The sequence below is a fragment of the Dendrobates tinctorius genome, unplaced genomic scaffold, assembly GCF_039654945.1.
Source record: "Dendrobates tinctorius isolate UK_male_01 unplaced genomic scaffold, ASM3965494v1 ptg000006l, whole genome shotgun sequence".
Taxonomy (NCBI): Eukaryota; Metazoa; Chordata; class Amphibia; order Anura; family Dendrobatidae; genus Dendrobates; species Dendrobates tinctorius.
In genome coordinates, this window is record NW_027361674.1 from 6,609,946 (window position 1) to 6,754,124 (window position 144,179).

The 144,179-nt window shown below is 45.7% G+C and overlaps 1 protein-coding gene and 1 long non-coding RNA gene across 2 annotated transcripts; one reads left to right on the top strand and one right to left on the bottom strand.

Annotated features, from left to right (window-relative positions):
• The first annotated feature begins 14,611 nt into the window (after positions 1 to 14,611).
• Positions 14,612 to 86,873, top strand: LOC141084800 (uncharacterized). Its single transcript, XR_012231123.1, has 3 exons — positions 14,612 to 14,759; positions 82,803 to 82,914; positions 85,623 to 86,873. It is a non-coding gene; the product is annotated as an uncharacterized lncRNA (long non-coding RNA).
• Positions 86,874 to 89,391: 2,518 nt separating this feature from the next.
• On the bottom strand, positions 89,392 to 104,474 carry TMEM179 (transmembrane protein 179). Its single transcript, XM_073570300.1, has 4 exons — positions 104,074 to 104,474; positions 99,865 to 100,002; positions 98,375 to 98,453; positions 89,392 to 95,362 (listed from the first exon to the last, which is right to left on the bottom strand). The coding sequence occupies exons 1-4, from the start codon at positions 104,373 to 104,375 to the stop codon at positions 95,183 to 95,185; spliced, it is 699 nt and encodes a 232-aa protein (XP_073426401.1). The 5' UTR covers positions 104,376 to 104,474; the 3' UTR covers positions 89,392 to 95,182.
• Positions 104,475 to 144,179: the final 39,705 nt, after the last annotated feature.

Sequence of the window (144,179 nt, forward strand, 5' to 3'; positions counted from 1 at the left end):
TTCGCAAGGGTTACAGAAGAAAATGGTCTATACATTTTGCTTTTCAAATTCTCCTGAGCATGCCGATACCCCATATGTGAGAGAATAATACTGTTTGGGCGCACAGCAGAGATTAAAAGGGAAGGAGCACCACTTGACTTTTGGAATGCAAAATTGGCTGGAATCGATAGCGGACACCATGTTGCATTTGGAGAGCCCCTGACATGCCTAAACAGTGGAAACCCCCCAATAAGTGACCCCATTTTGGAAACTAGACCCCTTAGGGAACTTATCTAGATGTGTATTGAGCACCTTGAATCCACAGGTGCTTCACAGAAGTTTATAACATAGAGCCGTGGAAATAAAAAAAGCAACATTTTTCACAAATAAATTGTTTTAGCTTCATATTTTGCATTTTCATAAGGGTAACAGGAGAAATTGCTCCATACAATTTGTTGAGTAATTTCTCCTGAGCATGCCGATACCCCATATGTGGGAGAATAATACTGTTTGGGCGCATGGCAGGGCTTGAAAGGGAAGGAGCACCACTTGACTTTTGGAATGCAAAATTACCTGGAATCAATAGCGGACACCATGTTGCGTTTGGAGAGCCCCTGACATGCCTAAATAGTGGAAACCCCAACAAGTGACCCCATTTTGGAAACTATACCCCTTAGGGAACTTATCTAGATGTGTATTGAGCACCTTGAACCCACAGGTGCTTCACAGAAGTTTATAACATAGAGCCATGGAAATAAAAAAAAGCAACATTTTTCACAAATAAATTGTTTTAGCTTCAAATTTTGCATTTTCATAAGGGTAACAGGAGAAATTGCTCCATACAATTTGTTTAGCAATTTCTCCTGAGCACGCCGATACCCCATATGTGGGAGAATAATACTGTTTGGGCGCATGGCAGGGCTTGAAAGGGAAGGAGCACCACTTGACTTTTGGAATGCAAAATTACCTGGAATCGATAGCGGACACCATGTTGCGTTTGGAGAGCCCCTGACATGCCTAAATAGTGGAAACCCCCAACAAGTGACCCCATTTTGGAAACTAGACCCCTTAGGGAACTTATCTAGATGTGTATTGAGCACCTTGAACCCACAGGTGCTTCACAGAAGTTTATAACATAGAGCCGTGGAAATAAAAAAAGCAACATTTTTCACAAATAAATTGTTTTAGCTTCATATTTTGCATTTTCATAAGGGTAACAGGAGAAATTGCTCCATACAATTTGTTGAGTAATTTCTCCTGAGCATGCCGATACCCCATATGTGGGAGAATAATACTGTTTGGGCGCATGGCAGGGCTTGAAAGGGAAGGAGCACCACTTGACTTTTGGAATGCAAAATTACCTGGAATCGATAGCGGACACCATGTTGCGTTTGGAGAGCCCCTGACATGCCTAAATAGTGGAAACCCCCAACAAGTGACCCCATTTTGGAAACTAGACCCCTTAGGGAACTTATCTAGATGTGTATTGAGCACCTTGAACCCACAGGTGCTTCACAGAAGTTTATAACATAGAGCCATGGAAATAAAAAAAAGCAACATTTTTCACAAATAAATTGTTTTAGCTTCATATTTTGCATTTTCATAAGGGTAACAGGAGAAATTGCTCCATACAATTTGTTTAGCAATTTCTCCTGAGCACACCGATACCCCATATGTGGGAGAATAATACTGTTTGGGCGCATGGCAGGGCTTGAAAGGGAAGGAGCACCACTTGACTTTTGGAATGCAAAATTACCTGGAATCGATAGCGGACACCATGTTGCGTTTGGAGAGCCCCTGACATGCCTAAATAGTGGAAACCCCCAACAAGTGACCCCATTTTGGAAACTAGACCCCTTAGGGAACTTATCTAGATGTGTATTGAGCACCTTGAACCCACAGGTGCTTCACAGAAGTTTATAACATAGAGCCGTGGAAATAAAAAAAAGCAACATTTTTCACATATAAATTGTTTTAGCTTCATATTTTGCATTTTTATAAGGGTAACATGAGAAATTGCTCCATACAATTTGTTGAGCAATTTCTCCTGAGCATGCCAATACCCCATATGTGGGAGAATACTACTGTTTGGGCGCATGGCAGAGCTTGGAAGGGGAGGAGTGCCATATTGGAGAGCAGATTTTGCTGGAATTGTTTGTGGGTGACCTGTCACATTGTCAGAGCCCTTGACGTGCCTAAACAGTGGAAACCCCCAATAAGTGACCCCATTTTGGAAACTAGACCCCTTAGGGAACTTATCTAGATGTGTATTGAGCACCTTGAACCCACAGGTGCTTCACAGAAGTTTATAACATAGAGCCGTGGAAATAAAAAAAAGCAACATTTTTCACAAATAAATTGTTTTAGCTTCATATTTTGCATTTTCATAAGGGTAACATGAGAAATTGCTCCATACAATTTGTTGAGCAATTTCTCCTGAGCATGCCGATACCCCATATGTGGGAGAATACTACTGTTTGGGCGCACGGCAGAGCTTGGAAGGGAAGGAGTGCCATATTGGAGAGCAGATTTTGCTGGAATTGTTTGTGGGTGACCTGTCACATTGTCAGAGCCCTTGACGTGCCTAAACAGTGGAAACCCCCAATAAGTGACCCCATTTTGAAACCTAGACCCCCCCATGGAACTTATCTAGATGCGTAGTGGGCACTTTGAACGCCCAAGTGCTACACAGAAGTTAATAACGAAGAGCCGTGAAAATAAAAAAAATCATATTTTTTCCACAAAAAATTACCTTTTCGCCCTCAATTTTTTTTCCAAAGGGTAACCAGAGAAATTAGACCCCAACAGTTGTTGTGCAATTTGTCATGAGTATGATGACACCCCATATGTGGGGATAAACCACTGTTTGGGCGCATGTCAGAGCTTGGAAGGGAAGGAGCGCCATATTGGAGTTCAGATTTTGCTGGAATGTTTTGAGGATGTCATGTCACATTGTCAGAGCCCCTGAGGTGCCAGAACAGCATAAGCCCCCAAAAGTGACTGCATTGAATGTCAAAAAAGTTTAAAAACGTGGTTCTGTATGGAAGATTTTAAAGCAGTCATGGAGGCATAAGGCTGGCAATGATGGGCATTGTGGGCAATAATAGCGGGTATCATGCCTCATTCCTCTCTTGGAACATACACGACATCTTCTCTGGGGGTTCTTTCTTGTTTCAGTTGCTGGAATGAGTGCAATAAAATGTCGCTCAGTGAGTCTTCTAACATCTTCAGATTCTAAAGGATTGGCGGGGACAAAATTTTCAAAAACAAGATGTTCAATGACCTTTTCCTGATAATCAAGGAAAGTATCTGTATTTCCGGCTTTTCTGTACAACACAAAGGAATTATATGTGGCCACCTGAAACAAATAAATGACTAACTTCTTATACCAGGTATATGATTTTCTTGATACCTGGTATGGCTGTAGAACCTGATCTGCAAGGTCCACACCCCATATATATTTGTTGTAGTCAATGACAGACACAGGTTTTGGAGTAGTGGATCCCTGATGGTCTGCAATGGCCTTTGTGGCATCTGTGTGGATCGAGCTCAGGATAAAAATATCTTTTTTATCCTTATACTTAAGGGCAAGCAGCTCTCCATTGCGTAAAGCCCCTGACTGCCCCTTTCGGAACTTTTCGTTGACCAACGATTGTGGAAACCCCTGACGGTTTTTGCGAATGGTCCCACAAGCCCCTATGTTATGGTCAACCAGACTTTTAAATAGGGGTATGCTGGTGTAGTAGTTGTCAACATACAGATTATAGCCTTTTTGTAAAAATGGAGTTATCAGCTCCCAAACAATTTTTCCAGATGTCCCCAGATAAGTAGGGCATCCTGGTGGGTTTAGTTGGCTATCTTTCCCCTCATAAATGCGAAAAGCAGCTGTGTATCCGGTTGAACTCTCGCACATTTTATAGAGCTTTATTCCGAACCTTGCTTTCTTAGAAGGAATAAATTGCTTGAGGTGCAGTCTTCCTTTGAATTTTACAAGGGACTCATCAATGGAAATGTTTTCTGTTGGGGTGTAGAGCCTCAAGAACTTTTCTGTTAAGTCTTTGATGATGGGTCTGATTTTGAATAGTCTGTCATGTTCTGAGGCATCTCTGAGCAGGGATTGACTATTGTCGTTAAAATGCCAAAACCTTATGAGCATTTCATAACGGGTCCTAGGAAGAACTGCAGAAAACATAGGGGTGGCTTGAACAGGGCGGTTGGACCAATAGGACCGAATGCTCGTTTTTTTTACAAGCCCCATAGCGAATGTAAGTCCTAAAAATCTTTTCATTTCTAAGACATTAGTTGGTGTCCATAAATTTGACCTAGCATAATAGGATCGTGGATTCTGGCTGATGAATTGGGACGCATATAAATTTGTTTGTAGGACAATATGCTCTAGCAAGCTATCTGTCATAAACAAATTAAAAAAATTAATTGGTCCAAAATTTTCCACCTCCACATTTATACCAGGAATGGCATTAAAATTAGGGATGAATGGAGTAGCCGAATCCGAAGCCTCCCATCTGGGAAATGCTACATCAAGAGGCAAAGCCCCTTGGACACTGACGTGCGCCAATTCACGAGCACTAGGGACAGCGCTAGTACTGGGCATTGTTCCCTGAGTTGGAGACGTTTCTCCAGAAGCGCTATTTGTCCTTCTTGTTGTACTGGTCCTTGTGTGTGAAGATGGACCAGAATCACTGCTCATTTCTGAACTATCACTGTCGCTGCTACTAAAGCCCTCAAAATCCACATCGCCATCTGACACTGCTCTTTCTTCACTGTCAGAACATAACAGTGCATAAGCTTCCTCTGTACTATAATACGGACGGGCCATTTTATTAGTTTTTATTTTTTTTCCAGAAATAGAAAACTCTGAGGTGACGTGACTGACTGACGTGACGTGACTGACGTGACGTGACTGACGTGACTGACTGACGTGACTGACGTGACGTGACTGACTGACGTGACTGACGTGACTGACTGACGTGACTGATGTGACGTGACTGACGTGACATGACTGACTGACGTGACGTGACTGACTGACGTGTCGTGACTGACGTGACGTGACTGACTGACGTGACGTGACTGACGTGTCGTGACTGACGTGACGTGACTGACTGACGTGACGTGACTGAAGTGTCGTGACTGACGTGTCGTGACTGACGTGTCGTGACTGACGTGTCGTGACTGACGTGACGTGACTGACTGACGTGACGTGACGTGACTGACGTGACGTGACTGACTGACGTGACGTGACTGACTGACGTGACGTGACTGACGTGACGTGACTGACTGACGTCACGTGACTGACTGACGTAACCCTAACTTTAACCTAACAGTAACCCTAACTGTTACTAGCCCTAACCTGCCTTATCTGGGTTTTTTATTGTTTTTTTCACTTTATAGCACAATTGCTGCCTGGCACAGCTGTTGCCAGCAGCACTTGTAACGCTGTTTCTCCTCAAATCTCTCACTGACAGGAGCTCTGAGGAGAAACAGCATTTTTATAAGGCAGATCGCTGGGAAAGTTTGTTGCTACAACAAACTTTTCCCAGCGAGCTCTCTCATTGGCTGCTGTGATCTGACGTCATCAGGACCTGAACCAATCAGGTCTCGATGAGGTCAGGGGTCCCAGCATGCATTGTGCGCCGGGATCCCTGCATTATAAGGTACGTAGGGGTCCCGGGGGGCACAAAACCGCCGACAGTAGATAAACGTCGGCGCTGCACAAAGCCCAGCAAGCGCCAACGTTTATCTACTGTGGGCGGTCGGGAAGAGGTTAAAGTTGTCTCTAAATTTAGTCATATTCTGCTGGACCTTTGTGTTAGAACCATGGAATATCCCATGATCCCATTCTACTTGCCAATTCTCGAAACCTTTTGAGGAGTTCCCGGATGTGTTCTAAATTCGGCTAAAAAAAGTGGCCGGAATTATGCAAATCACATACTTGCAGTCACATGACCGCAGACTTGTACTTTAAGGCTAGACAATCCCTTTAAAGAGCCAGTCTGTGCAAAACAAGTTACTAACTATCTGCAGGACAGACGCAGCTCCGTCCGCTGGATCTCACACTGATCTTCAGAACCGGGAACATTTATCTCCATTAGAATGGATCGGCCGTGCAGATGCCTGATTGCCGCTCCATTCTTTATCTATAGAGTAGCTGTCGGATGGCAGCCACACCGGCAATGAACGGAGCAGCGGGTGAGCATGCGCATTGATGCTCTATTCTAACAAAGCTAAAAGTTTTCCACTCTGCCAATCGGTCCTAGCAGTTGCACTCCCACCGATAAGCAAGTTGTAACCTATCCTGTGGATAGTAATACCTTCTCTTTGCTGGAAAAGTCCTTTAATCTCAGAAAAAATGAGCAAAGAACCCTAAGTCCTTACATTATCAGCCAAAAGTCTCTGATTTGCATCCCCAAGCTCTCCCACCATACATATGCACACTTAAAGGGTTAATTCAAGAATTTTTCTTTTTTTACTATGGGTCTAAAAACTAAACTATAGGTAGTTGCTACCTACCTGCCTAATGTGCCTGGCCCTGATCTCTGCTGGCACAGAGCAGTCACAGACTGCTCCTGCCGGCGATTCAGCAGCTTCAGCTGATGTCACGCTGACAGAGCAGTGGGTTATCTTCTGCACCGCTCTGTTGATAGGGCGTGAGTGCCTACATTATGCTGATTGACAGCCGACTCCCAGTTGCTTAAATGCAGGAAGCAGGCCATCAATCAGCATGACGTCAGCAGTCACGCCCCATCGACAGAGTAGCCCAGAGGAAGAGCTGCTCTGCTGACGCTGAGCAGTTGAATTTCTGGCAGGACCGGTCAAAGACCGCTCTGAGCCAATACCAAATAGAACAGTCTGGTAGTTAGCGTCTACCTACCTGGATAAACCCTTTAGTTCCTTGGTAACCTATCTCCTGTGAGAACAAAATGAATGGGCATGGTAAAATTAAACATGCCCAATAAACCTTCATCTGACCTTGATCAAGGGAGAGTTGGGACTAACCAAATACACTTTAGACAAACATTTGGCCAATATTCATCTAATGTGTATTTCCAAAATTAGGATGGAACACTTCATGAAACAGTGGTGTGTGTATATAGATAGATGGACTATCTTGAAGCTATGAAAGCGGGTAAGGAGAACCCCCAAAATCTTATTGTTAGAAAGTCATTAGATTACGACGCAGCTGTGTTTAGGAACTTGAGTTGTATAGGAAATTATTGGCGCTATGAATACAAGTAAAATAAATGTATTATTTTTAAGAAGAAGAGACAAGATCATCTCCTTGTTGGAACCCATATGCAAATGCTTAGAGAGGGTCAACTTAAACATGAGCAAAAAAATAGACTTAATTTTAATTTTTTATCCAAAAATCTTGGTATGTACAGAAGCCGCCATTGTGTAAAATATAGATATAAGATGGGAGATGTAATACCCCATAGAACCTATGGACAGGGGTGGCGCTGTGTTTTTGCAATATGTTAAGTCTAGAATAGAGACTTATCCGGAGACTTTTTCCAATATCCTTGAGGATGTTGGAAGATGAAGAAGGTAAAGATTGAGATGTGATGTTTGGCTGTTGTTTTAACAAGACAAGTGAAGCATTAATCTTAAATTGTATATTTCATGGACCATTTATAATGAAAAACAGGAATTGGCGGATGTTTTTCCAAACTGTATTATGTACAATGATGAAGCAGCCAAAGGTCAAGCTTGAAAATATAGACTTGAGTTTTACAAGCTTATATTCAATTACTACAGCTTACCATAGCCTTGAACAGTAAGTTAGTGCACAGGAGAAGTGGACTGTAAATCTGGCAGTGGCTATATCCTAGTGTCACTAGTACAAATCCCCTTCAGCTACTGATTTATTGAGCAGAAGATTAGATTCTACAACTTTTTCGTGGAGGATGAGTATGAATATAATGCATAATGATAGGAGATAGAACAGTGCGGCTGATGTCATTTATTAAAACCAACATCCAAACCTATCTGTCAGGACACAAAAGAGGTGAGAAATTTTTAAAATCTTATTTTCCAGTGCCCTTTATTTTTGCAATGTGCTTATCCCTATAAAAAAACCCCTTTAATTTGGTCACTAGAGCAGATACAATAGTCGGACACTTTATTTTTTCTGTATCTCATTTGTGAGCTTTGCTGTGTAGGCTTGGATGGGTAAGCAGAGTTACCATTATTGTGAAAAAATATTTAATTTAATAAACTATTTAGAAGTTGGGCTGGCAGTACATTGAGGGAGCCAATGCAGGGCTATTGAAATATTGTGCATGCGCTATGTGTAATCTGCAAATTATCGTGCTTCTGCTATTGAAGCCTTTTCTGTGCATACGGAACATGTGAGCAGCACATATGCGGTACATCAGCAATGCCTAAGTCCACAAAAGAGATGATGGCTCATGTGATGTTACTGCTGTTCAGGTCATTAAAAAAACATGATCATGGATAATTTTCTTGCACCAAAATTGATGTAACATTGCAGAGAAAATCTAGTTTGAAACCATATGTAAGTTAGGTTGGCCAATACACAGCCAGTGAAGTCTTGTGCAAGCGCTGTTTGAGCCTTGCCCTGCTGTCACGGGTATGTCAGAAGCTGCAGACAGTCACATTGCATCTAGCTGCAGAATGTTTCTGCATTTGGCCTTGCAGACACCTTCTTAACCATTCTGACTCTTTGAGCTCATACTCGCGAGAAATACGGACAAGTGCAATCCGATAAAAAAATCCCTGCTGTCTTTAGTGTTAGTGGGGATTGACTAGTGTATACACCATCATTCCCAAAGTAGGGCTTATCACCAGGGTCAGGCATGGATTAGGTGTAGAACCTATATAGGGACGTTTAGGGCAGACAAGGTGACTTTAGATCTGCCTAGGGTCTCCACTCCCCCTTCCCTAGTGTTGGTCTCCCTTCCCCTCATCTCTTTGTGTTGCACATAGTCTTTCTTACACTGTGCGTGACATTATCACTGGCCATGCATATTTAAGGAAGAAAAAAACTGACACGTGGTTTTTTTTTATGTATGTTTTTTCAGGTGTTTTTTTTTCCTTTTCTACCTTGATATGTACCCGGTCGCAGGGCTGACAGAGCAGCTACATTGTCTCTGGAGGTGAATGACCTCAGATATGAGGTGCAGCAGCGACAGCGGCTGCAGGTCGCTGATGTTGGGGTCTCTGCAGGTAGGCTGGTCCAACTGAACCCAAGGTCACCCTCGAAGACAGGTTTTCCAGAGCAAGGGACAAGTTTCTTGTTTTTAAGGAAACTTGCAAACTTTATTTTAAACTCCTCCGAAAATGAAGAGCAACGAGTCGGTATTGTGATCCCTCTACTACAGGGAGACCTGAAGTCCTGGGCTTTCTCTTTGCCGCAGGATTCGGTTTGTCTCCAGTCTGTGGAGGGATTTTTTGTGGCTCTAGCCCTTATCTGTGATGACTTTGACCGAGTCTCCTTGGCTGAGTCCAGGTTGCATCGCCTTCAGTAGGGGAATCGGTCAGTGGAGACGTATAGCTCTAAATTCTGCAGGTGGGCAACTGACACTAAGTGGAATGACCCAGCTCTCAGAAGCCAATTTCTTCAGGGTCTCACTGAAAGGTTGAAAGATGCTTTGGCGGTATATGAAACCCCTTGTCGTTGGCTATAAGTGTTGTCAGATGCATTCAGGATAGGTGGGTAAAACCACCTTCTCCGGAGCCTCTTTTTCAGAATATTGCTCCTTTGCCAGGGGCACAGTCTAGCGGTGAACCCGTACAGGAGAGGGTAGAGGAACCAGTGCAGTTTGGGGGTGCCTCTGCATCGTACATTTCCTAGGATGTTCGCAAAAAAAGGGGGGGGGCTTGTTGAAAAAAGGGACATTTTATTGAGGCCTGTACTTTGATGCCTAAACAAAAGGAGACTCATTTAACCCTTCGTAGTCTACAGTGGAATAAGCAAGGGGTGCATCTATCGTTAACTTGCAGTTCCTGATTTGTCCTGAGAGCAGAGGTGGTGCTGGAGAGCAAAACCGAGGCGATTTCTGTGGTTGTTGACAGTGGAGCTGGAGTCAGCATGGTTGCTGCAGAGTTTGGTAAGATGTGAGCAATTGTCTCATCAGTATTCTTTTACCTGTGTTGCCGCCATCTTAACTATATGAGTCCACTGCATCCTGATAGTGCATTTGTTTGGAGGCCTGGGCAGGTAAGCATCTCTGCCTTTTTTGCTGTACTTTTTATGCATCGTTTGCCAGAACTCACGGGCTGGTTTGCTGTGCTTTAGCTAAGCCCATTCCCATCTTTGCCATCGACTCAGCGCCACTTGCACAGAAAGCTCTCACTCAAATTGTACATAATGTAAGACTGAAAGTGCGGTCGGTTCATTCTGAAATAATTCCTTACTTTGTTCTGGACGGTCATCCCACCCCAACTGTATTTTGCAAATGTATTAAAAAAGAAAAACTGAAATATCACATGGTCATAAGTATTCAGACCCTTTGCTCAGACACTCATATTTAAGTCACATGCTGTCCATTTCCTTGTGATCCTCCTTGATATGGTTCTACTCCTTCATTGGAGTCCAGCTGTGCTTAATTAAACTGATAGGACTTGATTTGGAAAGGCACACACCACCTGTCTATATAAGACCTCACAGCTCACATTGCATGTCAGACCAAATGAGAATCATGAGGTCAAAGGAACTGGCCAAGGAGCTCAGAGACAGAATCATGGCAAGGCACAGATCTGGCCAAGGTTACAAAAGAATTTCTGAAGTACTCAAGGTTCCTAAGAGCATAGTGGCCTCCATAATCCTTAAATGGAAGAAGTTTGGGACCACCAGAAATCTTCCTAGACCTGGCCATCCAGCCAAACTGAGCAATCGTGGGAGAAGAGCCTTAGTGGGAGAGGTAAAGAAGAACCCCAAGATCACTGTGGCTGAGCTCCACAGGTGCAATAGGAAGATGGGAAAAAGTTCCACAAAGTCAACTATCACTGCAGCCCTCCACCAGTCGGGCTTCTGTGACAGAGTGGCCTGACGGAAGCCTCTCCTCAGTGCAAGATATATGAAAGCCCGCATAGAGTTTGCTAAAAAAAACATGAAGGACTCCCAGACTATAAGAAATAAGATTCTCTGGTCTGATGAGATGAAGATAGAACTTTTTGGTGATAATTCTAAGCGGTATGTGTGGAGAAAACCAGGCACTACTCATCAGCTGCCCAATACAATACCAACAGTGAAACATGGTGGTGGCAGCATCATGCTATGGGGGTGTTTGTCAGCTGCAGGGGCAGGATGACTGGTTTCAATTGAAGGAAACATGAATGCGGCCAAGTACAGAGATATCCTGTATGAAAACCTCTTCCAGAGTGCTCTGGACCTCAGACTTGGCTGAAGGTTCACCTTCCAACAAGACAATGACCCTAAGCACACAGCTAAAATAACAAAGGCGTGGCTTCAGAACAACTCTGTGACCATTCTTGACTGGCCCAGCCAGAGCCCTGACCTAAACCCAATTGAGCATCTCTGGAGAGACCTGAAAATGGCTGTCCACCAATGTTCACCATCCAACCTGACGGAACTGGAGAGGATCTGCAAGGAAGAATGGCAGAGGATTCCCAAATCCAGGTGTGAAAAACTTGTTGCATCATTCCCAAGAAGACTCATGGCTGTAGTAGCTCAAAGGGGTGCTTCTACTCAATACTGAGCAAAGGGTCTGAATTCCTATGACCATGTGATATTTCAGTTTTTCTTTTTTAATAAATTTGCAAAAATTTCTACATTTCTGTTTTTTTCAGTCAAGATGGGGTGCAGAGTGTACATTAATGAAAAAAAAAATGAACTTTTTTGAATGTACCAAATGACTGCAATGAAACAAAGAGTGAAAAATTTAAAGGGGTGTGAATACTTTCCATACCCATTGTGTATACTGTATATAAATGAGCCAAGGCACATTTCTTGCACAGGGGCCCCAAGCTGTCAGTGTCCACCCCTGCATTAAGCATTGGGCCTTACCTGTGCATGCGCAGTATTCATCCATTCTGTGGATCGTGCTTCAGCTCTTGAAGCCTCTACTAACACAGTGACAGTTTCTGCCAAGACAGAACCTGTCAGCAGCGTTAAGGTTAGGAACCCATATACTTTTCTGTGCAAGGCAAATTTCAGCATACCTTTTTTGACCTATAGTAGTTTCATTGCGGAGACAAATGTATTTTGAAACTGTATGTAAGTTCGGCTGGAAGTGCATTGAGGGCTGGCCGATGCGCGATGTTTGTGCCTGGCACTTTGCTTTCCTGTAGATCCTGCTTCCTCTTTTACAGCCTCTTCATGAAGTACTAATCATGCAATGTCTATGCCCACAAAATGTAGAGCACTGCGCATATACCATGCAAAACACAAATGGAAAGCACATAAGATTTTAAAGGGAATCTGTCACTAGGTCTTTTCTATATCATCTGAAAGCTGCATAATGAAATCTCAGAGACCATGATACCAGCGATGTATCACTTACTGTGCCACTTGCTGTAGTTTTGATTAAAAACTGTTTTATCTTCTGCTAGATGTATAATTTCTCTGAGCTCTGTAAAATCCCGCCGGCACCACTGATTGCTTTCTCTATTGCTTAATATACAGAAAAATCTACCAATTAGTCCTGCGGGAGTGGTTGGACTACCTGGAAGCAGGCCAAGTAGTTTTCTTATGTCAATCTCCTGTTGTTAAAATAATAACATTATCAAAACTTCAACTAGCAGCCCAGTAAGTGACACATCACTGTAATCGGGGTCTCTGTCTCTACATTATTCTGCTCTCAGATTAGGTGGCAAAAATTTGGTCACAGATTCCCTTTTCATAGCGATATCCATGACGTATTGGTGGCGATTACATCAGTCTTGCACTTAGGATCCGCAAGAGGTGGGGTTAAAGGAAGTCGATGAATGGGCTATCCATTCATTCGTTAGTCCATTGGTCAATATTACTATTGGTCAATATTACTGTATGGACACAATTGTAGAATTCTCTACTAGGTGGTAGCCCTAATTCGTGGCCCTTTTATAGAGAGAGTCTGCTTTGATCATTACCATTTTGAACAATTCAGGAATGTTATAAGGTCTGGGAACACAGTATGGTATAAGAACCCTTCTGCTGGCTAGCTACTATTGTAGCTCCCATGGGACAATTAGGCAGCCACCGCTCTTGTCCATGGTTTGTCTCTTTCTTGTGGCCTATAAGTCCCCTTACACTGGCCTCTCAGGCATGTTACCCTTCACAAGAAGAAATGTTACACCATAGACCCCAGTCAGAGCCCTCCCACACAGCAAAATCAGATCTCATGCTTTGCACTGAGGAACATTACCCTGAAACACGTGTCTGCAAATTGAGATCCTGGTTTGGCTTTTATTCTGAGTCATGTGGCAAGGCTCGTTAAAGGGTCAATATTGACTTTTAAGATTGCTAGTACCAGTAGGCGGCCCTAGAGTTCAAGTCCTCTTCTTCACTGAAAAGACAATTTGTACATTTAATTTTCCAGAGGAGCACTGCATGGCTTAGACGTCTCCTTAGGCCTTTTTCACACTTCAGTTTTTTACAATCAGTCACAATCCGCCAATCTCTCTCTCTCTCTCTCTCTCTCTCTCTCTCCTTTTCCAGGCTGCGATTCCTTTAAAATTCTTCATTTTGCGGATCCATCAAAAAAACGGATGGGTGGCATCCGTTGTCATCAGTTCTAAAACGGATCCAGCATCAGTCCTTTTGGCGGATTTTGACTGATGCAAAAAACTGAAGTGTGAAAGAGGCCTTACACTGGCATGTCACTCTCCACAGGGAGAGAGGTTACCTCTTACACTTCAGTCAGAGGCCTCTCATACAGCCAATTCAGATCTCATGCTTTGCACTAATGAGGGACAACACCCCAAAACACGTGTCTGCAAGCTGAGATTCTTACTGGGTTCTAAGGGGTAACATTTCTCCTTATGAGAGTGACATGTCTTAGTTACCCCTTAGATACCAGTCAAAAGCCTCTCACCTATCCATATCAGATCTCATGCTTAGCACTTACGAGGGGCAACAACCTGAAGCACGTGTCTGCAAGCTATGATTCCAGTTGGGCTTTTATCCTGAGTCATGTGCAAGGTTCGATATTGTCTTGAAGGATTGCTACTTCCAAAAGGTGGCACTAGAGTTCATTACTTTTTCCTCTTTGAAGAGACTATTTGCATATCCATTGTTGCTAGCATTGTAAGTGCTGTTTGAAATTGCTCTGGATAGTGTATGTCTGTTTCCCACCATCTCGCATTCCCTCCCATCTGCCGCCTAAAACTTTTTTTTCTATTTTAGAAACAGCTATCTAAACAAAACCGGAGCCATTATAAATATAACTTGCTTAGTCCCAGAAAGTCAAACATGTCAGAGTTGTCCACAAATTGGGGTAAATGTGCCGGGCAGCCCAAACGTTCATTAAAATACATGATCTATCAATGTCAAAAGCGAGTATAAACATACTTTACATTAGTAATAATCCACAATAATCCACATCGTACACCCCTGGCCACGAGCGGGTGTTTGTAACTAAATATTTAGTGCACTGTTTCACTAGCAGAAGAAGAAGGAGCTCATTCCCCTCTCTTGCCAGGACGGAGCGCACACAAAATCCACGGTGACTTTTTTCCCCTATCTTGATGACTACTAACTATTAAGACATTTTTGGCTTTTTTTATTGGATCCAGCCTTACTCTGGTGCTGGGAGTCTTGTAAAGACAAAGGAATGACCTCAGCAAAGTTTTCTTCAAAAGTAAGTTTCCTCTTCTGCTCCTGTAGAGATTAGTAAACTTTTTGTCTCAAGACCATACTTCCTCCCCCCCAAAAAATGTGCTCCAACGTAGCAAAAATGCATATGCATGTTGAATTGTTGAAGATCCACAGAGAAGATGCTAGGGGAGAACACATCCTAAGACAGTCTGGGGCTCTGATATGGGGGCATATTGATTTAAGATCTTAAAAGATAAAATATGTCTGCATAATTTTTGAGACCCTAAGTTGAAAAATGTTCCCAAAAGTTTATGGTGTCCAAAGACACAGAATTTGGATGATCATTTACTGTGTATGGACTTCACCAGCAGAATAGTGAGTGCAGCTCTGGAATATAATACAGGATGTAACTCAGGATCAGTATTGTAATGTATTTACACAGTGATTGCACTAGCAGAATAGGGAGTGCAGCTCTGTTCAGCTGTTCCTCTCTGTGGTAATTGTGGATGTGTTCGCTGCTGACCCTGCTGTGTGCTCCTGAGATACCACACCTCTCCACCTGGTGACCTGCTCTCTCTCTTACCCAGGGAGGGAGTGGGTTTCCTGGGATGAGCAATGGAGCCAAGTCTCAGGCTTCTGTTCTCCGGACCAGGCCGGCGGGGGACAGGAGAAGCCAGCATCCAGCCTGCACATCAGAGAACTCGGGGTGAGACTCTTCACCAGGAGGCGCAGCAATGCAGCACCTACTCCCCTTGGGTCTGCAGAGACCCAGAGAAGCTGCAAGGCTTCCAACATGGAGGAGAAGCCTGCAAACATGCATGATGGTGGTCCTTCCGGAGGAAAGCTGAGTGCTCACTGAGGAAGGTTGGGGGCTGCAGAGATCCTGGGAGTCTGTGTCCACCTATGGCTCCCATGAGCCACCTCCGTGAGTATGAAGAAGTGAGTAAGACCATCAGGAGGCTCCGGAAGGAGCTGCGCTGCACAAGCGCTAAAGCTGCAGGTGCCTCCAAACCGAGGAAGGCACAACTCCAGGCAGAGATAAGGAGGCTTAAACATGAACTTAATGAGCTGAAAGTCAGAAAAGCATTCATTAGAGTTGTCCTTTCAAGGAAAAGCTTAAGAATAAAGACTGATTCAGAGCTATGGCTGTTAACAGAGCGCAAAGGCAGATGGGGCTGCAGCCTGAGAGCCAAGAGGATGATGAGAGTGATGATGACCAGCAGAAAGCTCCATCTGGCAGCCTGCAAAGTCACCTGTAGGCCATATGCTGCGAACTCCCTGCAGGACAGGCGACATTAATATCTGGTCGCAGTTCTGCTGGCTCTGGGGAGGTCAGTGACAGTAGCGGCCAGGGAGGGGCGATAATGGCAGAGATCAAGCTAATGGAGTCCCCAGTGTGCCTTCAGAACTTCCATCTTGGTGATGATTTACCAGAGGAGGCACCTGGGGGCCAGAAGTAAAAAGGCATAGAACACCAAGCCAAAGCTGCAGGAAGTGGTAAGCTATGTATATACCCCCCTCACTATACCCCCTGAGTGAGCTGCAGTGTCAGCTTGCTGTATAAACCCCGTTGCCCAGCCCGGGTTCTGCTGTGGACCCGGTGCAAAGGCATGGGGAGAGTACAGAGCACGGTAGTGAGGCGCAGAGCTCCGTCTCTGCCTGTAGTAGCAGGGACGTAGCAGGAAGTGCATCAGCCAAGAGTCTGGACAGTGAGGGCGGCCCAACGGCGGGCGAATGGTCAGGCCACGATACTGTGGTGCACTCCTCAGTGGGAGGGGGAGCGACCCAGTGTCAGGGATGGCTCCGGTGGCCTCGGCGCCCCTGAATACTGTTGCCATTAAGCACTTAGTTGACAAGCAGCGGCAGTGTGAGGGGGTTGCCGGGGCTGGGAGTTCCGGTCCTCCCCAAAGTCCTATTCTGTGTTGGCAGCACTGGTCACCAAAATCCTGATACTAAGGATCAGCGGCGCCTCACAGCAGCTAAGGATCAGCGGCGCCTGATAGCAGCTGTGAAGCAGCGGAAATTACCAACTGATGATGCGGAGGGCACACGTAAGACCAGGGATGAGGTCGCCTCCAGTTCTGTGGAGGAGATTGAGCACCTTGTGCCTGATGATCCGGAGGTCAAAATGTCACCCCCTGTTGTCACTGGTTCAGCAGGAGTTAATGTGGAGGTGGGTGTGAATGAGGAAAACTCTTTGTCTAGTGATGTGGTTGCTTATTTGGTGGAGAGTGAGGGGTTATGAAGGTGGGTAATAGTAAGACTGTTGGAGTCGATGTGTTCACTGGTACAGTTGCCCCCACCAGTGGTGATAGCACTCGTCAGGAGGTATGCCGCTGTCACCTCCGGGGAAATGGGGCATCCTCCTCCGAGCCGTATAGCGGATTGGCAGTCCTTTTTACCGCACCGGTGGAATGCCAACGGGATATTGAGTTAGAAATGGGGAGGTGCTTGATCTTAGATGTCCTCATGAAGGGACAAGAGCTCCGGCTCATTAACATCTATGGTCCACAATCTAAGTGGGACCGGAAGTGTCTCTTTATGAGGATCAAGCCCTACTTTTTTTTACAAGTCAGCAGGTTGTCTTTGGAGGGGACTTCAATACTGTCACAAGGCCCTGAGATAGGGGAGGTTTCAGAGACAAGCTGACTTATGATAGCATCGCCCTTAATAGTATAGCTAGTGAGGCTCGTCTGGTGGATGTCCACATTCGGCACACGCCAGGCCATGAGGGGTTCACCTCACCTATCATAGAGGTAAATGTAGGTCCAGAATAGATAGGAGGAAGCTGTCTCTTCAGCATTGTCTGTTGTTGAGGTGGAGTTCTCCGACCACTGTTTAATTTTTTCTCTGAATGTTACAGAGACCCTTTGGATGGGAAGAGGCTTTTGGAGGCTCAATTCGTCTCTCTTGAAAGAAGCGGAGATAAGACAGTCCTTTGGCGATTTTCTTCAGAGCCATGTAGCCTTACTGTATCTTTGCAGTAGTAAGTCAGAGTGGTGGGAGATGTTCAAGAAAAGGGTGGCGATATGAGCCTCAGGAGTCTGAGGAGGTACCGCCTGTATCAGGGTCCGAGGAGTAAACTCGAGCATTTTGTCTCAACTGGAGATAGCCGCGAGGAGATGAAATCTTTGTTTATGAGGTGTCAGAACAATAGACACGCATCTTTGGTTTTTGAAAGGGATAGCGGGAAGTACCACTCGCCCGACCCTTACAGAAACTGCAAGATGTCAGTGAATAGTAAAGTTACAGGACTGGTCGACACTACAGGGTCCCTGAGGCGATCCAGGTCAAGGATCCTGGAGGTTGTCAGATCCTTCTACTCGCACCTCTTGGGGAAGAGGGATCTTGATTGGGATGAGATGTCGGCTTTCTTGGCTGAAGTCGTCCCCGAACGAGGGGTAGACCCCTCGCTTGACGTTTTGACAGGGATGATCAAGGAAGAGGAAGTTAAGTTGGCAATTGAAGGGCTTGCCCAAAAAAAAAATCTCAGAGTCTAGATGGCTTAACATCTGAATTCTATGAATTCTATAAGACCTTTAAGGGCGCTTTGGTTCCCCTCTTGACTGAGGTATTCAATGAGAGTCTTTCCTCGGACACTCTGCCGAAGTCAATGAGGAGGTCTGCCTTGATCATCTTGTCAAAAAGTAAGGACCCATCTTGCATTGAGAATTGGCATCCAATAGCGCTTCTCAATGCAGACAGGAAGGTTCTGGTAAAGGTGCTGTTTAATCGGCTGGTGAAATTTGCACCCTGAATCCTTTCGGAGATCCAGCATTGCTCTGCTCCAGGCCGCAGCATATTTAATGCTGTACTCTGTGTCCGAGAGGCAGTGGAGCAGGGTAGGGCTGGTTACTGGAAAAGGTACATGCTGTCACTGGACCAGGCAAAAGCATTTGATTGGGTTAATCATGAGTACCTCTGGTCTGTCCTTCTGAGATATGGCCTGCCGGGGGGAGGGGTTTGATTGGCTTAAGACCTTGTACGGTGGGGCAGAGAGTTTCTCGCTTGTGAATGGTTGAATTGGCAGATCTTTTGATGTTGGGTCTGTTCACCAGGGTTGTGCCTTGAGCCCGCTGGTGTACGTGTTTGCGATTGACCCACTTCTTAGGAGGGTGGAGAGTGGACCTTTGGCCAGGAACGGGATGCACCAGGCAGCAGCGGAAGCCACTCTAAGGGTGGTGGCATGTGCCGATGATGTCACTGTTTTTGTTTCCTCTCACGAGGAGGCAGGGTGTCTCATGTCAGAGGTAGATCGCTACTTGGAGGCATCCGGGTCCAAGATCAACCGGGATAAGTGTGAGTGTCTTTGGCTGGGAGGAGATTCTGGTTTTGATCTCCCGGACACCCTTCCAGGACCTAAAGTGTTAGGTGTCGAGTTTCTCCCTCTGCACAGGAGGAATCCCGAGCCTTGCCTTCTGCGGTCTCCCATTCAGTCCCGGCTGCAGAGGAGCCTGCTCAGCAAAGACGTCGTTCCCGGCGCCTTGCTCAAGCTAGTGCTGTCGGGTTGGTTGCTGCTGCCATCCCTGGTTCAGCTATAGCAGCCTGCACTAGCCAGCGGTGAGCAGCTCCTGGGACTAAGTCCCTTTTTCGCTCCACTGAGCATGCCCATGGCTCAACCTCCCATTGGAGTTCAGGGGTCACATGCTCAGGTTCCGTGCGTGTTCCGATTGGACCACGGGGAAGGTCTCAGAAGGTTGCCGCTATAAAAGACTTGCATGGCCGCTTGGCCATGCGCTAATATAGACTTAGATGGCTAGTTGTGTGCGTGATGAAGGATGCTTGTGAACCGCTGACTGACTCATTAAGACTCCCTCCCTCTGGTTGTGCTTGTGTATAGGGTTAGGGTGTAGAGTCAGCGCCGAGTAGTGGCACTGCCTAGCGCCAAAGTGCTCCCAGCTCATCTCACATGTTAGCACCAGTGTGTGCCAATCTGCATAAGGCACCACTGTTCCGCTTATACAGCAGCGTCCGTCAGTGCGGCGCTGTGCGCAGAGAGTGCGCTTTCCGGCTCTAGCTTAGGCTGGTTAGTGGCATCCGCCAGGGCGGCACTGCATGCTGCTGGAACGGTTATCCTAGTCACTTTGTCCAGGCATCGCAGTTGCGGTGCTGATCGCTAGTGGGGCTAGAGGGACTCTAACCACGTGTCCTTGGGGCAGAGTCCTGTGTCTCAACACTAGCACTCTCCTTGCCGGGCTCTGTGAGTTAACAGGCTTTGGCATTTGTTTCAGCGGCTCTGTGAAGTAACAGAGTTCCCCCTGTACACACCAGGTCAGTTGTTAACCCGCAGTATTTAGTTAGTACTCCGCCATTACCGAGCAGCAGTTTACCATCTAAGCACGGTGGACCCTAGGTTGCGATCGCACTTACTTATATTTTATATTTAGTGTGATCCGCAACCCTAACATAAAGTCTCTGCAAAAGTCCTTGGCATCGAATTTGGCCAGGAGGATTACCCCAAACAAAATTTTGACAGCAGGCTAGAGATCGCCACTCAGAAGGTGAACCAATGGAAGGGTTGGTCTTTGACCCTAAGGGAATGGGTAAATCTGATCAAAACTTACCTGCTCCCTTTACTAATTTATCTGGGCAGTGTGTGCCTCTTGCCGGAGTCTCTATGGACTCGGATCTACAGCTTGTTCTTCCAACTGTTATGGGGGGAATAGACTGAACCTGGTCAAGAGGGAGGTTAATACCAGAGTCAGATACACACGCCGTAGGCAGAAAATATAACTGGCATTGCCTGCAGGATGCAGTGAGGAGAAATAGCCAATCTGAAACCAAAACGAGGCAAGGCAAAGTTAACCCCTGACATGACCAGAAAGACAGGACTCAAAACCCGGTCTGTATCATGACAGTAGGAGCTCTAAGGTACCGTGCTGAAAAGCATGGACCACTCCCTGCTTCATTGTCCCTTTAATACAGAGGTGTACAATAGTGTGGGTTCCTCCATTGGCTGGCCGGTCTCTCTTATGGGGAATGGGCCTATGGAGCATTCAGAGTCCTTGGTGGTCGGGACCGCTGCACCTTACTTCTAGTTAGCACAGTGGTTAGGTATCACACGTGGAATGCACAGTGCTTAGTATCAATGCAACAGAAAATCCTCCCAGTGGAAGATGTGTATAGGACCATACTCAGACACCTGATGAAGGTGCGCTCTCTGGAGTATGAGATACTGTGCACACGTAGGGCCTCTCTCGTCTGGAGGGGCTTTTCTTTTAGTGTGCCCTAGTCTGGTCTCTCATTTCCTGGTCGTGGGCTGCTGCTGACACTGTAGATTTTTGTTTTGTTTGATTGGCATACAGTGATGTAGGACTGCAGGCGCCAAACTTGGGCTTTGTTATTTTTGGTTATTGTAGTGTTTGTTGCTGTATATATTGTATTTAGGGATCTATATTTGGGTGTAGGTGTTAGGTTGGGTGGAGGTAAAAGGGGGAGTTGGGGTCATTTTTTTGGGACTATAGGACACTGGGGTGTTTGGGGGGAAAACTGGCACTGCCTCATCTGGCCTATGGACATTGGACATGGACTGAGGCATGAGACACAGGATCAGCGCTCAGGTCAGTGCGGGGTTTGGGAATGGTGGGCTTGAGTAAAGGGTGGTAGTTAGCTTAGTCTTGTATATATTTGTTTAGTTTGTGGTTATTTTATTTAAAAAAAAAATTAAAAAAGAGAAATGTTTATGTATATAGTTTTAGTTTACTATTGTTAATTTTTTTTTGTTTGCTATTACTTTGTTTGGTGACCGGACCAGAAGGTGAAAGTAGTTATTATTAGTTATTATTCTGTATATATGTATAATATGTGTGTGAGTAGAGAATGAGCGGCTGGACCAGTGTTCATTATACTGATTATTTTCTAGCTGATATTTATGTTTTGTTTCTGTTATTATTATTGTTATGTTTTTCATTTTTATAATAAAAGATCTACAGGATGTAACTCAGGATCAGTACAGGATCAGGATGTAATGTATGTACACAGTGAGCCCATCAACAGAATAGGGACTGCAGCTCTGGAGTATACAGGCGTCAACTCGAGATTAGTACAAAATAAAATAGGTGTACTATATGTATAGGGTAAGGCTGGATTCAAACATCTGTATTATTTCACGGTCTAGGGATGAACTGTGACTTCCAGACTGGCCGCCAGAAATGTGGAGGTGCTGAAGAAGGGATATAAAAAGCAATATTCTCAATGCTGGTTATCCTACAGTATTAGGTTCTATGTTTAGCTAATTTCCATTAAGTTAAAGAATATGTTTTGCTTTTTACTTTTTTCTTTTATTATAAGGTTTTTTCTATAGTAAATTGTCTGTAGTCTCATACTGTAATTAGGGTTTTCTATTCTTTCCGACCATTTCTGGAGTCTATTTTCTATACCAGCCCTCCCTCATATGATCATTAGTACACAACGTCAATATTTTATCACCCTCCACACATTAAGGTGACCATAACACAAGCTTAATTCTAAGCTGCGTATAAAAAATTCATTCGGCATTGAACCCCTGTGGCTGCTCGGCATTCATTTTTCATAAGTGCCCCAACATAAAAGTTGAGGTTCGGTCACATTTTACACCCAGCTGCTGGCATATACAGTATGTATTCAAAGTAGATTAAAGGACTTGTATAAGTGGCTTCTCTGCTCCTTGTTTCCCCATATAAGAAGACATAGTCCGGGTTTTTTTTTATGTTATGTCCGTTTATATAGCCGCTTTATGATGACGGAAAACAGCCTACACGTTCGAAGGACATTATATTTCTAGCAGCAGCAATATAGCCATTAAATATTCATGGGTCTATTAGAATATGTGGTTTTTAAACTTGTCATTTTGTACAGCAAGTTACGTTCTTAGTTGGGTAGTACAATAGAGACCGGCATGTGTCCAACAAGTGACGTGTTCTTAAAGGGGTACTGTGGTTTCAGCAAAATAAAGTTTATTTCAAATGTGATGAAAAAGTATACAATTTTCTTATATACCGTACTTTATGTTTCAGTTTCTTATGGTTTTTAAGCTCTCTCCTTGTCGTCATTGAATAGAGACATTTATTTACATCCAGAATATACAAATCTGTCCTGGTCATGATGATCACAGAATCATAAAATGTTATGAGTTGGAAGGGATCTCATGGTCATCACGTCCAACCCCCTGCTCAATGCAGGACTCACTAAACCATCTCAGACAGATGTCTGTCCAGCCTCTGTCTGAAGACTTCCATTGAAGGAGATGAAGCGATGGCCGGGGGACCACCACAATGCAGGGAGACTACGGTATACAAGATGAGGTGCAAATAACAAAGGGTTAATTTATTTACAGGCAAGGAATGCAGTGTTAGGAACGTGTAAACAGGGGTATGCAATGACATAAAACAATTTACAAAAGTGATATTCTCTAGCTGGGCCATACAAATGGCATGGTGCACCAACTATTACAGATCAGTGTATTTCTCAAAAGGCAAAACAATACAATAAAGTACAGTATGCTGCTACTCTAACTATAGCCTGACTGGCTGCTGCTACTCCGGCCGCACGGCTACCGTGCTCTGTCTATTGCAGCCTATCCTAAGCCCTAAACATGTGCGCACACGGGGTTAACACTAATAGTAAAGTTGGAGTCTCAGTTCCTTCCTGGGGGCCCCCTGCAGTTCTCTGCAAGATGATGCAAAGTCCTCCCTGGAAGCTCTGTGCAATGTGGTCTTGTCCTTGTGTGAAGATCCCAAGCCTGTGGCTTCTCGCAGCAATACAGGAAAATCACCTTCGTTATCCCCTGATACACAATCCCACAAGTTCAGTCAGTTACACGTGTACGTTTTCTCCTCAAGTCAATCTCCTGAAGACTCCAGGCTCAGGACACTCACTGGGAAAACAGCCCCTCCCCACTCCATAGCTGGAAGAGCAAACCAAAAACAGTCTTTTGAAGGGTAGAACAGAAGGTACCATCACATTAGCCAAGGGAGTGCTGTCTCTCAAAGTGGCAGCGTGTCTCTGCTGTCCATAACAATGTCACCCCCTTACATGCCTCCCTACTTAAAGATGGTCGTCCTCGACCATCACAGCATTAAGGTTGCAGTGAAATGAAGAAACTTGCAATGCGGGAACAGCACCTATAGAGGAGGCAACAAAATCGGTAAAACAGACAGAGAACACTGTTCTATGTATCGGACTGGTGGAACCCCTGCAGTAGACCTCTGGGATCTCCGGAGCTCTTGACTATCTACAAGAGGAACACTTGCTGCAGGAGTTGTAGTAGGTTCTTTTCTGGATTCGTCATCACATGGCAGTAGTGGTACATCCAAAAGATTGCCTTCTCTGTGCACCTGAGGACCCCCCATGGTGTCAGGGCCGGTCCACCATTCATCATTGATTTCATTAGCAGGCAAGACAGGTTCAGGAAGTGGGGCAGCGCCTTCAGGCGGCAATGGTACAGAACGGGCCTCAGACCGGCATGGCCGCAGCCTATTTCTGTGAAGCACTCTAGGGGCGGATGCCCCATTCTTAACCTGCACCTTGTAGACCGGACCGTCAGCATACACTCGCTCGATGACTTTGTAAGGCTATACTTCCCATCTCTCGCTTAGTTTACCCTTGGGGCATTTCTCTCTGACTAATACTCGGTCTCTCTTGAATCGGTTTACAGCCGGTATGTTCTTTGTCCTTTAGCTGCTGACTCACCAACCGCTGTATTGTTTGCGGTCGTTATCGATATTCTTTCACCCATGAAGTGACGCTTCGCTCCATCAGCTCCTCTGGCTGTTCCAACTTCAATTCAATGATCTCTCGTCCAGCTCTTCCAAACAGCAGCAGATAGGGGGTGTAACCCGTGGTGGAATGGACCCGATTGTTGTAGGCCCAGACCAACTCTGGCAGGAAATCTGGCCAGCATGCCTTCTTGTCCTCTTCCAACTCCTCAGCATTTGAAGTAAAGTTTGGTTGAAGGGTTCACATGCTCTGTTGCCTTGAGGATGGTAAGGGACCACTCGATGCCATACAAACAGTACAGTTCTTCCATCACCTTGCCTTGCAAACATGCACCTTAGTCAGAGTGGATGCGCTTTGGGCACCCATACACTCGGATGAAGTCTTGACAGATGGCCCGCGCCGATCATCAAGACTTCTAGCGGTTCCTTAGTATGTATGGGTGCCCTTTGTTCAGTACTCTTAATGAGGTTGCATACTCGACATTGCCGGCAAACCTCTTCTACCAAGGACTCCAACTGGGGCAGTACACGTGCCGCTGTAACCACTGGTATGTCTTTGTGGACCCAAAGTGGGCTCCGAATTCATGGGCATCTTTAGCCACTTCATGGGCCATTCTGTTGTGAGTTCATTTTCCCCTTCATTACTGAGGCCCGAGGAACTCCCTCTTCTGGTGAAGAAAGGTAGTGAGCCTGATTATCAAACACCTGAGGCTGATGATGACTGGCTGAATGGAGTTACTGACTGGATATAAGGCTGCCGACACCCTTCTGCCCTGCGGGTGATTTCTCTGTGGGATCCTTGGAGACCAGTCTGAATTCCTGCTCCTCTAAAGCTAAGTTTGCTGCTCGGTCTTTTGCTTTTGTGCTTTGACTTTGTTTTTCTGCCATGCCCTGCTGGGGTGTGCTGAATTCATTTTGCTCTGTCTTTTGAAAATACCTGATTGCTGATTTAGTGTTAGGCGTCGGATTTCCAGCGCTGCACAGCGGGAATCCCGAGCCTTGCCTCCGACGGTCTCCCATTCCTCCCCAGCCGCAGAGGAGCTTGCTCAGCAAACTCGTCGGTCCCGGCGCTCTGTCCAGACCAGCTCCGTGGGTTTGCTTGCTGCTGCCACCCCTGGTTCAGCTTTGGCAACGCATGCTGCTCAGCAGCAAGATCCTCCAGGGACTAAGTCCTCATGTCGGGCCACTGAGCATGCCTGTGGAGTGATCTCCCATTGGAGATCAAAGGTCATGTGCTCAGGTCCTGCTCGTGTTCGGATTGGCCCATCCGAGAAGCAAGGAGGATCACGGACGCCTGCGGCTATAAAAGGTTTGCATGGCCGCTCGGCCATGCGCTAAGATAGACTCAAATAGTTTGGTGTGTATAATGATGGATGCATGTATCTGGTGCCTGACTCATTATGAAACCCCTACCCTTTGATACGTCTGTTGTTAGGGTTTAGAGACTGAGTCAGCGCCTGCTAGTGGCTAGCCTGTAGGCCACAGTGCATACCGGCCGTCTGCACACTTGCACACGCCATTTATTTGATCCCTGTTGGTATCGCAGTCGCGGTGCCGGGCGCTAGCGGTCTAGAGGGACTTCAGTCCTGCTGTCTAAGGGCTGAGTTCTGTGACGATACGCTAGCGCTTACTCTGCCGAGCTCTGTGAGCGAAAACAGGCTACGGCATCTATTATTTGCGGTAGTGCGGCTCTAAGTCTTAAGAGTTCGCCTCGGTACACCTTGGGTGAGGTTAACCCCGTGTGTGCCGTTATTTCACTGCCATATCGCGTCCGCCATTACCGAGCAGCAGTTAACACCTCTGCACGGTGGACCTCGGGCTGCGAACGCACCTAAACACCATCTTATTATTTGGTGTGTTCCGCCAGCCCTTAACATTATCTTAGCACCAGGGTCTGGCCGATAATGGCGGATGAACAACGACTGCATAGGTACATCCAGCAGCTGGAGGGTAGGTTGGCAGCGCTAGAGCGTTCCACCTCAGCTGCGGATGTTACCTCGGTCGCCGTTCAGGCAGCTACAGAGGCTGTCGCTCGTGTCTCCACGGCCAGTCCTGCCCCGACCTTGTCCCGCCTCCCGCTGCCCGAGAAGTTCTCAGAGGTTAGTGCTTCGTGTAGGGGTTTCGTGAGTCAGTGCTCCATTCACCTAGAGCTGCTGGCTACACGATTCCCCTCTGAGCGGGCCAAGGTGGGATTTATCATCTCCCTCCTGTCGGGCAGGGCCCTGGAATGGGCCACTCCACTGTGGGAGCGTGGGGATCCCCTGGTACAGAGTGCCACCCACTTCTTGGTCGCTCTGAAACAGGTGTTCCTGGGACCTCAGGTCACACATGATACGGCACTCCAGTTGCTGGCGCTAACCCAGGGTTCGTCTTTGGTCAGCCAGTATGCCATCCTCTTCAGAACTCTGGCCTCTGAGCTGGAGTGGCCAGATAAGGTGCTCATACCCATATTCTGGAGAGGCCTGGCTGATCATGTCAAGGACGCCCTGGCCACCAGGGAGGTGCCCACCACCCTAGAGGAGCTCATTACAGTCTCCACCCGGATTGACGTCCGCTTTACTGAGCGAGGGTTGGAGCGCTCCAGGTCCCGCCAACGCTATAAGTTGGCTCCAAATTTTGCCAGACCGCTGGAACCCCTCGGCCCACCGCCTGAGCCTCCAGAGGCCATGGAGGTGTCCCACACAGGGTCCAGGGCCCGGTCCGTGTGGGTATCCCCAGTCTGCTTCCGTTGTCGGCAGACTGGGCACCACGCTAACCAGTGCCCACAGCGGTCGGGAAACGCCCCCGTCTAGTGGTTATCGGAGGGGGTCTACTAGACACAGCTAATTTCTCCTCCAAGCTCCTGTTTAAAGGGGCGTTAGAGTTTGAGTCTTCCACTCTGATGGTGGAGGTTTGCCTGGACTCTGGGGCAGAGGGCAACTTTATGTCATCTGCCTTCGCTCAACAACACGCAGTCCCTCTGGTCTTGCTACCTCAGCCAGTCACCATTAGGGTGGTGAATGGGGCGACACTCCCGTCCCAAATCACCCACCAGACGGCTCCACTGAGACTCTCACTGTCTCCGTCTCATCAGGAGATGCTGTCTCTCCTTGTGATGCCAGAAGGTATCGACCAGGTCCTCCTAGGGGTTCCCTGGTTACGGGCCCACTCTCCCCACATAGACTGGTCCTCGGGGAAAATCCTCGCTTGGAGTAAGTCCTGCGAGGATAGGTTTCTGAGGGACTGCATTCAGGTCGCTACTTCTGAGGTTCCTGCAGATCTCTCCTCGCTTCCCAAGCCATATCGGCAGTATGCAGACGTCTTCTCCAAGAAGGCGGCGGAGGTCCTTCCGCCGCACCGCCCTTATGACTGTCCTATTGACCTCTTGCCCGGCGCTGAGCCTCCTCGGGGTCGAGTATACCCCCTATCTCTCCCAGAGACAGAGGCCATGTCGCAGTATATCAGGGAGAATCTGGCAAGGGGATTCATTAGGAAGTCGGTGTCCCCGGCGGGAGCGGGATTCTTCTTTGTCCAAAAGAAGAATGGGGAATTACGTCCGTGCATCGATTACAGGGGACTTAACGCCATAACCGTTAAGAACAAGTATCCTCTGCCCCTGATATCGGAACTATTTGATAGGCTACGGGGAGCGAGAGTGTTTACTAAGCTTGATCTGCCGGGAGCCTATAACCTGATTCGCATCCGTGATGGGGACGAATAGAAGACGGCATTTAACACCAGAGATGGGCACTATGAATATCTGGTGATGCCCTTCGGGCTATGTAACGCCCCAGCCGTCTTCCAAGATTTTGTGAACGATATCTTCCGGGATATGCTTGCCACCTCGGTAGTAGTCTATCTGGATGATATTCTTATTTTTTCTCCAGATATTGACTCCCACCGGAGAGATGTTCGCAAAGTTTTCGATCTCCTGCGGGCCAACTCCCTCTATGCCAAATTGGAGAAATGTGTGTTTGAGCAGGAGTCCTTGCCTTTCCTGGGTTACATCATCTCAGCCCAGGGTTTGGCCATGGATCCGGCCAAGCTACAGGCGGTGATGGATTGGCAGGAACCCCATTCTCTCAAAGCGGTGCAGCGCTTTATGGGGTTCATAAATTACTATCGCCAATTCATTCCCCATTTCTCAACTTTGGTTGCACCCGTGGTAGCCCTCACCAAGAAGGGTGCGAACCCCAAACTGTGGTCAGAGACTGTCTCCAAGGCTTTCGCCTCCATTAAGTCCCATTTTGCTAGCGCTCCCATTCTACATCGCCCTGATGTAGATAAGCCATTCATTCTAGAAGTGGATGCCTCCTCCGTCGGTGCTGGGGCGGTCCTTTTCCAGAAGGACTCGCAAGGTCGGAAGCACCCATGCTTCTTCTTCTCCAAGACCTTCACACCGGTGGAGAGGAATAATTCCATCGGGGACAGGGAGTTGCTAGCAATGAAGCTGGCCTTCTCAGAATGGAGACATCTCCTGGAGGGGGCTCGCCATCCTTTCCAGGTGTTCACCGATCACAAAAATTTGGTCTATTTGCAGACGGCTCAGCGGCTGAATTCTCGTCAGGCCAGATGGTCCTTGTTCTTCTCCCGGTTCCATTTCACACTACATTTTCTCTCCGGGGAGAAGAACGTCTGAGCCAATGCTCTTTCTCGCTCTGTGGTGTCATCAGAGGAGGAGGAGGAGCCTCGACTGATAGTCCCATCGGAGAGCCTGAGGACCGTGGCTCCGGTTGCTCTTGAGTCTGTACCTCCGGGCAAGACTTTTGTCGCTGTCCATCTGCGACCGGAGGTCCTCTTGTGGGCTCATTCGTCCAGAGTGGGAGGTCATTTCGGGATCAAACGGACCACTGAACTACTGGCGAGGACGTACTGGTGGCCGCATATGGCCCGTGACGTCAAGGACTATATTCAGGTGTGCGTCTCTTGCGCCCAGAATCGGCCCTCTCGGCAGCGGCCCGCTGGGTTACTCTATCCTCTGCCCGTTGCGGACAGGCCCTGGGAGATGGTTGGTATGGACTTTGTGGTGGGTCTGCCCAAGTCCAGTGGCAGCACCGTCATCTGGGTGATCACCGATCATTTCTCCAAGATGGTGCACCTAGTACCACTCTCTCGGCTACCGTCGGCACGAGGCCTAGCAGCATTGTTCATTAAACATGTTTTCCGCCTACACGGCATGCCGGATAAGATTGTTAGCGACCGGGGTCCCCAGTTTGCTTCTCGGTTCTGGAGAGAGCTCTGTTCTCTGCTCAGCATTGAGCTAAATCTCTCTTCGGCCTATCATCCCGAGACGAATGGGCTGGTGGAGAGAGCCAACCAGACCCTGGTGACATATCTGCGACATTTTGTCTCGGCTAGGCAGGATGATTGGGCATCATTATTGCCGTGGGCGGAGTTCGCCTTGAACAACGCGGTAGCCGATTCCACCGGTCAGACCCCATTTCTCTTAAATTACGGTCAGCATCCGCGCGTCCCCGTGCCCATGCCCGTGTCATCCACCGACTCTAGGGTGGCAGACTGGGCGGTGGAAGCACGTGACATTTGGGACCGCACGCAGGATGCTATCCGGGTCTCCAAGGAGAGAATGAGGTCCTCCGCTGATACCCGCCGGCGCCCTGCTCTGACCTTTGCCCCTGGCGACTTAGTGTGGCTCTCTGCCCGTAACATCAGGCTGCGGGTGGAATCCGCTAAGTTCGCACCACGCTACATCGGTCCTTTCAAGGTCCTCGAGCAGATTAATCCTGTGGTCTACCGTCTAGCCCTTCCACCACACTTGGCTATCTCGGACACGTTTCATGTGTCTCTCCTCAAGCCAGTTCACATGTCCCGGTTTTCTGAGCCAGCTGCCAGAACATCAGATCTGTCGTCTGACGAGTTTGAGGTCAATGCCATCGTGGGATGCAAGGTGATGCGGGGCAAAAAGTTTTACTTGGTGGATTGGAAGGGTCATGGTCCAGAGGCCCGGACCTGGGAGCCGGTGGAGAATATCCACGCTCCTCTTCTCATTGCAGAGTTTGAGCGGAGCGAGGCTCAGAGAGGAGGGGGGGTAATGTTAAGCGTCGGATTTCCGGCGCTGCACAGCGGGAATCCCGAGCCTTGTCTCCAACGGTCTCCCATTCCTCCCCAGCCGCAGAGGAGCTTGCTCAGCAAACTCGTCGGTCCCGGCGCTCTGTCCAGACCAGCTCCGTGGGTTTGCTTGCTGCTGCCACCCCTGGTTCAGCTTTGGCAACGCATGCTGCTCAGCAGCAAGATCCTCCAGGGACTAAGTCCTCATGTCGGGCCACTGAGCATGCCTGTGGAGTGATCTCCCATTGGAGGTCAAAGGTCATGTGCTCAGGTCCTGCTCGTGTTCGGATTGGCCCATCCGAGAAGCAAGGAGGATCACGGACGCCTGCGGCTATAAAAGGTTCGCATGGCCGCTCGGCCATGCGCTAAGATAGACTCAAATAGTTTGGTGTGTATGATGATGGATGCATGTATCTGGTGCCTGACTCATTATGAAACCCCTACCCTTTGATACGTCTGTTGTTAGGGTTTAGAGACTGAGTCAGCGCCTGCTAGTGGCTAGCCTGTAGGCCACAGTGCATACCGGCCGTCTGCGCACTTGCACACGCCATTTATTTGATCCCTGTTGGTATCGCAGTCGCGGTGCCGGGCGCTAGCGGTCTAGAGGGACTTCAGTCCTGCTGTCTAAGGGCTGAGTTCTGTGACGTTACACTAGCGCTTACTCTGCCGAGCTCTGTGAGCGAAAACAGGCTACGGCATCTATTATTTGCGGTAGTGCGGCTCTAAGTCTTAAGAGTTCGCCTCGGTACACCTTGGGTGAGGTTAACCCCGTGTGTGCCGTTTTTTCACCGCCATATCGCGTCCGCCATTACCGAGCAGCAGTTAACACCTCTGCACGGTGGACCTCGGGCTGCGAACGCACCTAAACACCATCTTATTATTTGGTGTGTTCCGCCAGCCCTTAACATTTAGTTTTTGAAGCCTAGCTGCTTCAGGACCTTTTTCATATCAGCTTGTTGGCTTATGTCTTTGATAGGGTTTTGGCAGATTGCAGATAGCAGCCTTCCTGTCCTTTCCTATCTAGATAGTTTTGGGCCCCGTCTTTGTTTAGTCTATCTTTCTGTCTGTGTTAGTATTTTCTTCTTGCTTCACCGTCATTATATGTTGGGGGCTGCCTATTGCTTTGGGGTCTGCTCTGGGGCAGTTTAGATTTCCCCTTTCTTTCTTTAGGCCTATGTAATTCTCCGGCTGTGATCGAGGGGTCTAGGGCATCGTAGGAACCCCCCACGGCTACTGCTAGTTGTGTTGAAAGGTTCAGGGGTCTGCAATCTGATAGTCGCCAACTTCTCTGGTTTTCTGGACTTAGCTTGTATTTCTGCTTTTGCCTCCTATGGTGACTCATTCATAACAGAATCACCCGACAAACCGCAGATTCTAGGGTACTCAATAGCAGGAAAGAATTGTAAAAAAAAAAAGGTGTGTATATTTTTTCCTCTATATCTCTGAGGCCGTAGGGGGAATTTTTTTTTCTCTCAATGGAGATAAAGCAATTGTCTGATCGTGTGGAGCAGCTCGCTGCGGAAGTGCGGGGAATTTCCGCCTACCTTGCTCATTCACATGCTGCTGAACCAAAGATTCCTACACCTGATGTATTTTTTGGGGATCGGTATAAATTTTTGAATTTCAAAAATAATTGTAAATTATTTTTTGCCTTGAAGCCTAACTCGTCAGGGAGCTCCGCGCAGCAGGTTAAAATTGTCATCTCTTTGCTGCGTGGCGATCCCCAGGATTGGGCGTTTTCTTTGAAACCAGATGATCCTATTCTGACTAATGTGAACGCATTCTTTCAAGCTTTGGGGTTGTTGTATGACGAACCTTATGCCATTGATCAGGCTGAAAAGACCCTGCTGGCATTGAGCCAGGGTCGTGATTCTGCAGAATTGTACTGTCAAAAATTCCGAAAGTGGGCAGTACTTACTACCTGGAATGATAATGCCTTGGCTGCTCTCTTTCGGAAGGGGTTGTCAGAAGCCGTAAAAGATACTATGGTGGGATTTCCTGTTCCCTCTGGTCTTGACGATTCTATGTCATTAGCCATTCAGGTTGATCGGCGTTTGCGCGAACGCAAAGCTGCATGAGAGGTGTTGCCACCTGTTGAACAAATGTCTGAACCTATGCAATGTGATAGAGTTTTTTCCAGAGAGCAGCGTCAGGAGTTCAGAAGGCGTAATAAGTTGTGTTTTTTCTGTGGAGATGCCTTGCATATTATTTCTGTCTGTCCTAAGCGAGAGAAACGCTTTGCACACACGTTTTCTGTTGGGGGTGTTCAACCTAAGTTTCTTCGGCTATTACTCTGATCTGCTCCCTGTCCACATTTTCCGCCAAGGCTTTTGTGGATTCGGGAGCAGCCCTAAACCTAATGGACTTGGATTTTGCTAAACGTTGTGGATTTCCGATGACACCTCTGCAGACGCCTATCCCTTTGAGGGGGATTGATGCTACTCCTTTGGCTAAAAATAAACCCCAGTTTTGGACCCAGGTGGTAATGCGGGTCGCCCCAGACCATCAGGAAAATTGCAGATTTTTGGTGTTACATAATCTGCATGATACTATTGTTCTGGGGTTTCCCTGGTTACAGATTCATAATCCAGTTTTGGATTGGAAATCTGTGTCTGTGGTGAGTTGGGGTTGTCGGTGTGCCTTTAGTGAGGCTCCGGTGTTTTCCACCTCTCCTCAGTCGCATGATGTTCCTGATTATTTGGCGGACTTTTATGATGTATTTAGTGAGAATGAGTCTGCGTCTCTGCCTCCTCATAGGAGTTATGACTGTGCAATTGAACTGAGCCCGGGGTGTAAATTTCCCAAGGGTCGGCTATTCAATTTATCTGTACCCGAGCACGAGGCTATGCGATCCTATATTAAGGAGGCGTTGGAGAAGGGTCATATTAGACCATCCTCGTCACCCTTAGGTGCCGGTTTATTTTTTGTAGCCAAAAAGGATGGATCATTAAGACCTTGTATTGATTATCGTGCCCTCAACAAAATTACTGTTAAATATCAGTGTCCGTTACCCCTGATTTCTGATCTATTCTCCAGAGTTAAAGGTGCTTGCTGGTTTACCAAGCTTGACCTCAAGGGGGCGTATAATCTTATTCGCATTAAGCATGGGGATGAATGGAAGACGGCGTTTAATACTCCGGAGGGACATTTTGAGTACCTGGTGATGCCTTTTGGGCTCACTAATGCCCCTTCTGTCTTCCAGTGCTTCATGAACGATATTTTCCGAGATTTTGTCGATAAATTTTTGATTATCTATCTGGATGATATTTTGATCTTCTCCAAGGATTGGGATTCTCATGTGGAACATATTCGGACTGTGTTCCGGATCTTGAGGGAGAATTCCCTGTATGTCAAAGGATCTAAATGCCTTTTTGGAGTACAGAGGATTTCTTTTTTGGGATTTATTTTGTCCCCGTCAACTATTGAAATGGACCCGGCCAAGGTACAGGCCATTCACGATTGGGTTCAGCCCACTTCTTTGAACCCCTCCAGAAGTTTTTGGGTTTTGCTAATTTTTATCGGAAATTTATAGCAAAATTTTCTAGTATTGCCAAGCCATTGACTGATTTGACTAAAAAGGGTGCTGATGTGTTAAATTGGTCTCCGGAGGCTGTTTCTTTCTTTCAGGAGCTGAAGCGAAGATTCACCTCCGCCCCGGTTTTGCGGCAACCTGATGTCTCACTTCTATTCCAGGTAGAGGTGGATGCTTCTGAGATTGGTGCAGGAGCTGTTTTGTCCCAAAAGGATCCTGTAACATCTAAAATGAATCCCTGTGCTTTCTTTTCCCGAAAGTTCTCTCCATCTGAACGTAACTATGATGTGGGGAATAGGGAACTGTTGGCCATGAAATGGGCATTTGAGGAGTGGAGACATTGGTTGGAGGGAGCTAAGCATCAAGTCGTGGTCCTCACTGACCACAAGAATTTGATTTACCTAGAGTCGGCTAAGCGCTTGAACCCTAGACTGGCTAGGTGGGCCTTGTTTTTTACACGTTTTGATTTTGTGGTTTCTTTTCTTCCTGGAACAAAGAATGTCAAGGCAGACGCCCTCTCTAGGAGCTTCTTTGCTGATTCTCCTGTGGTGACCAAGTCTGCTACCATCTTAGGCGAAGGGGTAGTTCTTTCTGCCATCTCGCCCGATTTGAGACGTGCTCTGGAAGAGTTCCAGGAGGACAAACCTGAGCGTTGTCCCAGTGGAAAGTTGTATTTTCCTGACCAGTGGAAGAAGAGAGTGATGTCTGAAGTTCATTGCTCTGCTTTGGCTGGTCATCCAGGTATTTTTGGTACTAGAGATCTGGTGAGTCGTTTTTTTTGGTGGCCCTCCTTGTCTCGTGATGTCAGGAATTTTGTGCAGTCCTGTGGGACGTGCTCCCGGTCTAAATCGTGTTCTCGCTCTAGTGGGTTGTTGATGCCTTTGCCTGTCCCCAAGAGGCCATGGACCCATATTTCAATGGATTTCATCTCTGATATGCCTGTCTCTCAGAGGATGACTGTTATTTGGGTGATTTGTGATAGGTTCTCTAAGATGGTTCATCTTGTACCACTCCCTAAGTTGCCGTCTTCCTCTGAGTTGGTGCCCCTGTTTTTACAACAGGTGGTTCGTTTGCACGGGATTCCTGAGAACATTGTATCTGACAGAGGAGTCCAGTTTGTGTCTAGATTTTGGAGAACTTTCTGTTCCAGGCTGGGAATTCAGCTGTCCTTCTCCTCTGCTTTTCACCCTCAGACCAATGGGCAGACAGAGAGAACAAACCAGACCTTGGAGTCATATTTGAGATGTTTTATTTCTGCTGATCAGGATGATTGGGTTTCATTTTTGACCTTGGCCGAATTTGCTTTAAATAATAGAGCTAGTTCTGCCACTTTGATGTCACCTTTTTTTTGTAACTTTGGGTTTCATCCTCGATTTTCTTCAGGGCAGGTGGAGCCCTCTGCCTGCCCAGGTGTTGACACTGTGATGGAGAGAATGCACCAGATCTGGGACCAAGTGGTGGATAAGTTATCTCTCTCCCAGGAAAAGGCCCAGCGGTTTTCCAACCGACATAGGACCATTGGTCCCCAGTTTAAGGTTGGTGATATGGTGTGGTTATCATCAAAAAATATTGCTATGAAGGTGGCTTCTCCTAAGTTTAAACCTAGATTTATTGGACCTTACAAGATTGTGGAGATTATTAATCCGGTCTCTTTTCGTTTGGCTCTTCCTGTCACATTTAAAATCCATAATGTGTTCCATAAATCTTTGTTGAAGAGGTTTGTTGAACCCGTTGTTCCGGGGGTGGCACCTCCAGACCCTGTATTGGTTGAAGGTAACATGGAATATGAGGTAGAGAAAGTACTGGATTCCCGTCTGGCTAGACGGAGACTCCAGTATTTGGTTAAGTGGAAGGGTTATGGTCAGGAGGATAATTCCTGGGTCTCTGCCTCTGATATTCATGCCAAAAGATTGGTGCGTGCCTTTCATCGGGCTCACCCTGATCGCCCTGGCGGCGTAGTTGAGGGTTCGGTGACCCCTCCTCAAGGGGGAGGTACTGTCGTGAGTTCATTTTCCCCTTCATTACTGAGGCCCGAGGAACTCCCTCTTCTAGTGAAGAAAGGTAGTGAGCCTGATTATCAAACACCTGAGGCTGATGATGATGACTGGCTGAGTGGAGTTACTGACTGGATATTCTGGATATACTGCTTTGTTTTTCTGGATTTCTGCCATTCCCTGCTGGGGTGTGCTGAATTCATTTTGCTCTGTCTTCTGAAAATACCTGAGTGCTGATTTAGTTTTTGAAGCCTAGCTGCTTCATGGCCTTTTTCATATCAGCTTGTTGGCTTATGTCTTTGATAGGGTTTTGGCAGATTGCAGACAGCAGCCTTCCTGTCCTTTCCTATCTAGATAGTTTTGGGCCCCGTCTTTGCTCAGTCTATCTTTCTGTCTGTGTTAGTATTTTCATCTTGCTTCACCGTCATTATATGTTGGGGGCTGCCTATTGCTTTGGGGTCTGCTCTGGGGCAGTTTAGATTTCCCCTTTCTTTCTTTAGGCCTATGTAATTCTCCGGCTGTGATCGAGGGGTCTAGGGCATCGTAGGAACCCCCCACGGCTACTGCTAGTTGTGTTGAAAGGTTCAGGGGTCTGCAATCTGATAGTCGCCAACTTCTCTGGTTTTCTGGACTTAGCTTGTATTTCTGCTTTTGCCTCCTACGGTGACTCATTCATAACACCATTCCTCCTGGGATGACCACCTGCCACCTTACTTCAGTATCTTTTGGCTGTTGCCTCTTGCAATACAGCACCAATTCTCGCACCTCCAGCCTATCCCACTGGTGTAAGACACTCTCCATCTCAGGGTCCAGACTATCTCTCTCTTGTTTGCCTGGCTTTCACTTCTGTGCTACCCAGCATTTCATCTGTCTCAGCTCTCCGTCTTCATCTTGAACATTTCCCCACTCTTCATTGGTTCTTCCCAGAGATCGGGGTAGTGCGCAGGCCTCCCTACTTGACTGGACCGCAACCACTGGGGTCTTGAACTTACGGAAGTCTGGGGTTTCTTCCTCTTCGAGTTGTTCATCAAGATCCCACACTGGAGTTTCCACCGTCACTCGTGACAGGCCATCAACATTTGCATTTTCAGTAGCAGAGCAATAACAGATAGTAAAGTCAAACTTGGCCAGGTGAGCCACCCGTTTTTCTAAGGCCCCCAATTTAGCATTCTCAATGTGGGCCAGGGGTTTATTGTCCGTTCGAACTTGAATCTTGGTCCCTGCCAGGAAGCCTGCAAACTTCTTTGTCATGGCCCACACAAGGGCCAGGAGCTCTAACCGGAAAGAGCTGTAATTATGGGGGTTTCTTTCACTGTCTCGCAGGGACCTACTGGCATACCCGATGACTCTCTCATGTCCATCCTGTATTTGGGAAAGTACTGCACCGAGTCCATGAAGGCTACAACTGGAATGGTTGATCGAAATCTGCGTAGGCCAAAATCGGGGCTGAAGTAAGAGCATTCTTTATTGCCTGGAAGGCCTCACCTCACCTCTGGTCCCAGGGGATGCACTGGGTTTTCGGCACTCCAGCGGTCCCCTCAGCAGTTCATTCAGAGGACCTGCCACCTTTGCGAAATCTTTGACAAACCGTCGGTAGTACCCGGCGAGTCCAAGGAAGGCCTGGAGTTCCCGCACGGTTCGAGGAACTGGCCACTTCTGGATAGCAGCCGCTTTTTCTGATGAAGGCAGAACTCCGTCTTGTAACACTATGTGGCCCAAGTACTCGATCTCTCTCTTAAAGAGATGGCACTTCTTTGGCTTCACCTTCAGGTTATGAGCCTGCAGTCGTCCTAGTACCTGTCCAAGCCGGGCAAGATGGTCTTCAAATGAGGCAGAGAACACAATGATGTCATCCAGGCAGATCAGGGTAGCCTCAAAGTTTAAGTCTCCCAAACACTTTTCCATCAGCCGTTGAAACGTGCCCGGAGCATTGGAGAGCCCGAAGGGCATCCAGTTAAACTCGAACAATCCCATAGGGAGGATGAAGGCAGTTTTTTCCTTGTCTTTCTCGGCCATGGCCACTTGCCAGTATCTACTAGCTAGATCCAAGGTGGAGAAGTACTTGGCTTTCTCCAACGCTGTCAAGGTCTCCTCGATGCGGGATAACGGATATGAGTCTCGCACAGTGCAGGCATTGAGTTTCCTGTAATCTACACAGAAACGGGTGGTCCCATCCTTCTTCTTGACTAGCACCACCGGTGCCGCTCAAGAGCTCTGACTACTCTGCACTACTCCTGAATCCAGCATCTGCCTCAATAATGTCTTCACCTCTTGGTACATCTTGGGTGGGATTTGCCAGTTTCGTTCTCGAATTGGACGAGCATCCCCGGTCGGTATCTCGTGTGTAATCGCTTCGGTACAGCCAAAATCTTCGGCGTGACAGGCGAATGCGGCCTGACTTTCCCACATCATAGCTTCTATCGCCTGCACACGCTCAGGGCCAAGAGCCTTCACATCCACTTCCATTTGGTCAAGGATGATCCGCCCATTCCACTCTGGGGATGGCTTCTCTTCAGGCCCCGCAGCAACTGCCAGGGTCCACCCCACACCTTCAATCGGCAATAAAGACATCTCTTTCTGACTCACCACTTCGCCCTTGTGTAGGTACACCCGGGCCAGATCTGTCCCCCATGGTAAGGTGACTTCCCCGGGGCCTACGTTCAAAGCTCTTATGGGGACGTGTCCTTGCTGGACCACAGCTATCGTACGAGCTATCATGACTTCTTGGTCCGCTCCTCTGCCTACCACAGGCTGAACTATCACCTCCAGCCCGTTAAGGTTGCGATGAGTCCCCACTGGAAGGTGTAATATACTTTCTCGCTCGGGAGGCAGGATTACAGACTCCTTCCCAGGGGCCCTGATGACCCCTACCGCCTGATATGGCGGCACACTCTTCTGCGTTCCACAGATGCGGATCAATCGCTGAAGAGCTTCTTGGGTATGCTTGTGTGTGGCAGCCTTCTTCCAATAACTGGGTTCCCGTTTGGTGAACATTATCTGATCGAGTTCTTGTAGGATATTCACTCCCAGTACTACAGGCACATCTTCTTTGATGGGCTCAGGAACTAGCAGGATCCCTTTCTTTCCTATTTCTTGCCCACAGATTCGAATATTCATCCACACGACCCCTGTGACCGGGATCGGCTGTTGATTGGCAGCAAACAACCGGATCAATGTCTCCTTCTCTGGCTTAGCCAGGGCTTGAAAATGTTCTTTGAAATATGATTCTGGCATCGTTGTCACTTGTGAACCAGTATCTATCAAGCAATCCACTGGAACGCCCTCAAATTCAGCATGCAGGATGGGACTCCCAGCAATCAAGTGTTCATTATGATAAGGAGCGGCCTCTCTTCTTGCTTCCCCCACAGAGTGCTGCGTTACTGCGGGGGTTGGTAGTTTAACGGTGGCTGTTGCTGGCTTTGCGCATAATTCAGGCCGTCCCTGGCAATGTGCCCTTGTCCTCCACATTCCCAGCATTGGATGCCACCTCTTCGCCGAGGGGCACCCCGAGCCTGTCTTCGTGCCTCTGATGCCTGGCGGAGGGGAGCTTGCACCCACTGACCCCTTAAAGGTCGGGCCGAAGGATGGTTATATGAGGGCGTTGAGACAGACTTGTTCTCCCATTCTTTGCTCCATCCGGGTTAATTTATCTTGCATACTGACAAGAGACTGCTGCAAGTCATGCACTACCTGGACCAGCGCCTCCTGATGATTTGGGTCTCCTCTGGCTTTGGCACCCTGGACACACATCAAACCAGATGCGTAACTGTCTTCCTTGCTTCGGGCCACTGCTTCTGCCAGGATTTGACAGAATGAAAGAATCGGATCTACACGGACCCGTTCTGACAGCGCTCTCCTTAAGGATGCGTTGTGCAGTCACAGAATGAATTGTTCCCGGAGTATCCGGTCTTTGGAGCCCATCCCACCAAGCTCATCCGTCTCTTTCCTTTGCACTTCTGCCAACACTTCTTGCAGTGCTGTTGCATACTGAGAGATCCCTTCTTCTTCTTCCTGCTGCAATCTAGAGAAAAATTTGGCGCGGAGGTGTCCCGCGCTAGCAGTCTCGCCGTAGATCTCTTCCAGGAATTTCACTATCTCCTTCAGGGTACTACAGGTGAGTTCCGGCTGTATTCAGACGTTTCTACGGGCCTCTCCCTCCAAGGCAGTCAACGCAATGTCCACTTCAAGGTCTGTGCTGATGTTATAAATCTTCAGGGTGCTTTGCAGCCAGGACACCCAATCAGACAAGGGCATATTATTGCCATCAAATTTTGGAAGTACACTAAATATGGTGCCCATAGGGAGTGTCCTTGCAGGAGTTCCACCAATGCCCAGAGCATCCCCACTAACACTAGCATTCTCGCCGTTGCTGCCTGCATCTTGGTGACAGTAACCCTGCTCGCAGCGTCACTTGAAGCGATGGCCAGGGGGAACACCACAATGCAGGGAGACTACGGTACACAAGATGAGGTGCAAACAACAAAGGGTTAATTTATTTACAGGCAAGGAATGCAGTGTTAGGAAAGTGTAAACAGGGGTATGCTATGACATAAAACAAATTACAAAAGGGATATTCTCTAGCTGGGCCATACAAATGGCACGGTGCACAAACTATTACAGATCAGAGTATTTTTCAAAAGGCAAAACAGTACAATAAAGTACAGTATGCTGCTCTCTAACTATAACAATGTTGAACTTGGCACTCAAATGCGTGAAAAAATTAGTTCCATTTTATTGGCATCCAATTAGCATGTATTCTAAATGTTTTTGGTCCAGCATAGGACCCTCATCAGAGAAATGTCATAAGATTTACTGGATGCTGCTTTTGAAGCTATGAATTCTATGTAGCGCAAATGTATTGCGACATGGCGTCCTCTGCTCAGAGCGGTACATACCACACGCCTGAAGGGGCCACCATCGCAGCGCCATCCTACAGCGACGCAAGTCTTTGCCAAATTTGGCATAATTTGGCAAAGACTTCTTCCTCAATCACTGTTACTCAACACACGGACATATTTCTGGTGAGTGTCCAAATCTGGCAAGAATATTAGACTATCATCCAGGTAAATGACAACATATCTTCCAATGCAATCAGAGAAAAAGTCATTTACAAAATTTTGAAACACAGAAAGTGCATTGGATAATCCAAAAGGCATGACAAGGGTTTCAAAAAGACCCTCAGACTTTAAAAACTCCGTTTTCAACTCATCGCCCTTCTGGATGCGTATCAAATTGTAATTTCCTAAAAGATCATATTTAGAAAACACCCTGTCCCCCAGAAGCTGATTATATGTCAAGAATGAGTGTGGATCACCCGCCAGGGCAGTGGGGATACTGGGTACAAGGCCGGTTCTTAAAGGGGATGTGTCACAGCGGCAATGACCCGGTCCGTGGCCCTGGGCGTCAGCACATCTGCTCCCTCTCACCTTCTCTTCACGTTCTCCCTCACTCTGCACTATCTTTCCCGCTCTCCTCCTATTACACTCCACCCACCTCCCAACACCCTTTCCTACCCAGCAAGAAGAGACGGAAGGAACTGCTGTGTAATGTGTGTTGGGATGCATGTGCTAGAGTACCAGGTGGTGCTCCCTCCTTACCTGAGAATGGGGTAGCACACCTATGGGTGAGTGAGGTGCATTACCTCTTGGCGGCTGAACCCTCAGGGGCACCACAAATGGAAGTGGGTAAGTTTTTTTAACCGTGATTTTGTGTATTCTCTAAAATCAAGGCAAGGACGGAGACCCCATCTTTCTTTTTAACAAAGCAAAATCCAGTAGCTATAGGGGAGGAGGAAGGACGGATATGACCCTTTTGTAAACTTTTTTTAATATAATCTTTCATGGCGGTCCATTCAGGCCCCGACAAATTGTAAAGGCAAGCTTTAGGCAATTTGGCACTAGAAATAAGATCAGGTGCCAGGTTCATAATCTTAGCCTCAGCGACCAGGATTCTGTCGGGTTCGTCATATATAAGACCTAAACTGTCAAAAAAGGTGTCAACAGAAAACCATTCTGGGGAATGTAGGGAGAAAGAAAATGTCCAGGTCTGAGGACCCCTCACAGTAGGGACATCATTATTCCCACCCGTTGGATGACCGGGGGCGCTGGGTAAAAAATAACCAACATCTCTCACTGAAAACCGTAAACTGGTCTTTCTCTCCCAAAAATTTATCAAGGAGGGATATCACAGGTTCGGGAGAGACCAACTGTACATCGGAGGGTACTGACGTCACAGCCACTGCAGGCAGTAGAGAGATACAGTGGGGCAAAAAAGTATTTAGTCAGTCAGCAATAGTGCAAGTTCCACCACTTAAAAAGATGAGAGGCGTCTGTAATTTACATCATAGGTAGACCTCAACTATGGGAGACAAACTGAGAAAAAAAAATCCAGAAAATCACATTGTCTGTTTTTTTTTCATTTTATTTGCATATTATGGTGGAAAATAAGTATTTGGTCAGAAACAAAATTTCATCTCAATACTTTGTGATATATCCTTTGTTGGCAATGACAGAGGTCAAACGTTTTCTGTAAGTCTTCACAAGGTTGCCACACACTGTTGTTGGTATGTTGGCCCATTCCTCCATGAAGATCTCCTCTAGAGCAGTGATGTTTTTGGCTTTTCGCTTGGCAACACGGACTTTCAACTCCCTCCAAAGGTTTTCTATAGGGTTGAGATCTGGAGACTGGCTAGGCCACTCCAGGACCTTGAAATGCTTCTTACGAAGCCACTCCTTCGTTGCCCTGGCAGTGTGCTTTGGATCATTGTCATGTTGAAAGACCCAGCCACGTTTCATCTTCAATGCCCTTGCTGATGGAAGGAGGTTTGCACTCAAAATCTCACGATACATGGCCCCATTCATTCTTTCATGTACCCGGATCAGTCGTCCTGGCCCCTTTGCAGAGAAACAGCCCCAAAGCATGATGTTTCCACCACCATGCTTTACAGTAGGTATGGTGTTTGATGGATGCAACTCAGTATTCTTTTTCCTCCAAACACGACAAGTTGTGTTTCTACCAAACAGTTCCAGTTTGGTTTCATCAGACCATAGGACATTCTCCCAAAACTCCTCTGGATCATCCAAATGCTCTCTAGCAAACTTCAGACGGGCCCGGACATGTACAGGCTTAAGCAGTGGGACACGTCTGGCACTGCAGGATCTGAGTCCATGGTGGCGTAGTGTGTTACTTATGGTAGGCCTTGTTACATTGGTCCCAGCTCTCTGCAGTTCATTCACTAGGTCCCCCCGCGTGGTTCTGGGATTTTTGCGCACCGTTCTTGTGATCATTTTGACCCCACGGGGTGGGATTTTGCGTGGAGCACCAGATCGAGGGAGATTATCAGTGGTCTTGTATGTCTTCCATTTTCTAATTATTGCTCCCACAGTTGATTTCTTCACTCCAAGCTGGTTGGCTATTGCAGATTCAGTCTTCCCAGCCTGGTGCAGGGCTACAATTTTGTTTCTGGTGTCCTTTGACAGCTCTTTGGTCTTCACCATAGTGGAGTTTGGAGTCAGACTGTTTGAGGGTGTGCACAGGTGTCTTTTTATACTGATAACAAGTTTAAACAGGTGCCATTACTACAGGTAATGAGTGGAGGAAAGAGGAGAAGAAGTTACAGGTCTGTGAGAGCCAGAAATCTTGATTGCTTGTTTCTGACCAAATACTTATTTTCCACCATAATATGCAAATAAAATGAAAAAAAAAACAGACAATGTGATTTTCTGGATTTTTTTTTCTCAGTTTGTCTCCCATAGTTGAGGTCTACCTATGATGTAAATTACAGACGCCTCTCATCTTTTTAAGTGGTGGAACTTGCACTATTGCTGACTGACTAAATACTTTTTTGAACAACTGTATAGGGGGTCTTCATCAAATTATTTATTTGAACCTGCAACGGAAATTGCGATGACTCCAGACTCTGGCATTACTCAGCCAGACCCTGAGTCATCTGTGTCAAAAATGCCACTTGGTCACAAAGTGTGTGAACAGGCTCCATACTGGCAAAAAAAATAAACTTATTGGCCAGATGTAATGTGACGCTAGTCACTTTTCACAGCCAAGCCATGAGTCAGGATAGTCAAGAAGTCCAAGGTCAGGAACCAGGAGGTTACATCATAAACAGAAGGAAGAGACAAAAGCGTAGTCAGGTAACATTCCAAGGTCAGAATACAAGGAAAGAGGACTAGCGCACAAAGGGTTAAACAGACGAATGGTCAAAACAAAGAAAGAAACAGCTCAGTTGAGTAGCATTGCAATGACCTGGGATTATGAACACTTGGAGCATGCCCCTGTACCAGATTGGATGGCTGTGCTGTCAGTAATTGCATCCCAGACACATTGAGGGGTGGAACCGTGACACCCAGATCCTTAAGGCTAAGTGCACACGTACCGGAACTCTCGCGGAAATTACCGCGAGAATTCCGGAATTCCAGTCCGCGGGAAAATCGCATTTTAAATTCCCGCGATTTTCCCGCGGAAAAACTAGCATTTTGCAAGCGTATTTAGCTTGCAAAATGCTAGCGTTTTCCAAGCGATCTGTAGCATCGTTTGAAGAACTGATTGACAGGTTGGTCACACTCGTCAAACAGTGTTTGACGAGTGTGACCAACTTTTTTACTATTGAGGCCGCCTATGCGGCGTCAGTAGTAAAAGATAGAATGTAAAAAAAAAATAAAAAATACTGTTATTCTTACCTTCCGACTTCCCGCGCAGGCGTTCCCAGTAATCCTTTGCGAAAATGCCCGCTATGACGTCCGTTCTCATGGGATCGCGACGTCTCGCGGTAATTCGCGATGATGTCGCGCGAATGACCGCGAGACTTCGCGATCCCGCGAGATCGGACGCCATCGCGGGCATTTTCGCAAAGGATTACTGGGAACGGGAGCATGGAGAGAGGCGGGAAGACTGCGCGGGACGTCGGAGGGTGAGAATAACAATATTTTTTATTTTATAATTCTATTTTTTACAGGGATATGGTACCCAGAGCCCAGAGGACAGTCTCCTCTCCTCCGGACTGTGGGTACAATCCGGAATTGTTCTGCTTACTTTCCGCATGGTGTGCACAGCCACATGCGGGAGGTAAGCGGAACAATGCATTCCTATGGGTGCGGGATCGCCGCGATTCCGCAAAATAATGAGCATGCTGCGTTTTTTACCGCGAAGCGATTCCGCCGCGGTAAAAACCGCAGCATTAGCACAGCATTGCGGAATCCCATAGGAATGCATGGGATGCTTATTTTTCGCGTTTTCGCGGCAAAATCGCGCGGTTAAAACCGCCACGGAAACGCGAAAAAAATGCAACGTGTGAACTCAGCCTTAACCATTCCTCGTAGGACACAATTTGCAGTCCGCTCACCTTCCTGGATTACAGAGGTGTTCAGTATGGTACAGAGCAGATATTATATCTCCTCCTGTAGAGGGCAGTGCTTGCTGAACAAGAAAGATTTTCACACTCAAAAGATGTTTTCATTCACTGATGGGAAACAGAGCTATATAACTGTTAAAGGAGCTATCCAGGACTACATTTTTATCCCCATATTAAAAAAAACAAAAAAAAAACAGGAAGGTAGCTGCTAACAGAGGCAATCACCTGCCTATTCTACCCATTGCCATCTGGAACAGTCACTGAATGCTCCTGATGGCAATTTGGCTGCTCCTCATCAACAAAACAGCTGTTCTTCCGGGCTGCTCTATGGACAGGCTGTGGCTGCCGACATCATGCTGATTGATAGCCAGCTCCCAGCAGTTAGGCAGTGGGAAGTCAATCAGCATGACGTCGGTAGTAAAGTCCAGTTGACAGAGGAGAGCAGAAGAGAAAGCGCTGATTTGTCAACATGACGTCAGCGAAAGCCGCAGAGATCGGAGCTGGGCACAAAAGACAGGTAGATAGTAACTATCTGCGTGTTAGTTCTTAGGTCCATACTAAAAAAAAATTAAATAGTCCTGGGTAAATCCTTTAAGGACCTGATACACTAGATAATAATTCAGCAAAAGAGATGTAACTAGTCCACATACTATAAGGAGAAAACAACAAAAATGTACTCATAAAAAATACCTTTTAATTAAGGAGATCAAACAAAACAATAACCAAAATGGGGTCCCAAATATACAGTATTTTCACTTGGGATAGCGCAGAAAAGGTAGATAATACACTAAGCCAAGAAAAAAGAAAACAGTCACTAAAATTACCTGTATCACCCCTTATAGGACTCTGCCTTTCTGCAGAAGTTGACACCCTAATGTTGCATGTGGCGCCCCTTCTCAGCGAAGACTGGCCCTATTGTGCCCTGGTAGGCTCTACAATGGAATAAATAACGACCAATCACAAACCGGTGAAAACCACCACCAAAACAAACAACCTAATAAAGAATTGCTGGTTGTAACAATGTCAAGATGAGGATAAGAACGAAAAAGGTAAGTGGTCCTGCATATGGATCATGTAACCTAAGTAAAACAGACGCGTACAATACAAGTCTCGCCCCCGAATCACCAACAGGTTTAATAAGCGTAATCAGAGGTGACAATGATAATGTCCTATTAAAGGGATAGTGTAAAGAACTCACAAAACACACTCGAGATGTTTCACCTTTCCAAAGGGTCATCAGGAGTGGTATTAATCAGTATAAGAATGTAATGAGGATAGTGTCATTTCATGCAGATCACGTAAGGGGAAAGTGTCCCTGTAGATATTATGCGAATGAATGTACTTAATTTCCTCAATCATAATAAAGTTTCACAGTTTAAAGAGCTTTTATTTTTTTTAGATATTATTATATGACTCCATCTGTCAGCACTCTCCTTGTCCAGGCAGTGCAGGAATTAACCCAGCATTGACATTCAGACAGTCTCCACTAGACTAATAATGATGACAGTTAGGAGACTGGTGGTCGTGAGCACTGGTTTGGTAGAGGATGCCCAGGCTCAGTATGGCACTATCCAGGGGAGGCCAAGATCTATATATTCAACTAGTATTGTCAACTGTCGCTTGGGATTAAGGGTGAAGAACAGTAGTATACCTTAATTTGACTATACAGTACACATGCAATTGCTGATGGGTGACCTCTTCATACATGTTTACAAAGGAGAGAGCGAAGAAAGTCCCTGCCAGATGGTTCCAGCGTCAACTAGTCTCCTGAATAACCAAAAGACTGGGCATTAAAATTCAAACTACCCGATCTGTGTCTCCCTCAAACATCTGTTAGGCTGGTTTCACGCTTGGGTTTTTTTGTGCTGTATTTTAGCGCTAAAAAACGCATGCGTTTTTTTTCCCTATATTTTGCATGGGATGCGCTTATGTGCGCATACACATGCGTTTGTATGCGTTTTTCCGTGCATGCGTTTTTTTGTGGTGTGCGCTCGGGCGCACAAAATGCATCCTGTTGCATTTTTTGGGCGTCTGACTTGCCTCAAAAAAACGCATGCGCTGGCAATGCGTTTTTTTACAGCAAGACACCCATTATAAGTCTATGGGTGCGCATATGTGCGCATTGGCATGCTGATGTATGCCTTTTTTTGCGCATGTGTTTTTTTGTTGACCATTAGTTAGACAATGGAATTTAGGGGTTTGGGTTAGAGTTAGGGTTAGGGTTTGGGTTAGGGTTAGTATGGTTTGGTTAAGGGTTAGGGTTAGGTTTTGGGTAGGGTTTAGTTAAGGGTTAGGGTTAGTGTGGTTTGGTTAAGGGTTAGGGTCAGGGTATGGTTTGGTTAAGGGTTAGGGTTAGGGTCAGGGTCAGGGTTAGGGTCAGGGTTAGGGTTAGGGTCAGGGTTAGTAAAGTCATAGTTTGGGTTAGTGTGAGGGGCCAACTAATGTTGGAAAAAAACGCAAATGCGGTAAAAACGCACTAAAAAGGCATACAAACGCATAAAAACGCTGAATTTTTTTCATGCATGCTCATAAAAATGCTTGAAAAAAATGCAGCATTTATATGCGTTTTTTCTATGCGTTTTTTTGCGGGAAAAACGCGCTGCAAAACAAAGCATGTGTGAAAGTAGCCTTAGAGGTTATCAGAGAAACCCCCATACATAGCAGATTATCTTTCGATCCTTCAAATATGAGGGATTGACCGACCGCTTTTTGGAAGTTCGGGCGATCAGTTCAGAATTGGATACTGGATGGCTTGGTGGGAAGACTAAGGAGTAAAGAGCCTACTTCTGGAAAGAACTACGCAGCATAGGGAGACATATAGGTAAAAAGTATACAAATTAGCCTCTCCCAAGAATAAGAACACTGGTTCCTAAGTGCTGACTGTTGGACAGAGGATGGTTGGCTTCAAGAGGCGGCACTGGAAGACCCGAAATGGTGACGATGAGTATCATTTACTTGCAAAAAGATATAGGTGTCACGGCAACTATGGCACATTATGCCGATGGCACTCTACATCCATCATGTTGATGGCACTCTACATCCATCATGTCGATGGCATTCTACATCCATCATGTCGATGTTTGATACATCTATATCACCAGAATTCAGTATATCCAGCATCTGGTATCGGGGTGCACTCTTGGCTTATGGCGTTACATCCAGGTCTTGCCCCGATTTTGCACATCGCCTGCTGCATCATCTTTCTATTGTTTGACCGCAAACATGAAAATCACAAACCCATCCTGTATCTTCCATAATGTTCTCTAAGCAAAACATCGATACGAGGCTTCTCTGCTTTTTTTTCACAAATTGGAAATATCCACCATAAAATTTATGACCCCTCCAGCTCCTCTATGGAAACCAAATCTGGTGACAGAGCAGGTTCCCCTGGGTAATGATTTGCTACATAAATATGTATGTGTCGCCTTGAAGTGCTGAAAACGCTGATAATAAAGATAAACTAAGTATATATAATCACAATAGCTGCTCTCTTTTTATACGACTCTATTTGCAATAAAACGAGATTCACTGATATGAGGAAATTGCTAGGTTGGGAAATAATTGGACGGGGCTTTAGCGGGAACATGAGGAAGGCAAGCTCCCAAGGAACATCACTTAGTAAATGCTTGTCATGTCACATATTTATTCGCCAGGAGATTGGGAACTGGATCCTATAGTTTCACTATTATTCAGCGGATTTTTTTTTCTTTATAATGCTTTATGGTTTTTTAGACATCTTGGTATGTAATACTGCGGAAGGGATGTCTATCGTCACCCCTAATATATAGCAGCTTTTATTCAGTCTGGTGTCAGGCAACATGCGCTTATTTACGGCAACGGCGAGAGTAATTTAAGTCAGCAATGTCATACAAGGACTCGTGGACACTGAATCACTGAGTGTTATTTCTACTTTTTAATGGCTTTCACTTACAAGGTGTCGAAAAACACCCATTAGGTTAACCCCTTCATGGCAGGAAATGTGGCCAATCTCCACCTACTAGTAAGACTTCACAGACTTTAATCCATGACTTCCTTATCATATTGTATTATGGAAACTTCTGGAGGTTTCCACCAAGTTTTATAATTAAATTATTATGATAAGGGTCATCATTTTTTTCTGGGAAAAAGTAGGATATATCTTATAATATCTCTTTTTTGGGATTGTGACATCCTATATCTATATGAACGTCATAGAAAGGGGTTTCCCATAACTAGTCCATCAGTGTATTATAAGATGGGCTATAACTTCTCCTTTTATTGACTCCTTCTAGAAGTCAGAGACATGGGCTAAATGAGTAGTTGGCTGTAGAAACATCCCAAATATTAGTGACTTACTGTTCCTAACAAAATAAACTACCCATCATCATTAGTACCAATCATAATACTATAAAACAACAAAATAACATCACCACTATCCAGTAAATAGCCTTTCATGTATAAAGTGTTTTTCGTCTGGCCCAGACCGCCATGACGGCTTCTCTCCATCCTACTGCTGCCCTCAATTCTCATGCTTGTTACTACCCTGATTGCCCCATCATCAATTCTTAAAAAATTGTATAATTATTATAATTATTGCTCAAAAAGCACAGACACAGTATAGTTAGTGAAAAACAGTAGGTAATAGTACACTGTACTTCCTGGAAAGTTATTTTCCCCAATGAAGCCCCTTCAGTCTGCTTGAGACATGTAGAAGAATGACTGTCCAGAGAAGAAAAGGTGAGCGCTACCATGAGTTCTGTGTCTGCAAACAGTAAACCGTCCAGAGACCATCCTTGGGTGGGAGCTTTTCATTCATGGAGTGGGCTCACCACAATTTTGCCTAAAAACACAGCTATGAATAGAGAACCTAAACAACCTCCAAAAGCAACTTCTCCCATCTTCCAGGAGCAACTTGGTGATGAACTATGCTTTTTCTAGCATGATGGTGATCATGTCACAAGGCAAAAATGATAAATCAGACGCTCAGTGAGAAAACATTGACATTTTCGGTCCATAGCCTGGAAACTCCAGATCCCAATCCCATTGAGAACTTGCTGTCAATCTGTAAAAAGCGGCTGGACAAACAAAATCACAAAAATTGTGCCGTATATCACTTGGAGTTCCTTTTCTCTGGGCCCCAACCTCCACTGTAGATTGATAGCTTAGTGCACATAGTATAGACCGAAAGCGGTCCATCAGAATGATTGCAAGAATCCCAGTAAGTCACCAAGGATTAGTTTCAGGGTCTCTGTCCTTTCTCCAGATCGGACCCCTAGTGACACATTCCTTTTAAGAGCCATAGCTAGGATTTCTTCTTCCAGTCGCCTCCTGTCACTCTCTGCAATCCTAGGGAGTCCCGCTACCCCAAGAAATACTTCCATCTCTGCTGATGAGGTTCCTGACTCAGAAGAATATAGCTGCTCATAAAACCATCTAAAATCTTCAAGTATATCCTCCGTATCAACCACCTGCATCCCTTCTTCCGTCTTCAGCTCATATACAAATGAGGATTCCCTCTGTGCTGCCGCCACTACGGATCGCAAATGCCCCACCCTTTCACCCTCATCGTAGAATTGTGCCTTCTGGAAAGCTCTTTTCCTCTCTACTTTCTTTATATATAGTTCGTTGACTCCCTCCTGAGCTTTTTTGAGCCCGTTCTGACTCTCCACTGACGGGTTCACTATCAGCTCCCTTTCCCCCCTTTCTAAAACTTCCATCACTGCCTTGTCTTCAGAACTAGTTTTAGACTTACATCAAGAAATTTCTCAAAACAGAAGACCCCGCAAATATATTTTCACTACCTTCATTGATAATGCCAATATTCATCTAACTCCCCCTTTATTGCTTCCATATTAATATGTTTCAACCATAGTGGATGCAACCTCCACTCACTCCCCTGTCTAGACCACCCCCTGGTCTTTTAATAAGCAGCACCAGAGGTTTATGGTCCGAGATCACTCTCGGAAGATATTCCACTCCACGAATCAATTGTGTCAACAATTCATTACCTAGCGCCAAATCAATTCGCGAGAGAGATCCATGAATAGCAGGAGTAACACACCACATCCTCATTCCTTACCCTCCACAGGTCTACCATTCCAAGCTCCTTCACATAGTTCCCAAATGTTGTCAATTTCTGGCTACCTTTCTTATTTCCTGTTTATGCCTATCCCATCCCTCATCCATCACATTATTAAAATCGCCAATAATTAATAATGGTAGTCCTGAACCCCTTTTGTACAGCTCTATCACCTCCTGGATCTTCTTCCCCGAGTACAGAGGTGGTATGTATATGGCCACCATACATAATAATAGTTCATAAATTTTACAGATTGCAAAAACATTGGCCTTCATTGTCGACATGGCTTTCAATTTTCTCAAAGGGTGTGGATGCTCCTACCAGCAACGAGACCCCCTGGCATATGAGGAGTATGTGGAGTGATTTGCCCTCCCAATCCATCTTCTCTTCAACACCTCCACCTTCTCCTTAATCAAATGTGTCTCTTGAAGGCATATCACATCCGGTCCTTGCTTCCTAATATAGTCCATAATCGCCGCTCTTCGTGTTTCATCAGACAATTGGGTCGCCCTCCCAGGGCTGTGGGGTACTCGGTACTGGGCCGGTCACTCAGAGGGGAAGGTGTCACAGCAGCGGCGACCCGGTCCATGGCCCTGGGTGCCCAAGTAAAAGGGAGATTGAATGGTGGAATGTAGGTGATTAGATGAATAGTTCGTGACGCCACCTGTGGTGTTCGGCAAGGGAGATGTTAAGTCGATGCTGCATGCAGATCCTCTGGGACTGGTGGTATGGCGCAGCAAAGATGTAATAGCTCCCCACAGGTGGAGCTGTAGTCCCAGGGCAGTGTAGATGTAGAGGCAAAGGGAAGGCATAGGTGAGGCAATGTCGGGCACCAAGATGTAGCAGTGCCGGGTGTGTTGGCGCAGGAATAAGTGGAGGACACCAGGGCATGTAGTTCCAAAGCTTTACTCACAGTCTGTTGTGCAAACAGGTGCCTGCCTCCGTGCCGTGTCCTCCGGGTCAGGGACTCAGTCAACCTCCAGGCCAGATGGAATACTCCCTCCCAACACTCCGCCAACATGTGCCTTTCTGAACGTCTCCCCTTATAGCACCTTTAAATGAAGTACTCCTAGTACTGAGTTACACTGGAGTTCCTCCTGTCCAATGTTCTTATGAACTTTCCTTGTACAGCAGACAGCTGTAGCCTGCTTCGGGGACTCCTTGCTTCCTAGTCCCGGCTCACTTCTCTGATGCTGTTGTGCCCCCAAGTCTGATGTGGGAATAATGTATTGTTAACATCTACTCCTCCGGTGTCTGCTGCAGAATCATTAGTATCCATACAACCTCGGGGACCGGGCCCCGGCCTTGCGCTTAGAACTTCTAGGAAGGGTTCTCCTCTAACCCACGTCCTCTGTTCTCTTTTACTCCTCACGTTCCGTACTAATCCTTTCTTTCTATGGAAAAATCAGGTTTCCTTTCTATGTATCTTTCTTGTGCCAGCAGACCCAGGTCACTGTGGCCTGCTGCAGCACTTCCTTCATCCATCCCTCTCCCGGGGATCTTCTCTGTCTCACTCTCTGTCCTTCTGCATCCTCACTCACTCTCAGTGACTGAATGACTCAATGGCTGAATGACTTAAATCCTAAACTCTTCCCGCTCTTTGTAATATATACTAACTCCACCCACCTCCCAGCACATTTCGTGTTCCAAGCAGGGAGCCACCAATGGGTGCTTTGCTATACTCCAAGAAGGGAGCCGCCGAAGGTGCTTTGCTAATTTGTGGTGTGGGGTGCAGGTGTTGGAGTGTGGTTGGGAGTCTCCACCTTACCTGGATGGTGGGGCACCGCACTTCAGGAGGAGGTGCAGTACCTCTGTGGCGACTGAGCTTCAGGGGCGCCACACAATCCCCTCACATTCCAATTAAGGAATTTTAATCTTATCACCCCCCATATTTCCCTATACGTAGACCTTCCCAATCCCGTAGAGGACAATACTTCTTCAAAGAACCCCTAGAACCAACCCATAGCCTGAAGGGCCACCCCCCTCTCCCCCACTGTTGATGAACAGAACCAACCATTATCAAAAGACTCCCAATATGTTTCTCCCCTCTAAACCAGAGAGTGGGTAATTCTATACCTAGCAAACTCACAAACGTTATCTCACAACCGTGAATTACTTTCAATCCCTCCATTTCTCCTCCGCTTATGTGTGCTATCATCTACAGTCCCTCCATTGTCCATAATAACTAGAACACAGTAACAAAAAGACTCTATATAACAGCACCATCCACCTTTCCTCCTTCACAAGTATACAGCCCGCCAAGTCTCTCAATGCGTCTTCTCACTTTTCTCTTCTTTTACCAGCTCTGATCCTTTTCTCGTTCAAGTCCAGCCACTTGGTTGCCTCCTCCTAAGTTGGAAAAAGATCAACAGATCCCAGGGCCACTACCTTGAGCTTAGCAGGATACAGAGTAGAATACGCCAGTTCCATAACTCTCAACCTTTTCTTCACCCCACCATACCGCATTCTTTGCCTCTGAACCTCAGTCGAGTAGTCGGGGTATATGGACACAGTTTGCCCGTTAATACTCATATCCTTAGCCGTTCTTGCCTTCCGTAGGATAATGTCTCTACCCTATAATTAAGGATCCTGGCCAGGATGGTATGGGGGGAAGGGACTGGAAGGGAGGGGCCTCATGGGAGCACGGTGTGCTCTCTCCACTGCAAACAGCTTGGTAAGATTGTTAGCACCAATTGCGAAGCCAGTCTTCAATAAATGCTGTAGAATCAGTCCCTTCTGCCTCTTCAGGGATGCTCATCAACCGTACATTGTTCCGCCTAGAGTGGTTTTCTAAACCATCATTTTTATCAGCCAAAATGACACACCACTGCAGGCATTGAGTGTGGGACTTCTGCAGCTTAGAAAGTTGGTCCTCCAGTGCGTTCACTCTCCCACCACCCTCACTTTGGCATCAGCCTTCTTAATGGCTGCCTTCATATTGATCATTTCCTCCTTTATACGGTCCACTCTCTTTGCAAGGATAGTTAGTGCAGTTTTGCAAAACTTAACCAGATCGTATATGTCTCTCATTGTAGGCTCCCCTACTACAGGCTCCTCAGAAGTCTCCTGTGTCATGCTTTCCCGCTCCTGCCTTCTCTCTTCTCCCTCTTACTCCTCCTGTGCTACATAGTCCTCCAGTTTTTCTCTATTTAGTTCCTCCCCAGTCTCCTCCTCACCCCCTTCAAGCTGCTGTTTGTATGCTGCATTAGCTGCATCAGATTTCTCCACTGCCTCCAAACTGTCGGCGCCATTATGGACCTGGCTCCCTGCTCCTGCTCCCGCGTCCTGCCTTTTTCTCACCATTGCCGCAGTCCTCATTTACACCACACGTCAGGGCCAGTTCCAGCGATCTTCTGCCCCTGGTGTAGGGCGGCACCGGTACTCTGGAGGTACTTTTAACCAGATAAAATAAGGTTACAGCAGAGGAGTCCTGGAAGCAGTCTGTTCACATGGAGTGCTAGGCCTTGCCCCCTATTATTCTATTTCTACTGTGGTGAAATTGATGCCACTTTTGTACTGTCTGTCAATAATTTTTTAAAATGTGAACAATACTGGTTGGGTCTCCTTCATGCGTGTTGCCTGTAGCAGTAGGCCTCCGAGACCGTCTACCTGTGCTACTATCCTTACATTTTTCTGACAATGGTAGTCTACAAAAGTGATATTTGTGCCACCTGAGTGTGGCTCAGCATGAAAGCAGGTAGAGGTGTTTCATGTGGTATCAGGGCTCCCAGCAAAGGGGGGCCTACACCGATCCCTCACCCACCTCATCTTACTATGACGTTCAATTGAAATCTGTAAATGCTGTCCCAGACCCCAATACCTCATGCCTGGCTGAATGCTGCAGTTCCATGTTGCAATTTGAACTGTGGGTGAATTTAGGCCACTTTCCTGGTGTCTGTCCCTCATTTGATTTGTTTTGGCGGCATTTGGGGTTGTTATAAGGTGTTGTGAATGGGTCTGTTTTTGGCTCCCATTCACGTGAATGGCATTCGGTTATGTTCAGTGAATAATTGACAAATTAATCGGCAAATATTGCAAATTCTGCAAACGTAATCCGAACCGTACATTGTAATATTTGCTCATCTCCAGTCAGCATCAGTTCAGAAGAATATCTAAAGATCTGAGATTTGCTCCTTCTGTGACATTTTGTTTTCAGGTGAGATCTTTTTTGTTCTTTATGTCCTCATCTTATTTTTTTCAGCTTCCAGCTTTTATCCGCGAGGCATAATGTGGCGCCCCTGAGGCTTCAGTCGCCACAGAGGTATTGCACCTCCTCCTGAGGTGTGGTGCCCCACCATCCAGGTAAGGTGGGAACTCCTGACCATGCTCCAACACTCGCATCCCACACAACATGGTAGTTCAGCAAAGCCACATTGCGGCTCCTTGCTTAGAGGGTAGCAGAGCACCTTTGGTGGTTCCCTGCTTGGAACACGAAACGTGGTGGGAGGTGGGTGGAGTTTAGAATACATAAAGAGCGGGAAGAGTTAGTCAGTCAGTCAGCGAGTGAGAGAGAGAGAGTCTCTCGGAGAGGAGTGAGGATCCCTGGAAGAGGGATGGAGGAAGGAGTGCTGCAGCTGCCTCAGTGATCTGAGCCAGCTGGCACAGGAAAGGAAAGAAGGAGAAAGACATTGGACTGAAACCTGACCTTCTATGAGAGAGAGGGATTAGTACGGAACGAAGAAGAAAAAGGGAACAGAGAGGACGTGGGTTAGAGGAGAACCCTGCCTAGAAGTTCTAAGTGCAAGGCCGGGGCCTGGTCCCTGAGTTTGTATGGATACTAAAGGTCCTGCAGCAGACACCGGTGGAGTAGTGGGCTGTAAATGCACTACTCCCATGTAAGACTTGGGGGCACAACAGCAACTTGGATAGTGAGCTGGGACTCAAGACTAAGGAGTCCCCGAAGCAGGCTACAGCTGTCTGCCGTACAAGTAGAGTTCTTGGGAACATCTGTCAGGAGGCATTCCAGTGTAACTCAGTACTAGGAGTACTTCACTTAAAGGCGCTATAGAGGAGACGTTCAGAAAGGTACATGTTGGCGGAGTGTTGGAAGGGAGCATCCTATCTTGCCTGGAGGTTGACTGAGCCCAGGACCCGGAGGACACAGCACGGAGGCAGGCATCTGTGTGAACTGCAGACTGTGAGTAAAGCTTTGGAACTACATGCCCTGGTGTCCTCCACTTACTCCTGCATCACTACACCCCGCACTGCTACATCTGGGCACCGGCCTCTACACCGCCTGTGCCTCTACTCCATTGCTACATCTACACTGCCCTGGGACTACAGCTCCACCTGTGGGGAGCTTCACCATCTTGGCTGCAACCCACCATCAGTCCCAGAGGATCTGCATGCAGCGTCGGCCTAACAGCTCACTTACCGAACACCACAGGTGGCGTCACGAACTATTCATAAACTTTATTTCATTGTTCATTCACCCCCCCTTTTGCCATGGAGCCCCAGGACCACGGACCGGGTCACAGCTTCCGTGACAACTCCCATTGAGATTAACGGGCCCGGTACCGAGTACCCCGCTAGGCCCTGGTGTGGGCGCTCCAATGACTTGTCACATCTACTTCCACTGATCAAACTCTCATCTATTCAGAAATCTATCGTGAAATCTTTAGGGCTGTGTTCATTTTACGCCCCTTTAATAGGGGAATGCCTGTTAAGCCTTACAGTGTGTCCAAAAGTTTTGAGACTGACATAAAGTTTTCTCTTCAGTGTTTTTCGATCCTTTTAGTCACGTCAGACTAAAGGATCGAAAAACACTGAAGAGAAAACTTTGTGTCAGTCTCAAAACTTTTGGACACACTGTAAGGCTGTGTTCACACACAGCGTTTTTTTGGCGGTTTTTCCCGCGGATTTGCCAAAAAATCAGAGGGGAAAACGTGAAAAAGAAGCTTCCCATTCATTTCTAGGCATTTTGCACTTTTTGTGCACATTGATGCGTTTTTTTCGCCGTAAAAAACGCATCGTGGTAAAAAATCGCAGCATTCTCATTAATTTCGCAGATTTTTCTGCATTTCTGGCTTGTTCAATGCGTTTTGAAAACGCGCGGGGGAAAAACGCATCAAAACCGCGCAAAAACCGTGACGAAAACGTGCGGAAAATGCAAAGACAAAAAAGGCGCGGTTTCTGGGAAGGGAGTCAGGTTTTGAGCAGAAATGTTCTGCTACGTGTGCACTTAGCCTAAGGCTTAACAGGCATCCCCCTATTAAAGGGGCATAAAATGAACACAGCACTAATGATTTCACAATAGATTTCTGAATAGATGAGAGTTTGATCAGTGGAAGTAGATGTGACAAGTCATGCCTCGTGGATAAAAGCTGGAAGCTGAAGAAAATAAGATGAGGACATAAAGAACAAAAAAGATCCCACCTGAAAACAAAATGTCACAGAAGGAGAAACGTCATTCTATGGTTACTGAAGGACAAATATCAGCATTTCATACATTTTTAAACTTTGATTGACAAATACATCAAGTTTATAGAAAGACTCAATATTTCCCGCGCTGACCCTTATTTCTCCAGACTTCTGCCCTTCGCCCCCTGCTTCTGGGCCGGATCCTGACTGATGACCCATTCTTGTCTCATCAGAGCTTGGAGTTTATCACAATTTCTGTGTTTTTATTTGTCCACCCGCTTTTTGAGGATTGATCACAAAGTTGATGTATTTGTTAACAAAAGTGTAAAATCTTATGGAAAGCTGATAATTGTACTTAAGTAATCATAGAAACATGAAAAATCTAAACACTGAAACATCAAACTGTGAAAACCAAAATATGTGTCAGTCTCAAAACGTTTGGCCACAACTGCACACCCCCAATACCAATGCTTCTTGTAAGTATTTTGTCTCACCCCAGAGCTGGATTCACAGCTGCTTTGGTCAGTTCTGATGTATAATGTTATGTGCTACATAGAGACTGGAGAGCAGAAATCTTATATATCTCGGTACTCGAGAGACATAACAGAAACTAGATGATAGTGTTATTCTTCATCTTCATACACGGCTTCTTATTCTGAATAATTGCTTGAAAGCACAGGCTTACTTTTAGACATGTATGGCTCTAAAATGTTCACCCATAGCTGCACATAGATAAGTCTGTCCCTGTTGTCTGTGGTAGAGTCCACAAAAATTGCCTGTCCAATGTTTAACACTTTGCAGATCATTAACAATTTCAGAACAGGTAAAAAAGAAATATCTCCGCTAAAACCCAAAGGCATTAACTTTACCGTTAATGACTTAACGGATAAGAAGGCAAATGATCCTTGAAGGGTAACTACACTCAGGAAGATACTTTAAGTTTAGAGCTTGAAAAATAATGAATTTTTCCCGGACTGCAAAGTGTAATGGACGCTCCCTGCAGTCTGATTGCATTCCATAGATACACGACAATGGATGGTCCCTGCAGAAAATGCCATTGAAGGTAATTAGGAAGGATTCATTAAATGGATTTTATCACCTTAGCTTTATATTGCCTTTGTATGTCTTAGGCTTTCTTCACGTCATGCTATGGTTACACTTTCGGGGTATATTTCAGGAGTGTTCCCAACATGCACTGCCAATATATACCAATGTAATGTATAGCCATACAGTGTCATAGGTTGGTCCAGTGTCTGGGATGCCAAGAGTCCACCAGTAACTGACTCTGGTGGTTCGCTGTTCAGCTACATGCAAATATTACATTACCTCATTCAGAAATTTACCTATGCATCTATATAATAATAAGCTGGATATTTTCTTAATTAGTAATATAGTGAATCAAGTGTATATTGCAAACTACTGCCCACACTCCTACATAGGGGTCCACCAAATGATTTACCGGCTCCCCTATGAGCCTAGGTAAATATGTAGCTTGAACATGTAGCTTATCACATATAATCACTAGATGCACTTGCATAGCAAAACACATGTTTTAAAAGGAAGGACTAAGAACTATAGGAATAATAGCAGTGTAGACTGGTTGGTATCATACATATGCACATACCTTATTACACTACATAACTACGCTTTATGCTGTGTGGCACCTATATATTTCTTTTGCGTTGGGCATGGCCCTTTGTGCATAGGAGGTAGGGGGTAATTCCGGCCATTTAACATAGTAAGCCAGTTTTAATTTATTTCCTTTTTTCTAGTGTTTTTAACAATTTGTGGAGGTTCCTTGTATTTTGCACTGAAGCGCTCATTTAAATTGTAAATTTTATGATACCCACTAGTATGCATGGCAATTATTTGTACAGCTCAGGGTATTTTCTTTTAGTAGTACATTGTTTGCAGCTGCCAAATGAAAGCTATCAATGGTTATTCTATTGGGTTCCTGTCTGATTTTGACCTGAATGTTACTTACTTTTGGATAAATTATAGCATATGGTGATGTTTGACATGTGCAATGGGAGCTTTCCCGAAGCACATCAGATGCGAACAGAGCCTGTATGACTACATCAGGCAATATATGTTGTATGTTGAGACTCTGTTGTCGGGTGTCCCGGGACCAGGGGCTCCTTCTGTGTCCCTAATTTTAGAGGTTCTCTAGCTCGCCCTGTTCCCTGGATTACTTCTGATGGTGAAGACGCCGGAACACGTACCTTGCCTTAGCTTCTGTATCTGCCATCAGTACATACTCTTCACTCACCCATGGAATAGAGGAGTAGTAGTGTACCATAGGAATGCACTGGGGCGTGTAGGATGGGAGTAAACTAAAGTAGGAGAAGAAGGGGAATTATCTCACACCCAAAATCTAGCAGTCATAGATAAATCCACCAAACGCCTTCTCAAATAACATCCAGCCATGCAGCAAAAGCTACTCTGACAATGAGTGCTAGCCAGGGTCCAGTTTATATAGGAGATGGGAGTGGCTGACAGGGAACAGATAAGCGTTAATGCAGGAAAGCTTCCAGGAGCTCTCAACTGAGCAGATTAACCCCTGCTTCTAATCAATGTAGGAGTAGGATAAATCAGACGCGGTGGTCTCTGGCTCCTCTCTGTCGCGCTAAACCCCCCCACACTTCTATGAAGAACTTCCGGAACCTCAGAACTGGGTTTTTCCAGGATGTGCCACGTACCCTCATTCTCTCTTCAGGACCGTATGCCTACCAATGTACCAGATACTGAAGCGACCAACAAACTAAATGAGAATCAACAATCTTAGCTATCTGAAATTCCAAATTTTCTTCCACAGTGACCGAAGATGGCGATAATGTTGATGGTACAGAGAACGCAACATACTTTTTCAGTAGAGATCGTTGAAACATATTATGAATCCTAATAGTGGATGGCAAAGTAATGCGGAATGCTACGGGATTGACAATGGTCACAATCTTATAAGGACTGACTAACCTAGGACCCAGTTTCCAAGAGGGAACCTTCAACTTAATGTTCCTTGAGGACAACCACACCAAGTTATCATCACACAGGTCCGGACCCTCCAAACAGCTCCTATCAGCCACACTCTAATATTTGGACCCCATCTTCCTAAAATTATCAAGAACCCCTTGCCACACAGACTTAATTGATGATGAAAATAGTTCTTCTTCAGGTATTCCAGAAGAACGATTCCTATCATATGAGCTGAACTGTGGATGAAACACGTATGCCCCAAAAAACGAGGACTTATCAGAAGACTCATGATGATTATTTACCTCAAATTCAGCTAGAGGTAAGTAGGTAACCCAATCCTCCTGATTCTCAGACACAGAACACTTAAGATAAGCCTCAAAATTCTGGTTAACCAGTTCAGTTTGCCCATTAGACTGCAGATGAAATGCTGAAGAGAACGACAGATGGATCTCCAAACGAGTGCAAACGCCCTCCAAAATTTGGAAATAAACTTCAACCCCTGATCAGAAACAATACCAGTAGGGATCCCATGTAATTTTACAATCTCTCTGATTAAAATTTGCGCCAAGATCTTTGTGTTAGGTAAAGCAGGTAGCGCAATAAAATGTGACATTTTAATGAATCTGTCCATCACTACCAAAATTACAGTATTACCTGCCGACACGGGTACATTAAGTGATAAAATCGACTGAAAACTGAGTCCAAGGTCATCTGGGAATCACCAATGCTTGGAGAGACCCAAACGGACGAGTATGAGAGGTTTTAGAAAGCGCACAGACACTGCAGTCGGTTGCATACTCCTGGACAACCCAATGTACCCATGGCCATCAAAACCCAGAGTAAGAAAATCTGTGGTGGCTTTATTACCGGATGTCCGGCCAAGACCGAATCATAATATTCACTAAGAACACTCAGATGGAGATTCACAGTTACAATCAGTTTACGTAATGAACAGGCAGCAGGGACATCCCCCTGAGCCTCAACAACCTCTTTCTCAACATAGGAGCATACAGATGCAATAACCACCTGTTTTTGTAGTATAAGAACCGGTTCACAATTTTCTCCACCCCCAGGAAAAGAACGAGATAAGGCATCTGCCTTAATGTTTTTGTTCCCCGGCCTATATGTAACAAAAAAGTTAAATCTGGTGAAGAACAATGCCCATCTTGCCTGTTGAGGTGTTAGATGCTTCGCAGACTCTAGATATATGAGATTCTTACGATACGTGATTACCGTAACTGGATGAACTGCCCCCTCCAAAAAATGACTCCACTTTTCAAAAGGCCCACCTGATTGCCAAGAATTCCCTGTTACCAATGTCATAATTTCTCTCCGCAGAGGACAGTGTTTTTTTTTTTTTTAGAAAAGTATGCACATGGACTCCATTTACTAGGAAATGCAGCCTGCAACAATAAAGCTCCCACTTCAGATGCGTCAACTACAATAAATAGCTTTGTGACGTCAGGCTGAATGAGAATCGGTGCGGATTCAAAACATGCCTTCAAGGTATCAAATGCATCCCTGGCCGTCCTGGACCATTTTGAAAAATTTGTCCCTGTCCTCGTTATATCCATCAGAGGTTTGGCCTCTACCGGAAAGTTTTTGATGAACTTACGGGAGTAGTTGGCGAAACCCAAAAACATTTGTAACGCCTTCAAATCCTCAGGATGATCCCAATTCAGTACCACCCATATTTTCGCCGGATCCATGCAAAAATTGGTGGACGATAAAACATATCCTATGAAAGGGATCTCCTCAACTGAGAACATACATTCCTTTGGTTTCTCTGAGTATTTATAAGACCTGCCTGACATGTACCTGATGTGACTCAAGGTCAGGTGAATAAATTAATATGTCATCAAAATAGATTACAACAAATCTACCTACCAGATGACTAAAGATGTCACTTACAAAGTGATGAAAGACCACGGGAGCTTTAGTCAACCCAAATAGCATCACAAGGTTCTCATTGTGTCCCTCAGGCGCATTGAATGCTATTTTCCACTCATCCCTATCTTTAATACGAATGAGATTATACACCCCCTATGATCCAGTTTAGAAAACCATTTTGCTCCTACTACCTGATTAAAGAGGTCTGGAAGGAGAAGGAGCAGATATGGAACCCGGACCATAATCTTATTGAGTTCGTGGAAATCTAGGCAGGGGCGTAACCCCCATCTTCTTTACAAAGAAAAACCCTTCAGCAATGAGGGATGAGGATGGTCTAATACAGGGGTGGGGAACCTCAGGCCCCAGGGCCATTTACGGCCCTCGATGACCTTTTATCAGGCCCCCGAGCAGATTCTCAGGGACCACATTCTTGGGCAGGGAGCTGTATTTTGATTGCCACAATCTCATTAATTTCTTCTTGCTCTGTTAGCACACACACGCAGTGTTCACTACTGAACATTGGAGGGCATGCAATGAAAGATTAAGTCATGAAACCAGTGCCAGAGTCAGGATGTACTTTGTGGGCAGAGTTCGTATGGCCCCCGAAAGATGGTAGAAATATCCAAATGGCCCTTGGCAGAAAAAAGATTCCACACCCCTGGTCTAATATGACCCTTAGCCAAACTTTTCACAGTATATAGTCCTACATGGCCTGCCTATCTGGATCAGAGATATTATATAGTCTGATCTTTGGCAGCTTGGTTCCAGGGACAAGTTAATGGCGCAGTTATAAGGACAATGGGAAGGAAGTTCTTGGCACCTCTGCTCCAAAAACACATCCGCAAAGTTAGACAAGTATTTAGACATAGACTGGGTATACACCCTTGCAAGCTGAGTGCCCAAGCAGTGTTCTTAACAGTATTCACTGCACCTTATCACTTGCCGAGTCTGCCAATCTACCATAGGGTTGTGCAGTGAGCCAAGATAGTCTAAAAAACACAGGCGAGGGCAGAACCACTAGCACATAACAGTCAATACCTTCTGAGTGCATGGTCCCTTACTGTAAATGCAACCCTTGGAAACTTGAGTAAAATACCGCTGTCTCAAGGGTGCAGAGTCGATGGAGATTAAGGGTATAGGTTTGGACAGGGTATGCGATTTGAGGCCCTGGACCTGGATGAACCTTGTGTCGATCAAGTTAAACCCTGCCCCACTGTTCAGAAAGACAGAAATAACCACCTTATTTTTTCCTAGATGGATTTCAGCAGGCAGATAAAATTGTGTCCGACCCATGGAGGAGATGATTTGATGGCGCAAATTTGTGTCCGACCCATGGAGTTCCTCAAATGATTAAGACCAAGTTTCCGTTGGCCCCGGACCTCCTGCACATTAGGGTGTCTCTTTATATCTTTGACGAAGACGGCGATCCACCTGAATAACTTGAGACATGGCCACCTCAAGAGAAACTGGAGTCTCACACAGGGCAAAGGTATCCTTCACCCTTGAGAAAGTTAGCCAAAGAAATTATTATAACTCCTCATTCACCATAAATCCCACAAAATCAACTTTTTGAAGAAACGCGTCGGGAGGCACCCAGGGTCAGTCCAGGGCTGGCTAGACAACAGGGCTAGCTGTGGACTGTCCTTGTAAGGGCAGGAGTCTTTGGGGACCAGGGTCAGTCAACAGAACAGGGACTGACAGGGAAAAGACTGAACTCTTCCAGACGCCCTTTTGTTATAGGAGAAAGAACCTAAAGAAAGTGAACATCAACAAATGGTGAGATTGTTCCTTTTTTCTCCATAACTGTGTATACCTGTTTTTTCCATTAAAAAAATCTCCCTTTTGAGCAGGAGATTTTGAGCCAATAATTGTTTGATAAAAAGGATTAAACTCTTGTTCAGCATTGATATATGGAATGACTTTCCTGAATAGGGAGTTTATGAAACTGCTTAAAAGCTAGGCTTCCCAAACAGGGAGCTTTTTTCATTGGCTTTATTTTGTATTTTGTTTTGGGATATGCACATATGTTTTTAGAGAGGTGATAGCCCCTTTTTATAGAACTAAACAGTAAAGGTTAAGTTTTAAAATCACATTTTTTCTGGCTACATATCCTTCACCCTTACTGATAACCCTTGACAGAACTGGATATGCAGCGTGGGGTCATTCCACTTAGTGTCAATGGACCACCTCCGAAACTCGAAGCAATACTCCTCCAACAGCCGGTCTCTCTGCTGAAGCTGATGTAGTGTGGACTCAGCCAGGGAGACAGGGGTCAGGGTCTTTGTATATATGACCCATCACCAGAAAAAATTCCTTCACCGTCTGGAGCGACTGTGGGTCACACGAGAGAGAGAATGCCCATGCTTGGGGATCATCCTAAAGTCAAGAGATTATTATCCCCATCTGTTGCTCCTTGGTTCCAGAGGACGTAATCTGAAGTATAGTTTACATGCCTCCTTGAAAACAATAAACTTGTCACGCCCACCAGAGAACCTGTCAGGCAAAGCAATCTAGGGCTCCACAAAGGGTTGCCTGGGAGTCATGGTCACCAAAACTAAAGTGTTAGTGTAGGGTCGGTGGGTCGGGCGAGCTGGGGGGTGATCCCTCTTCTATACCGCGCAGAGATATAAACAGAGACACGATGAGGCAGATTCTGGGTGCAACAGGTCCAAATTTATTGTTCACCGTCCGACTGACGGCTCTCTCTCTCACAGCCCTCCGTGTCCAGGGCCGCTTCAACACCGTACATTACACTAGGGACATATTTATACGTACCGTCCCTTCTCACACTGTGACAATCCTGACAGCTCAGTCACTGTGGCCGCCTTAGGCCCGTACACCATCAGCACTTTACTGGCCAGTTTCGTCATTACACATACGGTGTCCTTCACCCAGAGCCTCGTCTCTGCTGCGGTCCTTTCCTGTCAGGACCACCCCCCTGACGTTCTCTCTCCTCAGTCCCCCTGGTCTGGATTCACCTCACAGCGCACAGACCGTCACAGTCCTTCTGTCACTGTGGCTCCCCTTGGGGACTGGAACCTTCTGGAACCCTCCCTCAGAATTTATAGCTCACCCGGTTCCTTGAAACTGTCACTCCAACTGTCACCACGCCCCCCATGACCAACGGTTTCTAAAGCCCTAAGCTGCTGTAAAGTCCTTTGCTCACACTCCTCCCTGCCATCTAATGTCTACCCAAGGTACTGCACGTCCACTACACTTTCCTAGCTGTTTCCCCACTGTAATAACTGACACCTACCTACACTGTGCATCCCTTTCCTTCTTCTTCAGACTAGTCCGTCCGTCCGTCAGGTCACCTTCCCTACACTCCTCCTTCCTTTGTCCATTGTCGTCCTCGACAATCATCATCCCTGCCTTCGTCGTTCTGAAGCTACACCTACATTCTGTTGTCGGACCAGCTGTTGAGCCAAACCCACTATCTGCGGGGGCTGAACCATACTGGGAGCACTATGCTCTGAGCAGCCTACTGCTACTCACCAGCGTGCACGCCACATGACAACGTCTTTCAAACTGGGCAAGGTACACCCGTATTCTCTCTACGGCGTGTATCTTTCCCCTACTCTCCCCTTCTGTTACCTTCCACTATTCGGTACGCCATGATCGAGGTCTCTTACCTTCCAGATCATTACCAGCGCCCGCCTTCCTCCTTCAGGGGTGTCCGTGGTGTTGGGGACCTGACCTAGGACGGCTGTCTTCCTCACGTCTTCCAACTCATTTTCCTTTCTTTCAATAACATGTCATGGTCGGCGTCCCGGTCTCCCAGACCTCAACTCTTAGATCCCTACCGGATCTCACACTTTCCTTTGGTCCCGCAGACCTTCCCTTACCCGGACCTGTTGCATTTACTTTGGCATATTATACATTAAACAACTTTATAATAGCACAAGTACCCATTTTTATAATTTTTTTTTTTCATTTTCTCTTGCTTTTAAAACCAAAATATAACATAACGTTGCATGTCTTCTTTCCTCCTCCCCCCTTCCTTGGACCTGGACACTCCTCCGCTTTCCGTATCCCCGTTCTGTCAGGTAAACATATTTTCGTATATAAAGAACATAGAAAGAAGAAAGAAAGAGAGAGAAAATAGTTGCATCAGTTAAACAACAACAAAACTTTTTTTTCTAAATGCAACTGTCCTTATAATCTGCACAACGGTGCATCGAACTCCTGACAGTCTATACCACTCTCAGTGGACAGAGGTGAGGGCTCCACAGCCGTGGAACTCCTGGGGTGAAGGGAGTGTCCAATACAGTCCTCTTTACGGGGGTTCGCGTTCCTCGGGTACCGCCAGTACTGCCACCGCATAATACCCGCGGGGGCAGTATTCTTTATAATAAGAGACAAAGTCCCCTATTTCCAGGGCACGGCCGTGGTGTATGGAGGCTACGTTCACGTCACGTATGAAATCATACCCCCGATCCACATTGGTGTACACCAGCCGCCCCCGGGATCTTTCCACCACCATGCCAGCCTCCCCTTTTGAATGAAGCAGGCTCCATACCTCCTGCTCTCGAACCTTCTTTTGTTTTACCACCTCCGCAACCCAAGCGGAGGGTACCGCGCCAGTCCCAGAGTCCGGTGGGCGGGACCTTGCCGAGAAAGGGCGCGGGGCAGAGGCGGCCGATGATATCTGTGGCCCAGCAGCCGCTGGGGCCGGGTAAACGGATGGGAGCAGCCGCGATTCCGGAGGGCTGGTCCACAGGGCCCGTTAGACAGACCACAGCCGGTTCCAATACTGGCATTACCGCGGCCGCAGGGTAGGCCGCATCCACAACTTCCAGCAGAGCCAGCGTAACGGCCGGTTCGGGTGATGAGGCTGGCACCGGCCGAGGGAGCGCAACCGCGCCTTCTGTAAATAAGCTCCGCCCTGGTGACTCCGGGCGGGATGGCTCAGGGATGGGAGCGGGGGCCTTGCTCAACCCTGAGTATAGCATAGGGCCCTCCGCAGCCGGGCCTTCCGGTACACTGGAGGCTGCGTGTTGTGGCAAAATGATAGGGGCCGCTTGTGAAGCCGCCGGCAGGGCCGGGGGAACTCTCACCTTCCCCGGCGCCGCGGCCTCCGTCACACCACCGCACGGCTCATCCCGCAGCCTCCGCTCTCCAACTCGCTGCTCAGCGGGCCCAGCTTCCAGACTCAGGGGCTCCGCGGGGAGACTCTCCGCCGGTATCAATGGCGGCCGCTCCTTCTGGCTCCGCACGGGATCCGCACAGACTCCTCTTCTTGCCCATGGACCCGAAGATGACGTCTTCTGTCTCAGCTCGTTCTCCTGCCGCCACTGCCACTCTAGGCGGCCAATGCCCCGACACCCACAGCGTCTCATACCGTCCGGTGGGCAGCAATCGAATGGCGCCAAACAGCCGCTCCCAAGCTTTTCTTCGGTGTCACTCCCTCTGTGGGGTGGGGCGTTGGCAGGCCTCTCCACCCACCTGTCAGGGTCCAATATATGGCCTCCGGGCACATACTGCTGTCCACGGGGGTATGTTGGAGGGGGTCCCAGTCCATTCAACACGACTGCAAACACCCGGACCTCTCCCCTGCGCTGTAGTAATGCCGCCATCTTGCGCAGCTCCTGATACCGCCCCGGATCTTCGGTCAGCACCACGGAGTCACCACAGTGCTCCCAATTTGTAATCCACAGGTAAGCCAATTGTAATCCACAGGTATTAATAATCCAAGCAGCACAGTCCAAGTCCTTTTCCATTCTTTGAGGCAGGTCTGCCGCAGAAGATGATGTATTAGCGGCGGCGATCCTGCCGACTACGCCAAATGTAGGGTCGGTGGGTCGGGCGAGCTGGGGGGTGATCCCTCTTCTATACCGCGCAGAGATATAAACAGAGACACGATGAGGCAGATTCTGGGTGCAACAGGTCCAAATTTATTGTTCACCGTCCGACTGACGGCTCTCTCTCTCACAGCCCTCCGTGTCCAGGGCCGCTTCAACACCGTACATTACACTAGGGACATATTTATACTTACCGTCCCTTCTCACACTGTGACAATCCTGACAGCTCAGTCACTGTGGCCGCCTTAGGCCCGTACACCATCAGCACTTTACTGGCCAGTTTCGTCATTACACATACGGTGTCCTTCACCCAGAGCCTCGTCTCTGCTGCGGTCCTTTCCTGTCAGGACCACCCCCCTGACGTTCTCTCTCCTCAGTCCCCCTGGTCTGGATTCACCTCACAGCGCACAGACCGTCACAGTCCTCCTGTCACTGTGGCTCCCCTTGGGGACTGGAACCTTCTGGAACCCTCCCTCAGAATTTATAGCTCACCCGGTTCCTTGAAACTGTCACTCCAACTGTCACCACGCCCCCCATGACCAACGGTTTCTAAAGCCCTAAGCTGCTGTAAAGTCCTTTGCTCACACTCCTCCCTGCCATCTAATGTCCACCCAAGGTACTGCACGTCCACTACACTTTCCTAGCTGTTTCCCCACTGTAATAACTGACACCTACCTACACTGTGCATCCCTTTCCTTCTTCTTCAGACTAGTCCGTCCGTCCGTCAGGTCACCTTCCCTACACTCCTCCTTCCTTTGTCCATTGTCGTCCTCGACAATCATCATCCCTGCCTTCGTCGTTCTGAAGCTACACCTACATTCTGTTGTCGGACCAGCTGTTGAGCCAAACCCACTATCTGCGGGGGCTGAACCATACTGGGAGCACTATGCTCTGAGCAGCCTACTGCTACTCACCAGCGTGCACGCCACATGACAACGTCTTTCAAACTGGGCAAGGTACACCCGTATTCTCTCTACGGCGTGTATCTTTCCCCTACTCTCCCCTTCTGTTACCTTCCACTATTCGGTACGCCATGATCGAGGTCTCTTACCTTCCAGATCATTACCAGCGCCCGCCTTCCTCCTTCAGGGGTGTCCGTGGTGTTGGGGACCTGACCTAGGACAGCTGTCTTCCTCACGTCTTCCAACTCATTTTCCTTTCTTTCAATAACATGTCATGGTCGGCGTCCCGGTCTTCCAGACCTCAACTCTTAGATCCCTACCGGATCTCACACTTTCCTTTGGTCCCGCAGACCTTCCCTTACCCGGACCTGTTGCATTTACTTTGGCATATTATACATTAAACAACTTTATAATAGCACAAGTACCCATTTTTATAATTTTTTTTTTTCATTTTCTCTTGCTTTTAAAACCAAAATATAACATAACGTTGCATGTCTTCTTTCCTCCTCCCCCCTTCCTTGGACCTGGACACTCCTCCGCTTTCCGTATCCCCGTTCTGTCAGGTAAACATATTTTCGTATATAAAGAACATAGAAAGAAGAAAGAAAGAGAGAGAAAATAGTTGCATCAGTTAAACAACAACAAAACTTTTTTTTCTAAATGCAACTGTCCTTATTATCTGCACAACGGTGCATCGAACTCCTGACAGTCTATACCACTCTCAATGGACAGAGATGAGGGCTCCACAGCCGTGGAACTCCTGGGGTGAAGGGAGTGTCCAATACAGTCCTCTTTACGGGGGTTCGCGTTCCTCGGGTACCGCCAGTACTGCCACCGCATAATACCCGCGGGGGCAGTATTCTTTATAATAAGAGACAAAGTCCCCTATTTCCAGGGCACGGCCGTGGCGTATGGAGGCTACGTTCACGTCACGTATGAAACCATACCCCCGATCCACATTGGTGTACACCAGCCGCCCCCGGGATCTTTCCACCACCATGCCAGCCTCCCCTTTTGAATGAAGCAGGCTCCATACCTCCTGCTCTCGAACCTTCTTTTGTTTTACCACCTCCGCAACCCAAGCGGAGGGTACCGCGCCAGTCCCAGAGTCCGGTGGGCGGGACCTTGCCGAGAAAGGGCGCGGGGCAGAGGCGGCCGATGATATCTGTGGCCCAGCAGCCGCTGGGGCCGGGTAAACGGATGGGAGCAGCCGCGATTCCGGAGGGCTGGTCCACAGGGCCCGTTAGACAGACCACAGCCGGTTCCAATACTGGCATTACCGCGGCCGCAGGGTAGGCCGCATCCACAACTTCCAGCAGAGCCGGCGTAACGGCCGGTTCGGGTGATGAGGCTGGCACCGGCCGAGGGAGCGCAACCGCGCCTTCTGTAAATAAGCTCTGCCCTGGTGACTCCGGGCGGGATGGCTCAGGGACGGGAGCGGGGGCCTTGCTCAACCCTGAGTATAGCATAGGGCCCTCCGCAGCCGGGCCTTCCGGTAAACTGGAGGCTGCGTGTTGTGGCAAAATGATAGGGGCCGCTTGTGAAGCCGCCGGCAGGGCCGGGGGAACTCTCACCTTCCCCGGCGCCGCGGCCTCCATCACACCACCGCACGGCTCATCCCGCAGCCTCCGCTCTCCAACTCGCTGCTCAGCGGGCCCAGCTTCCAGACTCAGGGGCTCCGCGGGGAGACTCTCCGCCGGTATCAATGGCGGCCGCTCCTTCTGGCTCCGCACAGACTCCTCTTCTTGCTCATGGACCCGAAGATGACGTCTTCTGTCTCAGCTCGTTCTCCTGCCGCCACTGCCACTCTAGGCGGCCAATGCCCCGACACCCACAGCGTCTCATACCGTCCGGTGGGCAGCAATCGAATGGCGCCAAACAGCCGCTCCCAAGCTTTTCTTCGGTGTCACTCCCTCTGTGGGGTGGGGCGTTGGCAGGCCTCTCCACCCACCTGTCAGGGTCCAATATATGGCCTCCGAGCACATACTGCTGTCCACGGGGGTATGTTGGAGGGGGTCCCAGTCCATTCAACACGACTGCAAACACCCGGACCTCTCCCCTGCGCTGTAGTAATGCCGCCATCTTGCGCAGCTCCTGATACCGCCCCGGATCTTCGGTCAGCACCACGGAGTCACCACAGCGCTCCCAATTTGTAATCCACAGGTAAGCCAATTGTAATCCACAGGTATTAATAATCCAAGCAGCACAGTCCAAGTCCTTTTCCATTCTTTGAGGCAGGTCTGCCGCAGAAGATGATGTATTAGCGGCGGCGATCCTGCCGACTACGCCAAATGTAGGGTCGGTGGGTCGGGCGAGCTGGGGGGTGATCCCTCTTCTATACCGCGCAGAGATATAAACAGAGACACGATGAGGCAGATTCTGGGTGCAACAGGTCCAAGTTTATTGTTCACCGTCCGACTGACGGCTCTCTCTCTCACAGCCCTCCGTGTCCAGGGCCGCTTCAACACCGTACGTTACACTAGGGACGTGTTTATACGTACCGTCCCTTCTCACACTGTGACAATCCTGACAGCTCAGTCACTGTGGCCGCCTTAGGCCCGTACACCATCAGCACTTTACTGGCCAGTTTCGTCATTACACATACGGTGTCCTTCACCCAGAGCCTCGTCTCTGCTGCGGTCCTTTCCTGTCAGGACCACCCCCCTGACGTTCTCTCTCCTCAGTCCCCCTGGTCTGGATTCACCTCACAGCGCACAGACCGTCACAGTCCTCCTGTCACTGTGGCTCCCTTTGGGGACTGGAACCTTCTGGAACCCTCCCTCAGAATTTATAGCTCACCCGGTTCCTTGAAACTGTCACTCCAACTGTCACCACGCCCCCCATGACCAACGGTTTCTAAAGCCCTAAGCTGCTGTAAAGTCCTTTGCTCACACTCCTCCCTGCCATCTAATGTCCACCCAAGGTACTGCACGTCCACTACACTTTCCTAGCTGTTTCCCCACTGTAATAACTGACACCTACCTACACTGTGCATCCCTTTCCTTCTTCAGACTAGTCCGTCCGTCCGTCAGGTCACCTTCCCTACATTAGTGTGCTGCAAAACACCAGTGCATAGATCTGCCATCTGTCAGACCAGTGATAGGATCCATAATGGAACAAAAAACTGTTTTGGTCAGAGCTAATTTCACGACTCTGTTGTCAGGTGTCCCGGAACCAGGGGCTCCTTCCCTTACACTATAGGTGTCCTAGCTTGCCCTGTTCCTCGAATTACTTCTGATGGTGAAGACGCCGAGACCACGTTCCTTGCCTTAGCTTCTGAATCCACCCTCAGTCCGCACCCTTCAACCACCCAGGGATGAGGGGATTAGTAGTGTACCATAATACAATAACCACACTAACAAGGTAACACATAAATCCACCAAACGCCTTCTCAAATAACAAACACCAACAACCTCCAGCCATGCAGCAAAAGCTATCTCTGACATTGAGTGCTAGTCAGGGCCCAAATGATATAGGAGATGTGAGTAGCTGACAGTGAACAGCGGAGCATTAATGCAGGATCGTGCATCCAAAAATCTGTCTCTGTACTTAACCTGTCAAAGTCGAAAACCAGCATTGCATTGTGTAATTTGTGATTAAATCGCATATGATTTTACCTTATGTGAAAAAATGCTACATGTATGGGCATTTCTAAGGCCCCCTTGCACTTTACATAAAAGTAGGCCAAATCCCCCAACTTCAGCTGACCGTTGAACATGTATTGGGGCCTCCTGACACAACCGATGAGATGATGTTGAGGTAGTCCGTTGGCATATTATATATGGCCAATTCGTATGTTTTCAGGTGAAATATGCAGATATCAGAAGAGTATGGAGGGAGGGGGTCATGTCTGGAAGGATATAGGTGGGTCTGTAGGGGGACAAAAGAGTATGGAGGAAGATGGGGTGTTTGAAAATGGACTTGGGAGTCTGGTGGGACAGGAGTTTGGAGAGGGCTGGGACTCTAGAAGGGGAAGGGGGAGTCTAAAGGGAGGCAGAGGAGTCTGGGGTGTCTGGAGATGGACAGGGGACTCTGGAAAGGAATGAGGAGTCTGGAAAGGAGATAGGTGGTGTCTGGAGGGTAACTGAGAGGTCTGTAGAGAGACAAGTCTGAAGGAGGATGGGGTGTTTGGAAATGGACTGGGAAGTGACGAGGAGTCTGTAGAGGGACGGGGAAGTCTGTAGAGGGGGGGGAGTCTGGCATTGAGTTTCTTTTCTCTCTGTATGATCTGTTAGCTAAGTACTAAGATTTGGGAGAGATAGTCTGCTGAAAGTATGTTCAGCTGACGACCGTCTCGTGTATGGCCAGCTTTAGAAATAGACTACAGAATAAAAAAGAAGCCAGAAAATGAAAAGAAAGAATTAAAAATATCTCTTGAAATTAAAAAGCCTTTATTTAAAAAAAAAAGCATTTCTCAAACCCAAGCAGAATAGTAAAAATCATAATATAAGAAAAAAGCAATAGACATGTAGAAAACCTCGGGGGCACAGAAGAATATTAGAAAGGAGAAATTACAGCAAGAAAAAAGGTATATATATGCAGAAAACGCACTGAACCGGACCGAATATCCTCCAGCAAAGGTAATCTTCTTAAAGTGAACCCTTTCCTGGGATGAATTATTTTTATGCACGTTTTTCATCTCGCCAAATGAGAGCTGAAATTGCGCTGACAGAATATTATTAGCGCGGTGATGGCTCTGAGTCCCAGGCAGACGGTTTTCAGTAATTTGAAAACAAATATTGTATTTATTGCATCTTTAGAGAACAATAAAAGGCGAAGAAAAACTTCTGTCTGGCGGTAATGAAAGGTTTGTGTTAACACGGCAGTAAAACGAAGCGGCATGTAAAGGAAACATATCAATATTGACTTATTAAGGACACTTTAGTGCGTTTTAAAGTATAATATGGGTATTAGAGGGAAAAGTTATGTCTTCCATGGAAAAAAACTCCTTTTATCTGTTTCCCTATGACAACGCTTCTCGCACCAGTGTTTTGGCATCTTGGGGCTTTGACAGAGACACTTTGTTTTCCTTAGTACCTAGATTTGGATTTGCTGCTTTGAGACTTAAAAGTAACCATGATTCTACTATTATTTATAATCCGCGCCATCAATACATATGCCCTGCCAGTTATCAGATACCCTGCTGGCATAGTGTGCTGGCCAAAAGAAGAGATGGAAGTTGCAGATGTGAAGACACGAAAGCTCCTCGCAATGCATGGAGGTCTCCACCCTTAGGGTACCGTTACACTAACCAGCAATCCCGACGATACGACCTGGTAAGGATCGCTGGTGCGTCGCTAAATGGTCGCTAGTAAGCTGTCAAACAGTCAGATTTACCCAACGATGCAGCAATGATCCAGCGATCCGTATAACGACCTCGGCGGTCGTTAGGACCTTGTCACACAGCATCGATTCTGACGACTTCTGCCTGCGTCCATGATTTCTGAGTCGCTAACGAAGTCGCTCGTCGGTGTCAAACACAGTGATGCGCTCTGGCCAGCGGGACACCAGCGATCAAAAAATGGCCCAGGACATTCGAGCACAATCAGCGACATCGCAGCGGGGGCCTGGTCACCGCTATGTGTCACACGTAACGAGATCACTGGCGAGGTCGCTGTTGCTTCACAAAATGGGTGACGGTTTAGCAATCTCGCTATGTGAGACGGGGCCTATAGTCTAGCACCCAAAGATTGTATACCAACAAAAAGGAGGGTGGTTGAGGCTTGACAAGCATCCAAGCCACCATCACGGATGAAACAAGGAGATTCCAGGAATACATCAGAAAAATGGCACCAAAAAATGAGATGCTGAGAGAAAGCCTAAAGCAGCAACAACAGATCTGGAAAAAAGAGCAGGAACATGGAGCGCCATGGCAAGCCGCTGCATGGGATGTACCATCGACAGATAATGGAGGTGGTTGATATGGAGAAATCCTACCAATGGCTGGACAAAGCTGGACTCCGAGACAGCACAGAGGCACTAATCATGCCTCTGAAAATAAGAAGCTTCATAACATATCATTATCAAAGAAATCTGCTTCTTTCTCCTCCTTTATTGATCTTTCACTCTCGATTCAGAGATAAATTGTGTCTTCAGTGAATAGATTTCACCATTACTGAGATAGGAGATGACAGTTGTTGCTCATAAAGTTCATAAAATGCAATCAAAAAGACGGATGTAATTAACCCCTTTACCCCCAAGGGTGGTTTGTACGTTCATGACCAGGCCAATTTTTACAATTCTGACCACTGTCCCTTTATGAGGTAATAACTCTGGAACGCTTCCATGGATCCTGGTGATTCTGACAATGTTTTCTCGGGACATGTTGTACTTCATGTTAGTGGTAAAATTTCATTGCTATAACTTGCGTTTATTTGTGAAAAAAAAACAGAAATTTGGCGAAAATTTCGCAATTTTCCAACTTTGAATTTTTATGCCCTTAAATCACAGAGATATGGCACACAAAAAACTTAATAAATAACATTTCCCATATGTTTATGTGGCGCCCCTGAGACTCAGTCGCCACAGAGGTACTGCACCTTCTCCTAAAGTGTGGTGCCCCACCGTCTGGGTAAGTTGGGAGCTCCTTTCCACACACCAACATTCGCACCCAACACAACAGGGTAGTTCTGCACAACCACATTGTGGCTCAGTGCTTAGAGAGTAGCTGAGCACCTCTGGTGGTTCCCTGCTTGGAACACTGGATGTGTTGGGAGGTGGGTGGAGTTTAGATCCATATAAAAGATTGGGAAGGTTTAGAATTACAGGTCAGTCCCTTAGGGGGCAGTCTGACAGAAGGTCGGCGGAGTAGGAAGTCACTCAGAGAGGAGTGGGGATCCCTGGAAGAAGGGATGAAGGAAGGAGTGCTACAGCTGCCTCAGTGACCTGAGCCAGCTGGCACGGGAAAGTAAGGAAGGTGAAAAGACGTGGAACTGTAACCTAAGTATCCATAGGAAGGAAAGACAAGTACGGAAAGAAGGAGTAGAGAGAACAGAGAGGAGACGTGGGTTGGAAGAGGAACCCTGCCTATAGGTTCTCAGCGCAAGGCCGGGGCCCGGTCCCTGAGGTTGTATGGACACTTATGGTTCAGCAGACATCGGTGGAGTAGTTGGCTGTAAATGCATTACTCCCATCCAAGACTTGAGGCACAACAGCGACACAGATAGAGAGCCGGGAGTGAGGTATCCCCAAAGCAAGCTACAGCTGTCTGCCGTGCAAGTAGAGTTCTAGGAACATCTCTTATGAGGCATTCCAGAGTTACTAAGTACCGGAGTGCTTCACACCACAAGGCGCATTGGCGGAGTCGTTCAGGAAGGTACATGTTGGCGGAGTGTTGGAGAGGAGAGCCCTGACTTGCCAGGGGGGTTGGACACGGCACAGAGGCAGGCACCAGTGTGTACCACGAACTGTGAGTAAAGCTTTGAAACTGCAGCTCTGGTGTCCTCCATTCATTTGTGCGCTAACACCTTCAGCACCGCTACATCTGGGTACCAGCATCCATACCATCCTGCGCCTCTCCTCACCCATAGCACCTACACTGCCCTGGGACTACAGCTCCACCTGTGTGGAGCTACACTATCTTTGCCGCACCACACCATCAGTCCCAGCGGATCTGCATGCAGCGTCGGCTTAACACCTCCCTTGCCGAACACCACAGGTGGCGTCACAAACTATTATTCCATTAACTACCACAAACCACCCTTGATATTTGGGCGCCCAGGACCACGGACCGAGTCACCACTGCTGTGACACATCCCCCTGACGCCGGCCCGGTACCGAGTACCCCACGGCCCTGGGAGGGCGACCCATTTACTTTACATCAGCACAATTTTGGAACCAAAATTTTTTTTCGTAGGAAGTTATAAGGGTTAAAAGTTGACCAGCGATTTCTCATATTTGCAACACCATTTTATTTTTATGGACCACATCACATTTGAAGTTACTTTGAGGGGTCCATATGATAGAAAATACACAAAAATAAGATACCAGTCTAAAAACTGCACCCCTCAAGGTACTCAAAACCACATTCAAGAAGTTTATTAACCCTTCAGGTGCTTCACAGGAATTTTTTGAATGTTTAAAAAAAATGAACATTTAACTTTTTTTCACAAAAAAATTACTTCAGGTCCAATTGTTTTTATTTTACCAAGGGTAAAAGGAGAAATTGGACTGCAAAATTTATTGTGCAATTTGTCCTGATATTTGTTTCGGCGCATGGCAGAACTCAGAAGGGAAGGAGCGCCATTTGACTTTTTCAATGCAAAATTGGCTGGAATTCAGATCGGACGCCATGTCACGTTTGGAGAGCCCCTGATGTGCCTAAACAGTGGAAAGCCCCCACAAGTGACCCCATTTTGAAAACTAGACCCCCCAAGGAACTTATCTAGATGTGTGGTGAGAACTTTGAACCTCCCAGGGCTTCACAGAAGTTTATAACGCACAGCCGTAAAATTAGAAAATCATATTTTTTCCACAAAAATGATCTTTTCACCCCCACTTTTTATTTCACAAGGGTAACAGGACCCCAAAAGTTATTGTGCAATTTGTCCTGAGTACGCTGATACCCCACATGTGGGGGTAAACCACTATTTGGGCGCATGGCAGAGCTCGGAAGGGAAGCAGCGCCATTTGACTTTTTTGGCTGGAATTGGGATCGGACGCCATGCCGCATTTGGAAAGCCCCTGATGTGCCTGAACAGTAGAAATCCCCCACAAATGACACCATTTTGGAAACTAGACCCCCCCAAGGAACTTATCTAGATGTGTGGTGAGAACTTTGAACCTCCCAGGGCTTCACAGAAGTTTATAACGTACAGCTGTAAAATTAAAAAATCATATTTTTTCCACAAAAATGATCTTTTCACCCCAAAATTTTATTTTCCCAAGGGTAACAGGACCCCAAAAGATATTGTGCAATTTGTCCTGAGTACGCTGTTACCCCATATGTGGGGGTAAACCACTATTTGGGTGCATGGCAGAGCTCGGAAGGGAAGCAGCGCCATTTGACTTTTTTGTCTGGAATTGGGATCGGATGCCATGCCGCGTTTTGAAAGCCCCTGATGTGCCTAAACAGTGGAAACCCCCCACAAATGACACCATTTTGGAATCTAAACTCTCTAAAGAACTTATCTAGATGTGTGGTGAGCACTTTGAACCCCCAAGGGCTTCACAGAAGTTTATAACGCCCGGGCGTGAAAATAAAAAAAATCATATTTTTTCCACAAACATGATCTTTTAGTCCCAATTTTTTTTCATTTTGCCAAGGGTAACAGGAGAAATTGGACCCCAAAAGTTGTTGTCCAATTTGTCCTGACTGAGTACACTGATACCCCATATGTAGGAGAAAACTACTGTATGGGCACACGTCGGGGCTCGGAAGGGAAGTAGTGACGTTTTGGAATGCAGACTTTGATGGAATGGTCTGCGGGTGTCATGTTGCCTTTGGAGAGCCCCTGATGTACCTAAACTGTGGAAACCCCCCACAAGTGACCCCATTCTGGAAACTAGACACCCCAAGGAACTTATCTAGATGTGTGGTGAGCACTTTGAACCCCCCAGTGCTTCACAGAAGTTTATAACGCCCATGCGTGGAAAGAACAAAATCATGTTCTTTCCACAAACATGATCTTTTAGTCCCCAATTTTTTTATTTTCCCAAGGGTAATAGGAGAAATTGGACCCCAAAAGTTGTTGTCCAATTTGTCCTGAGTACACTGATACCCCATATATGGGAGAAAACTGCTGTATGGGCACGCATCGGGGCTTGGAAGGGAAGTAGTGACATTTTGGAATGCAGATTTTGATGGAATGGTCTGCAGGTGTCATGTCGCGTTTGGAAAGCCTCTGATGTGCCTAAACTGTTGAAACCCCCCACAAGTGACACCATTTTGGAAACTAGACCCCCCCAAGGAACTTATCTAGATATGTGGTGAGAACTTTGAGCCCCAAGTGCTTCACAGAAGTTTATAACGCCCGGGCATGAAAATAAAAAAATCATATTTTTTTTCCACAAAAATGATATTTTTCCTCCCAATTTTTTATTTTCCTAAGGGTAACAGGAGAAATTGGACCCCAAAAGTTGTTTTGCAACTTGTCCTGAGTAGGCTGATACCCCATATGTGGGGGTAAAACACTGTTTGGGAGCATGGCAGAGCTTGGAAGGGAAGGAGCACCGTTTGACGTATTTATAAGCGCGTTATTGCACTTTTTGTTCGGCGGTATGATAATAAAGCATTGTTTTTTGTTTTGTTTTTTTATTTTTTAAGAGTTCGCTAAAGGGGTTAACTAATGGGACAGTTTTATAGGGCGGGTCGTTACGGACGCGGCGATACTAAATATGTGTACTTTTATTGTTTTTTTTGTTTTTTATCGCCAAAAAACTAATTTATTAGGGAATTTTTTCTTTTTTTATTTAGCGATTTTATTTATAAATTATTTTTACACCTTTTTTTATTTTTTTTACTTTATTACATTGTCCCAAGGGGGACATCACTGTCAGGTGTCAGATCGCTGATCTGCCACGTCGCACAGCACTGTGACAGATCAGCGATCTGACAGGCGCTGTACAAGCCTTCCTCATGCCTGCGCTTTGCAGGCAGTAAAAAAGCCGCCTCCCTGCAGGCCCCCAAAGGTCCCCGCCTCCATATTGGATCCAGAGACCTGCAGGGAAGGAGGCCCCCAGCGCAGCGCAGCACATCGCGCTGTGCTGGGGGTCTCAGGGAAGCACGGCGGGAGCTTCCTCCCTGCCGATGCTTCCCTGATCCTCCGGTACACTGCGATCACAGTGTGCCAGGGGTTAACATGCCGGGGGGGCCCCTGACACATAGTGCCGGGTGTCAGCTGTGATAATCAGCTGACACCCGGCCGCGATTAGCAGCGCCTCCCCCCCGGGAGCGCCGCTGATCGCAATGATGTACTATCCCGTCCCCAGTCATAGGGGCCCGGGTCCAATGGACGGGATAGTACGTCACATAGGGGTTAAGAATGGTACCGCTGAAAACGTCTTCTTGTCCCGCAAAAAAACAAGGTGCGATACAGCTCCATCAGCAGAAAAATAAAAAAGTTATAGCTCTCCGAATAAAGTGATGCAAAAATAATTATATTTTCTATAAAATAGTTTTTATTGTGTAAAAGCGCCAAAACATAAAAAACTATATAAATTGGGTATCACTGTAATCGTACTGACCCAACGAATAAAGCTGCCTTATCAATTTTACCACACACACAGAATGGTATAAAAGAAACCCCAAAAAGCAATTCCTTTATTGCTGGTTTTTGTTCATTCTGTCTCCCAAAAATCAGAATAGAAAGCAATCAAAAAATGTCATGTGACCAAAAATAGTACCACTAAAAATGTCAACTCATCTCGCAAAATACAATCCCTCACATCTCTGTGAGCAAAAATATGGGAAAATTATAGCTCTCAAAATATGGTGATGCAAAAACTAATTTTCGCAATAAAAAGCATCTTTTAGCGTGTGACAGCAGCCAAACATAAAAACCCGATATAAATCACTGTAATCACACCGACCTGAAGAATAAAGTCACCTAATCACTTATACCGCACAGGGAACGGCATAAAAAATAAATAAAAACAATTCTTCACATGCTGTTGATTTTTCCATTCTGCCTCCCAAAGATCGCAGTAAAGAATGGCGCACATTTATCCTGCGCTCTGCGCTGAGCGCTTGCACCGGGATTTCTGTGTAATTCTCTGAAATACGTTATTCAGACAGAACCCCCTGATGGAAGATTCCCTATAATGAGGCAAATGGAGACACTTTGGACGCCATAGGACCCGTGATCAGGCGGTGTCCGTCTTTTTAGGATTACATGAAAGTGCCTTGGCAACAGTTTTGCACACTTGTGAAAAGGACACCGCTGAACAGAGGCCAGACGGAGTCCAGAGTAACTCTGCTGCCTCATTATAGTGAATGGATCGCTTGGGGGTTTCATCTGACACATCACTTTGAGATTTAGATGGAAACCCTGATGTAAGTGCTCAGCGTAGAGCGCCGGATAAATGTGATCCTAAATGTTATGAAAAATGTTCCCAATAAAAGCTTCAACTAAATCCATAAAAAAGCAAGTCCCCACTCAGGTTCATCATCTGTTAACAGAAATATAAGAGCCTTCCACATTACTGGTAGCAGAAAGGCTCTGGAAAAGCGAAGTGGCCCCCCAAAAGAAATTCAGCAAATTATACAATCCCAAATCCAAATGCCCCCCTCCCTTCTGAGCCCCAATGTGCCTAAACAACATTTAGTGCCCACATGTTTGGCATTTCTGAAGTGATAAGAGCCCGCTTAACTTATGGGTGCTTGTCTACAGATGCATGAGCTGGGCACAGTGTACTGGTGACTGCAACGTACTGGTCACTACAACGTACTGGTCACTACAATGGCAGTTTGCAATTTTTACTCAGCAACATACACTGCTGCCTGTTTCTGGAAAACACCATTGAGTCAAAATCATCACTACATCTGTAGATAAATTCCCAAAGGGGTATAATTTCTAAAATGTGGTCACTTGAGGGTGGATTCTGCTTATCTATCACTTAGGGGCTCTTTATATGGAATCGACAAACTAGACCAGGAAAATCTGCGCTCGAGAAGGCAAATAGCGCTCCGTCCCGTCCCCCCCCGAGTCTCTCTTTATGGCCAAGTAATACTGTAGTGCCACATTTGGGGTATTTCTGTATTCAGCAGAAATTGTGCGACAGATAGGCGCCAGAAGTCCGCAGCATTTAATTTCTCCTACCCCTTCACTGAATAGAAGCACTTTACCTTCATATTAAACTGTGTAAGTTTCTTTTAGTACTGCAGGGGGTAATTGGCTCCGTTGAGAGCTCCTGGAAGCTTTCCTGCATTAAGGCTCTCAGCTGTGCACTGTTAGCAACTCCCATCTCCTATCTGATCTGGGCCCTGACTCATTGTCAGAATAGCTTAGGCTGCTTGGCTGGAGGTTATTGATGGTTATTATTGGAGAAGGCATTTGGTGGATTTATCTGTGACTGTTGCTAGGTTTTGAATGTGTGCTAATTCCCCTCCTTCTCCTACTTTGGTTTAACCCCATCCTCCACTCCCCGATCCATACCTCTGTTGTTTATGTGTGAGTATATTTGTATATTTGGTATTTTCCTTTATCCCTGTTCGTATTACCTTGTTAGTCTGGTTGGTGTATTACGGTACAGTGCTACTCCCCTCTTCCCTGGGTGGGGGAAGGGTACAGACTGAGGGTGGATTCAGGAGCTAAGGCAAGGTACCTGGCCCCAGCGTCTTCACCATCAGAAGTAATCTGAAGAACAGGGCAAGCTATGGCGCCCCTAGCAATAGTGACAGGGAAGGAGCCCCTGGTCTCGGGACACCCCACAAGAGAGTCGTGACATTCAGCTTGTGGTCTTTATTCAGGGCATGCCGGGAGTGATGGTGTGAGAACAACTGCTTAAGAATGTACAAAATGTTTTCTGCACAGATTCCTCCATCAATACTAAGAAGACGGACGGTGGATAGCAGGCGTGATAGTGCAGAGCACAAATCTGAGCGAAGGGTACACTTCAGCAACCCAGAGGCGATCTACATGCCTGGTAGGTAAAAACAATCAAATATAAAGATTTTCTTAATTTCTTCAAATAATGGGATTTAGCAAATTGCTAATTTTAGCGATAAACATATTTCCACAGGGAGTGAGATCAAACCAATACATACTCTTTTAAATGGCTTCAAATGTTATACAAAATTCACCTAGTGGGCTGGGGTTAAAATGGGTTTTTTAAAAAAATAATCTGATTTTTTTAGTGTAAAAATAAAAGTAATTATGGTCCCACATACAGTGGGGAAAAAGTATTTAGCCAGCCACCAATTGTGCAAGTTCTCCAGTTTAAAAAGATGAGAAAGGCCTGTATTTGACATAATAGGTAGACCACAACTATGAGAGTCAAAATGAGAAAACAAATCCAGAAAATCACCTTGTCTGATTTACCAAGATTTATTTTTCAAATTATGGTGGAAAATAAGCATTTGGTCATTAACTAAAGTTCATCTCAATATTTTGTTATATATTCTTTGTTTTCAGTGAAAGAGGTCAAACGTTTTCTGTAAGTCTTCACAAGGTTGGCACACACTGTCGGTGTTATGTTGGCCAATTCCTCCATGCAGATCTCCTCTAGAGTAGTGATGTTTTGGGCCTGTCGCTGGGCAACACAGGCTTTCAAATCCCTCCAAAGGTTTTCTATGAGGTTGAGATCTGGAGATTTGCTAGGCCACTCCAGGACCTTCATATGCTTCTTATGAAGCCATTCCTTTGTTGCACTGGCAGTGTGCTTGGGATCATTACCTTGCTGAAAGACCCATCCATTCAATGCCCTTGCTGATGGAAGAAGGTTTGCACTCAAAATCTCACAATACATGGCCCCATTCATTCTTTCATATATATGGATTAGTCGTCCTGATCCCCTTGTTGAGAAACATCCCCAAAGCAAAATGTTGTCACCCCCATGCTTCACAGTAGGTATGGTATTCTTTGGATGCAACTCAGCATTCTGTCTCCTCCAAACACAACAAGTTTTGTTTCTACCAAACAGTTTTACTTTGGTTTCATCAGACCATATGACTTTCTCCCATAACTCTTCTGGATAATCCAAATGCTCTCTAGCAAACTAGATGGGCCTGGACATTTACTGGCTTAAGCAGGGGGACACGTCTGGCACTGCAGGATCTGAGTCCCTGGCGGCGTAGTGTGTTACTGATGGTAGCCTTTGTTACGGTTGTCCCAGCTCTATGCAGGTCATTCACTAGGTCCCCCCATGTGGTTCTGGGATTTTTGCTCACCATTCTTGTGATCATTTTGACCCCACGGGGTGAGATCTTGCGTGGAGCCCCAGATTGAGGGAGATTATCAGTGGTCTTGTATGTCTTCCATTTTCTTATTATTGCTCCCACAGTTGATTTCATCACACCAAGCTACTTGCCTATTGCAGATTCAGTCTTCCCAGCCTGGTGCAGGGCTACAATTTTGCTTTTGGTGTCCTTCGACAGCTCTTTGGTCTTCACCATAGTGGAGTTTGGAGTGTAATCAGTGGAGGACAGAGGAGCCTCTTAAAGAAGAAGTTACAGGTTTGTGAGAGCCAGAAATCTTGCATGTTTTTAGGTGAGCAAAACTTATTTTCCATCATAATTTGAAAAATAAATCTTGCCAAATCAGACAAGGTGATTTTCTGGATTTGTTTTCTCATTTTGACTCTCATAGTTACAGGCCTCTCTTATCTTTTTAAGTGGGAGAACTTGCACAATTGGTGGCTGACTAAATACTTTTTCCCCCACTGTATCATAAACATATATAACTGTTTTTCTTATAGGGTCTTTGCCTTATGAACCGGCTTACAGTTTAGTCTCCAAATCTGCCCGAACAATCAAATTTCATGCAACATGGCACAAACCCTGACCTTATTATATTTAGGTTCCTTTATCCCTCATATATAACAGTCTTACGCCGTCCGATAACTTGCCGATATCGACAACTTTCAGCTGACAGTCTAATCTGTATGGGTACCCCCTTGACAGACAATTGTTAATAGTCACAAGGCTTCGGATGGTCGATTCTTTGGTCTCTAATAGATAAGCCTCTGCCAGAGATGTCCGGCAACGACTCGCTCATGGAGAACACAGGAGCGCTCCTGTGTATGGGAGAATCGGTTAAAATGGCTGTAAGTCGAAAAATGGTTCAGCGGGTAGCTATTGGAAAATTTATGAGGAGAACTTTAGAAATTGCAAATGAAAAATAGGACTGTTAACAAGGGTGCATTGTATTCTATTGACTGAAAAATAGCTAGATCTGGCAAATAAGTTCATAAATCGATGGAGCCAAGCTTTAAGATTTGTAACACAACAATCCATAACATATACAATCAAGAAGGATTTTTGAGCCCCATTATAGGCACCAGAATCCAGAAACATTTATATCCCCTAAAGCTATGGTTCTGGATTTAAAGGTTGATGGTGTAGGTCCCAGTGCCTGAAAAGCTCAGTGGTCCCTCTGCCACATAAAATGAAATTATTGGTGGAATTTGTTGGGGAACCCGACTTGTAGGAGCTTTAGAGCCAATTATGTTTTTGAATGATTGGCTTGAAACTGCGGTAGACTCATATCGCAACCAGTGGAGAGTTCCAAAGATGCAGGTTTTCAAGCAAAATGCTGCCAAGAATTCAGTCACCAGTAGGGTTTCCATTTTTAATGGATCAAATTTAATGTATGATTTCATGGCCAAATGATATTGATTCCTTCTTGTTTCTACAGCCAATGCGCATTGTTCCGGTAGCTTTCAGAGACCCCTCATCATCGGTGTTTGCATCTTGACAATCATGGGACTGATTCTCTATTGTCATCATTCACAGCTGGGTTCCAACATATTAAATTCAAGTTTTATAGTCTTCATTCTTCGCCTGAAGCACAATGCAGCAATCTTCTGGAATTTCTTAAAAAAGCAACAATAAAATAATGGCCGAACAATCTCCGAAGACTACGCAAAGTTCTCCTTACACAGCTGGAGGAGCATTGCAAGAATGCATCAACTGCAAAAATATTCTTTCCGAGTTTTCAGTGGTGTTCTTTTTCTTACAGTCACATTTGAAGAGTTAGAAGAAAAGGTTTCTTGCCTTAAGGTCCCGTTACACATTTAGCAATGCACCAGGGATCCCGACAACGATACGACCTGGTCAGGATCGCTGGTGCATCGCTAAATGGTTGCTAGTGAGCTGCCAAACAGGCAGCTCTCACCAGCAACGCAGCAGCGATAAACGATCCATCGGCGGTCGCTCTTACCTGTCACACCGCAGCGATGATGACTTCTGCCTGCGTCCATGCGTCGCTCGTCAGTGCCAGCGGGACGCCAACGAGGAAGAAATGGCCCAGTTCTTTCGAGAGCGATCAGCGATATCCAGCGGGGGGCTGGTCGTAGGTACGTGTCACACAAAGCGAGATCGCTAGCGATTTCGCTTTTGCGTGACAAAATCGGGGACGCTTTAACGAGATCGCTAGCGATCTCGCTATGTGTGAAAGGCCCTTAAGAGTCCACAGGTTTATTCACCGATCCATTATCGAAAGAGCTGGATACTTTTTGGTTTGGATTGGAAAAAAAGTTAATATGAACTGTGAGATTTCGGTAAAGACTTTTGAGAATCCTGTGAACGAAGAGTAAAATGTGATCCAAGAGTGACCAAACTGAAGCTGTACTTTATTTCGGCTTTATTTTTGGAGATCTAGCTCATTGGGAAATACTAGAGTTGTAGGAAAGAAAGGAAGACCAAGTTTCTCATTGATGTTCTGTAGAGGGTTTCATCTTTTTACTAAAGACCTAAAGACAGGACGTTCTCTGGAGATCGCTATTGGTACTGTGGCCAAGAGAGGAAACCAAGAGATGTTCAGTGATAGAACAGTGTTTTATCATATTAGAATATTCATCATCTAGGTATAGGGTAGACCCTTAAATCAGTACTACTAGGGCCCCATGCCATACCTTTTCTTTATTAGCACAGGAGCAGAGAGCAAAAAGGCTATATAATTGCAAACAGGCAGAAAAAGAGCTGGCTCTCAGTTGAGGGCAGGCCAATTATCAGGCAGGAGTAATTCATAAGTAAAAAGGAAACTCCTGCACCTAGTGTGCTGGCAGCATACTGATAAAGAGCTACCCATTCAAAAAGAGTGGCTGGTGAATTACAGAGTATGATAATTTGGTTAGTTCCTGGCTATATTAGACTGGTATGTGATCTTCTGGTCATCTGCCATAAATCTATAATTAGTTTCCCTGTTTTAAATAAGTGGGCATGATCTTCAACTCTTCTCTGTAGGCATCTTCTTAACCACGCCCAGTTGGCTAATGAGACTAGATTTATATACAAGGAAAGTAAGACCATATCTCAGGAGCTGAGAGTCACAGGAACAAAGGAAAAACCATGCCAGATTCAGGAGAACAGCGGCTTTTATACTAGGTACAAAAAAAAAATGCATACCATATTTATGGCAGGAGGCAGGTCCTCTTTTAAAAAGGTATTGTCTGGTGAAAAGAAATTATCACCTACCCACAGGATAAGTGATGTGATATTAGTGGGGGTCCAATTTGCAGGAGCTGCAATGATATGCAGAATGGGGCAATTTTATCCCTATTGGGGGTAACGCCATTGCTCGAGCTTGACCGCCGCTCTATTAATTCCCACTTGGGCTTTTTTTCAGTAACCCCATAAAGAATGAATTAATGAATTAGTTAATATAACGGAACGGCAGTTGAGCATGCTCACTGCTCCATTATATCCAAAATTAAACTTCTCAGACAATCCCTTTAAGCATACCTCCTATGGAGTAGAGGAGCATGAAGTAGAATCATAGCTGCTCGACCACTACTTATACAACTCTTTCCTCAAAGAGAACAATAACATTACAATTACCATATACCAAAATATATCTCTGATTTCACTACTGAGGTTGTATACCATATATTACATAATACTACATAATATAAAGAGACCACATTATCGATGTCTATTATATTAAATTAAGCATCCACCACTACAAAGTGGCTACTATAATTAGCATACATTGCCACTACATAACAGTAAATATTTGTGGGATGATGCATAAATGCAGCCACACATCCTGACTAATCACCAATTACACTACCTATATTACCGCCAAAAAATGGCCGCTATATACACAGGGAACAAAGCAGTGGTGGTCAGGAGGTACTCCAATGTCTGGATAGCGCGTCCACCCCGACGCGCGTTTCGGACCCGCCTTCTTCAAGGGGCCTAGCCAGTATGTGAACCAGCATCCTTATATAGTGTGCCCAAGCGCCACATACAGACAGGGGCAGTGGTGACAGGGAGACAGGCACGTACTGAGCCGGTGGCACTGACTTACAAATCCATAGAGCACACACACATTGTGAACATATCAAACCAAATATACCAACCATTAATATATAAATACATACAAATTACATGAGATCAGCAATCGTCTATCAGAGCAATATCATATATATCTAGATACAAAAATTATTTCACCATAAATTACATATCAATATTGACCTAAGAAAATGTATAATAGATGTCATAGTCATTGCTGATTTCTTCATTTCTTGGCAATAATTATTCACCCACAATGGGCTGGATTATATATGGTGTCCATGGGCATATAGTTGTATAGTTCACTTTATCCGTCCTTATAACTCCCAACACTAAGGTTATAAAAAATAAAAGGTTAAAAAATTATTAAAAATGGGAAATCACATATCATAGGTGATATCTAAATACAGAGCAGTGTTTATAGGAATGGGGCATAACTGATATTTTCATTGAGTCCAGATGGATGGACTGACCCAATTGTCCAAATCCATCTGGACTCAAGTTGGGCCAACTTCCTAGAGATCCCACCCCGACGGATCCCCGTCTCAACCATGTCGATGCCCCTCATCCTGAGAAGGCTGCCATCGCAGCTATACTTCCAAAAATGGCGGGGAATAGTCTTTAATGATGTTATATCTTCCGCGGTCGCTGCCGCCTCTATGCCCAAAACATGTTCCCGCACTCGCACCTTCAGCTGTCTAGTAGTCATGCCCACGTAGATCATATTACACTCTTTCTGAATGTTGCATCAAGGAGGTTGAGGGGAGATTAAAATGGTATCTGTCACCTATTTTTTCGACTATCAGCTGCCGGCACATTACAGAATGCTGTAGATAAGTCCCTGATGGCGGTGTCGGGAGCTGATAGTTGAAAAAATAGTTGACAGATTCCCTTTAACATTTTCCTCTAGAGTCGGTGCTCACATAATCCGGAGGAAGACTACAATCTGTGGTCGCTTAGTGTCTGCATTACTGTAATAGGGGCCTCACACTGACTTCACTTGTGACAGATTTTTTTAACTGCAAATTTGCAAATGAAGATCTGCATCGGACAACAGTAACAGGAAAGTGGGTGAGATATTGCACATGGAAAGGGATAAAATCTACAGACAATTTGTAAGTGGAAAAATCTGCATGTGAGATACTAAAATTATAACTCCAAAAAGGTCGTCAATGTATCAGTCATAGTTTATTTCAAGTATAAATGGCGATATTCTTTTACTTTACATACAGGTTTGATACAAGCATAATCGGCTCTGAAAGGGACAATAAATAATATTACTATATGGCTATTTGCAGTACATGTAATACTTCATTTTGCAGCACATTATAAGCTGAGCGGTAGGTTTAGCACAGTGGTTCCCAAACTCCAGTCCTCGCGGACCCCAACAGGTCATGTTTTCAGGATTTCCATAGTGTTACACATGTGAGAGAATTCCTTATGCCTTGATGATACTTCCATCACCTGTGAAATAGTAAGGAAATCCTGAAAACATAACCTGTTGGGGTCCGCGAGGACTGGAGTTTGGGAAAGACTGGATTAGCAGCTTTACAATCATCAGGATTCCTATCCCAGTTAGTTTCTACAGCGCATGCTAAAGAAAAAGGTCACAATCTGGCAGATTATATACATCTATAAGTACATATAGGCAAAATATGTGTCAAACAGTACAGCATTGGTCCTTTCTACAGAGACCCACACTAGCCTTAGACAACTTTAAAGGAAACCTGTTGGTAAGTTTTTTTTCTATCCTATGGAGGTAGTTGAACGATTTGTCCCCCAATAAAAATTATACCTTTTTGTACAGATCTGATGTCCCAATCAGAACAAATCTATTGTAGAAGTCATATGCAAAGCAGGCTGGAAGTGCACTGGAGGCGTGTCACTGCACTGGGAGGAACAGCCCCCAGTGTACTCCTAGTCTGATTTACATGCAATTTATACACTAACTTTTTTCATGATTGTCACAGCAGGTCTCTATAAAAGTTAAAAAAAAGTTGTTGTTTTGGGAGGTGGAGGGGAGTTACTACTTCCATATGTATTATGGGCAGACACTCCTCCAACTTCAGCTACAGGTACTTTAAAGACATGTCTAAGGGGGGTAAAAAGGTTATAACTGATGGACTAAATACATTGGATATCGCGTACAAAAGTAATTCTGTACATCAGGCTACAAAACATAGAAACGGAGCAAATAGTTTTTAAAAGTTGCAGGAAATTATTTCCTGTCTGAAAACATAGCAGCCTCAGTGACAGACGCTTTTGCAGATATGCTCAGATCACTCAAAATATATAGTAGCGTAAGCACTGCCCTGAAATATATACAAATTTCTTGGTTGCTTAAGGGAAATATACCTATATTACAGCTCCGCTATTAGTAATAACCCTAACTGTGATTCTACTGCATAGGCGCTATACACACCATCATGCAAGGTGGAAGAAAGGAGGCAAAGAAACTACCCATCACTCATTTACGGTATTTAAGGTAGTCTGCACTGTCCTCCTCTGTTGCTGTCATTATCATCTGTGAACTTAGTAAGGTTTATTCATCTTCAAAAAATTGCAAAAGTGCTTGTAAAAACAGGGAAGTTTGCAGTATACTTTTTATTAAATATCTTTTCAGTTCTCAAGAATGGAGGGACTATAGAGGAGGCCTGTAATCGAGGCGATAAACTATCAGCGGTTGCCGATCTCCTAGGCAAGAAGAGCACGCTTGTAAGCACTACTCAGGTGTTGAGGACATTGTCCGTCCTTGCTGTGCTTCCCCATGCTGCAGAAGAGAAGCAAGAGCGCACCATTCGGGCCAGCGATACGAAAATTCTCCACAATGTCAATAATTCAGGAGTGCACCGCAACTCTGACAAGCAGGAGCCAGGAGGCTGGTGGAGCGGTGTGCTCCTGAAAAGCATACATGAGAACAACCTTTTTAATGGTGGGATGATCTTTAATTTTTAACTAGTTCATAATATCCCTCATATAAACAGTCACCTGAACCGAAAAGTAATGTTCTCCTAACAAAATCAGCATACTCCTCCCGTGCTGCTCCCACCATCATGTGTGTGTGGCTACATGGGTTTTTCCCATTTTTAATATTTAATTTACTTCTAAAAAACAACCCCTGAAATCCCTATTGCGGTCCTCAAAATAAATACCTTTGGATGTTTTAGTTTTGATATGATGTACGGAATTTATTACATATCCCTATACATTACCATCAATGTGTTATATACACAGCAAATCATGCATAAAAACAAAAAGTACATATAAATAAGAGATAAATAATAAAGCAATAGACATGAGATCGACAGAGAAAAAGTCAATTCTGTTCATAGCAACTAGAAGCGCACGTATTTAATGGTATGTCTAATACATTTTTGAACTTATTCACATACAATAAAGCAGAATCAGTGAGAAGATGCTTATTTACATGAGAAGTTACATCCACTGAGCCATGTGTATTCAGCCCTGATCAAACTAAAACCAGTGCTTATGGCTGTATATAACCTGCAGGCACAACAGAATACAGCCTAAGATGTACTGATGAGTCTGCAACAAAATCAGAGTTTCTGAATTTCCAGCAGCCCTATACAGTAGAGCATTATTAACTGGAATAATTTAATAATAGGATAGACCTTGTTTATGGCTGTATATTACCTGTGAATGACATTGAGATAGAATACGGTGTATAACGTACTGATGAGGATGCAATAAAATCAGAGTCTGTATTTCTAGTAGAACTATACAGTAGTAGGGTATTAGAAAATGATTCCAGTTACTAATAGGATAGACCTTGCTTATGGCTGTATATTGTCTGTGAATGACAGTAACATAGAACACAGCCTATAACGTACTGATGACCCTGGAAGAAAATCACAGGAAACCAGAATTTCCAGCAGCCCTATACAGTAGGGTATTAGTAACTAGAATAATTTATTAATCGGGTAGATCTATTTATGGCTATGTGTTTACATGTGAATAACATTAACATAGAATACAGCCTATAACGTACTGATGGTTCAGGAAGAAAATCACAGGGAACCTGAATTTCTAGCAGTCCTATATACTAGGTGATTAGAAGAATATTCTTGTTATTAAATAGAAAGATGATTTACTTCCAGAATCAACAGTATATGATAAACTGTTTATGGTTGGATATAGCCTGCAGGCACTACAGAACACAGCCTATAACGTATTGATGATTTTGGAAGGTAATCAATGTTTTTCCTATTAAATAACAAGAATATTTTAATAATTACCGTATGTAGTATGTAGAAATGCTATAAATTCAGGTTCCCTTTGTTTATCTTTTTGGAATTATCAGTACGTTATAGGCCGTATTCTGTGTGAATATTATTCACAGGTTATATACAGCCATCAACAAGGTCTATCTTAAGAGTAACTGGAACACTGTTGCCCTACTGTACAGGGCTGCTAGAAATTTAGATTCTCTTTATTTTTTGTAGGGAATTAGTAAATTATTCCAGTTACTAATAGAATAGACTTTGCTTATGGCTGTATATAATGCGTAAATGGCATTTAGGCATTTAAACAGAACATAGTCTATAATGTACTGATGATTCTGGAAGGAAAACCCAAATAACCTTATTATCTAGAAAACTTTTATATTAGCATGTTATGAGAATATTGTTGTTATTAATAGGAAAGACATTCCAGAATCGATAGTACATTATAAACTCTTTATGGCTGTATATAACTTGCAGCCACTACAGAACACAGCCTATAAAGTACAGATGATTCTGGAAGGAAATCAATGTATTTCCAATTAAATACCAACAATATTCTCATATAACCTAGTATATAGGGCTACTAGAAATTAAGGTTCCCTGTGATTTCCTTGCAGACTCCTTCGTGCATTACAAAGAATACAGCCTATAAACATATTGATAATTTTGGAAGGAAATCATAGAGTCTGAACTTTCAGCAGCCTTATATAGTAGGGTATTAAATTACTGTATTTTAGTTACTGTACTATTGAGATAGACTTTGTTTATGGCTGTAAATAACCTGTGAATGGCATTTACACAAAATACAGCCTATAACGTATTTCCATTCACATATTATATACAGCTATAAACAAGGTCAATCCTATTAGTAACTGGAATATAGTAATTTAATTCTCTACTATATAAGGCTGCAGAAAATTCAGACTCTTTGGTGTATTACAAAGAATACAGCCTATAAAGATATTGATAATTTTGAAAGGAACTCAGTCTGGATGGAAATCACAGGAAACCTGAGTTTTTAGTAGCCTTTTATATTAGCCTATAATGAGAATATTCTTAGTATTTAATAGGAAAGACTGATTTTCTTCCAGAATGGTCAGTACGTTATAGGCTGTATTCTAAGTAAAGGAGACTGCAAGGAAATCACAGAGAACCTAAATTTCTAGCAGTCCTATAATTAAGGCTATTATGAGAATATTCATGTTTTAAATTAAATAAACATTGTTTATGGCGGTATATAACCTACACAACACAACCTATAACTTACTGACTATTCTGAAAGGAAATCACAGGGAATCTGAATTTACAGCAGCCGTATTCAGTTGGTTATTGATTATTTATTTTACTATTATTACTGTATATAACCTAAAAATGGCATTTATACAGAATACAGCATATAACTTACTGATGATTCCGCTTGGAAGCCACGAGGAACCTGGATTTCCAGCATATGAGTATAATAGGATGGTATGATATTATTCTTGATACTAATAGCCAAGACATTGTTCATAGTTGTGTATATAGCACAACAGAATACAGCCTATATCATAATAATGATTGAACAAGAAAATGATGTGGAACCTGAATTTACAGCAGCCCTATACAGTAGCATTGTATTAAATTATTCCAGTGACTATTAAGAAGGACATTGTTTATGGCTGTATATAATCTGTGAATGACCAGCACTACAGAACACAGCCTATAATGTATAGATGAGTCTGTGGGGGGGAATTATAAGGAATTTGAATTCCAGACAGCCCCGTATATTTTATAGATATTCCTCCTGTTAGGAATAGATAACACGTTTTGCATATAACACAGTTTAGGCAATCCCTAAATTACATTCTAAAGTGTTGCATTAAGGAATCACAATCTTCATTGTTACATATTTACATTTCGTCACTAATTGGACAGGTACTGTATACTCATGCAACTTTTTCATGATTAAAAATTCTCCTGACATTTTAGGTCTGCAGCTCCAATGAAAACCTATGCATTTCCCACGGCTACAGACTACAAAGCAACCAAGTGTAGTCTAATCTGGCAATCATAATTCATCCATCTGTTCCCTACCCAATGTATGTTAGTTGGAAATAAGGGACAGATTTAAGGCGACTATGAGCAGAATCAGGGCTTGTTTGCAATCGATAACCATAGTAGCACATAAGTCTGCAGACGAGCTGTGTACCCAAGACTTGATTTAAAAAAAATATCTCTTAAAAGTTATTATTGTAGATGCATTTGAGCGATAGTTTGGTAACAAAAGTAGACAGAACCGTTAGCCGACTTGTAAGATTGCTCTAAGGTTAATCTCTTTTTGGCATAATTCAAGGTTCTGGACACAAAAATGCATTTTCAGAAATAACCCAAAGTAGGATTTTAGGATATGTGAAGCTCAGCTTAACCCTTACCTAACGCCCCTCCCCCAACGAGGTCATTTAGGGCTTCCCATACTAATGAATTTTGATCAGAATACAGGAATGACCTCAGCTAGTGGAGCAGGTGCCATAATTTTTGCAGTTGATATTTTACATTATTATTACTTTTTTTTTGGGGGGGAAGCAGGAGGGGATAATAACACATTAATTTGTACTCCAATACAATCTTTTGACATGGATTGGCCAGATGGTACTGTGGTCATTATTTCAGTAGTCAACACAAAGTCTGAAATAAATATCTGGCCATGGCTGGGGGAGGAGGGGGCCACATGCATATTTTATATCATGCCGCTTTTCTCCTCCTGTAGAGAACTTCTTAAGGATGACTTCCCGATCAGCAGCTCCTTCTCTTGAATCAGACTGTCCAGCAAATCTTCTTGTCGATAGTTATGGTAAACCTTCAGGAAAGCAAGGATTGTAATACCGAGCCAGCAAAGCCAAGCGGCCCAAAGCCCAAACTAGGAAACGGAGACAGGACAGATACAGAATATATTATTATGACGCAAGTGTATTTAAAGCTCACGTGAATAACGGTTTACTGTGGTCGCATCAAGCTGAAAAGGATATGAGGCAGGCGCCTTGGACAACTCTTCTCGGCCAATCAGCATCTCTGGGTGTGTCCAACAGCTGTTACACCTCCATTATGTCCTTTTTAGATTAATGCCTACAGATGTTATAGAACTACTGAAAAGATTATTTACAGAGATGAGTAAATCTCCCAAAGTTCGACTAAGGGAAGAGTCACGTATAAGTCAAAAGAGGATCACAACACAGTGCTTAGACTAGCCGGTGGCTCCCCCGACCAGAGCGGGACAGCGTCCGAGTTCTACGGCTGTCTGACTCCTGATTACTATGTGTTGAGGAAGATTTTTACTTCCTTTCCTGATTTAAAATACAATCCAGCAGAATTTCCATGCTGGCCAACATTTTTGGGGGATTTGTGAGAGAACACGAATCCCTTAACGATCAATAAAAAAACAGTAATTATAAAAAGTTTACAGACTTTTCCGTTCACACTTCCCCCTCGTTGAGTCCTTTAATTTCCAATGCTCATCCCTCTCTCTCTCTCCCTGCTGAGTCTAAAGAGTGTCTTCTATCTACTGGCTATCACGGTACAAAGATATATAGCTTTCCTGTATTCAACTTTCAGACACCATCTCAAAGGGTTTTCTTCATGTTTGTTTGTTTTTTTTTTAATTTTTTTTCATAAAAAGATCCCTTACTGACAAAATGTGGCATCTCCAACAATCAGCCCTAGTGTCTGCTTCCTCCACAAATTACAGCTGCAGTTGTGGCCAAAATTATTGACACCCCTGCAATTTTGTCAGATAATACTCAGTTTCTTCCTGAAAATGATTGCAAACACAAATTCTTTGGTATTATTATCTTCATTTAATTTGTCTTAAATGAAAAAACACAAAAAGAATTGTCCTAAAGCCAAATTGGATATAATTCCACACCAAACATAAAAAAGAGGGTGGACAAAAGTATTGGCACTGTTCGAAAAATCATGTGATGCTTCTCTAATTTGTGTAATTAACAGCACCTGTAACTTACCTGTGGCACCTAACAGGTGTTGGCAATAACTAAATCACACTTGCAGCCAGTTGACATGGATTAAAGTTGACTCAACCTCTGTCCTGTGTCCTTGTGTGTACCACATTGAGCATGGAGAAAAGAAAGAAGACCAAAGAACTGTCTGAGGACTTGAGAAACCAAATTGTGAGGAAGCATGAGCAATCTCAAGGCTACAAGTCCATCTCCAAAGACCTGAATGTTCCTTTGTCTACCATGCACAGTGTCATCAAGAAGTTTAAAGCCCATGGCACTGTGGCTAACCTCCCTAGATGTGGACGGAAAAAAAAAATTGACAAGAGATTTCAACGCAAGATTGTGCGGATGTTGGATAAAGAACCTCGACTAACATCCAAACAAGTTCAAGCTGCCCTGCAGTCCGAGGGTACAACAGTGTCAACCCGTACTATCCGTCGGCGTCTGAATGAAAAGGGACTGTATGGTAGGAGACCCAGGAAGACCCCACTTCTTACCCCGAGACATAAAAAAGCCAGGCTAGAGTTTGCCAAAACTTACCTGAAAAAGTCTAAAACGTTTTGGAAGAATGTTCTCTGGTCAGATGAGACAAAACTAGAGCTTTTTGGACAAAGGCATCAACATAGTTTACAGGAGAAAAAAAGAGGCATTCAAAGAAAAGAACACGGTCCCTACAGTCAAACATGACGGAGGTTCCCTGATGTTTTGGGGTTGCTTTGCGGCCTCTGGCACTGGACTGCTTGACCGTGTGCATGGCATTATGAAGTCAGAAGACTACCAAGAAATTTTGCAGCATAATGTAGGGCCCAGTGTGAGAAAGCTGGGTCTCCCTCAGAGGTCATGGGTCTTCCAGCAGGACAATGACCCAAAACGCATTTCAAAAAGCACTAGAAAATGGTTTGAGAGAAAGCACTGGAGACTTCTAAGGTGGCCAGCAAAGAGTCCAGACCTGAATCCCATAGAACAAATGTGGAGAGATCTAAAAATGGCAGTTTGGAGAAGGCACCCTTCAAATATCAGGGACCTGGAGCAGTTTGCCAAAGAAGAATGGTCTAAAATTCCAGCAGAGTATTGTAAGAAACTCATTGATGGTTACCGGAAGCGGTTGATCGCAGTTATTTTGGCTAAAGGTTGTGCAACCAAGTATTAGGCTGAGGGTGCCAATGCATTTGTCTGGCCCATTTTTGGAGTTTTGTGTGAAATGATCAATGTTTTGCTTTTTGCTTCATTCTCTTTTGTGTTTTTTCATTTAAGACAAATTAAATGAAGATAATAATACCAAAGAATTTGTGTTTGCAATCATTTTCAGGAAGAAACTGAGAATTATCTGACAGAATTGCAGGGGTGTCAATACTTTTGGCCACAACTGTATGCTCGCAGTTTTGGGTTTTTTTTCAAGAGCGGATCTGCTCTTAAATCCTCCTCAAAAATACTTGGAAAAGTCTTCCTACTCATCTATATGAGAAATCCACTTTCCTCTCCATATGAGAAGAGTTTTTTTTATTTTTTTTTTACATTTTTGTTTTTCCTAAAGAGGTTCTGAAAAACGCATGTCTATTCTTTGTCCAATCAAAAGACTGCAAAAGACACTTCAGGAAAAGAAAGACTCCTTCAAAAAGGGAGAGTTTCCTTAAGCAGCTTCGGCCTTCTGCCTGAAAAACTCAGTGATTTTTAACGCTTCAAAAAAAAAAAATGTCTGTGTAAACAGAGCCATATTTTTTACATTTCCCACATGCATCAATTTGGAAAATTAGGGCTTAAGACAACTGTGTGTTAGTGCAAATGCTCTCTTTGTAGATGTTCTCAACTCTGGCCAAAAAAATAAGGATCGTGAACGGAGGCGCCTCGAAACTCAGAATTCACTAATAGGGTTTTTGAACTGGACAATTTCTATAGAATAATAAATAGTTAACCCTTACCTGTGCAATGGCAAATTGGTCATAGAAGGCTGAATTTTCCAAGTTGAGCTCGAGGTCTCTATCCTGGAGTTCTTCACAACTTCACAGGAGGAAAATATATTCAGGATCAGTTACAGAAACTAAAACTCCAAAGCAAGAGTAAAAATAGCGCCCCCTCTTGGTGCACACTACCATATCAACCTCGTAACAGGACGGTCAGAACCTAATTTTGCAGGGCAAAAGGGATTTATGGTCCTAAGTGTGAACCTGTCCGAGGCTTCCTCCGCATTTCAAAATGGCAACATAAATGCCTCCTATTTCATTGGAGCCTTTTCTAGGCTCACTAAAGGGCATAATATAGAAGTCCTTTACAAGAAGGTTTGTTATTTGGGGGTTAATTTACTAAACTCAAAATATCAACACAGATTCTCTCTAGGTTCTTGACCAGAAACTTTAGCATAAACTCAACTCCTGCTTCCGGTTTGCAGGTCTGTAGGCTGCTAATCCACTGACTTGAGAAGTAAATGGGGTTAGTAAATGAATTACGGCTACTTCAATTTTGTTTGTAGAGATCACTGAAAGGGTTATCCGGTGGCGCTCTCATTTGCATCGGGAGTTAACAGTGCCGGTGACGTTCTAACCATTTCAATTGTGCCTGCATCTCAACAGGTTTGTATGGTCATAACGTCATCGGCACTGTTCACTTTTGGTACGCAAGAGAGCGCCACCGGAGAACCCTATTTAAGCCATATCACAGGTAGGGTTGTGCCAAGAGCCACAGACACGGGTGGCTAGACCTCTGGATCCATTCTCATCACAGAAGCAATGGGAAAAGCAGGAGACCCCATTCTCTTACAAGTGTTGGAAAGAGAAGACGGATGAACAGATCCAGGTTCTTTAATTTCCTCCTCCTTCAACAGTATACTAAACCGCACCAAAAGGTCATCCATCTCGATTTCTATATGGGACTTTTTACCCTTAATTCAGTAAGGGTAACTCATTCAGGCTCATTTATAATAATAATAATAATAATAATAATAATAATGGGGTTTTTTTTCTGGACCATTTTTGATCAGCATTCTGGATCCAAATCCCACCCATTTTTGGTCCGTGTGCCTACTTTTACCATAAACGTGACATGCATTTTTTTCATATGGAATGAAAAAAAAATTAAAAGTTTCCTCCTGTCCATTAAACAGTAAAAAATGGAAACCATCTATATGCTACCCGTGTGCGATCTGCATTTTTCATGGACCGATAGCCTTAAATTGATCCATGGATCAATAGGCGTCTGAATGAGCCCTTGGGCGCATTTTGCAAAAAGCCGCACCACTTGTCTTGGTATTGTGCCTCATTTTCCGGAATAGGTCTGAGATGCAATACCGGACATGGGCTACGCGCACATGAGAGGCGCTGTAGCTATGATAAAAAAAAATTTAAAAAAAGGGTAGTCCCTTTTTTCTAATCTCATTCGACTTTATTAGCGCGAGACATAAATCTTTTCCACCAACCTGTAAGGTCGGCTTCCTTTCTCGGTAATGGCATCACACCACATGTTAAATCCGACGCTGACAATAGTGCTGGCAATAAATGTAACGAAAACCACAATGGAGCTGATCAGCAGATTCAGGAAGGCGTAAAAGAAGGAGCTGCAATAAAAAGAAACACAACATAACTCATGAGAAGACAAAAACAGCAGAAGTAGCAAACAGTGCGGCACGCAGACAGTGGGAATAAGCGGTCTCCTCAGACGGCGGCGGTAATTAATAACCCCAAGGAGATAGCCCAAGTCTCAAGATTACTCTTCTCTTGTCTCATTATCCGCGTCACCTAAATCCCTTTATTTATCTTCTTAATGAGATTTTAAATCATACACTCTAAAGTGGCGCCTCGTTATAAGTCCCGCTCGTCAATGGCAGGCAGGTAGCGGCTGTCGCCCCCGATGCATCTACATGCAGCCACACAGAGCCAACACCCGGCAACACAATCTGCAAACTTTTTCCATGGAGCGAGTATAGCTCAACCCAAAAGTGAAACGATAGTCGGTAGGGTGTGTTGGGACGGCAGCTGACCACTATTTATCAGTGTTGCGCCCCCCCTACTTCTCATGAACAGTGGAGGCCCTAGTGGTCAAAGTAAAAGTGGCCGTGCCTAGGGGTTCTTCCCCAAATCAAATGTTTATTACCAAGAGGAGAGCGGATGATCTTTTCATCGCTGGGGATCCTACTTTGTGATGCCTCAGAATCCAGAGAAGGGACATCCACAACACCCCCACCCCATGCTGATGCTTTGTAGTATGTGTTTTATATCACCCTACAGCTGGATTCACACCTACACTTCTCAATAGTAAAATAAAATCCCCTCCAAGATGCTGCTTTATGGTAAATATTTTATTTAGGGTTATTTAGATATATCCAGGGATGGATTCACATCTACACTACTCAGTGCTGCTGTATAATGTGATACATGATGCTGTTTCTAGTGAGTGTTTATCTCAAAGAGCTCAATTCACAGCAACAATGCTCAGTATTGCTGTATAATGTTCTTCAGGTTGCTGCTTCTGGTGAGTATGTATCTCACTACAAAGCTGGATTCACAGGTACACTGCTCAGTACTTATGTTTAATTAATGTTCGCCATGCTGCTGCTTCTGAACATGTGCTACATAGAGACAAGAGAGCAGGAATCTATCATGTCTGTGTGTTCAGTGTCTGGGAATCATCAAAGAAGGTCGTCCCCACCCTCTAGCTTCAAGATTAAAAAGTAAAAATTACAAACCTAAAAAAGAAAACGTTTGAGCCACACCCCTTTTCACATTTCAACAAAAAAAAACATTCGCTGTGTAAGAGGTCAAATCTATGTAAATAGGCCATTTAGCCCTAAGGTAAACACCATAGAGAAAAAAATACCCGAACTGCATTTCCCAGGTCGCGGCGCCTCACCCCAAAAATTCAATAAAGAGAGATCAAAAAGTCCTGGAAGTACAGCTCAGCGAGAAAAACACAAGCCCTCATCGTTTCATTGATAAAAAATGGGGAGGTTATAGAAGATGGCATCCCACACCGTGAAAAAAAATATTTATTTATATTAAATAGGGGAGGAAAAAAATGAGAAAATAGTTTGTGGCACCCTTAAGGGGTTAAACAATGAGCCATTTTCCGATGATACATTCCCTTTAAGTGAGACTCTTAGGTAAGTGTTTCATTGCACTCTTCTAAATAAACAGAAATATTTAAAAAAAAAATCAGATCTGCTACATCTGTAGAATAAAACCCTGGGGCGGGCGATGATGGCGGCTGCATGCGGATTAGTCCCGGCTCAGATCCACAATTGCTCTAGCTGCAAATCTCTATTTTTCGAAGTTTAACCTCTTCGATGCCGCTGTAGGTCTTGACTGTGGGATTTAAGAGGTTTAAAATGATGAGCGGAGGGGAGGTGGTGCCCATTCTGATGCCCACCAGCCCCCATGTATCATGATTGTAGGGTGCAGCAGATGGCATGGTGATGGCGGCCGGAGGGGGCTACTGATAGCCGGGCTTCGTAGGAGAGCGGACCGTCCATAAAAATGGAAGAAAGAGATGAGAAAGTCACACTGACCCCAATATGGTCGTGATAATACACCTGGTACCGCAGAAAACAGGACCGAAAAAACGATGTAGCAAAAAACAAAAAGCTATAGGAGGAAAAAGTTAAAATACTGATAGGCCTCTGGGACTGTTACCCTAGGGCCCTAATACCGCTGGAGCCAGCCCTGCTGCAGAGACAGGTGGGTGCAGTGCAAGCAGTGAGGTCAGACAGTAGGGTGCAGGCAGTAAGGTGTAGGCAGGCAGTGAGGTGCAGGCAGTGAGCCAGTAAGGTGCAGGCAGGCAGTGAGCCTGTAAGGTGCAGGCAGGCAGAGAAGTGCAGGCAGTGAGGTGCAGGCAGCGAGGCAGTAAGGTGCAGGCAAGCAGTGAGATGCAGCCAGTGAGCCAGTAAGATGCAGGCAGGCAGTGAGGTGCAGGCAGGCAGTGAGGTGTAGCTACTGAGCCAGTAAGGAGCAAGCAGGCAGTGAGGTGCAGGTAGTGTGGCAGTAAGTTGCAGGCAGGCAGTGAGGTGCAGCCAGTGAGCCAGTAAGGTGCAGGCAGGCAGAGAAGTGCAGGCAGTGAGGCAGTAAGGTGCAGGCAGCGAGGCAGTAAGGTGCAGGCAGGCAGTGATGTACAGGCATTGAGGCAGTGAGGTGCAGGCAGGCAGTGAGGCAGTAAGGTGCAGGCAGTGAGCCAGTAAGTTGCAGACAGGCAGTGAGGTACAGGCATTGAGGCGGTAAGGTACAGGCAGGTAGTGAGGTGCAGGTAGTGAGGTGCAGGCAGTGAGCCAGTAAGTTGCAGACAGGCAGTGAGGTACAGGCATTGAGGCGGTAAGGTGCAGGCAGGTAGTGAGGTGCAGGCAGTGAGCCAGTAAGTTGCAGACAGGCAGTGAGGTACAGGCATTGAGGCAGTGAGGTGCAGGCAGGCAGTGAGGCAGTAAGGTGCAGGCAGTGAGACAGTAAGTTGCAGGCAGGCAGTGAGGTACAGGCATTGAGGCAGTGAGGTGCAGGCAGGCAGTGAGGCAGTAAGGTGCAGGCAGTGAGACAGTAAGTTGCAGGCAGGCAGTGAGGTACAGGCATTGAGGCAGTGAGGTGCAGGCAGGCAGTGAGGCAGTAAGTTGCAGGCAGGCAGTGAGGTACAGGCATTGAGGCAGTGAGGTGCAGGCAGGCAGTGAGGCAGTAAGGTGCAGGCAGTGAGACAGTAAGTTGCAGGCAGGCAGTGAGGTACAGGCATTGAGGCAGTGAGGTGCAGGCAGGCAGTGAGGCAGTAAGGTGCAGGCAGTGAGACAGTAAGTTGCAGACAGGCAGTGAGGTACAGGCATTGAGGCAGTGAGGTGCAGGCAGGCAGTGAGGCAGTAAGGTGCAGGCAGTGAGACAGTAAGTTGCAGGCAGGCAGTGAGGTACAGGCATTGAGGCAGTGAGGTGCAGGCAGGCAGTGAGACAGTAAGTTGCAGGCAGGCAGTGAGGTACAGGCATTGAGGCAGTGAGGTGCAGGCAGGCAGTGAGGCAGTAAGGTGCAGGCAGTGAGACAGTAAGTTGCAGGCAGGCAGTGAGGTACAGGCATTGAGGCAGTGAGGTGCAGGCAGGCAGTGAGGCAGTAAGGTGCAGGCAGTGAGACAGTAAGTTGCAGACAGGCAGTGAGGTACAGGCATTGAGGCAGTGAGGTGCAGGCAGGCAGTGAGGCAGTAAGGTGCAGGCAGTGAGACAGTAAGTTGCAGGCAGGCAGTGAGGTACAGGCATTGAGGCAGTGAGGTGCAGGCAGGCAGTGAGACAGTAAGTTGCAGGCAGGCAGTGAGGTACAGGCATTGAGGCAGTGAGGTGCAGGCAGGCAGTGAGGCAGTAAGGTGCAGGCAGTGAGACAGTAAGTTGCAGGCAGGCAGTGAGGTACAGGCATTGAGGCAGTGAGGTGCAGGCAGGCAGTGAGACAGTAAGTTGCAGGCAGGCAGTGAGGTACAGGCATTGAGGCAGTGAGGTGCAGGCAGGCAGTGAGGCAGTAAGGTGCAGGCAGTGAGCCAGTAAGTTGCAGACAGGCAGTGAGGCAGTAAGGTGCAGGCTGGTAGTGAGGTGAAGGCAGTGAGGTGCTGTCCGCCCCCTGTGTCCTCCAGCAGTGAGCTCAGGCCGCACCAGAAGTACCAGCATGTCTCTCCTGTCGTACTCACTCCTCGTGGCCCTTGCACAGGAAGAAGAGGCTCCTCCAGGCTTGCACCGCCGCGGCCAGCAGCGCCAGCACCCCGGAGAAGACGCTGAACCTGCAGGCGGACTCCGGCCCCCACTCGTCCACCGTGAAGTGCTCCCGCTCCAGGCTCACGTTCCCGCTCAGCCACAAGCCCTCCGTGAACAGCAGACATTTCCCGTGGAAGTCCGCGCTGTTCTCGGACAAGGGCACAACCGCGATGAAGCTGAAGAGGAAGGCCAGGAAATACAGGACGCACTGGGCGAAGAGGAAATTATTCAGCGCCATTTTCCAGTGAGGGGGGACGAGCTCTTATAGAGGATGCGCAAAAGGCGCAGGTGCCAGGAGAGAGGATGAGGGGGAGGCTGCGTCATGCATCCTCCATCACTGGTCCTCCTTGTCAGCTCAATCCCTGGTCCTCATCTTCATGATCTCCATCCCTGGTCCTCCTTCTCATCATCATCCCTGGTCCTCATCATCATCTCCATCCCTGGTCCTCCTCATCATCATCATCCCTGGTCAGTATCATCATCATCATCCCTGGTAATCATCATCATCCCTGGTCATCATCATCATCCCTAGTCATCATCATCATCATCATCCCTGGTCGTCGTCATCATCATCATCTCAATCCCTGGTCATCATCATCATCTCCATGTCTAGTCCTCATCAGCATCAGCTCCTTCCCTGGTCCTCATCATCATCATCATCTCCATGTCTAGTCATCATCATCATCTCCTTCCCTGGTCATCATTATCATCTCCATCCCTAGTCCTCATCATTATTTCCATCCCTGGTCCTCCTCATCATCATCTCCATCTCTGGTCCTCATCATCATCTCTGTCCCTGGTCATCATAATCGTCATCATCATCTCCATCCCTGTTCCTCAATCATCATCATCTCCATCCCTGCTCCTCAACATCATCATTATCTCCATATATGATCCTCATCATCATCATCTACATCCCTCGTACTCCTCACCATCAACTCCATCCATAATCTCCTCATCATGATCTCCATCTCTGGTCCTCATTATCATTATCTCTATCCCTGGATGTCATCGTCATCATCACCATCCCTGATCCTCCTCATCCTTCATGAGCTCTATTCCTGGGGTCCTCAACATCATCAGATTTATCCATGGTCCTCTTCATCCATCATATGCTCCATCCCTGGTCCTTATCATCATCATCTCCATCCCTGATCCTTATCATCATCTACATCACTGGTCCTCCTCATCTACTCCATCTCAATCTTCCTGTGTCCTCCTTATTCTTTATAATCCATGCTCTTCCTCATTACCAGACCTGCTCATCCCTTGTCCTTATCATCATAATCATCACACTTCTTCTCTTTTCATAACCATCCCATTTCTTCATTCTTCTCATTATCTCCATTCTTGGTCCCCCTAATCATCATATTACTTGTCCTCCTCATTTGTATCCCTGTTTACCTCATCACATCTGATCTTCCGCATTATTTCTATTCTGCACTTCATGGTCATCTTCATACCTACCTCTAGTACTCTTCATTCTCAATACTCACAATCACTGGTCATCTTCACCTCTTACCTTCCCCACAACTACTCATCGTCATCCTTGGCCCATTTCCCCATAATCTCCATCCTTGGCCCCTCCTCCTAGTCATCTTCATTCTTGCCCGCCTCCCTGTCATCTCCATCACTGGCCCACCTCTCCGTCATCTCCATCCCTGGCCGCCTCTCCGTCATCTCCATCCCTGGCCCGCCTCCTCTGTCATCTATCTCCATCCCTGGCCCGCCTCTCCATCATCTTCCTTGGCCCGCCTCCCCGTCATCTCCATCCCTGGCCCGCCTCCCCTGTCATCTCCATCCCTGTCCCGCCTCTCCGTCATCTCCGTCCTTGGCCCGCCTCTCCGTCATCTCCATCCCTGGCCCGCCTCTCCGTCATCTCCATCCCTGGCCCGCCTCCCCTGTCATCTCCATCCCTGGCCCGCCTCTTTGTCATCTCCGTACTTGGCCCGCCTCCCCGTCATCTCCATCCTTGGTCTTTTTTTAAAAAAAGAATGTTATTATGTTTTTTAATAGACTTAAGTGTACAGAGGGGTTATGTATGGCCAGTGGAGATCCTACACGAATCATCTGGCAGCATTAAACGTCCACCGACAAGTGAATACTAACTGATCAGCGTTGGTTTAATAGCCTGTTCTTACAGGCAGAACATTATTAATGATACTCTCTGACCGATCTGTAAAAGATGCGCTTAGGGCCCCGTCACACATAGCGACGCACCAGCGATCCCGACAACGATATAACCTGGTCAGGATCGCTGGTGTGTCGCTACTTTTTTGTCAATAGAAGAACAATATTCTTTTTTCCACGTGGGAAAAGAAGCTGCTACTTGTGAATGAGCTTTTCATGATTATCCTGCAGTATAAACAGGACGCCGATCAACGCACTCGTTCGTCATGTGGGAAAACCAAAAGATCATTCTCGGCAGCGCATAATCCAGTGTAAACAGGACCCGCGCTGCCAAGAACAATGGCAGCCTAAGGGCCCTGTCACACATAGCGATGCAACAGCGATCCCGACAACGATATGACCTGGTCAGGATCGCTGGTGTATCGCTACAAGATCACTGGTGAGCTGCCAAACAGGCAGCTTCATCATGGATCAGCACCAGAGACACGCGGGTAACAAGCGACGCACGTCGCTTAGTTACTCACTGTGCACCTTAGTTACCAGCGCGCTGGTGCAGGGAGCTGGTAACCAAGGTACACATCGGGTTTCTAAGAATATTGTTCTTTTGACATAAAAGTGAAGCTCATTCATAGGGTACTCTGAAGTGGTTTTTAGTGTGCTCCAAAAACCTCTATGTGAACATACCCTTAGTAGAAGTCTTGAGTTGCATCAGCCTTATCTCCTCACTCCGGTAACTACCCTTTGGAAGGAAAACTGCAACTGTAGCGCCCTCTTCTCCCCCCTTCCCACCATTAGGTAGAAAACTGCAGCTGCATATCCCCCACTTTTCCTACCCTTAAGGATAAAACTGCAGCTGCACTCTCTCCTCTTACCCCTTCCCGACCCTTAGGGAAAGAACTTCAGTTGCATCTCCCTCCTCTCCCCCTTTCCTACCTTTAGGGATAGAACTTTAGCTGCACCTCCCCCTTCCTACCCTTTGGGATAGAGCTTCAGCTGCATCTCCCTCCTCCCCCCCCTTTCCTACCCTAATGGATAGAGCTTCAACTGCATGTCCCTCCTTTTCCCCCTTCCCTACCCTTAGGGAAAGAACTTCAGCTGCCCTCCTTTCCTACCCTTAGGGATAAAACATCTTACTCTATCTTATATTTTTACTAAACTTATTTTTTTGTGGCTCAGGACGTTTTTATACATTTGCAGGCTGGAAATAGGAACTACGGGCATTTAAAAGTTGCAAATGACTATTGATTTATGCAGAAATGACTAAAGATCTCTTTATTTGTTAATTACAATGTAGACCATGTGTGATTGAGAAATAACGGGAAAAAAATGTGGAAACACAAGAGGCAGAAGCGCCGGATCCATAGTCTGAGGGGGCACATATGGACTTAGTCATTGAACTGCTGTAATTACCACTGGTTTTATGTCAATTTCCAGCTAATTGCTCTTTACAAACAATATTTATGCAAATGCCGCTCTTTAGTCTGGGGATAATTACGATGATGTGACTTCTCTTGCTCTCGGTATTCCATCGCTCTCCAATACACAGGGCCGGGTTACATTACGTGACACTCCTCATTTGTGGAGCTTTTCCATACAGATACCTACTCGCCATACATAGCCGCCGACTCCTTTACCTTTGCGCTATAATTACTCCTCCTATCCATCTCCTCTGTACTCTTTCCTGTAATTGCTTCATTTCAATCATTATAGCCAGGCCCGACACAAAGAATTGCTATATTCTTCCCATTGTGTGGGAGGTAAAATGGGAATCTCTATGCTTTGCATCTATTTAAGTTCGAATCCACGGAAGTTATGTAGCGAGTCTTCGAAATAAAGGAACCACTACAGATCTGGACCGAAATCTGCGCTACCCCAGTGTCACCCATCGTACTGCGGACTTTAATCCCTTATGACCATGTGATATTTCCGTTTTACTTTTTTAATAAATGTGCAAAAATTTCTACATTTCTGTTTTTTTTTTCAGTCAAGATGGGGTGCAGAGTGTACATTAATGAGAAAAAATGAACTTTTTTGAATTTACCAAATGGCTGCAATGAAACAAAGAGTGAAAAATGTAAAGGGGTCTGAATACTTTCCATACCCACTGTATATAGTAGGAAAAGTTTCTTAGAAAATCCATTAAGCTGTTAAAAATTTTGCAGGGTGCTAGGAAGTCTGAGTAGTAGACAGATAGTACCGCGATCTAGTCGTATGTTCTGCCTCCAAGTCCTATATACAAGGATATTAATGAAGCAAAGCTGCATATTAAAAAAAAAATATCTAAAGCATATGGAGCAGACTGTATATATTTCTGCCTGATCTTCCTCAATTATAACAGTGCAAGCGGTGATGTACTGCACCCATACTGCATGACATTAATTTGCTCTGTTTAATTCAAGACGCCGCAACAGTGGAATTAAAATCCAGCGTCGTCTAATGCGCGTCAGCCTGGAAGCCGGGGGTAAATCACAATGTCAAACCCCCTTTCATCAATCCTTTATGGCATTTATATTATTTGGTGTAAATAAGAACCAGGGTTTGTCATAAAAAAAAGCTAATAAAATTATATGACTATTAATGCCACCATCATAAAGAATTCCATGGCGGGTGCTTTATAACTTGTGGGATGCCGAAGACAGAAATGCTCTGTGGGAAAAGAAAAGTTCCCCGAGCTCACACAATATATACTGCATGGAAGTCATTATTTATGCAAAGTGTCAAATGTATCATTTATTTACTATACGTATTTACCATCGTTTGTGCAGCACCACATATGCCGCAGCGTTGTACAGAGAGGCTGCAAGGACAATGCTTCCCAATCCTGGCTCCCATGAACTTAAGAGTCCCTAAAGGTCTATCCTCTTTTTGGTAGGTGGTGAAAAACCCAGCAGATCAGTGGGAGTCTGAATCCTGACACCCCAACCGATGGCTTAAAACACTACATCAGCATGCACACAGCAATGTATGTGATCCATAGACTTCGGATGGGAGAGAAATTACTGCATTCAGCAGCAGCTACTAAGCACCACATGGGCAGTGTTCCTGCTCCATACGTTGCACTACAGGTGCAGATATCATCTGATTGGGTTGGGTTTTGGCTCCCCTCATTTTGATGATCTATCCTATGGAATATTATTATAGTGCTATTTATTCCATGGCGCTTTACATGTGAAAAGGTGTATATACATAATAAAGATCAAAATACAATCATCTTGAACACAAGTTACCGACTGGTACAGGAGGAGAGAGGACCCTACCCGTGAGAGCTCATAGTCTACAAGGGATGGGTGGAAGATACATTAGGTGAGGGTAGAGCTGGTCTTGCAGCATGGTGGCTCAGTGGATAGCACTGCAGCCTTGCAGCGCTGGGGTCCTGGGTTCAAATCCCACCAAGGACAACATCTGCAAGGAGTTTGTATGTTCTCCCCGTGTTTGCGTGGGTTTCCTCCGGGCGCTCCGGTTTCCTCCCACACTCCAAATGGAATTTAGATTGTGAGCCCCATTGGGGACAGTCATGATAAGGTGTGTAAAGCGCTGCAGAATATGTTAGCGCTATATAAAAACAAAGATTATTAGTATGGTGGAAAGAGTGTTACTGCATGTTGTAGGCTTGTCAGAAGAGGTAGGTCTTAGGAGAGATTGGAGGGGTGCCAGAGTGTTAGAAGGGAGGCCACAAAGCAGGAGGTTGCAGTAGTCAAGGCGGGAGATGATGAGTGCATGGACTAGGGTTTTTGCAGATTCTTGGTTAAGGAATGTGCAGATCCAGGAAATGAGTTGGAGTTGGTAGGATGTAGAACGGGCTTGGATATGTGGTTTGAAGGAGAGATCAGAGTCAAGAGTTACCCCGAGGCAACAAGCTTGCGGGATTGGGGAGAGTGAGCAGCCATTGACTTTAATGGATAGGTGTAATACTATTGTAGGAACTCAAGGATTCTGATAGCGTGGGGCAATGAACAGGCAGAGACAGGTTTCTTTGTGTGCAAACAGTGTATTTTTACACAGTGATAATATCCCAAACGGTATACTGATAACCTGCAATGAGACCAGTCCTCGATCTATATAGCAAGTCGGCAGAGTTCCCAAAAACAGAGTCCTCACAAAAATGTGATCAGAAGGTGAGTGTGACACTCTGGTGACGTGGCGCAGGTCACACTAGTGGTGCAGAGAGAGTCAAATCCAGATATGTAGAAGGCACAGGGAAGTCCAGAGCAAGTTCATAGGTTGATCCCAGACGCAGCAAAAACACAAGAAAGTCCAGAAGCTGACTCACCAGTTGGTCCCAGAAGCAACGTGAACACAAGTGAGTCCAGAAACAGGTTCACATCAAAGTATAAGGTCGGTGATAGTTCCCACAGCTCTCACCGGGGAGAGTGAAGGGTTGCGGTGACACACAATTCAGAAACACAGTTCTTACCGAGGGTTAAGTTCCAAAGTCTACAGACTAATGATAGCACGATGAGTGCAGCTTTCCTAAGCAGAGAACAGAGAATGTCCCGAGCCACAGTAGAAGCACCCTGAGGAAACAAACAGCACAGCTGACGGGAAGCAGAAGCAAAATACTCCAGCAAGGAAGGCAATACCTGGACCAGGTTTTATACAAATGAACAGGAAGTAGGGCACAGAGAAACAGCAACTTCCATCTTGTCATTCACAAGATGATTTAGAAAAAACCCGGAATACTGACAATAGGTCTGCTGGGGGGGTTGAGTGAGATGGCGGAAAGATGATAATAGGTCGTCATCATATTTGTGTCCCCTGGTAATGGCTGCATATTTGTACATGGACTATATTTGCTGAATCTGAGCTAGATCTAGTGAGATCAGTTGAAGCATTCAAGTATGACAGCATGTGTACACTGATTCACGTCTCACGGCTTGGCCGTGAGACGAGAAAGTCAAGGAGTCTGAGGTCAAAAGCCAGGAGGGTATGCCATAAACGGAAGAGATAAAGGCATAGTCAGGTAACATTCTATGATCATAATACCAGGAGACAGCAGATCAGAGCAGAAGGGGTTAAACAGACGGATGGTCATAGCAAGGTCTGACAGCAAAGATCAACATACAGAACGGGAGGCAGAGAACAAACCACACAGCTGAATGTACGTCTGACAGAGGTCTGGGAGGAACAGCTCAGTTTAGTAGCATGGCAATCACCTGTGATAATGAACACTTGGAGACAGCCGACACCTCCCAGTCTCAGATTGGATGGTTGAGCTGTCAGTCAACACACTGACAGCTTCAGCATGCTCCTGTACCAGACTGAATGACTCAGCTGTCAGTAACTGCATCCCAGACACCATGAGGGGTGGAACTGTGACACAGCTTTTAAAAAGGGAAGCGATCATCTGATTCATACTGCATGAAAAAAATTTTTAAAAAAATTTTGCGTTTTGGTATAGCAATAATCATACGGTCCTGGAGAATTACGCTTCTTAGTCATTTTTACTGTATTTTTACTACACAATGAAAATTGTAAAAATAAAGCCCAAACAACAATGGCAGAATTTCACCAATTCATCTCACCTTATGGCTCTTAGAAAAGGTGATAAAAGGTGTGTAAAAATAAAAGCACAAAAATTGACTGCCTCCTTAAGGAGTTAATAGTAGTCAGGTTTACAGTACCTTTTCTTGTGCCCCCTTACATGGCAATCGTGCCCCCTTTGTGCCTCCGCTCAGCTGTTGTGACCCCTTTATGCCTCCACGCGGCCGTCATGCCCCACTCAGCTGTCGTGCCCCCTTTGTGTCTCCATGCGACCATCATGCCCCCACTCGGCAGTCGTGCCCCCTATGTGCCTTCACGTAACAGTCATGCCCCTTTGTGCCTACATGTGAACATTTTGCCCCCTTTGTGACTCCACATGGCTGTTGAGCCCCCTTTGTGCCTCCACTCGGCTGTTGTGCCCCCTTTGTACCTCCACTCGGCAGTCGTTCCCCCTTTGTTTCTCTACTCTGCAGTCATTCCCCTTTTGTGCCTCTACTCGGCAATAATACCTCCACAAAGTAAACTCCCCCATATTTGCCCTCATACCACTTTTCCCATGCCCATTTGGACCAATTAAAAAAAATGAAAGGTTTCCTGATTTATTGTATTTTTCTGACTTCCTGGGAAATTTGTAAGAAATTGTGCTCCTCTGAATTTAAGAAAAACTACCATTTGTCCTCTGATTGAAAATGTACAAAAAATAAGAAATGAATGGAGATGCCAGTACAGAGACTACAAAATGAGGAGATCATAGATCATCCCGATGCCACAACCCCACAGTTCTCAGCGGTCATTTGTGGGAGGATCTGAAAAAAAGCATTCAATTTCCCTACATCACCACCATCAGGGGAAATAAAGCATTACAGAGCTCATATTACAAGAAAAGGGTTATTCCCATCTCTGTATTTCATGGCCTTGAGGGGGATAAATGCATTTAGGTCGTAGCAGTTAGAAGTGTGTGAACATACACTTAAAAGAATATTTTTTTTTTTTTTTGCAAAAAAAAATTGTAAATTGAAAATATGCAAAAAAAATTAAATTTAGAATTCCCCTCTAGATTTATGACAGAGCAATGGAGTCATTTGTCACAGCACTTGTCCATTGCATATTCCTAACAGAATTCTACCTCTTGCTCTTCTGCCGCTCCCGCTCCCTTCACCCCACCCCGAGCCGGCATTAAGCCTCAGTGCCATGCACAAGTCGTAGATCTTCCACGTCTCTCCTCACATTTAATAGCTCACAATGGGCAGTGACTAAATTATGGCATTTTATGGCCATCTTATAATTATACACACACACACAAGCGCAGTGAAAATACCCAGCAGGGCAAAATAAAAAGCTGTGTTCAAAAATATAAATTTTTATGCCGAGACATTATGTGTGAAGTGCGGACGAGTCTGTTATCCACATCGAAGGGTCTGATTATTTCATTTTACTACTGACCTTTATTTCTAACTTCCCATCATAAAAATCTTTTTAAAATGTTAACAAAACACTAATTCATTGAAGATTTTTTTTTTTCTCCTCATTTATCAGCCTCCCCGGCTGCAGCAAATTCTTATAATTTCACCATAAAATGCTCTATGCATCCGTAATATTGTCTGATCTCTAGACTATCGAGCCAAACATTTTCATGCAGGGCCTCAAGGGTTAAAGTTTAGCAATCCCGGTCCATAAAATCCATGCAAAGTCCATTGTACAAAGAGGTGGGTTGTCCTCCTTGTGCCCGGACTATTGGCTGCTCATTTGAGCAGCTCGCTCTTTGGCAGAACAAGAGCATCCATCACCCATGCAATACAGGGATGGTCATTCAGGCAACGCTACAGCCACTGCAGGTGATAAATATAAGCCTGGTCATGGCTTCACCAGAGATAACAGTTGATGCATCAATGCCCCGTCACTTTGTTGTCTTTGTAAAACAACCGTTTAAACCCCAAAATAATTCAGCAATTTTGAATTTCAGTTTTTTCCTTCCCGTCTTCCAAGAGTCATAACTTTATTAAAATCTCTGTCCCCATAGTTGTACGAGGGCTTTTTTATTGCGGCACGAGTTTTAGTTTTGAAACAGTTCCATTTATTTTACCATATAATGGACTGACAAACCAGGAAAACAGTTCCAAGTGCGATGTTAAAGAGGAGCACTTTTCATCAGATCCAGTATTTGTTCAACCTGATCTTGAGCGTCCTTTAATAGAAGGAGGTCGATGACACTGAGGTTGGTGATGGAGAGAGGTTATCGAGAGGTGCCCCATTTCTCACTCAACTTCATCCATGCTCCTTTTCATGAAAATTTTCATCTACTGAGAGGAATTAGGAGATCGGTAATCATAAATGGTTTGCAAAGAATGGCACCACTTCCTCAAAGGTGCCAAAAATGCAGTCACAGTTATTACAGACCACAAAAAATCTCTTGAATCTGCCAATGAACAGAATTCCTGGCAAGGTAGATTGGATTTGTTCTCTAGGTTTGATTTTGTGATAACATTTAGGCTTGGTACTAAGTATGAGAAAGCAGATGCTCTTTCCTAAAACTTCTATCCATTTCAGATCAGAGGACTCAGAATAGGTCCCAATTCTATCTGAGGGTATTGTGTCCAGTTTTCCTAGATCTTGTTGAAGACATCCATAGGTCTCAAACATTAGCTCCAGACATTATTTCCACCCCAAAATTGCATGTTCCTACCCAGTTTGTAGAATTTCCAGGAGACTTGTGATTAGGTATATGTCATTGATTGTGAAATCTGTGCCCAAGCTAAAGCACCCTGAGTCTGTCCTGCCAGACTTCTCTAGTCCTTACTTATGAGGTCCTTGGACTTCATTACATACCTGCCATCCCACAAGGGAAAGACCATTTACATGGTATTCCAGAAAAATATTATTTCTAATCCGGGGACTCAGTTTCTTAATTCTGGAGGAAATTTTGTAACAAGATCAATGGAGAAGTGTCCTTTTCATCTGCTTATTGCCCTTGAGACCAATGGTCAGACAATGTGCCAATCAGACACAAACAATTTATCTGGTGTTAGGTCTCTGACCATCAATTTGACTGGCTGGAATACCTGACTAGCCAAAATTCTCCATTAACAAGCAGCATCAAGAATCAATTGAACAGCTCCATTTTTCTGCAATCTTGGATATCTCCCTCACTTTGGTTCCTTTTTAACCTTTGATTTAGATGCCACTGAGGCCATTAAATCAATAGACATTGGTGACATTGATGGAAACACTTTAGTCATGAGGCTTCATCAGTGTTTCCAAGGGCGTGGTACTGTCACATCTGTGTCTGAACATGAACTAATGCTAATGTCACTTCTGGATGGTCACGGCATGCAGCTGTTTAGCTCAAAGTCAAGTCATCCCTTTCCTGGTCACCTAGGTTTTGGTTTTTTTGCTGCACTGAGCTGGTAACGTAATAAGCTCTCTGCTAGGAGCCATGGACGCAGCTTCTTTCAACATAAACCCCAGTAGACCATCTCTGGCTGCCAGTTATTAGTTAAGCTAGACCTGGTTACCATCCTGATTCATTGCTCCTGTTGTGCTACTTTATTTATCCGTTTTCTGATCTTGGCTTGTATTTTGACCATCCACTTGTGGTCTTGTTTTTTTCCCTGATGTGAGCTCTTGGTGTCGCGCAAGACCCTTCTTGCCACCAACTTGCTCCATATGGTTCGTGTGTAAGCCCAGAACCTTGTACAGGTTTTAGGGAGTAAAGGCCAGCGCACCTCCTGGGATCTGATGAATGGAGTGACTTGCACTATACCAGTACGTGGAAGCTCAGAAGCCAGGCTTCGACGAAAAAGTGTGCCAATAACACAGGTGTATACTATCCATCCCCTCTTTATAATAATAAAACCATTATATAAGATTGTAAGCATTACACACAAAGGAAACCACCAAAGAGTTGTATAAAATAAATAAGCATGTATAGAAGATTGAAATTGCAATACAAAAAATCTACTCCAACCACCAGGTTATATATTATATGCAAGCATCACCAATAAGGTACAGACAATGGAAACTACTGGGGTAAAACTTACAAATAGCCAACATAATAATCTATATATTGTATATGTAGGAAGCCCCCTTGATCAGATACTAAACAGTGTACACAAGAAACCTAACACTGGAGATAGGAGAATGCTTGCAAAACAACCAGAAATGCAAAATACTAGCTAGAATATCCATACAGATCCTGTGGTGGGGACATCCCGATTCACGTTTCATCTCACTTGATTATGGATGAATATATGTAACCTAATGGCCCTTGGTAAAGAGCTTGGTGATACCAGGGCAGTCCTGTAATAGGAGCAACTGGAGTAACAAGTCCGTTCATAACATTTCGTCCCTTCTAAATCTTCAACCATCACCTGTGATTGATATTATAGAGAAGTGGAATGAACCGCAGCAACTCAGCCACGAATGTTACAGAGTGGGGTCAACAAGTGCAGAGGAGCAGAGAGCAGAAAAGTCACCAACACTCTGCTGACTCCATAACTGCAGACTCCAGACCTCCTCTGGTATTAACATCAGCGCAAACACTGCGCTCCCACTGGGAGCTTCATGGCCAAGCAGCTGCATGCAGCCATACATCACCAAGCACAATGCCAAGCCTCGGAGTGATCTAAAGCCACCACCCCTGGGCTCTGAGGGAAATGTGTTCTATGCAGTGACAGATCATACTTCTTTGATGGAGGAGTCTGGGGTTGGTGATTCCAGGAGAACATTACCCGCCTGACTGGATTGTGCCGCTATACAGTTGGGTGGAGGAAGGATAATGATATGGATTTGGTTTTCATGGGTCAGCCTCAACTCCTTAATTCTAGTAAGTGGAAATCTGAATGCTTCATCATCCAGGACATTTTGGACAATTGTAGCCTTACAACTTTGTTAGAACAGTTTGGGGAAAACCATTTTCTGTTCCCCATAAACACATAGTTGGAGAAGTTTGGTGGGAAGAACGGGACTGACTACACAGAGCTCCAACCTCAACCCCATCCAACACTTTTTTGGATGAATTATATTAGAGATTGTGATCTTGTCCTCTCCCCTACATCAGTGTCTGACCTCCATAAACGCTCTTCTGGATGAATGGGCATAACTTCCTACAGACACCTCCAAAATCTTGTAGAGCGCTTTCCCGGAAGAGAGGAAGCTACTATAGTTGCAAAGGAAAACCAAATCCCATATCAAATGGAGGTCATAAAAGCTGCTGACGGTGTAATGTGTGTGTGTGTGATACATATGTAGTGTATGTCCCTTATTAAAATCTGTTGCATTTTATTCAGTCCATCCCAGGAAATACCAGTCTTTGTACATTATCCCTATATTCTTGGCTCTTCCGCTCATCCCCTGCTTTGATGAATCAGCAGGATTAGTACTATAAGCTGGTGACCATGCAGGGGACACTTACTCCTATAGAGTCTTACCCTTGAGGCAGGAGAAGCAGAACTAGGAAAGCAAAAGCTTTATACAAGACTGCACTGGGGGTTAGGACTTTTAGTCTCGCTGCAGTAGTTTTTCTTTTCTTGTGCAATTTGAAGGATTTTACTTAATTTATGTATGTCCATTTACCTTCATTAAGCCACATGCACGGTACAAGTATATCAGCGCTATAGGGTAGAGCCAGCGCAGAGCATATAATCAGATTTTTCTTTTCACCTTTTAATCAGAGGCGTACTATGGCATTTTCTTGCATTTTCCAGGCTGGCATGACTCCTTTCTTTGAGGATAAACTCTTCACGTTTCCTATATTCGCTAGAAAGCTGTGTGCGCACAAAATATAGCTGGGGAACCATGTGTAATGCCCATTAATTTCTAGCTGTAAGGCAGTCATTCTCTGCTTCAGAAGTCTGCTCTGCCATTGCCATTAGAAGCTGCCGGAGGAGGGATGGCACAGCTAACAAAACCTTTTAGCTTTAAAAAAGGAAAAATCTAGTTATTCACTCTTTTCTTTTTCTGCATTATACAATATAAAAAGTCAGCTCTGTAAAATATTTATTCCAACTTTAGTGGCTTTTCTTCTCCATTCATATGCAAATCTACATTTGAGATTGCTGCTACCAAAGATCAGACTTTAAAGGGATTGTTCGTAATTAGATTAACCCCTTCATGACCCAGCCTATTTTGACCTGGCCATTTTTTGCAATTCTGACCAGTGTCCCTTTATGAGGTAATAACTCTGGAATGCTTCAACGCATCCTAGCGATTCTGAGATTGTTTTTTCGTGACATATTGGGCTTCATGTTAGTGGTAAATTTAGGTCGATAATTTTTGCGTTTATTTGTGCACAAATCAGAAATTTGGCGAAAATTTTGAAAATTTCGCAATTTTCAAATTTTGAATTTTTATTCTGTTAAACTAGAGAGTTATGTGACACAAAATAGTTACTAAATAACATTTCCCACATGTCTACTTTACATCAGCATAATTTTGGAAGCAAAATATTTTTTTGTTAGGAAGTTATAAGGGTTAAAAGTTGACCAGTGATTTCTCATTTTTACAACAAAATTTACAAAACCATTTTTTTTAGGGACCACCTCATATTTGAAGTCACTTTGAGGGGTCTATATGGCAGAAAATACCCAAAAGTGACACCATTCTAAAAACTGAACCCCTCAAGCTACTCAAAACCACATTCAAGAAGATCATTAACCCTTCAGGTGTTTCACAGCAGCTAAAGCAATGTGGAAGGAAAAAACGGACATTTTAATTTTTCCAACACAAATTTTCTTTCAGCATCAATTTTTTCATTTTCACATGGGCAACAGGATAAAATGGATCCTAAAAATTGTTGGGCAATTTCCCCTGAGTACACCGATACCTCATATGTGGTCATAAACCACTGTTTGGGCGCACGGCAGGGCTCAGAAGGGAAGGAGCGCCATTTGACTTTTTGAATGGAAAATATGCTGGAATATTTAGCGCTTCCATGTCGCGTTTGGAGAGCCCCTGTGTGCCTAAACACTGGAGCTCCCCCACAAGTGACACCATTTTGGAAACTAGACCCCCCCAAGGAACTTATCTAGATGCATAGTGATCACCTTGAACCCCCAGGTGCTTCTCAAATTGATCCGTAAAAAAAAAGTACTTTTTTTTCACAAAAATTATCTTTTAGCCTCAGTTTTTTCATTTTCACATGGGCAATAGGATAAATTGGATTCTAAAATTTGTTGGGCAATTTCTCCTGAGTACACCGATACCTCATATGTGGTCATAAACCACTGTTCGGGTGCACGGCAGGGCCCGGAAGGGAAGGAGCGCCATTTGACTTTTTGAATGGAAAATTAGCTCCAATCGTTATCGGACACATGTCGCGTTTGGAGAGCCCCTGTGTGCCTAAACATTGGAGCTCCCCCACAAGTGACACCATTTTGGAAACTAGACCTCTTAAGGAACTTATCTAGATGTGTAGTGAGCACTTTGAACCCCCAAGTGCTTCACAAAAGTTTATAACATAGAGCAGTGAAAATAAAAAATCATTTTTCTTTCCTCAAAAATGATTTTTTAGCACGCTATTTTTTATTTTCACAAGGGTAACAGGACAATCTGGACAACAACTTTTGTGGTCCAATTTCTCCTGAGTACGCTGGTGCCCCATATGTGGGGGGGGGCACTGTTTGGGTGCACGGCAGGGCGCAGAAGGGAATGAGCGCCATTTGACTTTTTGAAATGAAAATTGGCTCCAATCGTTAGCGGACACCATGTCGTGTTTGGAGAGCCCCTGTGTTCCTAAACTTTGGAGCTCCCCCACAAATGACCCCATTTTGGAAACTAGACTTTTTTTTTCCTCAAAAAATGAATTTTTAGCTCGCAATTTTTTATTTTCACAAGGGTAACAGGAGAAATTGGACCCCAAAAGTTGTTGTCCAGTTTGTCCTGAGTACGCTGATACCCCATATGTGGGGAGGGACCACTGTTTGGGCACACGTCGGGGCTCGGAAGGGAAGTAGTGACATTTTGAAATACCGACTTGATCGAATGGTCTGCGGGCATCATGTTACGTTTGCAGAGCCTCTGATGTGCCTAAACAGTGGAAACCCCCCACAAGTAACCCCATTTTGGAAACTAGACCACCCAAGGAACTAATTCCAACCCTAACCCTAATTCCACCCTAACCCTCTTTCCAACCCTAACCTTCTTTCCAACCCTAACCCTCTTTCCAACCCTAACCCTCTTTCCAACCCTAACCCTAACCCTCTTTCCAACCCTAACCCTCTTTCCAACCCTAACCCTAACCCTCTTTCCAACCCTAACCCTAACCCTAATGGAAAAATAAAAATATTTTCTTTATTTTATTAGTTATGCCTACCTATGGGGGTGATAATCGGGGGGTTCATTTACTTTTTATTTCATTTTGATCACTGTGAGAGTGATCAAAATGAAATAATGGAATCTGCAGCCGGCAGATTCGGGCGGGCGCACTGCGCATGCGCCCGCCATTTTCCAAGGTGGCGGCGCCTATGAACCGGACCCGCCGGACACCGGGAGCGACGGGGGGACTTAGAAGGTGCCGGGGGCGGCGAGAGTGGGTGAGGGGGTTATCGGAAGCTGGAGGGGAGCGGAGGGCATGGGAGGGGGGGCAGATGATGACAGCGGCGGCAGATCGCCGCTGTCATTCAGTGGCGGGAGGGGCGATCGATGGTGGGGGGGGTCGAATCGGTTTCTCCAGCCATGTCCGATGCTACTGCAGCATCGGCCATGGCTGGATTGTAATTCATCAATTTTCATTGATGAAATATTACTATCGCTCTGATTGGCTGTTTCACTTTTAACAGCCAATCAGAGCGATCGTAGCCACGTGGGGGCGAAGCAACGCCCCCTGTGGTGAATTACAAAGCCCCCTGTATCTGTGGGTCAGGTGACCTTTCATTGACCCCGGTCACCCGACCCGCAGGGGGGCTATGAATTCATGACACAGGGTATGCGTCATGGGTCGGATTGGCACCGACTTTCATGACGCTGTGTCACAGGTCGGGAATCGGTTAAAAAAACAAACAAAAACAAAACATTGGTTGCTCCCCCTCTGAAAACACCGCCACACCTGCCCACAGGACAAGAGTGAAATTCTAGACAACCCTCTCCACATGTGTGCATTGTAGTGATTGGGGAAATTTAAATATTGTATAGAGCAGGACCCCAATAAGTTATTAAACCACAAAATAGACCCCTAAAGTACAACTTTTCTCTAAAAACTATTAAATTAAAAACAGAGGTGTGTCTATCCGTAAATAGAGCCTGTTAGACCCAGAAAAAAAATCATATAATTAGCTAGGTAGGTTATAAGGGGACTATAAAATCCCTAGTAGTCCCACAGATGTCCCTATCCATGGAGAGTGGCACCCTAAAAATTGTGATTTGGTGTCCCGTTCAAAGTCTGATATCACTAAAGACCCTGGTACACACCTAAATGAACAAAACCCCAGACAAAAAAATGTAAGCAAAAACCCTGCAATTAATAAATAGCAATAGTGCATACAAATAATATAGGGTGCTTAGTTAACATAATTTTGATAAAAAAAACATAAAAAAACATCCCACCATGTCAAGTTGTAAGGTGCCCAGGGCGGTAGTCGTGGGTGAGCTGCTGCTTTCCACAGCCTGGCACTTTACAAAAACACAGTGTCCCAGTCCATTAGTGTTGTGCTGTGTACACTGCTGTCACGTTCCATTTTTGGATGCGTGGCAGCTCTGGTTCTACTATTATTTAAATGTAGCTTTTTTGCTTTCAGGTCAGCGGGGGTTAATGTCAGTTTCCCTTGCAGGCAACAATTGCAGAGTTGCTAGGTCAACTGATGTGGGTGGTGACCACTCTCACCATCCTTTAAATGGTCACCTGATGCATCAGCTGACTGCTGGTGATAGAGTTTCTCTATGGAGACCAGCCTTGCAGTTGCAGCTCTCTGGTGTCAGCTTCTTCTGGAGTTTTGGAGTCCTGTTTCTGTGCCATCTGCCGTGGGGAGATTGGCAGCAGTGTCTGGAAGCTAAGTGTTGTATTTATTCCTTGTCCATCTTGTGTTGGTCACTGTCCCCTTTGTTTGTACCATCTGCAGTGGTGAGGCTAACGCCCTTGCCGGCCAGTGCACTAGCCAGGGCAGTGCGAGGTGACAGCGAGGGAAGAGTTTCCTGACGGCGGTGGGGGGTAAGGACCCACTTATGGCATTAGGGGAGTGCAGGGACAGGCTCAGGTTAGAGTCAAGAGGTGTCCCTTCCATCTTTCCTTATCGGTAGGGCCTTCCTCTCCCCATTTCCATCCCGTTGTGTGTGTTGTGTGTCTGCTGACTGACCCCCTGTTTGGTCGTGACACATCGTGACAACTGCATTACACTCACTTGCAGGCTGGAGTCCTTTGCTGCATCGACGTCCTTGGTTCCAGGATCAGCCACACACACAGAGGACATCCAGTTCGTTATAACAAGCTTGACTTTACTGGATAGTTCAAGTACATCAGTCTTTAACACGCAGTATTGGGCACAGCACCCTCCAGTTCCATTTTAATCAACGCAGTAAATTTCAAGCCTCTGTTCACGTTCAGCTCGGACTATCCCTATGCTTAATCCTCCTGTCAGCCCCAGGGATTTCCCGTCCAGACCCACAGCACCCTCAAGATCCGTTACATCTCCTTCGTGCATTTCCCCATCCAGCTTCCTCTGCAGGGAAGGGATTAAGGCACACTTCTCAGTGCCTATTTCAAACCATAGGACCCAGATGTTACAAGAATGTCCTCAGGAAACTTGGTACAACCTCATGCTGCTAGAAGGCTATGTACTTCATATGTCTCCTGCCCACTGCATCTTGATCTCGAACGTGAAACGAACCTTACACACTAACTCAGTCTGACTAAAACCAGGAATTAATTCCCCCTTTTGTTTGACCCGCCATCTTCCTGTGTTGGGCTGGTCCCAAACATTTAACCGTATCCTATTCTGTTCCTATACTGTGCACTAATAAGGCCCACCAATGCCTTATCTATCTTAATGTTCCTATCTATCTATCACTAACTAAGCACTACACTATGTTCTATACTGTCTCTATGTAGGGGTAGTCAATGTCTTTGTGGCAAGAAGGATCTAATGTGAATAGTTTTGTTACCTGAATGTTTTATGCTTATGTGGTGCCCCCAGGAGTATGGTCACCACAGTGGCATTGCCTTCCTCCTAGGGAGTGTGATGTCATGCTTGGAAGCAATAAAGGATCTCTCTAGCAGTTAATCAGAACACACAACACAGTTTCCATTCCAGGTCAGCAGAGGGAGCTCTGAACCAAAACTAGGGGAAGAGCTACTCTCTGGGGGCCAGGAAGTGGAAAATAGGAGTTTGTGTGAGGAGGGCAACGTGTGTGGACGTGGAGGAGAAGAGCTGGGAGATTGAGCAGAGGGTTCAGGCTCATTCCCAGCTATAGCGCATGATCTGGAGCCCGGTCTCCAAGGCTGTACGGACACTGATTGTCCTGCAACAGAAACCAGAGGAATAGGAAGCTGTAAATGCTCTATTCCCACATAAGACTCGGAGGCACAACAGCGACGTGTGAGCCAGAAAAGGAAGGCTACAGCTGTCTGCCACATGAGGGAGTTCTAAAGAGAATAAGCAAGTGGAACTTCAGTGTAACACAGTACTGCAAGTACCTAAAGATAAGCGCTAGGAAGGAGACTACACAACCCATCTGCATACAGAGATTCCTAAGTTGCTTCCAGGCTAGCCAGCTCCTGTGCCATCTGTAATCTGGACCCTGTACTGCATTTGTCAAGCCAAGTAAGGCTGAGTTCACACGTGGCGTTTTTTTTGCGTTTCCGCAGCGGTTTTAACCGCACGATTTTGCCGCGAAAAATAAGCATCTCATACATTCCTGTGGGATTCCGCAATGCTGTGCTAATGCTGCGGTTTTTACCGCAACGGAAGCGCTTCGCGGTAAAAAACGCAGCTTGCTCATTAATTTCGCGGAATCGCGGCGATCCCACACCCATAGGAATGCATTGTCCTGCTTACTTTCCGCATGTGGCTGTGCACACCATGCTAAAAGTAAGCAGAACATTTGCGGATGGTACCCACGGTCCGGAGGAGAGGAGACTGTCCTCCGGGCTTTGGGTACCATATCCCTGTGAAAAATAGAATTTAAAATAAAAAATATTGTTATTCTCACCTTCCGACGTCCCGCGCAGCCTTCCCACCTCTCTCCACGCTCCCGGTCCCAGTAAGCCTTTGCGAGCAATGACGTCCGTTCTCACGGGATCGCGAAGTCTCGCGGTCATTCGCACGACGTCATCGCGAATGACCGCAAGACGTCGCGATCCCGCAAGAACAGACGTCATCACGGTAATTGTCGCAAAGGATTACTGGGACCGGGAGCGTGGAGAGAGGCGGGAAGGCTGCGCGGGACGTCAGAAGGTGAGAATTACAATATTTTTTTTTTTATTATTATTTTTTACATTCTATCTTTTACTATTGATGCCGCATAGGCGGCCTCAATAGTAAAAAGTTAGTCACACTCGTCAAACACTAAGTTTGACGAGTGTGACCAACCTGTCAATCAGTTCTCCAAGCACTGCTCCAGATCGCTTGGAAAACGTTAGCAATTCTGCAAGCTAATTACGCTTGCAAAATGCTAGTTTGTCCGCGGGAAAATCGCGGGAATTTAAAATGCGATTTTCCCACGGAATGGAATTCCGGAATTCTCGCGGTAATTTCCGCGAGAGTTCCGCTACGTGTGAACCCAGCCTAAAGGTAAAGAAACTGCACCCTGTTGTGTCCTTGCCTTCTTCCGCCAACACCATCAGCACTGCCACATCTCTGTGCCTGACACTGCACCATCTACATCTCTCCCCTATCTCTTCATCAACATTGCCCTGGGACTATTGCCCTACCTGTGGAGAGCCACAACATCATTGCTGCACCACACCATCTGTCCCAGAGGATCTGTCTGCAGCGTCGGCTTAACATCTTCTTTGCCGAACACCACAGGTGGCGTCACGAATCATTCACTCATAAACTTTATTCCATCACTTAACCCCACTTTTACATGGGCGCCCAGGGCCACAGACCGGGTCACCGCTGCTGTGATATTCCCCTGTGAGAGACTGGCCCAGTACCGAGTACCCCACAGCCCTGGGAGGGCGACCCACTTACATGTTTCATAAAGAGTTTTGAATTTTATCCTTATGGCTGATTGGTGTCTCTGTACTCCTGGAGGCTCTGCTTCAAGGCCGTTTCTGGGGATTTGTGAGGTCTATCTACGAGGGGAACATTACAAAACAGGGATAAAGTTTGCATCACACAGGGTAGTATACAGTTAACGGCTTGGGATTAGCCTACTAGTTGGGAGTGGTTAGATCAGAAGGGGAAAGACAACCTGCTTTAGTCAGAGTGGAGTCAGGTGGAAAGTCAAGTTCAGAGTCAAGTGTGGGAGTGGAGTTCAAAGGAAGTGCTAAATAGCACTCTACAGGTTCCAAGAAAGCGGATGCAACAGAGGTAAAAGGGTCCTGTTCGTGCAAGTCTCCAAACAGTATGTGAACACATCTTAAGCTTCGTGAGTACGCCGGGGCAGTCTTGGGCCCGGAAGACTTATTGAGTGCCATATCTCTGTCTCCCATGTGAGGAAGATGTCAGCCAGGCATAAGTGAAAGGGAAGGAAGGTGGGCCTAAGGAAAGCAGTTATGCCAGATAGAAAGTCACTGGTACCAACAACTGGAGCTGCTGAGGTGGGGCAGGTTAGGCAGAACAGAGTCAAGGACTGAAAATACGCTGGACAAAGGGAATATCATATCAGAATGGTTTCTGTCTCTCTTCGTTTGCCGCAACCGCATGAGTCCGAATTGCACTGTAAAGCTGAACTTGTTGAACTGCACCTAAAGTCTCCAGTCATATCTATATCTGTAACCGGCCCTATGGATGTGTAGGTAACAAGGACTCCCGAACAACAAGTGCATAAAGATAGCACCCCACAGCCAGGGCCAATTTTAGACAAAGTGGGGCGCCTGGGTAAACGTTTAAAGTTGGGTCCCAATGCTCACATATTGCACCATCACACCGAAACATGTTGGCTCTATTTACATGTGCTGAGTTCAGGCCCTTAAACAAAGCGTGATCGACAATATTGAAGACGTTCTACGCTTGTTCCAGAGTTTCTTTACATCAGCTGAGGTAGAATGATGGGTACAAATAGTCCTCGATACAGTATAATGCAGGTCCCATTTAGTACATATAGTATAATGCACTCCCCATGGTCCTTGATAGAGTATAATGGAGCCACCCTCAGGGAATACTGCAGCACCCCTCAGAGTACACTGCAGCCGTCCACACACACAGTAAAATGCAGCCCTCTCAGAGTATAATGCAGCCCCCTACACACAGTATAATGCAGCCCCAAGCGCACACACATAATCTAGAACCCCCAGAGTATAATGCAGCCACACACACAGTAGAATGTAGCCCCCTTACGGACTATAATGCAGCCCCCTTAGAGTATAATTCAGCCCACACACACAGTATAATGCAACCCCCAGAGTATAATGCTGTCCCACACACACAGTATAATGCAGCCCCCCACACACACAGTATAATGCAGCCCCCTCAGAATATAATACTGCCCCCATACACACATAGAAAAATGCAGTCCCCCATACACAGTATTATGCAGCTCCACACACAGGATAATGCAGCCCCCCACACACAGTATAACTCAGCCTCCCACACACATATCCAGTATAATGCAGCCCCCCACACACACAGTATAATGCATACACTTATATACAATACTCACCTCTCCTCCCCGTTCCCCCACTGCTCTGGCTTCTGTAGCTTGTCTCATCAGCTCCACTGTTGGCACAGTGTGGGGCACAATGAAGTGACGTCATCACACATCCACTGAGTCACAAGCAGAAAGAAAGAGGGAAATGATAGGAGAGGGAGCAGCATCTGCCACTCTCTCCTCCATGACTGCGTTCAACTGTATTGGCATCTATAATGTCGATAAGTTGAATGCCCAATGTGCGGGGTGGGGGCGGCACCAGGCCTCTCTTATTCACGGGCCCCATAGCGGCCTCATGGTGTGCCACTATTAGCGGCACACCACTGGCTGGGTCCCCTTGAGAACCAGGGGCCCTAGGCAGCTGCTTGGTCTGCCTGCCCCAAATGGCGGGCACTGCCCACAGCCTATGACTCAACTCTGATTCCTGTTTATAAGAGAGGTTTCAGGGCAAAGGACTCAGTTCTGTGGATATATCTCGCATTAGGCACATAAAAGGGAAAAAATATATATTTAAGGACACCGAAGGCAGCAGTCAACTGAAAATCATGTTGCTGTATTAAAGTGAGGAACAATAATGCAATTGTTAGCTGAACTTCAGTGTACCTTCAGCAAATAGTACCAAGTGAAATACAATAAATCAATAAACCAAAAGATTTTGTTGGTTCAGTGGTTAGTACTGCTGTCTTGCAGCACTGGGGTTCTGTGTTCATATCCCACCAGAGACAACATCTGCAAGGAGCTTGTATGTTCTCCTCGTGTTAGCGTGAGTTTCCTCAGAGGTTCAACGGTTTCCTCCCACACTCCAAAGACATACTGATATGGGATTTATATTGTGAACCCCATTGGGGACAGCGATGATAATGTATGTAAAGCACTGCGGAATATGATAGCGCTATATAAGCAATGCATAATAATACTAAATAGTAGTAATACTATTTGCTGAAGGTACACTGAAGTTTAGCTAACAATTGCATCTCACTTTTCTACAGTATTTTGATTTTCAGTTGTCTGCTGCCTTCGGTGTCCTTAAATATATATTTTATCCCTTTATGTGACGCGCGCCAGAGGCCGTGGGATACTCGGTACTGGGCCGGTTAACGTCAATGGGAAATGTCACAGTGGCAGTGACCCGGTCCGTGGCCTCAGGCGGTCATGTAAAAGGGGTAGAATTGAATGGGGATAAAGTTTATATAGTGATTTGTGACGCCACCTGTGGTTTCTAGTCAGATTGACCAGCGCTGCAGTGTTGCTTCTCTGGGACAGATGTTGTGGTGCAGCTGAGATGTAGAAGCTCTCCACAGGTAGAGCAGTAGTCCCAGGGCAGTTTAGGTGAGTTGATAGATGGTGAGGTAGTGTAGAGAGGAGGATGTAGCAGAGCTGGGTGAGAGGTGCAGGGAAAGAGACAAAGGAGTCAGTTGAATGCTGTTCTGGCATGCACAGAGGCCCGCTTCGGTGCTGTGTCCTCCAGGTGACGGGTCCAGACAACTTCCAGATAAGATGAAATGCACCTCTCCAGCTTTCCTTGTCAGTGTGTCTTTCCTGGCAGTTCACACAATATGCTGCTTAAACTCCTTCTTTACACTCTAGCACTTCACAGTTATCATTTTGGGCCAGCAGCTGTGAATCCTGTTCAGACAATGCCTCACCGTTTCTGTGACTCTATATAGCCGCCTTTCCAGTCGGACTAACCGTGGTAGGGGCAATGGTCCATAAAGTAACCAAAGCTATTGGCTTGCTAGTGGCACCCTGAGGAATGCAAACTAGGCTAGGGGCCGTTCCCTTGTTGTGGCCGGGTTTCTTCCTCCACTCAGTCCAGCAACTCCTGGTGCAAGTCAGGAGCTGCGCAGAACACTTCCGTCTACTTCCCTCCCTCTGAGGGAACTAACCTTGCTTTCAATCCTAGGATTCTCCCTCCTAAACTACGCTCTGCCCACCTCCCAGCACTGTTCGTGTTCCAAGCAGGTAGCCATAAAGGGTGCTCTGCTACACTACTGGTGTGTGTGGGATGTGGGTGCTGGAATCTGGTCGGGTGCACTCATATTACCTGGTTGAGGGATACCACACCTCTGGCTGAGGTGCAGTACTTCTGTGGCGACTGGACCCTCAGGGGTGCCACATATGTGCCTAATGCTTTATATATCCTTCTAGCGCAGTTATGTTATTATTTTGTTTTTTTACCTCCTTATACTTATAGGGGTGTTTTTTGCCACTTTGCTGCTTTCAGTATTACTTTTTGAAGTGTGGATAAGCACAGGTTTCTCTTATCCTTTTTCCCAGAACTCAGTTTCGGCCCACAGCAACTGGCCCTGTACCCCTTTCACCTACCCCAGAGTCTAGTGTACTAGGTTACCTTAGGCATTTCCAATACAGTACCCACACAGCAGCATCAGTACTTGTAACTCTCTATACATTTTACATTATACCATCAAAGCATGCTAATATTCAAATGACAATTGTTGTCTTCAGGGGCAGGTATATGACAGTTGCTGTCACACCCTTACAAAGGTGACCCTATTTTGGACGATCCTAACCTCTAGTATTTAAACCTTACCATTACGACAAGTAACATAATGTGAATAAGGGCTGAGAAGGACTGAGACTCGGCTGATGGACACCCAGCCAGGGGGGAACTATATTAATATAATGTCCAGCTCAAGTAAAAGGCAGGCCACACTCTTATTTGCACAGAAAGTAATAAAAGCTGAAACAAAAACCTAAAGAGATGAACTGGAATATAAGTTGATGGACATGCAGCGTGTAGGCCCATTTTCACACTGGCCAATAAACAGATATAACTCAAGACAAAAACAAAATATTCAAATACCCCGCAGTTAAATAAATATCAAGTCCTCAAGGAGTCATCAGTTTCTTTCGATATCCAGAAAGGCCATGCTATCCTCCTCCTCACAAATTCATGTGTACAAGTATTACCACCAACTCAGGGGCACAATGATGGGGAGCTCATGTGCCCCCACATACGTCAATTTGTTAGCAATTTCAATAGCAACTAGCTATCTGTCAATATGTCAGTGGTCATAACCATGGATAGCTAAGGTCCTGTAAAGCATTCACATGAGGAAAGAGACAAAGCGAATCAGAAAAACTATACTACATTTCAAATTTGAGGCATTTGCTAATATTGTTACACCTACTACATTTTGGGATAGGATATTGGAGCTGGGAATACCACTTTAAGGAGAAATTGCTCTTATTTGGTGGATTCTCAGGTCCAATCAATGGACCTCAGAAGATTTCTGGATAGGGATACCCTAGGGCAATGATGAGGAACCTTTTAGAGACCGGGTGCCCAAACTGCAATCCAAAACCCACTTATTTATCGCAAAGTACCAAAACGGCAATTTAACCTGAATACTGAGGTTTTAGATAAAAAAAAACTTGTACATTAGCGTGCTATAGAGTCTACAGCAAAGAGCTTGTAAGCGTTGCTCTCCATGCCTAATATACTAGCCACAGTGGAGGTCTGTTCTTGAGAATGGAGAGAATTTTTAATTAAAAATAAAACTGCAAAGTTATTTTTTTTTACAACCTCTTTGCAATTGTAACCCTTTATCATGATGAGAAAAACCCTTTAAACCAGGGATGTCAAACTCAAATACACAGAGGGCCAAAGTTAAAAGCTTGAACAAAGTCGTGGGCCAACCTTGATATTTGTTAAAAAAAAAAAAAAGTCTACAATTGAGGAAGTTTTTCCTTATCAAATAAAACGATTAATTTTTGGAATTATGGTGGAATAACATAATACGTTATATAAGAGCAGTAAAAAGCATATGGCCCAATGGCCTAATTTAAATATGTGATAAAGCGTAAAACACATTGAATAAAACAGATAATGTATGATGCAAACAAAAAGTGCTCCCAAACACAGCATAATAACCCCACAGTGTATTCTCTCACACAATATGATAACCCTACTGTACCCCCCTCCCTCAATTCTGTGACCCCATCACAGTATGATTCTCCAACTGTAATCCCCACACAGCTCTCCATACAGTAAAATGGGCACAAAAGTCCTTCATACAGTACAATGGCTCCACATCGTCCTCCATACAGTGTAGTGGGCTCCACATAGTGCTCCATGCAGTATAATGGCTCCACATAGTGCACTGATATGAATGGGTCACCGAGGAGGATAGCAGGCGCAGGCTAAGCCACAGAAAACCAGAGAAGTTGGTAACCAAGTGGACTGCAGACCCCTAATCCTATCCACACAACTAGCAGTAGCCGTAGAGCGTACCTACGATGATCCTAGACGCCTTGGCACAGTCGGAGAGCTAACTAAGTCTAAAGCAAGAAAGGGTAAATCTAAACTGCCCCGGAGGAGACCCAAAAGGAATAAATAGGCCCCAAACATATATTGTCGGTGAGACAAGATGAAAACACAAACGCAGGCAGGAAAATAGACTGAGCAAATGATGGGGCCCACACTGACTAGACAGGACAGGAAAGGAAAGACACTGTCTGCAATGCACAAAAAACCTTGCAAAAAGTCCAAGTCTGATGCACAAAAAACACTGAAGTCGCACGACTTCGTCCCCACTATATCAGCAATCTTGTATATTCTGAAAGCAAAGCAAAAAGAGACCAATATAACAGGGGACAAAACAAACTGGCACAAGCAGTAACACATGGGCGGTGATTCAGCACAGCCCCAGCCGGAGCTAAATGACCCGCACAAAGCAGAGATAGACAAAACCAGATCAAATGCAAACAAAATAGCAAATGAACCACTTAGCTGAACCATGCAGGGACAGAGCAGGAGACATCAGACCTCAGACGCCACAGGAAGAAAATCACCAGCAGGGATAGAGTGAGTCAGCTGTCTTAAATACCAATCTGAAACCCCAGATCTCCAATCGTCATCCTCATTATCACGTGGCAAGCCTCTGTCAATCAGATCAGCTCCACTACCTCCAGTAATAACCAGAGGGAGGCCAGAAAGAGAATTCACAACAGTGCACCATACTGTATAATGGTCGCACATTCTGCTCCATACTCTATATTGGCCCCACATACTGCTCCATACAGTATAATAGGCTCCACATGGTGCTCCATGTAGTATAATAGCCCCACATACTGGTCCATACTGTATAATGGCCCCACATACTGCTCCATAGTGTATAATGGCTCCACATAGTGCTCCATAGTGTATAATGGCTCCACATAGTGCTCTATACTGTATAATGACCCCACATAGTGCTCCATACTGTATAATGGCCCCATATAGTGCTCCATACTGTACAGTGGTCACAGATAGTAACATAATAGTCAGCAAGGCCGAAAAAAAGACATTTGTCTATCCAGTTCAGCCTATATTCCGTCAGAATAAATCCCCAGATCTACCTCCTTCTAAAGAACCTAATAACTGTAAGATACAATATTGTTACGCTCCAGGAAGACATCACCACCTCACTCAAGGAATTCCAGATTTTCACTGCCACTAACAGTAAAGAATCCCCTTCTATGTTGGTGGAAAAACCTTCTCTTCTCCAGACGCAGAGAATGCCCCCTTGTGACCGTCACCTTCCTTGGTATAAACAGATCCTCGGAGAAATATTTGCATTGTCCCCTTATATATTTATACATGGTTATTAGCTCGCCCCTCAGTTGTCTTTTTTCTAGACTAAATATTGCTAATTTTTTCTAATATCTCTGGGTATTGTAGTTCCACCATCCCCTTTTCTAATTTTGTTGCCCTCCCTTGTAGGCTCTCCATACTGTTGCTCCATACTGTATAATGGCCCCACATAGTGCTCCATACTGTATAATGGCCCCACATAGTGCTCTATACTGTATAATGTGCCCCCATAGTGCTATATACAGTATAATGGCCTCACATTAAAAAAAAAAATACTCCAATGCTTAACTGGTCTCTTCAAATATCAGAGTCCTACCTGTGGGCATGCACTCCATCTCCTCAGCACTAGCACCGCCGCCACTTTCTCAGCCCGTATGCCATCCCTCTCTTCACTAGTGTCAACATCCTCATCAAGCGCACAGACTGATGGGAGAGACTGATGGGAGGGTACATGGCCTGATGGGATGGCTCGCATGCAGAGGAGAGTGGCCGTGGCGCTAGTGATGAGGGAAATGGCAAGCGGGCTGAGGAGAGTCGTGGCAGCGCTAGTGCTGAGGAGATGGTGCGTGCCCACCGGGAGGGTTCTGCGTATCCCTTCTGGCACACATGCCATAGATTCGCCAGCACTGCCCTATGGGCATTGTTGATTCAGCATATAAAGATGCAATTGGAGTCAACAGACCATCTTTACTGACCCCTAAGCCAAACTCTGAGTCTGATCCAATCACACGACTGATAGGGACTTATGATGACTTGTCCAACAAAATTATGGACATTATAAAAAGATATTGGTGAATTTTAAGAGCCGACCCAAACATCGTCACTAGGGAGGAGTGAGCATGCTCAGATATTGTGTAACTGGAGCATGCTCGGGTATTATCCAAGTATCTACGGTGTGTAATATGTTCAAGACCCCACAGCCGCAACACATGCAGGAATTTTCGGTTTGTTGCCGGTTTCATCAGTACGCCACCGGAATTCTAAACATGTGGGGGACTGGGTCCCCTCATTTCATGTAATTGAGGCTGTCACACCATCCATTAGATGGAGACTGGGTTAGAAAAGTAATACAACAGGAAACAAGGTGGATATATTGGATGAAATCCCTTAGTCCTATTACTAAGACTCAATGAGCAGTTTGACTTCTCTAGTTTCATCTGATCTTCAATTATCTACAACATATTTTGCATGTTATAGGATCATCTTTTTTTGGTATAGGCCCTATTGGTCACAATTTGTAGTGGTTTCACTTAGGTTATACTCTCTGTTATCAGTGGGTTTTTATTACTTAGATTTAATGTTGTATTTGCGCAGATACTACCATAAATGTATGTCAATTCCCCCATAAACACAATAGCGTTTTTGGTTTTATTAGTTTTATTAGACATGTTTCTGTCCACAGATGTGAGTACATCTTCTGGAAATGGGTTTTGATTAGGATGAATAGGGGAGATATGACTAGCACCTGATTGTCTTAATTATGTGCTGTCGATTTAAATAATGACCAACTAGACAAAAGGGCCAGGAAATATAGTGAGCTTTAAGATATGGCTCTTTATATATTGCATTACATTGTGTGCCCTATGTTATACCATAATGTGCTTTTCTTCAGATGGCTGGAGCAATTTGCGCTTCGTGACTATTTGTTTCTTGTATAACGCATTTGCGCTCCATACCCTGGCTGAAGACATCATGCGCTCTTGTATGCGTTCCACACCTCTCTGAAGAAACCAGATGTGATGACATAGCATTTAATCTTAATTACATAGTAACATAGTTTTGAAGGCTGAAGGAAGACCTTATGTCCATCTAGTTCAGCCTATTTTTAGTGCAGCTGTTCTGCATTGTTGATCCTGGGGAAGGCAAAAAGCCCAGAGTAGAAGCCAATTTTCTCCATAGGGAAAAAAATTCCTTCCCCTAAGCTGGGTCAACCATCTACCTATAATATTATGTTATTTGTAACCTTCTATACTGTTACTCACAAGAAAAGCATCCATTCCTTTCTTAAATTCATTCAGTGAGTTGGCCATCACCACTTCCTCAGGAAGAGAATTCCAGAGCCTCACTGCTCTTAGGCTGGTTTCACATTTGCGTTTTTTTGCGCTTGAAAAAAACGCATACGTGCGCATGCGTTTTTTTCCCCTATATTTAACATGGGCGCGCATACGTGCGCGCTGGCATGCGCACGTATGCGTTTTTCATGCTCTGCGTTTTTTTGGGGTGTGCGTTTGTATTTTACAGACGCTACATGTTGCATTTTTTGGTCCGCCCAAGCACTGCAAAAAAGCGCATGCACACGTATGCGCACGTTTTGCGCTAAAAATGGCCATTATGGCCTATGGATGCGCATACGTGCGCACTGGCATGCGCATGTATGCGTTTTTTTAGCGCTGCGTTTTTTTGGTGGTGTCCACTAGTTGGACTAGTTAGAAAATTCTAAAGTAAAAAAAAAAAAGTCTATATAAAGGAGGTGCCTGCCAAAACTCTGCCACTACTACACTGACAGATTGGAGAGCAGACAGTCACCAAGGAACCCATCTTCTATCAGCGTCAAGAATGTGAGTATTATTACATCATATGCCTGTCCTTTTAAATTATGTATGTACTAATGATTTTTATTATTTTTACATGCAGTATGTCTTCAGAATCAGAATATTCCCCATCGCGGCAGGAATTGGCGCAAGCAGACCGTGAGGTGATTATTTTCGTGCATCTGGTAAGTATATCTGCTGCTACTCCAAATCTCTTACGTTTTTTTCAACTTTTTTAAGACATCATCATCATCTTCTGTGGACGGGACTAGTGAGGGCGAAGAGCAGGAGCAGCGAAGCCAAGTCCCGGTGGTGATACGGAATGTATGTATCAAATGATTTGTAATGTTCTTTATTTTTTATCTTCTATTTTTACTCTTTTTTATGTTTCTTTTTTTTGTAACTTTTTATTCAATTTAAATTTGATTATTCTAATGAATGTGTTTTGTCTAGGTTCCACAACGGGATGAAGACGTCTACCTGGATAATGAGCAGCTCATCAGCCTGGTCCAGGAGCGTGCGCCGTTGTGGGACAGCCGTGACCGGCTGTACAAGGACAATGTGGTGACCCGGCGGCTATGGAATGAGGTGGCCGCAGCGTTGATGGATGGCTGGGACAGCGCCACAGCATCCTCAAAAAAGGCGTTTAGTGAGTATTTCCCTGCTCTGTATTGTGCCGCAGTGACTGTTGTCCTTGACGGCACTGTTGGGTTTCGTGCTAGGTATATTCTAGCAGGAAACCCAACAGTGTCATCGGGCTCTACAGTGACTGCTTTGAGTATTGTATTGCTGTATTGTGCCGCAGTGACTGTTGTCCTTGACGGCACTGTTGGGTTTCGTGCTAGGTATATTCTAGCAGGAAACCCAACAGTGTCATCGGGCTCTACAGTGACTGCTTTGAGTATTGTATTGCTGTATTGTGCCGCAGTGACTGTTGTCCTTGACGGCACTGTTGGGTTTCGTGCTAGGTATATTCTAGCAGGAAACCCAACAGTGTCATCGGGCTCTACAGTGACTGCTTTGAGTATTGTATTGCTGTATTGTGCCGCAGTGACTGTTGTCCTTGACGGCACTGTTGGGTTTCGTGCTAGGTATGTTCTAGCAGGAAACCCAACAGTGTCATCGGGCTCTACAGTGACTGCTTTGAGTATTGTATTGCTGTATTGTGCCGCAGTGACTGTTGTCCTTGATGGCACTGTATTTTTTTTCCCAACAGTGGACAAAGTCTGAACACGTTGGCGTTCGATCAAGGAACGTTTCAACAGTGATGTTCGTGCTGAGGGCCAGGTTCGCAGTGGATCTGCGTCAAGGACCAGAACTAGATACCGTCACTATCACGCGTTGCAGTTCCTAAGACCGGTCCTTGCCACGAGATCGTAAGTATTATAAATTTTGGGTTTTTAGTTTTATTAATCTGTGTTTTTCTAATCCACAGCTGATGCTTCTTGTAAAGGCATGGTAGTAATGATTTTCCTTTCTTCCACAGCACCTGGAGCAGCACCCTGCAACCTGGCCCTAGAGCGGTCCTTCCTCGGACGTCCTCTGACCCGTCCCAGCCATCCGACAGCCAGGAAGCACCTTGCAGGTCAGCCACACACACAGCTGGTGACCAGGAAGCTGGGCCATCAGGTGTTCCCCTGTCCCAGGTCTCTGCCACTGGTTATGCGGGCACTACCCGCCAGCGGCAGAGGGCCTTGGACAGGAATGTCTTGCCCGAGTTTATGCATTTGAGCGAGGCCTTTAATTCCAGCCTCAAGTCGCTGTCTGACAGAATTGAAAGCGGTTTTGCACTCATGGAACGTGGTTTTAACCACTTTGAACACCGCTTCAATTCTGTAGAACAGCGCCTTGACCGTCTGGAGGCTGACCTCAACAGACCAGCACACCATTTTTTTAGTAAGATTGAAAAGGGCATGGCGGAACACCTTAGTCCTGAGCAACAGCTGAATGTGCTGCAGGCCTGCAACAATGCTTTCTTGCAGGCTATGCAGCATAATCGGTACGGTCAGCAGTCAGTGGTGTCATTTCCACCTGTGCCACCATTGACTCGCTTCACCTCACTACCGACTTGTGCTGCATACCACTGCACGGACACCTCTATTCAAAGCCAGGACACCCACCGTTACACCAACCACAAGTCTGAGTGCAGCTGGTCACTTCACCGACACCACCATGGCAAGCGCTGCTCCTGTCTGGAGCACCACCGCCACTCCCATGCATGCGTGGAGCTCAGCCACCACTAGGCAAACATGGAACAGCCCTGCCGCTACAACAACATGTAGTAGCCCTGCCACCACCACTCCGCAAACCTGGACCATCACTGCCGCCACCAGTCCTCATGCAAGGACGAGCACTGCCAAACAAGAGCAGCAGCAGCAGCCACCTCAGCAGCAGCAGCAGCCACCTCAGCAGCAGCAGCAGCCACCTCAGCAGCAGCCACCTCAGCAGCAGCCACCTCAGCAGCAGCAGCAGCCACCTCAGCAGCAGCAGCAGCAGCCACCTCAGCAGCAGCAGCAACCTCAGCAGCAGCAGCAGCCACCCCAGCAGACGGGGGACCTACACTCAATATTTGCCCCAAGTTCAAGGCGAAATCAATCAAGGCGGGCATTGGGCCAAAGTCGGTCCAGGCACACAAGCCTACGGCGACATGCCATTACAACAAATGTACCTGAACAGATTTCCTCTCCTCCAAGTGTTCCTAGTTTAATTCCCTTAACTGGACTACCTTCCCCCACAAGTTTTTTGTTGCCCCTTCCCCTCAAACACCGTCTTCAACTGCAAGTGTTGCATATTCCCTGCACACCCCCAAATTGAAACCATCTGCCCCCAAACGCCGAAAAAAATAATTTTTTTGTTTATTTTTGTGGTTAAAAATAAATTTACATTTGTGGTTCACCATTACAAAGTTTGATTAATGTTGTTTGCGCCGCTCACACACACTGATGGGTAAATACATGTTAAAAGCCAACCCAAGGCCTAGTATAGTCATATGTGAAATACCACGGCCTAGTATAGTCATACCAAGGCCTAGTGTAATAACTCGAGTTTTACCAACTAGGATCTGGTTTCATGAAAAACAAACTGTTGAAACTTGTCTAAAAAAATAAGTTTCTTTCTTAAAAAATGTTTCAATTTTTTTAGTCAAGTTTCAACAGTTTGTTTTTCGTGAAACAAGATCCTAGTTGGTAAAAATCGAGTTATTACAGTAGGCCTTGGTATGACTATACTAGGCCGTGGTATTTCACATATGACTATACTAGTAGGCCCAAGGCCTAGTATACTCATATGTGAAATACCACGGCCTAGTATAGTCATACCAAGGCCTAGTGTAATAACTCGAGTTTTACCAACTAGAATCTGGTTTCATGAAAAACAAACTGTTGAAACTTGTCTAAAAAAATAAGTTTCTTTCTTAAAAAATGTTTATTTCTACACTACCACAATTTTAGTTAATGTTAAATAAAAGTTGGAATTGAGCTGATTACATTCATCCACTCAATGCTGACTTGTATTCCCCATTGACTTTCATTGGGGTTGGGTTTTGAAAAAATCACATACTTTTTTTTCAACTAGTTGGACAATTTTCTCTTGAAAAAAATTGGTTTCCTGATTCATGGCCTGGTTAATACACATCAGATTTAACATGCAGCTTTGCTTACGTTCCAATATATTTCACGCAGACTAGCAATGCTGCATTTTAACTCATATGTGTATTTACATGCCCAGGTGTGTGAACATCAAAGACTTCACAGTTATACATGGGAAGTTTTTTATTTAATTGGAGTTTAAAAAATATAGTGCACTCAGTAATGGTATCAAATAAGGTTTTTTATTACCATAAACAAACAAAAACATTCTTACACCATTTCATCTTGCCAGTGCACCCGTCCTACATCAGAAATAAAGTAGGCCGCAAATTGGTCCCTCATTTGGCCAACTTCAACGGATGACCTGAGAGGGTGCTGAGTGAATTCAGGCAATGGGTTAGGAGCATCATCGTCCAGTTCAAAGGTCGGGTGCTCTTTAGCCATCACAAAGTTATGTAGAACCACACAGGCCTTCACCACCTCATCGACTGTTTCAAGTTTAAGATTATGGCCGTGCCGAGAATTCGCCATCTGGAGACAAGAATCCCAAAAGCACACTCGACAGTTCTTCTGGCCCTGGTCAGCCTGTAATTAAATATTTTTTTGGTGTGGTCCAAGTCCCGGCTGGAGTAGGGTTTCAGTAAGTTTCCGCACATTTGAAAAGCCTCATCGCCAACCATTACAAAGGGCAGTGGCGGAGCTTCGGTGTGAGGAAGAGGCCGTGGCATAGGGAAATTAAATTGGTTGCCATACAACCTCCGGCCCATGTCTGAGTTTTTAAAAGCCTGTGAGTCATTACCATGGCCAAATGCTCCAATGTCCACTGCTACAAACATACATCCGGCATCCGCAATGGCCATGAGTACTATTGAAAAGTACTTTTTGTAATTATAGTACTCAGATCCTGTTCTTTTGGGTTTGATGATCCGTATGTGTTTACCATCAACAGCTCCCAAACAGTTGGGGAAATTGCATACTGTCCAGAATTTGTCAGCAATTTCCATCCACTTTTCAGCGGTGGGCAGGGGCATAAATTCTGGACAAAGAACATTCCAGAGAGCCCGGCAGGTCTCCGCAACAATTCCAGACAAGGTAGAGATTCCAATACGGTACTGGAAGTGTAGTGAAGATAGGTTTTCTCCAGTTGCCAGGAATCTGTGAACAGAGAAAGAAGTTAAATTAATATTTATGTATATTACCGTATTTTCCGCTTTGTAACTTTTTTTCCCCCAAAATTGAGGGGAAAAAGGGGGTGCGTCTTACAAAGAGGATATACATTTGCGCTGCCACTGAGGGTACTTGCCGCGGCACTCTGTGCCCTGATGCTGCCGCTGCGCTGTCCGCCACCGCCGCGCTCCTGTCCCCCGGTGGTTTCTTCCGCCCCACCGCCGCCGCCGCGCTCTGTCCCGTTCAGCGTGGGGGGGTCTCTGTCGCTCCATGCCTGCTTTCTTCCTGGAAAATGGCCGCCGCGCATGCGCAGACGGACATCTCGGCACTGAAATCTCGGGAGATGAGATTTCAGCGCTGAAATCTCATCTCCCGAGATTTCAGTGCCGAGATGTCCGTCTGCGCATGCGCGGCGGCCATTTTCCAGGAAGAAAGCAGGCATGGAGCGACAGAGACCCCCCCACGCTGAACGGGACAGAGCGCGGCGGCGGCGGTGGGGCGGAAGAAACCACCGGGGGACAGGAGCGCGGCGGTGGCGGACAGCGCAGCGGCAGCATCAGGGCACAGAGTGCCGCGGCAAGTACCCTCAGAACGGGACAGAGCGCGGCGATGGCGGCAAACACCGGGGGGACAGAGCGCGGTGGTGGCGGTAAGAACCGGGGGAGAGCGCGGCGGTGGTGGCAAGCAGGCACTGGGGGACAGAGTGCGGCGGTGGTGGCAAGCAGGCACCGGGGGACAGAGCGTGGCGGTGGTGGCAAGCATCAGGGGACAGAGGGCGGCGGCAGTAACAGACACCGGCAGCGGCACGCTGCACATCAAAACACCCCCTCATCCCAGCAGCAATGTTCCACTCCGGCCTCCTCCATCACCACCCCTGGAAAGCAATAAGACGCATGGATTATAAGATGCACCACCATTTTATTAAAAATAAAGTTTTTTTCCTATTTTTCTCCTCAAAATTTGGGGTGCGTCTTATAATCCGGAGCGTCTTATAAAGCGAAAAATACGGTATTTTAAAAAACTATAAAATAAAATATTAGTACATTCACGAAAACTAATTACCCAAGGTTTTGAATATTAAATTTAAAAAAAAAGCAATCAGACCGCACCCCTTGGTTTTTAAATATTACGTACCGTAATGTCACCAGTAGCCGTTCCTCAGGAGGAATCGCACGACGGAGCTGTGTGTCCTGTCTCCGGATGGATTGTTGGACACGAGCAAGCAAATCCCTGAAACTTTCTTGGGACATCCGGATATAATCTGTAAATTTCTCCGGGTTTGCCTGGAGCTCGCTGTAGAGGGTGTGGTATGCCCCACGGCTCTCCCGGAGTTCAACAATCGGATGTATCCACATACGCCGCCGCTGCCGTCTTCGCTGCCTCTCTCTCTTCCTTTGTTCATGGCAAGCAACTGCATACGCCTGAGCCATCGCGATGTCCAAATCCAAGTTGAAGTGAAAACTCTTCCAGCGCAGATCCATGGTCACGAGAAGAATCAAGCAAATGTGAAGAATACTGTAGACAGGGTCTATATATTAACATACCACACCCACAATGAAGTCCCATTGGTCTTGCGTGTTGTTGAATGTTTTTTTTTTCTTTTTTGGGGGGTTGTCCAAAAATCTGTAAAAAAACGCAAACGCACAAAAAACGCATACAAACGCACAAAAACGCTGCGTTTTTTTCCTGCATGCGCATAAAAATGCTTGAAAAAAACGCAGCATTTGTATGCGTTTTTTCTATGCTTTTTTTGCGCTAAAAACGCGCTGTAAAAAAAAGCAAGTGTGAAATTAGCCTTACCGTGAAGAACCTTCTTGTCACAGTCCTTGGTACAAACAGTTCATTGGAGAGATCTCTATATTGCCCTCTGATATACTTGTACATATATATTAAGTCTCCCCTAAGTCTTCTCTTTTCTAGAGTAAATAGACCTAATTTTGATAACCTTTCTGGGTATTGTAGTGAACCAACTCTATTTATCATTTTAGTAGCCCGCCTTTGAACCCTTTCAAGTTCAGTAATATCTTTCTTGAGCACCGGCGTCCAAAATTGCACACAATACTCCAAGTGTGGTCTGACGAGTGATTTGTACAGAGGGAGAATTATGTTTTCATCTCGTGTACCCAGACCTCTCCTAATGCATCCCATGACCCTATTTGCTTTGGTGGCAGCTGCCTGACACTGGGCACTCCAATTTAGCTTCTTATTGACTAAGGCCTCTTTCACACATCAGGTTTTCGCCGTCAGGCGCGATCCGGCGCTTTTGACAGAAACCGGATCCGGCGAAATGCAATGCCGGATCCGGTTTCCCCCCCATTGACTTGCATTTGCGCCGGATCGCGCCGGATGGCCATGCGTTTCATCCGGTTTTCGCCGGATCCGGCAATGTGTCGCGATCTGGCGTCTGGAAAAAACGGCGACTGTAACGTTTTTTGTCTCCGGCGAAAAAGCCGGACACGCTGGATCTGGCGCGTCCGGCTTTTTCACACAATGAAAGCCTATGAGCGCCGCAATGCGCCGGATCCGGCGAAAGCCGGATCCGGCGGCCGGATCCGGTTTTTTGGTCTGAGCATGCTCAGTAGCTCTGCCCACAGGAGATATATAAAAGCAAGACAATGGGACCCTCAGCCACACCCAACATGCCACCCAAGCCAAGAACCAGGAGCAGGAGAAGGCAGCAGACATCTGCAGCAGCAGCACCATCAGCACCACCCCAAATGGAGCAGCATGCTGAACAACTGGAGGGGAGTCCAGAAGCAGATGAGAGACGGTAATTATCAAATCCCCCATTCCTCCAAACTAGGGCCATGGAATATCAAGATATTCATTGGCCCTTTGTTTCTCTTTATTCAACAGCCGCCAAAGAGATGCAGCAGCAGCAGCAGCAGAAATGGCATCACTGGCAGCAGCAACAGCAGCAGCAATACCCACAGCCATGGAGTCTGGCCATCAACAGGACAGCACATCTTCTTCTGGGAACCCTCCCTCGCATCGTCAGCGTTTGACGGCAAGTTTTTATTTCCAAAATCCATCATCTCTGTAATATATGTCTATTCATTGCCTTTTATTTCAAAACAGGAATCACAAGATGAAGAGGAGCTCCCAGAAGAAGAAGGAAGGGGTGGACAGACACCTGGAGTGGGCTCACAATTGGTAAGTTTTTTGCATCAAACGCAGAAACACAACATCACACTACACACAACACATAGAAAACAATGTTCTGCAGACCACACACAGCAAACAAATGCCTACATCCAAAGACATAACATTTTTTGTTTTCTTCTCTAGTCTTCCCAATCTGGTGCTCGGCCAAGAGGTCCTCGCAGTGCCTCCCAGGGTCGTCGGCGACAGCAACGCGGCGGTCACCAGCGTGTAAGTATAAATATTTTTGCTTTGTTTTTTTGCACTTTTTATTTCATTTCTTTTGTGGAGGCTAAAATTATGTTATTTTTGTCTTTTTCTTTAACAGCCTTCACAGCGTGCTCCCGACTCTGACGGTGAGGATGGAGGGATTGATGTGGACCGCCTCATCGATCTCGTCAGACAAAGGGAGCCGCTCTGGAATATGGCTGACCGCCGCCACGCTGACCTTATCGTTACCCGACGACTCTGGGAGGAAATCTGTTCGCTCCTTGTGGGCCGCTGGGAGGACCTCGATGTTCGGGCCCAGATTAAAGAGCGTAAGTATATACAGTACCGGTTGCTTGATGTAAACCAGTGTTTCCCGAACTCCAGTCCTCGTGGTCCCCACCGATCATGTGTTCAGGATTTCTATTTACTATGGAAATCCTGAAAACATGACCCCTGGGGACCATGAGGACTGGAGTTTGTGAAACACTGATGTTGTATACTAACCACTCCTTTCTCGTTTCAGGGAACAGAATTGTGAATCGGTGGCGGTCTGTGAGGGATCGTTTCAAGAAGGAGTTCAATAAAGAAATGCGGGCCCCGAGTGGATCTGGAGGACGCAGGAGCAAGTACAAGTACGCACAAGCCCTGTCGTTCCTCCGGGAAACAATGCTCACCAGAAGGTAAATATTACACACCACATGTGAAAAAAATGTTAGATGTAACTTTTTTTTTTCAGCCAGGGCCATACCATGTCAGTATTTTAATTGTTTTTTTTTCTCTTTATTCCACAGCACGGTGAGCAGCACTCGGGAGCCTGCACGATTGGACCCTTCTGAGGCGATCCCTGAGGAGACCGGCACCGAGGGACACTTCGACCGCCCCGGTACATCTGCACCTTCCCAGCCTTCCCACACATTCGACCCATCTGTCCCATCCACCAGCACAGGAGCATCGTGGCCGCCTACATTACATGAAGCTGCTGGTGAGGAGATCGCTTTCCCTTTACCCCACCCTTCTGCCCCTGCCACCTCTAGTACCCCTGCGGGTACTGGGCGGCAGCGGCAGAGGGGTCAGGAAAAGAGTTATGCGCAAGAGTTCTTGCATCTGAATGCATCTTTCCAGAACTGTCTAAAAGTCTTGTCAGAGCAAATCTCCGCAGGCTTTCAGCAGATCAACTCCAGCATTCTGGAGGTGAAGACACTTCTGCAAACCATGCATTCAGAAGCAAGATCTTCGCCAAACCACACCTTTTTCAGGTCTGTTGTGGAGCGCATGGCAACACTATCTCCTACCCAGCAGATGCATGTAATGCATTCGTGCCACGGTGCTCTACAGCAGGTTACCTCCCAACCTCCACCTCCCACCACTGTAGTTCCTCCACCTGCACCCCCTCCAGCCACTTTCCATCCTCCCCCTCCTATTACATCTGCACCCCCTCCAGCCACTTTCCATCCTCCCCC

Bases quoted from the DNA above. Each gene is read 5' to 3' on its own strand.
- TMEM179 (XM_073570300.1), bottom strand. From the start codon at position 104,375: ATGGCGCTGAATAATTTCCTCTTCGCCCAGTGCGTCCTGTATTTCCTG. The intron at 98,454-99,864 runs GTTGGTGGAAAA...CCTCCTGTGAAG, and splicing joins AAAGGAAGCCGACCTTACAG to TTGTGAAGAACTCCAGGATA. The intron at 95,363-98,374 runs GTAAGGGTTAAC...TCCGTTTCCTAG, and splicing joins ACCAATTTGCCATTGCACAG to TTTGGGCTTTGGGCCGCTTG.